The sequence below is a fragment of the Narcine bancroftii genome, chromosome 2 (assembly GCF_036971445.1).
Source record: "Narcine bancroftii isolate sNarBan1 chromosome 2, sNarBan1.hap1, whole genome shotgun sequence".
Classification (NCBI taxonomy): domain Eukaryota; kingdom Metazoa; phylum Chordata; class Chondrichthyes; order Torpediniformes; family Narcinidae; genus Narcine; species Narcine bancroftii.
In genome coordinates, this window is record NC_091470.1 from 101,936,087 (window position 1) to 102,042,351 (window position 106,265).

A 106,265-nucleotide genomic window follows, 5' to 3' on the forward strand; every position below is an offset into this window, starting at 1 on the left:
ACCGAGAGGGGGGCGTGGGGTCCCCCAAAGTGTAGGGACACCGTTTGGAACTGACACTGGAAGTCTAATCCCAGCAACACTGGGGCGCACAATTGGGGAAGGACGAATAATTTAAAGTGGGTGACCGTCACGCCCTGTACTTCCAGCGTGGCGATGCAATACCCCTTTATCCCAGTCGAGTGCGACCTCGTCGCTAATGAGATCCTCTGGGTAGTGGGGATAATGTCAAGTCCCCAATGGAGGGCCAGATCTGGCTGGATAAAACTGTCAGTTGACCCAGAGTCAAATAAGCAATTGGTGTAGTGTCCATGCACTTTAATCAGTTCCATTGCTCTGGTGAGGGGATGAGAGCATTGCTGGTTTAATGTTATTGAAGCAGTTGACAGGCGAGTTTTGCGCGATGACGTCACGCAACGGGATGACGTCACGCAACGGGATGACGTAGTCAACGCTCGAGGAGCAGGTTGGAGAACCTCCGGAAGTGCTGTTGTGGCGGGTGAATGGTAAGTAGTGGGGTTTGTAGTTGCTCGTGATCGGTGGTCGGGCCCTGGCGGTCGTCAGCGATGGACGCTAGGGTGAGCACCTGGTTGGCCGCGGGGGTGGCTGCGGCGGCGGTAGCGTCGGCCCCGGGGGTGTCTGTGGCGGCAGCAGCAGCGGCGGTAGCGTCGGCCCCGGGGGTGTCTGTGGCGGCGGCGGCAGCAGCGGTAGCGTCGGCCCCGGGGGTGGCTGTGGCGGCGGCGGCAGCAGCGGTAGCGTCGGCCCCGGGGGTGTCCGTGGCGGCGGCAGCAGCGGCGGTAGCGTCGGCCCCGGGGGTGTCCGTGGCGGCGGCAGCAGCGGCGGTAGCGTCGGCCCCGGGGGTGACTGTGGCGGCGGCAGCAGCGGCGGTAGCGTCGGCCCCGGGGGTGACTGTGGCGGCGGCAGCAGCGGCGGGCGAGAGGCAGGCCATCACCATGGTTGCGACGGTGGGTTGCCCCTTCCGGGTTCGGCGTCTCCGTGACGTCAGGCGTTGCCGTGCAGGGGAGCCCTCGCTCTCATTGGACGAGAGCTCTGGGGAAGAAGAGTTTGAATGGGATAGCGGCGATTGGGCTTCACACGAGGCACTGTGTTTGCTGGCGGCCATTTTAGACCTACAGACTGCAGCAAAGTGGCCGTTTTTAAGGCACTTCTGGCACCTGGCTTTTCTTGCTGGGCACTGGGATCTGCTGTGCTTGTTCCTCCCGCAGAAATAACATTTCGGGTTCGCACGGGGCAGGGTAGCAGCAGCCGACAGGCCGTCAGGGGTAGGGTAGAAGGGCACTCTACTCACATCAGAATGTGGGGTCCAGTCCCTAGAGAGCTCGGTGGATTTTAAGGCTGCATCCTCCATTGTGATTGCAATCCGGGCCACGTCCTCTAGTTTTTCTACCCCTTGTTCGAGCAAGCGCAGCCTCACTTCATTCGATCTGAGCCCAGCCACATAGGCATCCCGGACGAGGTCGCTAGTGATCTCGGCAGCAGTTTTGTCCACACAGTTACAGTCCTTGCCCAATGCCTTTAATACTTGTAAATATGCCCTGCTGGACTCACCGGGCTGTTGTTTCCTCGACGCAAGCATGAGCCGGGCATGAACTCTGTTCACCGGTTGATCATACAGTCCTTTCAGTACCTTTATGGCTGCGGTGTAAGTGGTCTCATCCTGGATGTTCTCGTAGACTCTCAAGGACACCATAGACAGCAATGCTGTTAGACGCTGGTTATCCTCCTCTACCTGAATGAATCTCAGGAAGTTTTCAAAGTTCAGCAGCCAGAACTTAAAGGCTTTGAAGGCTGTAGCTGACTGTGGGTCGATATCAAGTTTTTCTGGCCGAGTTAAACGCTCCATCCCTTTCAAAAAAAATTCCTTTTGCTAATAAAATTGTAGAGCTCGTCGAAAGAACCAAAGACTTGTTGATCCAAACCAAGGCTTTTATTAGCAAAAGACCGGAGCTCTTCACAGGTGGCCGACCAGTCCGGAATGATCCGACCTGGCTAGGGACACAACCCTTTAAGGCCCAAACAATAGGTGTGGCTTAGCTCTCAGCCAATCGCTGTAAGCACAGTCTAGATACAGTAACTATATACACTATGTACATTGGTGATAGATCTGTACTATCACATACAAATTACTTGGAATAATTTTGAGGAATATTATTTCAAGGTGTGGAGAGGCACTGACCCAGCAGTTGAATTCCTGGATCAACAGGGTGATTATCTGAGTTGCAAGACTGGGTAAACGTTATAAAAAGACATTGAATAAATTACATGTGGCCAACGTACAATTAAGTCTACAGGTGAATCTGTGTCTCTCGAACAAGGAACAATGAGAGACACTAGCTCAAACATTTTCAAGACCGAATAAATAGTACCCAGACCAAAATTAAAAAGAGCCAAACACTCTTAATCTAACTTGTAAAAGGCTGTGTGTTGAAGCAATGTCTGCTAATAATAAGATTAAGAAATGAGAGAATTGTTTATAGAATCTTTTACCAAACTGAAAATAAAGAAAAAAATGACAAAATTGATGAATTTTTATCTAACATTGAACTACCACATTTACAAATAGAAGAACAAAATAAATTGACAGAACCTTTTAAAACTCAAAAAAATGCAAGTTATATTAATAAAACTACCAAACAATAAAGCACCAGATGAAGATGGATTCCCGATAGAGTTTTATAAAGTTTTTAAGGATCTATTAATCCCTCCCTCCTAGAAGTCATAAATCAAGTAGAAGAGACCCAAAACTTACCAGAATCATGTAAAACAGCAATAATTACAGTAATCCCAAAAGAGGGAAAAGACCCGCTATTGCCATCTTCATACAGACCGATATCATTATTGAATACAGATCATAAATTAATAGCAAAATCACAAGCAAACAGACTGAATGATTATGTACTGAAACTAGTAAGGCAATACCAAACTGGATTTGTTAAAAAAAAGATGAGCAGCTGATAATGTTTAATAATAATAATTTAATACATGCAGCACAAATAAATAAAATGCCAATGGTAGCTGTTACGTTAGATGCAGAGAAAGCCTTCGATAGGGTAGAGTGGTACTATTTGTTTAAAGTGTTACAGGAATTTTAACTACCGGAAAAATTTCTTAACTACATTAGAGCATTATATAATGGACCATTAGTAATAAATGGATATGTATCAGATCACTTTAAATTAAGGAGGTCAACAAGACAGGGATGCCCATTAACTCCTTCACTGTTTGCTTTGGTTATTGAACCACTAGCCAAGTTGATAAGGAAGGAAACTATGATAAAAGGAATAAAAATAAAAGAGAAAGAATATAAAATCAGCCTATTTGCAGATGACATCATAGTATATTTAACAGAACTAGATAAGACAATTAAAAAAAACTACATATGAAACTGAAAGAATTGGAGAGATTTTAGGGTACAAGATTAACACCAATAAAAGTGAAGTGATACCAATGAACAAAATTGATTATTCAGTATCTTTAAAAAATACCTTTTTCAAATGGCAATCACAGACGACATGTTACCTTGGTATCAAAATAGATGACAACCTAAAATATTTATACGAATTAAATTATGAACCATTAATTAAAAAAATACAGGAAGATCTAGAGAATTGGAAAGAACTACCATTAACTTTAATAGGAAGAGTAAACTATATTAAGATTAATGTGTTCCCACGAGTGCAATATCTATTCCAAACATTACCAAACCTCCTGACAGTGAATTCTTTTGCAAAACTGAAGAAAATAGTAAGGAATTTTTTATGGAAAGGTAAGAAATCAAGAATAGAGCTAGAAAAATTAACATGGAGTTACAAACAAGGAGGGTTACAGCTACCAAACTTCAAAAATTACTACAGGGCGGCACAATTAAGGTACTTATCAGATTTTTATCAGAGAGGAAAAAAACCGGACTGGACTAAGATAGAATTAAATAAATTGGGAGAAAATATCCCGGAACACATACTTTATAAATGGGATGAAAAATTGGTGCAATATAACAATTCACCAGTACTATATCACATACTTAAATTATGGAAAAAAATACACCTGGAAGAAAAAAAAGATAACTTATGAAACACCAAAAATGATATTAACACAAAGCCCATTAATCCCCTTTACAATAAACAATTTATTTTTCAAGGAATGGGATAGAAAAGGAATAAAAAAAAAGATTGCTTTTTGGGAAATAATTTATTAACATTTGAGAAATTAAAAGATAAGTATGGAATAACAGAAAGTACAATATTTACATATTGCCAATTGAAAACTTATCTCAAAGATATATTGGGAAATAGCTTGAGATTACCAAAAAGTAGCAACTATGAATATTTAATTGCAAACACAATGATAATTTTAAAAATTATTACAAACATGTGCATCAAATTATAATATAAAGAAGAAGATGAAATAAAGTATAAACCGAAACAAAGTTGGGAAAAAGATTTAAACACACAGATAAAGGACGAAACATGGGAGTAGTTATGTATAGGAACAATGAGGAACACGTTAAATAGTAGATTATGTATGATTCAATATAACTGGCTACATAAATTATGTATTACTCCTCAGAAATTAAAAGAATGGTACCCAACAGCATCGGAGAGATGTTTTTGTTGCAAAAAAGAGATTGGATCAACACTAAATGCAATTTGAACATGCTCAAAAGTAAAAACTTTCTGGGAAGATCTAAACCTAAATATTAAACAAAATCACAAAAAATAATATACCAAAAGATCTAAAAAATTTCTGTTAAATAATATAAAATACAAAAAAATTAGGACAAAAATTAGACAAAGCCAAAATAAAATTTATTATGATAGTCGCCAAAAAATGTTTATGACTACCTGGTAATTGGAAACAAACCTTAAAATACAACAGTGATACAGAAAGAAACAAGTGTATTCCAGTAGAAAAAATGACATACAATCTGAAAGACAAGTATACATTATTTGAAGAAATTTGGGAACCATACATAAAATATGTCGACCACAAACCTCCATCTCGTAAAACAACATAATTATAATCACAAAAAGATTAAAATCTGTGAAAGTAGACAATAAAATTTCTTTCCTTTTTTTGGCTATTTCTTTGTTTTAAGTGTTTTATTATTTAGTGATTTTTGATGAGGGTGGGGAAGGGGAGAGAGGAAGTGGGGGGAAAGAAAAAATGTCACTATGTATATATTGTTGATGATCATTTGTGGATTTTGTTATTGATTTGACTCAGTGCAAAAATTTTAAAAAATTTTTAAAAAGAGAAAATTAAGGTGACACCTTGGTGGACTGAAGGAACTGGGGCAGAGAAAATTCATTAATGATTCTATTATCCATTAATAATTTTAAAAATGCTAGTCTGAGGAAAAGAATTTATAGAAATATTTTGTGAAACAAATCTGCTGTCTGCTAATGGTAGTTTTCTGATATGGGAATTTAAGGGGACAAATTATATCCTATCCAAACAATCTTAAGAGGGAACATATGGCAGAAGATATTAAAGAATTGGAAACACAGAACAGAACTGCAAGAAGAATACAGATTACTGGAGAATAAAAAGCTAAGAATTAATACAATACACACATATAGGACAGAAAAGACTGTATTAAAACCTAAACAGCAAAACTGAGTTGGGTGAATGGGCTCACAAAGTTTGAGCTTAGCAGATTTAAACAGAGGAGTCATCAAGAATAATAAATGCTATAAAATCAGAAACAGATTCCCTAGTATATAAGCAAAAATAAATTAATGATATTTTAGACAATATTAAACAAAATTGTACAAATCAGAATGACGAGAAGATGAGAATGAAATGGAAAAATTTTTGTTGAGAGTCGAACTTCCAAAAGTAGGAGAGAAAAAGGATAGAATTAGATATACAAAAATCTGTCCTTTATTTGACTGTATGAAGATTTTAATACAGTCCCAGTGTCATGGGAATAGAGAATCAAAAGAGAGTCCCTTCGGAGACATTGAGCGTCCCTGGATCGGACAGTCTCCTCCAATTCTACCACCTCTTACAGCTCATTCCGTCAGACCCCTGCCCTGTCCAGCAGTGAATCCACCCCTCCACCAGGTTCCAAAAACCCCCAAGCGCTTGGAAGTCATCGGTGGCTGAGGCCCTTCAGGACCCCTGCTTGCCATCAGCAATTTCTCACGTTCAACCTTCATGCCATATAGTTTAAGGCTGCCCAGGAGGAACACATGTTGCTCCCCAATCCCCATTCAGTCAATGGACAAGACTGGGGCAGACAAATTCGTACAGGAAGGCCAAGGAGTTTTGAAATATTTAACCCCTAGGACTTCTTGCGTCCACCACAGACAGAGCTCAGATGTTTGGCAAAACAGACACCCAATCTGCATTTGGCTTCATTGCAATGTCTACCTATTAATGTACACCAGGCATTGGGTCATTTCTGAGCAAAGTGATGACCAATGCATACAAGCATTTGATCACATTTGCTTCAAGTGAAATGGACATAGTTATACAAAATGACTCCTTCTGTCCCATAATAACAGACGCTCATCAATACTGATTTTGCTTTCTATCAGGATCCGGATGGAGCTGTGGTCCACACATGGATATTGCAGCAGAATTCCAAAGGTGAAAATGACTTCTTTTGATGTCAACTGCACCACCTGAACAAATGTGAAATCACGGAATCCTTGTAAATCAGGGCAATAGGTTTTTATTAATGGGAAATTTAAATAACCAAAGATAGCGTGATGGATAATGTTATATTTTATATTGTAAATAGATATGTTTTAAAAGGAGATAAATTTTGTTGGGTTTTAGTGTAGGTCACATACAAACACTTCAGAACAGATCTCATTTAAAATGCCAGAGCTCTCCTCAAGCCAGAGAGTCCAGGCTCCGAGTGCCTTTGCAAAAACTTTGAAGAATGCTGATAAGGACTTCACAAGTAGGTGTTAATTGGACATGCTGTGGAAAATTTGATTTTTTTTGGAAAGTAATAGATGAACGAACTTGCAATATTGGGTCCGGTGCTACAAACTAAGTGCAGTTTGCTGTACTAAGAAGGTCATGTGGTTTTCTCTGAGAGAGATAGAATTCAGTTCTACAGTTCAGCAGCAGCAGTGGGACTGGAACAGGACAAGCTGGCAAGCTTGTGGAAAACCCCATTTTGAAGACAGGTTGTGAGTTGTTAGTTCAGCCTGGTCAAATCTCTTATGGTCCATACAAGAGGAGAAGGCTGGCTGTATAATGTTTCACTTGAGATAAGGGAAACAGAAAAGGAACTCTGTGGTTATCATCTAGAAAACCCTGATGGGGCAAATTTCTTCTGCAAGACCCTGACGTGGCTGATCAGAAGGAATCAGTTTATGTCCAATGAGCAACGAATCTCCCTGCGGTAACCATTTAAGCACCAAAGCTTGGTGAAATTTATAAATGTTAAATTCTGTGCACAGTATAAGAATTGCCTGCAACCAGTGACTTAGAAGAGTGAGAAGTGAGATTAGACTGTGAATTAAAATACTTTTATGAACTAACACAGACATTACATACACTTAATATTAGAAGGGGTTAAGCTAGGTTAAGTTAATAGTAATAAGTTAAAGTTTGATCCTGTTTTCATGTTTAAAGATAATTAAAAGCAACTTTTGTAGAAGTAACTATTTGTCTTGGTGAATTTCTATTGCTGCTGGGTTTTGGGGTCCTCTGGGCCCATAACAATAGTATGAGGTTCATTTCCACATAGAACCAATTCCAGGGGCATGAATATCAGGACCTTACTGTGTGGAGATGTGGAGCTCACCCAGTTTATTTTACTTTACTGAGTTAATATAATGGAGCACCTTAGACCTGCAGAATGCAGATGCTAATAGGATGTGAAGAAAACGTTGTGTTCACATCAGGTGAAAGCAGAAAAAACAAGGTGAATTCAATATTTTGGGTGGAAAATTATAAATTTACTCATCATTACATAATATATTCATCTCATTGGTCAAGTGGCCTGAAAATGAAACTGACAATAGTTATGTGACAAACAAGGCAATTGGTTGATAAAATGTTTGTGAAATGATCAATGTTCATCTCACAACTAATGATGCTCAGTTGGTTTCCACAGGATTTACTGATATAAAGAAACTTTGTACATTTGTAATAATTGTACAAAGTTAGATTCTGAATTGTCTTCAAAAAGGTTAGTTCATTTCTTCTTTTCAACCAACAGCTGTGTGGAGATGATTGAGGGAAGAATTTGTAAATAGGAGTAAAATTCCCCTGATGTTTCATGAGGCAGCCTTGTGGGGATTTATTTGGAAATTCTGTATTTTGTGAAGAAAATATAAAACAATTTTAAAAATAGATTCTGGATGTGGTTGATTGTTATGTTGTTTAATTGAATATAACAAAGTGCACTCGAGCTGAGTGTCCCCGCGGACCATTCCTTTCTACTTAAAGGGCTGGCATAACTAAACAGGCACATTTCAGACAGTGGCGGTGGACAATTTTCGTTGAAACACAACATGGACTATCCAGTGATCTTGGTGTTTGAGCGCATCTACTATCCCATTCTTGCAGTCGTTGGCATTACAGGTAAGTTAATGGAACCAGTCAAAGTGCAAAGTTTAGTGAATGCCAAGTAAACATTTCTTTCTCCTCTTACACTGCAACATCCAAATAATCATTTTTATACATTAGAGGCAGAGACTGTGTGTGTCTGGGAAATAAAGCCATGCAAACAGAGATGTGTAACAAGGATATTAAGGTTTCACCACAGAAGGTTTTCACCCAAAGTCCTGAAAGAAGAAGTGGGAGAAATCGTGGAGACTCTCGAAATGATCTTTCCGGAATAAACTAATTCTGGCTTGGATGCAATAGAAAGGAAATTATAGGCTGGTTAGCCTGATGTCTGTGTTTGGAAAGTTGTTTGACAAACCTATTGGAATTCTTTGAGGAACTGACAAACAGGTTGGATAAGGAGGATGAAGTGGATGTTGTGCATATGAATTTTCAGAAGCATTTTACAAAGTGCCACACATGAGGCAAGTTAACAAGAGCCCATGATATAACAGGAACCAGATGGGCAAGAACAGAGCATCGACTGGTTGTCAGGAAGCAGAGTGTTTGAGTACAAGAATCAGATTCCGATTGGCTGCCAGTTTTTATGCAGGGGTCTGTGTTGGGGCCATTTCTTTTTATATTAATAAATTGGATTATGGAATGAACGGCTTTATGGGCAAGTTTGCAGATGATACAAAGGTAGTTAAAGGTGCGGGGACCTTACAAAGCCGTCCTGTCCAGAGAAGAAACAAGCCTTCCATCGTGCATGCAGCCATCTTCAGCGCAAACTCCGGGAGATCCAAAATGAGTGGTGGACTAGCCTTGCCAAGCGAACTCAGCTCAGCGCGGACATTGGCGACTTCAGGGGTTTCTACGAGGCTCTAAAGGCTGTGTATGGCCCCTCACCCCAAGTCCAAAGCTCACTGCGCAGCTCAGACGGCAAAGTCCTCCTCAGCGACAAGATCTCCATCCTCAACCGATGATCAGAACACTTCCAATCTCTTTTCAGTGCCATCCGCTCAGTCCAAGATTCCGCCCTGCTCCAGCTCGCTCAACAGCCCCTAAGGCTAGAGCTGGATGAGGTCCTCACCCAGGATGAGACATATAAAGCAATTGAACAACTGAAAAGTGGCAAAGCAGCAGGTATGGATGGAATCCCCCCAGAGGTCTGGAAGGCTGGCGGCAAAACTCTGCATGTCAAACTGCATGAGTTTTTCAAGCTTTGTTGGGACCAAGGAAAACTGCCTCAGGACCTTCGTGATGCCATCATCATCACCCTGTACAAAAACAAAGGCGAGAAATCAGACTGCTCAAACTACAGGGGAATCACGCTGCTCTCCATTGCAGGCAAAATCTTCACTAGGATTCTCCTAAATAGAATAATACCTAGTGTCACCGAGAATATTCTCCCAGAATCACAGTGCGGCTTTCGCGCAAACAGAGGAACTACTGACGTGGTCTTTGCCCTCAGACAGCTCCAAGAAAAGTGCAGAGAACAAAACAAAGGACTCTACATCACCTTTGTTGACCTCACCAAAGCCTTCGACACCGTGAGCAGCAAAGGGCTTTGGCAAATACTAGAGCGCATCGGATGCCCCCCAAAGTTCCTCAACATGGTAATCCAACTGCACAAAAACCAACAAGGTCGGGTCAGATATAGCAATGAGCTCTCTGAACCCTTCTCCATTAACAATGGCGTGAAGCAAGGCTGTGTTCTCGCACCAACCCTCATTTCAATCTTCTTCAGCATGATGCTGAACCAAGCCATGAAAAACCTCAACAATGATGACGCTGTTTACATCCGGTACCGCACGGATGGCAGTCTCTTCAATCTGGGGTGCCTGCAAGCTCACACCAAGACACAAGAGAAACTTGTCCGTGAACTACTCTTTGCAGACGATGCCACTTTAGTTGCCCATTCAGAGCCAGCTCTTCAGCGCTTGACGTCCTGTTTTGCGGAAACTGCCAAAATGTTTGGCCTGGAAGTCAGCCTGAAGAAAACTGAGGTCCTCCATCAGCCAGCACCCCACCATGACTACCAGCCCCCCCCCCCACATTTCCATCGGGCACACAAAACTCAAAACGGTCAACCAGTTTACCTATCTCGGCTGCACCATTCCATCAGATGCAAGGATTGACAACGAGATAAACAACAGACTCGCCAAGGCAAATAGCGCCTTTGGAAGACTACACAAAAGAGTCTGGAAAAACAACCAACTGAAAAACCTCACAAAGATAAGCGTATACAGAGCCGTTGTCATACCCACACTCCTGTTCGGCTCCAAATCATGGGTCCTCTACCGGCATCACCTACGGCTCCTAGAACGCTTCCACCAGCGTTGTCTCCGCTCCATCCTCAACATTCATTGGAGCGCCTTCATCCCTAACGTTGAAGTACTCGAGATGGCAGAGGCCGACAGCATCGAGTCCACGCTGCTGAAGATCCAGCTGCGCTGGGTGTGTCACGTCTCCAGAATGGAGGACCATCGCCTTCCCAAGATCGTATTATATGGCGAGCTCTCCACTGGCCACCGTGACAGAGGTGCACCAAAGAAGAGGTACAAGGACTGCCTAAAGAAATCTCTTGGTGCCTGCCACATTGACCACCGCCAGTGGGCTGATATCGCCTCCAACCGTGCATCTTGGCGCCTCACAGTTCGGCGGGCAGCAACCTCCTTTGAAGAAGACCGCAGAGCCCACCTCACTGACAAAAGACAAAGGAGGAAAAACCCAACACCCAACCCCAACCAACCAATTTTCCCCTGCAACTGCTTCAACCGTGTCTGCCTGTCCCGCATCGGACTTATCAGCCACAAACGAGCCTGCAGCTGACGTGGACATTTACCCCCTCCATAAATCTTCGTCCGCGAAGCCAAGCCAAAGAAGAAAGAATGCGGAGGAAACACAGAGGCTGCAGAAGGAATGATACAGATTCGGAGAATACGCAGAGAGGTTGCAAATTAAATTTAATGTAGGATAGTATACGGTCATGAACTTCAGAAGAAAATAAAAACATTTGTTTAAATGGGAAGAAATTTGACAATACCCAGATGCAAAAGGGCCTGGGGGTCCTCATGTAGGACAGCCTGAAGGTAAACCTGCAGGTTGAGTCAGTGGTGAAGAAGGCAAATGCAATGCCTGCGTTCATTTCAATAGAAATAGAATATAAGAGCACGCATATGATGTTGAGCCTGGTGAGACCTCACTTGGAGCATTTGTGAGCACTTTTGGGGTTCTCATTTCAGAAATGGTGAGCTGACATTGGAGAGGGTTTAAAGGAGATTCACTGGGAAAATTGTGGGAATGAAAGGGCGATCATCTGAGGAGTGTTTGACAGCTCTTAGTCTGTACTCGATGGAATTTAGGAGAATGGAGGGGGATCTCACTGAAAGAGTTCAAACGTTGAATGGCGTTGAAGGACAGAGTAGATGTAGAAAGATTTTCTCACATGTTGGATGAGTCCAGGACAAGCGGGCACAACTGAATATCCCTGGGTTTCATTGTTTTAGGTGTGATAGAGTCGGAGGGGCAAGAGGAGGTGGGGTTGCATTGCTTGTCAGGGAAAATATTACAGCGGTGCCTAGGAAGGATAGATTAGAGGGCACATCCACGGAGGCTATTTGGGTGGAACTGAGGAGTAGGAAAGGAGAGGTTACACTTGTAGGGGTGTATTATAGACCACCCGGAGGGGACCGAGACCTAGAGGAGCAAATCTGTAGGGAGATAGTAGATATTTGTGATAAGCACAGGGTTGTAATTATGGGAGATTTTAATTTTCCACATATAGATTGGGAAACACATTCTGTGAAAGGAATGGATGGGTTAGAGTTTGTGAAATGTGTGCAAGATAGTTTTTTACAACAATATGTAGAGGTGCCGACCAGAGAAGGAGCAGTGTTAGATCTACTGTTGGCAAATGGGATGGGTCAAGTGACGGAGGTTAGTGTTGGCGAGCACTTCGGGTCCAGTGATCATAATGCCATCAGCTTCAATGTCATTATGGAAAGAGAGAAATCAGGGCCAAGGATTGAGGTTTTTGATTGGGGAAAAGCTAGATTTGAGGAGATGCGAAAGGACTTGCAGGGTGTGCATTGGGACAATTTGTTTTATGGGCAGGATGTAGTAGAGAGATGGAAGTCTTTTAAAGATCAGATTTTGAGAGTGCAAAAGCTTTATGTTCCTATTAGGTTAAAAGGAGGGGCAAAAGGTTTGAGAGAGCCGTGGTTTTCAAGGAATATTGGAAACTTGGTTCGAAGAAAAAGGGAGGCGTACATTAGATATAAGAAGCATGGAGTTAAGGAGATGTTTGAAAGATACATTGAATGTAAGAGGAATCTTAAGAGAGGAATTAGGAAAGCTAAAAGAAGGTACGAGAAAACTATGGCAAGCAGGGTGAAAACTAATCCAAAAGAGTTCTACAAATATGTTAATGGTAAGAGGAAAGCTAGAGACAAAATTGGTCCCTTAGAAAATCAGAGTGGAAAACTGTGTGTGGAACCTAGAGAAATGGGGGAGATATTGAACAGTTTCTTTTCTTCGGTATTCACTAAGGAGAAGGATATTCGGAGATGTGGGATAAAAAAAGCAAATTGGGTAAATATGGGGAATATAGAGATTACAAAAGGTGTAGTTTTAAGACTTTTGAAGAATATAAAGGTGGATAAATCTCCGGGACCAGACGTGATCTTCCCCAGGACATTGAGAGAAGTGAAGGAGGAAATAGCAGAGGCTCTGGCGGTAATTTTTCAAATGTCATTAGATATGGGGATAGTGCCGGAGGATTGGCGCATTGCGCATGTGGTTCCGTTATTTAAAAAGGGTTCAAGGAGGAAGCCTGGCAACTATCGGCCTGTAAGTTTGACGTCTGTGGTAGGTAAATTAATGGAAAAAATTCTTAGAGATAGTACTTATAAACATCTGGATAGACAGGGTCTGATCAGGAGCACTCAACATGGATTTGTGGGAGGAAGGTCATGTTTGACCAATCTGATTGAATTTTTTGAAGAGGTGACTAGGAATGTGGATGAGGGTAGCGCAGTGGATGTTGTCTATATGGACTTCAGTAAGGCCTTCGATAAGGTACCACATGGAAGGTTAGTTAGGAAGGTGCAGTCTTTAGGTATAAATTTTGAGATAGTCAAATGGATTGAACATTGGCTGAAAGGGAGGGGCCAGAGAGTGGTAGTGGATAATTGTCTGTCAGGTTGGAGGCCGGTGACCAGTGGTGTGCCTCAAGGATCTGTATTGGGCCCATTGTTGTTCGTTATATACATTAATGATCTAGATGATGGGGTGGTGAATTGGATTAGTAAATATGCAGACGATACTAAGATAGGTGGAATAGTGGATAATGAAGAAGGTTTTCAAGGATTGCAGAGGGATTTGGGCTGCTTAGAAAAGTGGGCTGAAAAATGGCAGATGGAATTTAATGCTGATAAGTGTGAGGTGCTTCATTTTGGTAAGAAGAATCAGAATAGGACATATGTGGTAAATGGGAGAGCATTGAGGAATACAGAAGAGCAGAAAGATTTAGGAGTGACGGTACATCGTTCCCTGAAGGTAGAAACTCACGTGAATAGGGTGGTGAAGAAGGCTTTTAGTATGCTGGCCTTTATCAATCATTGCATGGAATATAGGAGTTGGGAGGTGATGTTGAGATTGTATAAGACGTTGGTGCGGCCTAATTTGGAGTTCTGTGTGCAGTTCTGGTCGCCTAATTATAGGAAGGATATAAACAGAGTGGAGAGAGTGCAGAGAAGGTTTACCAGAATGTTGCCTGGGTTTAAGCATCTGGAGTATGGGGAGAGATTGGACAGATTGGGTCTTTATTCTTTGGAGCGTAGAAGGTTGAGAGGGGATTTGATAGAAGTATTTAAGATTATGAAAGGGATAGACAGAATGGATGTGGATAGACTATTTCCGTTAAGAGGAGGAAAGTTTAAAACAAGAGGACATGAGTTAAGAATTAAGGGGCAGAGGTTTAGAGGTAACATGAGGGGGAACTTCTTTACTCAGAGAGTGGTAGCTGTGTGGAATGATCTTCCGGGAGAAATAGTGGCGGCGGAGTCAATTGTATTATTTAAGAAAAGGTTGGACAGGTATATGGATGAGAAGAAGATGGAGGGTTATGGGCATTGTGCAGGGAGGTGGGATTAGAAAGGGGTGTTTGGTTCGGTGCGGACTAGAAGGGCCTAATGGCCTGTTTCCGTGCTGTAATTGTTATGTTATGTTATGTTATGTTAACTTCAGGATCAAAGGACATCCACTAAGAACAGAGAGGGATAGGAACTTCAACAGCCAGTGGGTGGGAAACAGAGCTATTTGTGGCCACAGGCGGTTGTGGAGGGCAGGTCATTTGATTAGCCAGGGCATCAAATGTTTTGTGGAGAATCCCGGGTAATGGTGCTGAGTGGGAAAATGGATCAGATCAAGATAAAATAGCTGGGAAAACTCGATGGGCTGAATGGCCCATTTATGCTTCTATGTGTTCTGGACTTGTTTCTTTTCGTGCACTATTTTTAAGTCTCAATGATCTGAAATTCTTCACATTGGATAAAGCAAATTTAAACTGAATTGAATAATGGTGCAGTTAGTAGAGGTTCTTCCTCAGTGCTCCATCTACCTGCTTTCATTTAAATAATGGTGTAATAGGTCAACTCAAGCCTGATGGGCCAAAAGGCCTTTTAATATTCTATATGACCTCTACTTTGTACAGACACAAAAGATCAAATCACAAAAGTTTGTGATTTTAATTTGAAAGTTTTGGTCGCTACTTTTATCACGTCTTTGACTTTTTCATTGTAATATCAAGGTTTCATGGTGTGAAGAACGGCCAAATATTGTTATCTCCATCATGCAGCCCTGTATCATTGGTTTTCTCCTATCTTAACCATTCCTATTCTACCCTCTGTGCAACTTAAAACCAACTCGTTTCCATTTTCTCCCACTTTGAGGGAAATGTTATATCAATCTCTCGCTCCACAAATACATCCTTTCTCTCTTTTTAAAATGTTTCTAATGAGTTTAACATACAAGCATACACAATAAATGATGATTCTATAAGAAAATACCTACTGAAGTGAGAAAAAAAGGTAAATATAAAACATGCATAACTACATTAATAGTTACTTTTAATAACTCAATCCAGTGAGAAATGTAATGTGTACAACCACATCAGACCCATTTATTAAACTGTTACATTAAAATAATAAAAAGGAAAAAAAGAGAAAAATAATCTAACAACTAATGGACTAAATTAAACTAATCAGTCCACTCCCTTTCATCAAGGTTCCCTTTTTTATAATTAGGAGAAAAATAATCAATAATAATGTGGAATCACTAGAGAACAGGATCATCGGAATATACAGTAATTATTAATTCTTCCAATTATAAAAATATTTGGATGGGCCCCACAATTTCATAAATTTAAACTTTCTATCTTTAATATTATATCCAATATTCTCTCAGCTTTAATACCACATTGCATCATATAACCACTGTGCACGAGTAGGGGATGAATCTCCTTTCCATTTCAATAAAATAGCTCATCTGGCTATCAATGTGGTAAAAGATAAGACTTTTTCCTGAGACGCCGATTGAGGTTCATCTGAGTCGCGAGAAAAACCAAACAGAGCAATTAACAGACAGGGTTCCAAGATAATCTTGAAATTGGTTGATAGGTTGAAAAATCTCTTTCCAGATCCCTCTAAATTTGGGCATTCCCGGACATATTAATCAGAGAGTCTTCAAAAATTTTACATTTCTCACAAAAAGGTTCAATATCTGCTAACAAGTTGATTTAGTCTCTCAATTAGCTTTGACAAAAAATGTACACTACCTATTGGATCAAATCAGTAAATCCATTTAATAACATCTGGAATAAAATTAAATTGACCGAATGCAGCAAATAAATAATTCCATTCAACTCAATCAAATGCTTTTTCAGCATCTAATGAAAGAACTCATTCAATAGATGGAATAGAAGGCATATATAGAATATTCAGTAATCAATGTAATAAGAAGAACGATTTATATTAAAGCTAATTTGCTCTGAGTCTTTAATAGTTGTTTTTGTCTAATCTATCTGCTAAAACCTTTGATACAATCTTCATAACAATGTTAAGTAATGATATAGGTCCATAAGAAGTACATTCTGTTGGCTCATTCACTTTTTTTAAAATATGAGAAATGCAAGCCTTGTTAAAAGATAGTAATTTCTCTTCCTTAAATAAATCACCCATTACCAAAGAAAGTGAAGTACAAACTGTTAAGAGAAGGATTTATAAAATTCTGCAGGAAATCTATCTGGTCCAGGAGATTTACCTGACTGCAGTGAGGAAATATCCACAGCTACATCCTCCTGAAGAATAGGTTTATCTAAACTAGCCCGTTTCTCTTGAGAAAGTACAGGTGAAATGTAATCAATCCAAGAAATACAACATTGAAACATAAATTCAGAAGAAATACAACATTGAAACATAAATTCAGAAGTATTAAGGTTAGCATAAAAGTCTTGACCCATCCAGACACATTTGGAGTTTCTGGCATGTTTTGTTTCATTTCAGATTGCCACCATTTGCAGTTTATTCTTTAATGCTGGTCAATCATCTGTATTTACTCTGCATTGGATTAATTGCAGGGTCTGGTGATCATTTCCTTTTCTCCTGTCGCAGTGAACTTGGTGGCGATCTTCATCCTGCGCCGGGGGAAATGCGGACTCTCCAAATGCATCACTCGCTATTTGGTTGCCATGGCAGTAGCGGATCTCATGGTGGTGATCATTGAGGTCATATTGAAGAGAATTAACAACATTTATTTTCCAATAAATTTTTTGTTCATCACGCCAGTCTGCGCCATGATACTTGTAGCAAAACTAGCTGCCCTCGATTGCTCTGTGTGGTTTACAGTCGCTTTCACATTTGACCGCTTTGTAGCCATTTCATGTCAAAATCTGAGACACGAGTATTGCACCCCAAGGACAGCAAGTATAGTTACAGCAGTGGTAGGTGCACTAGCCTGTTTGCGGAATGTCCCTTATTACTTAACATGTGAACCCAAATATCTAATTGACCACATCCCTTATTTCTGCATTGTGACCGCTGCCTATTCTACCTTACCCTGGTTGGGAGCAATGGAATGGTTCAGCAGCATTTTAAATCCTTTGGCACCAATTATCCTTATCCTTCTGCTCAATGCACTTACCGTCAAACACATCGTAAAATCCAATAAAGTCCGTAGGGCGCTCATGAGTAACGTGGTTAATCGCAATGATCCCGAGAGAGAGAACCGCAAAAAGTCCATGATTTTGCTTTTTGCTCTGTCTGGCAATTTCATCGTCCTCTGGACACCATATTTTATCCATTCCTTTAAATGGCAAATGCAAAACTACAATTACACAGACAAGTATTACAGTAACCCCATATTCATTTACCAGGAAACGGCATTCATGTTACAACTACTTAGTTCCACCACCAACACCTGCATCTATGGACTGACACAGAGGAAATTCAGACAGGAACTGAAAAATGGGGTAAAATGTTCAGTTACCCTGAACGGAAAACTCTGTCAATAGGAAAATACTGACATAATGCTGTACCTGGTATTGCAGATTTTCTTCTTGTAGATTGGGGTCTTGTATTTATAACTGGAACCTGGGACATAAACAGATCTGAAAGTGGGTTAACCGTATTGATTGGTAGATGAATCCAATAGTATTGATCAACAGATGAGAGAATTACAATTGTTCTGTTACAGTCGACCTGTGCTGCAATATAATAATGCAGGAACACCAAAGAACGTATAATCACTTCTTTATCGTTTAACAGTAGCAAAAGCAAGGGGTACAATGAATGAGTAGACAATGTCACTCATGTCCTGTATTGAGCCTTACTCAAAGCATACAAGGGTTCTCCCCTTTTAATGCTTATCCAAGCATGTTTCCAGGAAATTTCATCAGTTTTGCATAACTTATGATTCTGGTTATTACAATCCGTGGACAAAGTCATTTGTTCTGAGTTTGCAACCACAGGATGCTTTTTCTCTGTAAATCACTTACGCTATGTATACATTATTGTTGGGGCCAATCTGTGGGTGTTTCCCTTAAAGTTATCGTGCTTAGTGGTTTTAGACAAAATGACACAGCACAAAGAAGTAAAAATACAAAACAATTATGTTTTCAGCTAATTAATGAATCCCTTGTTATACATGTTCTTTCACAGCTCCTTGGTGGACTGTGGAAACTGGGGGCAGAGAAAATTCATTAATGGTTCTATTATCCAATAACAATTTTTAAAAAAGCAAAACTGAGTAAGATGTCTCTAGAAATTTACACTGCATCTGAACATTCCTCAGAGAAGATCTGACTGAAAGTAAAGTCACAATTACAGAAGTCTAAACTGAGAAAAAGCTTGAAACACTCAGCAAGTCGGGCAGCGTCTGGGAAGGAGAATCAGACAGATCTGATTGCTCCTTTGTTCTGGAGTTTCCTTCCCCCGTGAAGGTTTAAACTGTGTCCAAAGTCACCATGTTCATTTTGGTAAAACAACTGTGGTTAAAATTCAAACAAGGATCCCAAAAACAGAACTTGCAGACATGCCTTTTACTTTTTTTCTCCGCTCTCCAGACCAGGACTGAAACCCCCTCACCTGTCAACAGTCCTGGAGATCATTCCACACAATCCTTCAAATTCCAATGAAATATTCCAACCAGTGATCATCACTGAAGACTCAGATACCCACACCAACGGCTTCGTTAAAATACAACCACCTTTTGAAGTTAAAACTGCAAAGTATTCTGGCCAGTTATGTCTCTGCCTGGTACAGAGGCGCCAACTCTTAGAGTTTAAACTCCGAGAGGGTTGTTCATTCAGCCTGCGACATCACAGGCACCAGTCTTCTCTCCATCGAGGACATCAACATGAGGGGGTATCTTAAAACAAAAAGCAGCTTCTATCCTCAAGGACACTCCCCACCATCCAGGCCATGGCCTCTTCACTCTGCTACCATCAGGGAAAAGGTACAGGAGCCTAAAGAGTATCACCCAGCGACACAAGCACAGCCTCTTCACCTTGCGATCTAATTCCTGAATAGTCAATGAACCAAAGACACTGTCTTACCTTTCGTGCACTATTTTTTACCGGTAACATTGTAGGATGGTTATACTATGTATGTTTGCATTATGATGCTGTCACAAATTTCATGACTTGTTCACGACAATAAATCCTGATTCTGAGCTTACACTTTATTGATACTGTGGAATCTACATTTGCATTCAGGTACCACCCTACATGCCTTTTAAAGTGATTTCCTTGCTACGCATTTCCACAGTGGTTTCAGCTTGTGCGACAGAGGGTTACTGGGCCTCAGTTAGGGCTTCTCAGAAGCTCATAATCATCTTTCTTCATGGATTTGGGGACGACGAGGCCCAATTATTGACTGTGGTGTTGCTGCTGGTACTGGAGAGGCTTGGAATTGAGGACAGTATGCCTGCTCGCGGAAGCACATGGCTCTCCCACTCTGCTATAATCACAGGACTGAGATTCAACATTCCCACTGACATGTGGGAAAGTCGACTGCAGGAGTTCGGTAACATGATTAAAACCCCTATCAATACATCCTCCCAACCTTTCCAAGCCAGGGGAAATGGTGCAGGCCAGAGCATGGATGACACCAGTCTGTGCCTCAATGATGCTAATGCAGGGCCCACTGAGTCCTGAACAGAGGGCTTCACCATGGCATCTAAAGTGTTCGCACATTCTCCATGGTCGACTGCAAACTAGCAAGGCCTTGAGGCAGAACACCACACAGTATGGAAGCAGACTCTTCTACACTCTCTGACAGGGATAGGCAGCTCCTAGACTGTCAAAAGCCTCAAGCAACTGATGATGAACGTGGAAGATTTTTCGTTTGAATGCTGGACCACTCAAATCCATGTCTCTGTGCTCCTCTGTGTCACTCAACTTCGACCTTGTCTTTCGGTCGTCTGTCTCCTGTATTGTCCTTGTCACTATGGCCAGGTCTTGCTCACTATTGCTAATAATTCACTCCAAGCTGATCCATCAGTCGCATCTCTTCCTCAGCTCAGTGGTGTACTGGAAGGATGGAGATGGTGACAACACATCTTCTGTAAGGTGGTCCCTCTCCACCTCCTGCCCAGACAGGTCCAAACAATGGCACTTCAGTAGCTGATTGAAGGAAATCATTTTGGATGTCCAATGAACAAAGAACATCTCTTTCCACCCAGTAAAGACCTTCCTGACTGCTAACAACTTAAGTTAAGGCACCAGAGCCTGTTGAATGTAATGACTGTTTATCTCTGTGCACAGTATTAAAGACTGCCTGATACTAGTGAACTTGGAGAAGTGAACAGTAAATGACTGGACAGTGGAAAGAAAACCCCACCTCTCTCTTTCACACACACTTAGAATTAGGAGGGAGTTAAGTTAACTTAAATATTGGTCTTATTATTCTGTGTTAAGAAGATATAACCAATTTTGTTTAAGTTGCTATCGTCTTGGTGAATTTCTGTGGCTGTTGGTTTTTGAGTTCTTAGGGCTCATAGCAAATGAGGGCTAGTCTGTTGTGATTTGAAATATTTGGAGTTTGGGAACTAAAACATTTGGAGTTTTGGGATTTTAAACCTCTGGAGTTTTTGTGATTTATTAGTAAATTGTTTTACCATGCTAATTTAAAGCTTGTGTGGGGAAAAACAGCAGCAATGAGGAGGAGATTAAGGAAATGCCCTTTGGATATTATTGGAAGGGTGAATTGTTAATGAGGAAATGGAGACCTTGTGATGTCCCTGCCAATGAAGAGTGGGCAGTGATTCATCAGGTGGTCATTCCTAAAGCCTACCAGAATGAAATGTTAAATTTGGCCCATAGTACACCTTTGGGAGGTCATGTAGGTGTAAAGAAGACCATGAATAAAATTTTGAAACAATTTTTATGGCCTGGTCTGAGGAAGGATATTGCACATTATTGCCAGAAATGTCACCTTTGTCAGGTTGTGGGGAAACCTAACCAGGGTCCTCCAGTAGTTCACTTGCAACCTTTTCCTGTTGGGGAACCTTTCACTAGGGTCATTATGGATTGTGAGGGTCCCCTGCCTAAAACAAAAGCTGGGAATCAGTACTTGCTAATAATTGTGTATGGTGCCCAGATTTTCAGAAGTTATACCACTGAGAAATATTAAAGCAAAGACAGTGGTAAATGCTTTGGAAAAAAAAATTCAGTTTTTGGGTTACCTAAAGGAATCCAGAGTGTTCAAGGAAGTTATTTCATGTCAGGACTGTTTCAGCAGTTGATTCATGAACTGTGAATTAAACAGATCACTTCATCTGAGTACCATCTTGAAACTCAAAGAGCTTTGGAAAAATTTCATTCTACCCTTAAAAATATGATGAGCATTTACTGTCTAGAGCACACATGTCAAACTCTGGCCCCCGGGCCAGATATAATTATATTTGGCCCGCAAGATCATATCAAAAATGTATTAGAGGTGGCCCGCTGGCCGCCGCGCCAGTATAGCGCATGAACAGTAACCGCTGTGTCCCAGGGTGAGAGAGAGAGAAAAAAATCCTGGTCCTTGAAAAGTAGTGGTGGGTGGTTTTATAAACACGTTGTCGTGTCCCCACGCCCACCCCCCCCACCGCAACGCGGCCTGGCTGGTGTCAGGGGAAGCCATTTCCCAGCGCCCGGAACCCCAGTGGCACAGCGTTTCTTGGAGCTGCAGATGGAGTCGGGACGCCGGAGGGAAGATTGTGGCTCCCCGCCGGCCGATGGGGGTGCCGGCCGCCAGCTGCCCTGCGCCTTCCCACCGGACCAGCAGCGGGTGCCCGGAGTACACGTGGAGAGCGAGGCTGGTCGGGCAGGTAGGGTGGAACTCCCCGCAAATCTCGGGAGTGGCGTGGGCTGGATCTGGATTAGCCGCGCTCACCTGCTCCTCCACCTCTGACTGGGATCCCAGCGCAGTCCTGAGCGTGGAGACTGCCCTGGAAAGGTCCTGGGTCACCGGCACGGAAAGAAGAGCAGGGTCCGTAGAACATTACAGATCAAAAACAGGCCCTTCGGCCCTTTGACTCTACCTCGTGAAAACTCAACACTGGAGAAACTCAGCGGGTTAAACCGTATCCTTTATCCAACAGAGAGGTACCTGACAATGTTTGGCCCTTGATCCCCCTCATCAATGTATGAGCAAAAGTCTGTGGTTCTCGTAAAAACACCAGAAGGGAGAAACTCAGCAGGTCAAAGGGGGTCCAGGAGAAACTCAGCAGGTCAAAGGGGGATCCGGGAGAAACTCAGCAGGTCAAAGGGGGGTCCGAGAGAAACTCAGCAGGTCAAGGGGGAGGGGTCCGGGAGAAACTCAGAAGGTCAAGGGGGGTCCGGGCGAAACTCAGCAGGTCAAGGGGGATCCGGCAGAAACTCAGCAGGTCAAGGGGGGTCCGGCAGAAACTCAGCAGGTCAAGGGGGGTCCGGGAGAATCAGCAGGTCAAGGGGGGTCTGGCAGAAGCTCAGGGGGGGCCTGACCTCGCCAGGACCATTGCCCTCTCCCTCTCCCTGCCACAGGCCGACCTGCGACTCACGGTGATGGGGCCGCTGATCCGCCGAGATGCCGCCCTGCAGCGAGAGCCGATGCCCCCACACTGTCGTTGTCCAACCCGATCACCTGCAAACCCCGCCCTCCCGCACACAGGCCTGAGTAAGTATTATGAACTTTAATCTCAGGATAAAACGATCTTCCAATAGTTTCATGTCACAGTGATAAATATATTCCTGGTTAAAAATGGTCCTGCACCTGGATACAAGCTCATTAGGCATAAACCTTGAAAAGTGTGTAAATCAAAGGATATCTGTACCAATGGAAAAAGGGCATGGCAAATAACCCTGCTAGAGTTCATGCCCACAATCAGTCACCCATTTGATTGTTTCAGGAATCATGTTATTCTCCCACATTCTCAATAGCCCTCAGATTTTACTATTCGACAGCACACTAGCAACATTTGACAAATCCTCTATAGAGAAATATTATTTATTGAATATTTTATTTCTCATTTGTTAATACTTCTGGAAAGAGTTTATCCAAAACTATTATTAAACATTTATTTTAATAAGAAAAAGTTTAACATTACATATGTTGAAAGAAGAGAAAACATGCAGATGTTGTTGAAAATTTTCAATAAATATTTAGTTCGGCCCTCGACTTAGTCCAAGTTGTTAATTTTGGCCCTCCATGAATTTGAGTTTGACACCCCTGGTCTAGAGAATGGAAAGGATTGGGATGAAGGTATTAATTTACTGATATTTGCTGTAAGAAAATCTGTGCAGGATTCATTAGGTTTCAGCCCTTTTGAAATGGTGTTTGGACATCAGGTTAGAGGATAGTTAAAGGTGATGAAAGAACAGTGGGTTAATGAGGATGTAAAGTTGGATTTGTTGGATTATGTTTCTAAATTTAAAGATAGGTTACAAAAAGTGTGGACTTGGGCTCAAGTGAATTTTAAAATGGCTCAGGGTAAAATGTGGCTATTGTTTGACAGGAAGATCAAGTGAGGAATTTTAAGCCAGGAAATAAAGTGCTAATTTTGTTCCCAACACATGACAATCCTCTTAGAAGAAACTTTTCTGGACCATACAAAGCAAAATCAAAACTGAATGATGTTAACTATGTGATAAACACTCCAGATCATAGGAAAAAAACTTAGGTTTATCATATCAACTCATTGAAACCTTACTTTGAGAAAAATGGTAGTGGAGAACAGTTTGAATCAGAGGTTTTCATTGTTGAGAGGATTGAGGAAGTTATGAATCATCTGATCATGGAAACAGAATCTTGTGAGGGTAACCTTAAAGAAACCATAGTTCCTGTGCATCTGTCTAACTCAACAATTTTGGAAATGTTAGGTCATCTTAAATCACAAGAACAAAATCAGTTGAAGCAGCTGCTTTTGAAATATACAAATTTGTGTCAAAAAAAGGATGTCAGTGATTTGTCATGATGAGGATGTGGGAGAAGTAAGTCTCATAAAACAACAGCCCTATCGAATAAATGTTGAGAACAGTAAAAGAGTGGATCAGGAGGTTGTTGGAAAAATAATATTATTAGACCTTCAAACTCAAATTGGAGGTCTCCTGGTGTTCTGGTATCTAAACCAGATAGAACTGTTAGGTTCTGTTTAGATTACAGGAAGGTTAATGCAGTAACCAGAATGGATGCTTATCCTATTCCTAGAATTGAGGATTGTAAAATCTCTTGAAGAGTTACTGATGTGTGCCACTATCAGAGAGAGGAAAAGGAATATTTCTGCATTTGTGACACCATCAGGCTTGTATGAATATAATGTCCTACCTATTAGCATGAAAGATGCCCTTGCGACATTCCAAAGAATGATAAATTCTGTAATCCAAGGGTTAAAACATACAGATGCTAATATTGACGACTTGGTCACAAAAGGTGACACATGGGAAAAACATATGGTGGAATTGGAAACATTATTTGCAAGATTATCTAAAGTAAACTGACCTGTCAATTTAGCTAAAAGTGAATTTGGACATGCTACTGTGACATAGTTATGACATGTAATTGATCAGAGCAAAGTTGTGCCTGTTGGAGTGAAAATGAAGGTGATTTCTGAATTCGCTATTCCCAATGGCAAGAAAGCAGTGAGAAGGTTTTTAGGAATGACAGATTATAGAAAATTTTGCAGAAATTTCTCTTCCTTTAACCAATCTTTTGAAGGAGAGAAATTTGTGTGGTCAAAATCTTGTCAAAGAGCCTTAAAGAATTTAAAGGAAATGCTGCGACATAATCCTGACTTTGACAGACCATTTTCATTAGTAGTGGATGCCAGTGAGGGGGCAGCAGGTGCAGTTTTGTTACAAAAACATGATGATGAAATTGACCATTCAATGTTCATCAAAGGAACTATTCTACTATTGAGAAGGAACTGTTGTCTCTAATACTTGCTCTGCAGAATTTTGATATGTACCTGGGTACAACCCATGAACCATTAATGGTATTTAATGACCACAATCCTCTGGTGCTTTTGAATAAGATGAAGAATAAAAATAATTATTAAACTGGAATTTGATCTTGGAAGAAAATAATCTGCAAATTAATCCTATCAAAGATACAAAAAATGTAGATTGCTTACCTAGATGTGAAGGAAATACTTTCATTATATTGGGATGCATTGCTGTAACGAGATATATATTGTGTATTGTTATTACAGAAGTGATGGTTGAGTTAGAAAATTGTGTCGATTATAAGAGAATTTTAGCTCAAGAGCTAAAATCCCTTCACAGGGGAGAATGTAATGGAATCAGTTAATATATGTTTAAAAAGGGGAATAAGATTATGTAGTTTAGGTCACTTTTCACTAGCAAACATCACATTACAGAAACAGAGACAAAAAGGAGAAATAGAGGGAGGGAGATAAAAGCTGCAGCAGTCAGTGAAAAGCCTGCTAAAGACCCCATTTCTAAACAGTATTTTGAGTTCTAAGTTCGACCTTTTTGAAATCTCTGTAGCGACTGGTTGTTGTGTTTTTTTCTGAAATAGGGGAAAAAGAAGAAACCTGGAAGAAGGCTCATTTCCTCGTAAAGACACTTTGGTTGCTGCTTGAAATAAATCAGTTTGTGTGTCCAATAAACAATGAACATCTCTCTGCACCATCCAAAGACCTTCCTGACTGGTAACAACTTAAGACACCAGAGCCTGTTGAATGTAATGACTGTTTAACTCTGTGCGCAGTACTAAAAACTGTCTGATATCAGTAAACCTGGAGAAGTGAACAGTAAATGACCGGACAGTGAAAACAGAACCATCTTGAACACACACACACACACAAACACATGCACTTAGAATTAGGAGGGGGTTAAATTAACTTAATAGTGATAAGTTAAATATTGATCTCATTATTCTGAGTTAAGAAAACAAAACCATTTTGTTTAAGTAGCCATTGTCTTGGTGAATTTATTTTTTTTTCACAACTTTATTTATTCATTCAACAAGGTTATTACATACAGTAAAAAAAAGTACATATTGTGAACAATAAAAAAAATTTATATAAGAAAGAAAAAAAAAAACCCCCTCCCCCTCTCAGCCAGCTCTCTTTAGGAGAGCCAAAGAGAGAAAAAAAAACTAAAAGATATTCACTAAAATCTAATCAAAGTAAATTTAAATGTAAATATTCTAAATATAAAGACCACTTATTAAGAAAAAAAGAATAATTATCAAAAGTAAATTTAAATGTAAATATTCTAAATATAAAGACCACTTATTAAGAAAAAAAGAATTATCATGTAAAACATATGTGATTTTTTTCCATTACCAAACAAGTTTTCATCTCATTATGCCATCTATTAATATCAATCACATTAGCATTTTTCCATGTACTTACTATGCATTTTTTTGCTACAGATAAAGCTAAATATACAAAAGCAATCTGAAATTTGTCTAATCCCAAATCTTTCAAAGGCTTCAACTTACCCAACAAAAATATTGTCAGGTCTAGAAGTATTTTGATCTTATACAAATGTTCCAAAAGCAATTGAATTGCTTTCCAAAAAGATTGTATATGTACAAACAGCATGAAAAAAAGTTCCAACCGATTTACCACATCTAAAACAAGAGTCTAATTCACTAAAACCATATTTTTTAAAACTTTTCAGGTGTTAAATACAATTGGTGTAAAAAATTATAATTAACCATTGCATAACAAACATTTATCGATCTAGTAACACGATCATGACAGATATCTAACCAGTCATCCTCAGAAAGAGTAAAGTTATATGATTGTAATTCAAAAGGTAAATTTTTATGTATCAAAATTGCGACTCCCTTAGCTTTAGAGTTAAATGAAGAAAAAGTCCAACCCAATCCCTCTTCAATTTCATACTTTCTTTTTCATTCTCCTGCAGAAAAGCAACATCAATTTTCATCTTTTTGATATAAGCCAAAACTTTTACGCTTAATCGTGTTATTTAATCCCTGAACACAGAACACTAGACTGAAAGAACAATCTCTGTCTCACCTGTAGTAATTTTAAACCTGACCTATGGGGAGAGGAGTCACGTGATGGAGTAGTGGCCGGACGGTGAACTCCAGCCCTCTCCAGAAAAGTCGGGAAAAACAAGAGAAAATACAAAGGCACAGAAATACAAGTTAAAGAAAAGTGAATATAAAGGTGGAAAGAAGAAGGAGACAAAAGGAGAAAAATCAAAATCAACGGAAAGAAGAGAGGAAGAGAAGACAACGGAGGAAAAAGGTGAAGGCCTTACCTGTCCGAAGAGGCCCGCTGTGGAGAGAAGACCCCACTACCTCAGGTCGGTAGAAAGAGAACTACAACAATGGCTCACAGAGCCGAGTAAAAGTGCGCAACCGCGCATGCGCGACTCCTCGCGCATGCGCGATGCGCATGAAAAAAAACACACCGACGGGAGGGGGGACCAGCTGGGGAGTCGATCTCCACAGCCGGCAACGACAGCTGCAGAACACCTGCAGCAAGAAGAGACCACAGAAGACAATAGAAACAAGAAAGAAGAGGAGGAAAGGGCAGCAAAGAAACAACAGATGGTCAACCTAGAGGAAGAAGAAGAGGAAGAGGAAGAGTACAGGGAAATAGAAGAAGAAAAGATAGGCAAGGTAAAGGAGGTACTTGCTCTTGTTAGAGGATACATGGAGTCATTTAAAGAATGGCAAACACAGGAATTCAATGATTTAAGAAGAAGAATAAACAACACAGAAAAGAAAATAAATAAAATGGATATGACCTTAACAGAAATGGGGAAAAAAATGGACAAGATGGAAGAACGGGCAATAGCAGCAGAAATGGAGGTAGAAGACTTAAAAAAGAAATTGGAGGAATCTAATAAAAAAACTAAAGAGACACAAGAATTACTAGCCCAAAAAATAGATATAATGGAAAATTGTAACAGAAGAAATAACATAAAGATAGTGGGCCTTAAGGAAGATGTAGAAGGCAAGAATATGAGGGAGTTTATAAAAGAATGGATCCCTAAGGCCCTAGGATGTCCAGAACTACAGCAAGAAATGGAAATAGAAAGGGCACATAGAGCATTGGCCCCTAAACCACAACCACAACAAAAACCAAGATCTATTGTAGTAAAATTCCTAAGATATACTACAAGAGAAAAGGTACTGGAGAAGACAATGGAAAAAGTAAGAGAGGGCAACAAACCACTGGAGTATAAAGGGCAAAAAATCTTCATTTATCCAGATATAAGCTTTGAACTCCTAAAGAAGAGAAAAGAGTTCAATGCAGCAAAAGCGATTTTATGGAAGAAAGGATATAAATTTACACTGAAGCATCCTGCGGTATTGAAAATATTTATTCCAGGACAACAAAACAGACTATTCTCGGATCCAGAAGAAGCACGAAAATTTGCAGAACAATTACAAAAATAGACTGAGGGATGAAGACGGGTAATGAGAGCAAAAATTATCACGATTGATATGTATGTGGGTAAAGACAAAAATAGACTGAGGGATGAAGACGGGTAAGGAGGGTAAAAATGACCACGATTGATATGTATGCGGGTAAAGAGGTATAAGAGTGAATAGAGACAATGGGCATATGTGAAAGTATCTGTAATTAGAGGAAAACATAGAGAGTATAGACAAGAATTAATAAGGGAAGGTAATGGAATAGAGAGAATAAGGAGGGAACTAAAAGAGTGACCTTTGTGACGTATAAAAAACGAAATCTTTTCTGGGGGGGGCTGGGTGGGGGGAAAAGAGCGGTCACTGCAAAATCAGTTGACGCTTGCGAGTGGATTCGCAAATCCAAATGGAGAGGGGAGATGTGGTTGTCCGACAAGGGATAAAGGGCAACTCAGGAGGGGAAGGGGAGATTGGGGATAAAGAAGATAGAAATAGGAGAATAAGGAAAATGTTGGATGTTGTAGGAATGTTGTCTGGTAAAGAGTTGAAAATAAGAAAACAGAAATGGAAAAGGAGGAAAGGTAATGATGGAAAAACGGAAAGAGAAGATAAACAAAATATAAAATGGCTACGCTGAACTATATGACTCTAAATATTAATGGAATACATAACCAAATTAAAAGGAAGAAACTACTAAATTTACTGAAAAAGGAAAAAATAGATATAGCATTTGTCCAAGAAACACATTTAACTGAATTGGAGCACAAGAAATTAAAGAGAGATTGGGTAGGACATGTAACAGCAGCATCGTATAATTCAAAAGCAAGAGGAGTGGCTATATTAATTAGCAAAAATGTGCCATTTAAAATAGAAGAGGAAATAATAGATCCAGCAGGGAGATATGTTATGATAAAATGTCAGATATATTCAGAGCTTTGGAATCTACTTAATATATATTCACCTAACGAAGAAGATCAAAAGTTTATGCAAGATATCTTTTTGAAGGTAGCTAATACGCAAGGGAACATACTAATAGGAGGGGATTTCAATCTGAATTTGGATCCAAATATGGATAAAACGGGGAAAAAAATTAACAGGAAGAACAAAGTAACCAAATTTATAATTAAATCAATGCAAGAAATGAAACTTGTGGACATATGGAGGAAACAAAACCCAAAAGAAAAGGAATACTCATACTACTCGACTAGACATAAAACATACTCAAGGATAGACCTATTCCTGTTATCAGCCCACATACAAGGGAGAGTTAGGAAAACGGAATATAAAGCTAGACTATTATCGGACCACTCACCCCTGTTATTGGCAATAGAGCTAGAAGACATCCCTCCAAGAATGTATAGATGGAGATTAAACCCCATGCTACTTAAAAGACAGGATTTTAGAGAATTTATTGAAAAACAATTAAAAATGTACTTTGAAGTAAATACGGAATCAGTGGAAGATAAGTTTATACTATGGGACGCAATGAAAGCATTCATTAGAGGGCAAATAATAAGTTATGCAACCAAGATGAAGAAGGACTATAATCAGGAAACAGAGCAGTTGGAAAGGGAAATAATAAACATAGAAAAAAAATTAGCAATAAAGGAAGATACAACCAAAAGAAGAGAATTGGCGGATAAAAAAATAAAATATGAAACATTACAAACATATAAGGTGGAGAAGAATATAATGAAGACAAAACAGAAATATTATGAACTAGGGGAAAAAACACACAAAATCCTAGCATGGCAGCTTAAGACAGAGCAAACTAAGAAAATGGTATTGGCAACAAGGAAAAAAGACAAACAAATTACATATAATCCAAAAGAAATTAAGGAAAACTTCAGAGAATTCTATGAACAATTATACCGAACCGAAAACGAAGGGAAAGAAGGGAAAATAGATGAATTTTTGACTAAAATTGAACTACCAAAACTACAAATAGAGGAACAAAATAAATTAACAGAACCATTTGGAACAGTAGAAATACAAGAGATAATAAAAAATTTACCAAATAATAAGACACCAGGAGAGGATGGACTCCCAATAGAATTCTACAAAACATTTAAAGACCTAATAATACCGCCCCTCCTGGATGTAATCAACCAGATTGATGAGACACAAAACTTACCAGATTCATGTAAAACAGCAATAATTACAGTGATACTAAAACAAGGGAAAGATCCACTCTCACCAGCGTCATATAGACCAATATCTCTGCTAAACACAGATTATAAGATAATAGCTAAACTATTAGCGAACAGATTAGCAGAACAGGTACCGAAAATGGTAAATTTAGACCAAACTGGATTTATCAAAAAAAGACGCACAACAGACAATATTTGTAAATTTATTAACTTAATTCATGCAGTAGAAGGAAATAAAGCACCGGCAGTAGCAGTTGCTTTAGACGCAGAGAAGGCCTTCGACAGAGTAGAATGGAATTACTTGTTCAAAGTATTGCAAAAATTCAGTTTACCGGAGAAGTATATTAATTGGATTAAAGCATTATATAAGGGACCGTTAGCGAAAGTGACAGTAAATGGACATGTATCAAAGCAATTTAACTTAAGCAGGTCAACGAGGCAGGGATGCCCACTATCACCATTATTGTTTGCGCTAGCTATAGAACCACTAGCAGAATCGATAAGAAGAGATAATAATATAAAAGGAATAAAAATAAAAGACAGGGAATATAAAATCAGTCTGTTTGCGGATGATGTGATAGTGTACTTAGCAGAACCAGAACTATCAATAAAAGAACTATATAAGAAATTGAAGGAATATGGAGAAGTGTCGGGATACAAGATAAACGTAAATAAAAGTGAAGCAATGCCTATGAATAACGCGGATTTCTCAAAATTTAAGGAGGAATCCCCATTCAGATGGCAAACGCAGGCAATAAGATACCTAGGTGTGCAAATAAACAAAAATCTAGGCCAATTATATAAACTCAATTACAATCCACTAATGAAAAAATTACAGGACGATTTAGAGCATTGGAAAGAGCTACCACTAACACTGATAGGAAGGATAAACTGTATTAAAATGAACATTTTTCCAAGGATACTATACTTATTTCAGGCATTGCCAATACAACTGACAGAAAAATTCTTCAAAGAGTTAAAGAAAATAATAAGGAGATTTTTATGGAGAGGGGGGAAACCGAGGATAGCACTAGACAAATTAACAGAATGGTATAAACAAGGAGGCTTACAATTGCCAAACTTCAAAAATAGAGCCGCACAATTAAGGTACCTATCAGATTTTTATCAAACAAGGGAAAAACCAGACCGGACGAGACTAGAATTAGATAAAATAGGGGAAAAGATACCTGAACACATATTATATAAATGGGACGAAAAATTGGTACAACATAGAACTTCTCCAGTATTACACCATCTCCTCAATATATGGAAGAAGATTCATGTAGAAAGAAATAAAATAAATTACCAAATACCAAAACTAATATTGACGCAAAATAAGCTACTCCCTTTTACAATAGACAACCTTGCCTTTAGAAAATGGGGAAAAAAAAGGGATTAAAAGAATAGAAAATTGTTTTTCAGGAAGTAGATTCTTATCCTTTGAACAAATGAGAGATAAGTACAATATAACGGGAGATACAGCGCTGGCATATTACCAACTGAGATCCTACTTGAAAGATAAATTAGGAAGCAACTTGAGTTTACCAGAGGGAAGTAACCTTGAATATGTGATTACAGATACAATGTTAATCAAAAGATTTATAAAAAATATGTATATTAAACTGCAAGAAAAGGAAAATGAGGAAACAAATGGTAAAACTAAACAAAAATGGGAACAAGATTTAAATATAAAGATAAAAAAGGAAACATGGGAGAAGTTATGCTCTGGAACGATGAGAAATACAATAAATACGAGGCTGCGTATGATACAATATAATTGGTTACACAGACTATACATTACACCGCAAAAGTTAAATAAATGGGACCCAACAGTATCTGATAGATGTTTTCGATGTAAAAAAGAAAGGGGAACAACAATTCATGCAATCTGGACATGTGAGAGAGTAGAAAAATTTTGGGATGATCTCAATCAGATATTAAATAAAATAACAGAAAACAATATACCAAAGAATCCAGAGATCTTTCTCCTAAGTAACATAAAAAATAAAGAATTTGGAATTGACTTGGAGGATGCACAAAAAAGATTTGTTAAGATAGCCCTAGCTGTAGCAAAAAAATGTATTATGTCAACCTGGAAATTGGAAGATAATTTGAAAATACAACAATGGTATATAGAAATGAATAAATGTATTCCATTAGAAAAAATAACATATAGTTTAAGAAATAATATTGAAATATTCGAACAAGTATGGGAGCCTTACATTAAATACAATAGCGAAAACCTACCGGGAACAAACATTACCTAAGTTGATGGAAGGAGAAGAAAAGAAAAGAATGGACTCAGTAGAATTTCTGGTGTATTTTTGTTGAATGACAACATTGTCTAACTGAATTAATGCAACCTAGATTGTATAACTAAAATGGATGAGAGGGGGGGGGGATGGGGGGGGTGGCTTGGGAGGAGGGAGGGGGGAGGGAGAAAAAGTCACTGTAAATGTGTGGAAAAGAAAAAGTGTATATCATGGCTATTGTGATTTATGGTGTGAAAAATAAAAAATTTGAAAAAAAAAAAAAAAAACCTGACCTATGGGTAAATGGGCAGGGATTTTACTCTCATACTTGTAAAATGTCATGGGAAGGTGGTGCTGCTGGAAGGATTACTTATGGGGTCCTGAAAATATGATCTCCATTCTCCCACTTAAGGACAGGTCAGATTAACTGCAATTTGGAATTATAGCAATCCCAATGCTACCTGTCAATTAATGCTCGCACATTAGGGTTAGGTTGTCAATATGAGGGCAGCAGGATAATAATCCCTCTTGTATTCACTGGTTTCCCTTCAGGGGTTCTGTGACACTATAAACTGCCACTTTTGATTGGCCCATGCTTTTGTTACACTGCGACCATTTCTAGTTCCTGCTGGGATCTGTGCCTTGTTTCTTCTCCTCTGTTGGGTTTTCCTCACTGCCTAGTTCTGGGTCTGTGGAGGTTTTGGGGGTGGGGTTGGATATGGGGTTCAGGGTAGAACATCTGGAGCTAAAAGCTGGGCAGGAAGATTCAACGTGAGAGGGAATTGGTGGGGGGTGGTGCTAACTAGCAATGCAACTGAATGTATGTGCTTGTGAAATCTGACCTAATCTCTGTGGATGTCATCTTCTAGGTTCTGCATGGAGAAAATAAGTCAAGGATGGGCCAATTGGAACCTTTGACATGAGTATTGGTGTGTATTAAAAGAAGATGGCCTCAAATCATGGAACTCGCTGCTCAATCTTCCCAAAATGGCAAAACCTGTTCCAAGTTGGTTCATCTTTGCCTTCTGAAGGACAGTACATGGCCAATGTGCTGGCCTGTCAGTCATTCCCATGTCCCATCAATTCTGATAACTGTTGTAACTGATTTGTGTTAATCTTTAAAGTTAAAATCTTTAGTTATAATATATATTTCTTAGTAAAGTAAGTTATAGAGTTAACATATGGTATATGTACTCTTAGTAAGTTAGTTGTGGGCTAGTACAGGGTCACATATTTACAGAGATGCACACAGTTGGACTCAAGAGAGAGAGCGAGAGGTCATTTTGGAGTCACAGATCCTGAAAGAACGATACGATTATGGAATTGAAGTGTTCTTAATTCAAACTCAAGAAATGCTTAAAAGCATTTGTTTCCAACCAACATTATGTTGGCAGCTGTTTCAAAACTGGTCTCATCTGAGTGCCATGTGCTAGACTTTCTGGCATCGTAAACCACTTAAGCCTCTTGGAACAGAGATGAGGTCACGTTGTTATGGATATGGAGTGGTTTTGAAAGGCAGGTTTTGCAGAAATGAAACTAAAACCGTGATGTCACGTCACAATGTCAATGGACCATAAAATGAAGGCACAGAGACATTTTGAAACTGGTTGGAAGAAACCATACTTCCTATGAAAACTCAGGATTGAAACAGTAGTCTCTGGAAAGAGAGGGAGATACACAACATAAGTGGCTTTTAAATAAGACCACTCTGACTGCTTTTTTAAGAAAAGAGAGACAGCCTCATTTGTACCCAGAAGATAGTCACTCCTGTTTGAAACAGTTCCGCAACCCTAACAAGATGGGGGGAACGTGAAAAACTTGTAAGAAGAAATGTCTCCGAAAGACAGCTCATCAAAAGTTTAGAGTTCTGAAGACATAATGTTTAACAGTGCTTGATAATTACTTCTGAAATGCAATTTACAAAGATCCTCAAGTTCAGTAAGATGTTTGAAGCTGGACTTTAAAATTGACTTTTACAGAATAAAGCTTAAACTGTAATAGTTTGGAATTTAATCAATCACACGCACACATATATACATTTGTGCATAGTGGAATTTAAGAGTTAAGTTTAGAGATAAGAAAGAAATGTTACGTTTTTGAGAGTTTAATAAAAACTATTATTTTGAATTCACCATTGTCTGGTGAATTTTCCATTGTTGTTCTTTTGTTAGTACTAATAAGGTTTGTTAATTTGCAACAACAGCATTCTTACGAAGAAAGGAAGAAACTTGGACCTTGGAGTCTGCTTTGCCATTCAGATTGATCATGGTCACTCATCCAAACTCAATCATTTTCCAGCTTTCTTCCCATAACCACTGAACCAACTCCTTCATGATTAGATCAATCGATTGGGTTCAGTGGTGCAGAATTCCATTAGTTTACCTTAAAATAATCAGAAATGTTGGAAGAACTCAGCCAGTCTCGTGGCGACCATAGGAGATAAAGATATATTACTGATGTTTCGGGCCTGAGCCCTTCGTCAAGGTTTAAGCCAAGACCAGGAAGGCATCAGAATAAAGAATAGCAGCACGTGGAGTCCAGACCAACAAAAAGATGTGGTAAGATAATTAATTTTGGCTCTGTGAAAGGAGATAGGGAAAGGGGGAGGGGGAGAGAGAGAGGAGAGAGAGAGAGAGAGAGAAAGAGAGAGAGAGAGAGCGAGAGAGAGAGAGAAAGAGAGCACACACTGAGGGAAAGGCCACAGGGAGACGAAGATTGGGTTTAACAGAAATTGGAGGTCAATGTAAATGACATCAGGCTGGAGGGAGCCCAAAAGGAAGATGAGTTGTTGCTCCTCAAATTTGCAAGTGGTCTCAGCCTGGTAGTGCATGAGACCACAGACAGACATGTCAGCAAGGGAATAGGATGGGGAATTGAAACCCATTTCCAAGAAAGGCTCCTAAAGGGTCTTAGGCGTTGAAAGCTTCTTGATCGTATTGGAGGTTTCAATCTGGTGCTTAGAGTGCCGATCTTACTTCCTCAAAAAACTCAAATTAGGCTTGTGAGGCATGGCCTGACCTTCACAAATAGCTATGCGTTTGTCCTGTATCTGTGTGGGTTTCCTCCCACCTTCCAAAAACATTGGAGATTTGTACCTTGATTTGTACATTTGGGTGGCACATGCATATGGGCTGGAAGAGCCTGTTGCCTTGCTACAAATTAAAAGTATGGGTTGAAGAGTACCAGGTGTTTGTTATCATCATAAAAAACATGCACTGACTCTTGGTTCTACTAATTATAACTCATCTTTCTTTATTCAAACACAACCAGTACCAGAGAGCAATCAACCTTGCTAACACAAAAATAAGAAATAATCAACTTCTTTCTTCCAATTACACAAAAAATATCAACTTGCAAACATTCTAAATGTCAAGTTTCCTCCAAAGGCTTTGCTCACAGCCCTGATGAGCATCTGTGATTCTGTTCATGAGAAGCCATCCATGTCTTTACAACATCATCCACCTACCATAAAGAGGTAAACAAGATTCTGAGTTTGTCCAGCACTTTTGTGTACTGCACTGTCCACTATAACATTGGACAACAAATTTTTTCAAAAGGTTCGCTTCCCCAAAAAAATTGGGTATTATGATAGACAACTTCAAGCTGAATAAAAAGATTATTTTGGATTTCCAGTATCACGCTGTAAGAGGTTGGAGAAATATATTAACTTTTATTGAATTTAGCATGTTTAATCACATCATGAAGCTAACATATTGTATTGGTTCAACTGACCTAAAATATTTTGACGTTGATTTTTGTTTGTACTCAGCATCTGATGCTGTTCGTGTCAGCATCCAACAATAGTTGGCCAGCATTGATGGATTCCAGTTGCCCTGATACCACTTTTCCATGGTTGCAATGTTTGGTGAAACCTTTCCCAACCAAGATCAGCAAGGAAGACAATAAATGCTATTGCTAAGTACACTTTGCTATTGCCTTTAAGAACATGTGTATAATCCAGTGGTTTTCAAATTTTTTCTTTCCACACAGATCCCTGTGCCATCGGTGCTCTGTGATTAGTCAGGGATGGCTTAAGGTGGGAAGGGAAGGTTGAGAATCATTGTTCTAAACCCAATTGTTAAAGAAATATTTTGCTTGAGAAAAATTGTCATTGGCCCATTTCCTCTGGAGTTCTGAAACTGTGCACATAACGTGTCAATTAGATAGGATTAAAACAGTAGTTTTCAAACTTTTTCTTCCCACCCAAATCCCACCTTAAGTAATCCCTTACTAATCACTGAGCACCGATGGCCTAGGGATTACTTAAAGTGGGATGAGTGGAAAGAAAAAGTTTGAAAACCACTGATATAATCTATAATCAATGTAATGCATATCTGTGTTTATAGCCTGTCTGCATCTATCCTGACTAAACATGCCCAGAGCTAAGACAACATTCGCATAGCATCTGCACTAAGTGCATGACCAGACATTCTTTCAGACTGACCACAACAGCTTGTTTTGTTGGAAAGGTAGTTAAAGTACGGCACAGGAAATCACAATAATAGGTTATATCTAAAAAAAAGTACAAGGTAGGAATATTTTAAGGTGATTTTCATGATCAGAAGCCAACATCCACAAAATACATCCAAAAATGTTCAGGAAGCAAAATCTTTGTTGTCCAGCGTAATACATTCATTGGACAAGTGAGGACTTTCAGTTCCATGCCAAATGAGAATGTGTGGATTCGTTATGAAACACAAACTGAAGGTCTCCCCTTCAAGGGCTAATCCAAGAACAAATTTAGAATAAAAACGAGACTACTGGCTGTGTTCTCAACAGAACTGGTAAATGTATTTCTGGAGCTTCAGGCCATTCTCAGAGGACTGAAAATTTTCACCAAGTTTCAAAATTGGCCCCCTCACTCCAGCCTCCACTTCAAAAACCTAGAAGAGAAAAGAGAACAGTCAGGTTATAAAAAAATAAGTTACACTGGGAACACCCCACAGGTCAGGTAGCATCTGAGGAGAGAATCAGTTAATGTTTCTGGCCTGACACTTCATCACTAAATATACATCAGAGAGACTGGCCACAGATTGGGAGATCACTTCGCTGAGCACTCTCGCTCTGTCCACATCAGTGACAGGGATCTCCCAGTGACCGACCACTCCAATTCTGCACCCGACCCCCACACCGACATGTCTGTCCATGGCCACATCTTCTGTAAAACAAGACTACCCATAAATTGGAGGAGTAACACCTAATTTTCCATCTAGTCACTCTCCAACTGGATGTCATTAATTCCAGTTTCTGCTAGCCTACTCCCCGTTCTCCCTCTCATCCCTTTCCCTCCAGCTCTCCATTCAGAGCCATTCCCCCCCACCACCTTTGTTTACTGGTGTGCCCTCCCTCCCTTATCCACATTACTTCCTACCCATGGGATTGTACTCCTCAATGCCCTGAATAATTTTATAAACCTCTAAAAGACACCCCATCCCTCAGCTTCCCATGTTCTAGGCCATGTTCCCACTCACATACCACCTTAAGTAATCGCTTACTGACGACAGAGCACCTCTGGCTTCCTATAAGAAAATAAACATACCGCAATTGTAAAATAACAACTAAATTTAGAAGGACAATGAATAGACAAAAAAAAGAAAAAAATATTCACAGTAATCTGAGGCGGGGAAAAGAGGCCATGACTAACAATAATGTAAAAAGTCCTTTTGTGCTATTGGAGCATTTGTTAACACAGGACTTTTTTTCCCCTGGAAAAACAATTGGGACCTTCAAGCTGAACACAAAGATAATTTCAGATTTGCTGCATCACGTAGGAAGTTGGAGAAACATTAAATAAACTACTTTTGAATTTAGCCTGTTTAATTACATCATGATGCTGACACATTGACCTAAAAATGTTTTGCCGCTGATTTTCGTTTGTACTCGGCATCTGATGCCTCTCGTGTCAGTGTCCAACAATAGTCAACCAGCATTGATGGATTCCAGTTGCCCTGATACTGCTTTTCCGTGGTCGCAATGCCCTGGTGAAATCTTTCACTGTGTTATTGTAGAGATCGTCGAAAGAACCAAAGACTTGATCCAAACCAAGGCTTTTATTAGCAAAAGACAGGAGCTCTTCACAGGTGGCCGACCCATCTGGAATGATCCGACCTGGCTAGGGACACAACCCTTTAAGGCACAGACAGTAGGCGTGGCGAAGCTCTCAGCCAATCACTGTAAGCACAGTCATTACACTCTAGATACTAGGTCTGTACTATCACACCCGGTCCCTCCCCCACCATTTTGAACAGCCTGCCTACATTTTTCCATATCTCAATGAAGGACTCAAGCCCAAACATGGGTGATGTATCTTTGCTCTCTAAAGTACACTGTTTCACCTGCTGAGCTTCTCCAGCACTGTTTTTACTTTCTTTAAAATTACATTATGCTTCATGGCCCTGAACCATTGAACACTCCAGCAGAGAAACAGGCCCTTTGGCCTATCTGGTCTGTGCGGCAACCAGTCCCTATCCCTCCCATCTACGTAGATAGAACACTACAGTAGATTACAGGTCCTTCGGCCCTCGATGTGGTGCCGACCCATATATTCCTTTAAAAAAGTACTGAATCCATCCTGCCTCGTAACCCTCTATTTTTCTTTTACCTATGTGCCTCTTAAATGCCCCTAATGTTCAAGCCTCCACTACCATTCCTAGCAATGCATTCCAGGCACCTACAACTCTGTGTTAAAAAAAACTTACCCCTGATGTCCTCTGGTGTTTGCTATTCCTGCCATGAGAAACAGGTGTTGGCTGTCTATCTATGCCTCTCATAATCTTGTAGACCTCTATCAAGTCTCCTCTCATCCTTCCACATACCTATAAACTGAGCCTGGATTCATCGCTACAGCTGGCAGCTCAAACCACACTCCCACTCCTCTCTGTGTGAAGGAGTTCCCCTCTTACATTCCTTTTAAACAGCTCACTTTTCACCTTTAACCCATGTCCTCGGGTTCTTGTCTCACATCAGTGGGAAAAGTCTGCCTGCATTCACCCTATCTAAATCCTCAGAGTTATGGACCTGTTCAAGATCCTCCAAATTTGGCCTCACTGATGTCTGATACAATTTCTCATTTTCTACAGCTGCTGCCTGCCCAACATTTTCCATTTTTATTTCAGATTTTCAGAAACTGTAGCTTTTATTTTTAATTTTCAGAAACCATTTGGCTTACCGGTTCATTCACATTTACAGTAAGCAACATGACTACATATCATGGTTCAATAACCTGTTGAAATATGTAAAGAAATTTCACCAAGAACTAAAGCAACCACAAATGTATGCTCAGATAGTGAATTTCAAACAATTTCTGCCCACGGGCTAGTCATCGTGTGTCCAAGAACAATGAACTGTCAATTCCAAGTCACTGTTACTGATCTCAGCTTTGCGGGACCATCTTGGGCAAGGGGCAGTTCATGCTCTTTGACTGTGCTCATGTGCAATTAATAGCCATGGGGCATGTTCGACAAGGGCAAGCCACAGATTTTCTGCACGCTTGCCATAGTGGCGGAGTAAGACTTGATTAAATCTCCATCCAACTGTTGGGAAATGCTGATGGTTTGAGATATTGAGTTGTCTGTGACTGTACTCGCTGGAATTTAGAAGATTGAGAGGGGATCTTATAGAAACATATACAATTATGAAAGGCATAGATAAGACAGAGGTAGGCAAGTTGTTTCCATTGGTGGGGGAGACTAGAACAAGGGGACATAGCCTCAGGATTCGAGGTAGTAGATTTAGGACAGAGATGAGGAGAACTTGCTTTTCCCAGAGGGTGGTGAATCTGTAGAATTCGCTGCCCATTGAAGCAGTGGAGGCGACCTCAGTAAATAGATTTAAGACAAGGTTGGATAGATTTTTACATAGTAGGGGAATTGAGGGATATGGGGAAAAGGCAGATATGTGGAGATGAGCCTATCATCAAATTAGCCATGATCTAATTAATGACAATAGCACACTTGATGGGCCGGATGGCCTCCATGTTTCTCCTGCTCCATTTAAACTCACCAGAGCTCTGGTTTTCTACATTCCCTTTACACTCACCCAAAACTAGATTCCTGCACTCCCATCAATTTCACCAGCACCCCTCTTCCTTTCCTTTACACTCGCTTTGGCCCAGTCTTTTGCATTCAATTGAAACCTACCTGGGCTCTTCACTCTTTTCAAACCCCCAGGACTATTTCTCAGCCCCTTTAAAGCCACCAGGGCCATTTCTGCACTCTCTTTACACCAGTGGTTCTCAACCATTTTCTTGCTACTCACATACCATTATGTATTCCCTCTGCCATCTGTGTTCTGTGATTAGTCAGGTGGTGTGTGAGTGGGAAGAAAAAGGTTGAAACCCACTGTTTTAATCGTACCTCATTGACTCATTATGTGCATGGTTTCAGAACTCCAAAGGAAATGGGTCAATGACAATTTTTCTCAAGCAAAATACTTTAATAACAATTGGGTCTAGAGCAGTGATTCTCAACCATCCCTTCCCACTCACATCCCACCTTAAACCATCCCTTACTAATCACAGAGCACCGATGGCAGAGGAATTACTTAAAGTGGGATGTGTGTGGAAAGAAAAAGGTTGAGAACCACTGATTTACACGGACAGGGAGCCCCATTTACCACTCACCCATATTATACCATTGTGTAACATCTAAATCAAGTGAAATACAATGTTGTGGGATCAATAGAAGTAATCTCATATATTTGTGAGAATCCATCAATTTGGCACCAAAATCCTGAGGATACTGCATTATGGAATTGGTGTCCCAAATTGCAACTACCAGAGGATATCTGTATAAAGTGAGGGGAGAAAAGTTTAGGGTAGACGTCGGGACCAAGATTATTACAGTGAGTAGTGAACACATTGTCAGGAGTAGTGGTGGAAGCTGGTACCATGGGGACATTTAAAAGACTCTTGGACAGGCACATTGTTTTACAAAATCAACTATTCTGAAATGTTTGTAAATATTTAACTTGTGCCTGCTGCATAACATATCCTCAGTAAAACGATTAGATTGAATAGTTTTACAGATTTTACAAACCCAGCATTTTGTGGATTTTAAGTGTTCTTTCATGATGTTTTAGACATCTGGATGAAACCTAAATGAAACATGGAACATCCTGATCCAAACTGTGTTTCTTTACTCAGTACAGCATTCTCAGTATCTGGGAACAGTATACTTTGTTCTACAATATTTATCCTTTACGATAAATCCTTTACAGCGTCTTAACAGTTGTGTAGATTCTTCAAAAGCAATTTTATGCTAGGGTTATGGGTGTGAAGTTGGGAAAGTTTAGATTGTTAATTGGGCTTATACAGGTCAACATAACATCGTGGGACGAAGAGCCTGTACTGTGCTATACTGTTCGATGTGGACATAAACTGTGAATGAGCTTGGGAGCATGGTGGGCAAGTATTGACTGCCCATTTGAATCCATGAAGAACTGCATATCCCCAATCACATTTGCAATGAATGAACAAAGTCCTCCACCTCCAGCAGGGGTCACAAGCAGGAATTCCCAGTGCAGCTTTCGCTGTCCAAAGTTTGATGAGTTAGTTTTAAAGCCCTGAGAATCTAACTCAGAGGATTTGTGGCTCCACATGATTTGCTGAATAATGTGATACCTGCAAACTCAGCACTCACCCCCAACTCCTTGAACATTCTTACAACGCTGTGAGCAAGGGACAGTCTGGCACTTCCTGTAAAACATTAAACATACAGCTCAAGCCAGATTCATCTCTGCATTCAATTTACTGAATTAAAAGAATTTAGAATTTACTGATAAAAAAAGTTTTATGATCTAATAGTTTATAAAATCTAAGAATAGTATACGAATGCCAAGAACAACAACAATCCCAAACACTCTCTCCAAATCCTGAAACCCTGGTCACGTTTGGAATTATAGCCTCTTGAGCAAGTCATCAAGGCTTCCCCTCTCATCTCTGGCATGGCCTTTGATAAACTCATTCAGTTTCATCAACTGACTCACCAGGATGCTCTTCTACCTGGGTCTGCAAAAATGTAAACATCTTCACCACACACTGGGACTCTAAAAGAAAATAAACATAGAAATTATTTTGAAAGACACAAAGACTGCAGAAGTTAGAACCTTGAGCAAGCAATGAGCTGCTGAGGGTCTCAACATGTCAGGGAGCATCCAGAGTTAGAAATGGTCAGGGCACGTTTCGGGTCAGGATGCTTTCTTGAGAATGCAAGGGTGAAATTTTCTCCACAGAGTTTCTCCAGCAGCTCAATGAAATTATATTTTAAATTTAGACATAAAGCATTTTTTGGCCCACAAGCCTGTGACACCCAACTACACCCAAATGACTTACAAACCATGTATGTTTTGAAGGGTGGGAGGAAATTGAAGTGCCTGGAGGAAACCCACACGGTCACAGGGAGAACATACAAACTCCTTACAGAGAGCGCTGGAGTTGAACCTTGATCACTGGCTCTGTATCAGTGTTGTGCTAACCACATAGCCATATCTTTGAATACGTGCACTACTATAAAATACCAAAAGGATGACTTCTCCTCTGTAAATTATAATTCTTAAATTTGTCTGGACCCAAATTAAGGGCGATATAGATGGATAATTCTGAAACAACAAAGTTAAAAGCCATACTTGAATGTGGGATCATTCACTCAGCAGTAGGAGCCTTAGATCTTCACCCTTACATGTCCAAAGAGCACAGTAATGAACTAATTATTAATAGAAAATTCTACCATAGTTTCTTATTCTGAGCCCAGAATACACAGGACTATAGGTGACAGTAAAACTTTTGGAGGATAAACCAGGAAAGAGCATATCAACCACACCTAGTTTTGAATTAATATTTTTATTAGCTGATAACTTTTGAATACTCTTCTTGACCAATCCCCCCGACCACTCCACCTGGCCACCCTCCCCCGACCACTCCGCTTGACCACCCCCCACCCCACCACTCCACCTGACCAATCTCCCTTAATCACTCAGCATCATTTAGGCAACGTTCTAGTGAATCTTTTCTGAACCACTAGCTTTTTAACATCATTCTTCTAGTGTGGTGCCAAAAAGTCCACACACTAAAATTCAAATGCAGTCAAGTACAACTTTAACATGTTTAGCTGTTGCACTCAGTGTCATGTCAATGGAAGCAAGAATGCCACCTGCTTTCATCATCACCCGTGTGGCTACTTCCAGGAAACTACATACATGTACCACAACACTTCCTTGAGCCCTGTCCATTCAACTTCCCAAAATGCATCACCTTCTACTTGTCCGAGTTACCTGTGTGAAATGGTCAAATTTTGTGGACCAATTATTAGGGTAAAATTTAGGGGATCAACTATTGCATGCATATTACTTCCGACAGTGGTAAGTGTCAGCACCATTCGAGGCGTCGGGATTTTGAATGGGCGGGTGGGCAGGACTGGGTGGTAAGACCGCGTTTGGTGCTTCAGAAGCTTGGATGGGTGGGAGGCTGGGGCCAAGGTGAGGGTCTGCATTTGAGGCGTCAAGGGCTCCAGTGGCCAGGCGGCAAAGCCCAAAAAATAGAAGGGGTCGACTTTTACATGTGATATCTAGAAAAATACCAGATTTGAGGGTAAAAAAATGGGGGGGTGATCATATTTTACATGACTGCATATTGACTAATGCATGTATATATGGTAAATTCCTTCTGTGGCCCTCTTTTCCAGTTTATCTAGATCCTGTTCCAACCTTAGACAACCTTCTTCATTGATATGTAGTTAACAGCTTAATAATTGCAAACATTTTTATTTTACTTATCAACACATTTCATTATTTCTTTTTTCTACTGCTTATCAGACCCACTCTTCATTCTAGATATTACAGACCAAATAGACCCACTTTGATCATTTTACTCATTCGCCACTAATTTTTAATATCTTCCATCTCCTAGGGCAACAGAGAATTCAATGGAAATCCTATTCATACCCCTTTAATAAAGACCTTTTCTTTTTATGTTGTACATCAATGATTTAAATTATGAAATGAATAGATTCCAGGCCAAGTTTGTGGATGATGTGAAGGTAAGAGGAGGAGCAGGTAGTTTTGAGAAAACCAGGAGGTTGCAGAGGGAGAAAGGGCAGAGATGAGACAAATGGAATGCAATGTCAGAAAGAGTCCAGTCATGCACTTTAGGGAGAAAAAATAAATGGGCAGACTATTTTCTAAATGGGGAGGAAATTGAAAATACCCAGATGCAAAGGGAGTCCTCGTCCAAGGAGATAAACTTGCATGTTGAGTTGGTGGTGAAGGTGGCAACATTGGCATTCATTTCAAGAGGAATTACAAGAGCAGGGATGTGACTTTGAGGCTTTATAAGGCACTGGTGAGACCTCACTTGGTGCATTGTGAGCAATTTTGGACTCCTCATTTAAGAAAGGATGTGCTCACGTTGGAGGTTCTTTAAGATGATGCCAGGAATGAAAGGGTTATTGCACAAGGAACAAAAGTAAAAACTCAATGCTGGAGAAACTCAGCAGGTAAAACTGTATACCTTATATACCAAAGATATTAAAATGTGTCAGACTTGATATGAGCAAAATATAGGTAGGTGCCCAAACAAAATTGTTGGGGGTGGTGGGGGAAGGAGACAGTCCCACTGGCAGATGGTAATAGCTGGATAGCAGAGGGAGGGACATTTCTTGGTCTACACTTAATGGAATTTGGGGGGAAGAAGGAGAATCTCATTGAAACATTTTGAATATTGAAAGGCTTTGGCAGAGTAGATTTTGAAATGTTGTTTCCCATGGTGGGAGAGTCTAGGGCAAGAGGGCACAACTTCAGGATTAAGTGGCGTCTGCTTAGAACAGAGGTGTGGTGAATCTGTGGAATTTGTTGCCACAGGTGGATGTGGAGCCCAAGTGTCATTGGATGCACTTAAGGCAGACATTGGTAAGGTTCTTGATTAGCTAGGTTATGGAAAGAAGGCCAGACAGTGGGGTTGAGTGGGAAAATGGATCAGCTCATGATTTAATGGCGGGGCTGAATAGCCTATTTTTGCTCCTATGCCATATGGTCGAATTCAATATTACATTTGGAAGACGCAACGTGGTGCACGACAAAGAAAATGTAAAGCTCTGACCATCATAATCTGATGCCACTTGATCACCAGAGTTCAGCATCACACTGACAAACCTTCTAGTGGGAAGTCAAGTTGGTGCAGCAGACCTGCTAACGTCCCGTAGGTCTTCAACACGGGCTGCAGCAAGCTGAGGAGGAAGAAGAAAAACGAGTGGCTCTTGCAAGTCTGCCCCAGCTAAAAAAGAGAAAAGCGAGCAGTTAAACTGCAGGAAGCATCAGTGTAGCCCTTAACTACTCATCCGATTTCTGTACAACTCAAGGGACTCAAGGTTCATGAGATCACAAGATAAAATTACACCAATGACCATGAAGCAGAGACGTCCCCATAGTTCTGTTAATTAAACTTTTTAGATTATTTAAGAGTTTTGACTTGGTGATGCTGCCCACATCTGATCTTACCTTTCTCTTCCATAGTTCCTACATCTGACTGTGCAGAATAATCCTGACGTAACCTATTCTGTGCTATATTTCAAGGCTGAGACTCTCCAGAAAAATGAAAACATACATCCTAATTTAAAAAAAAAGGCTCTTCTGCCCATGCGCCCACACCAATTAACCTACTAACCTCATATATCTTTGGTACGTGGGAGGAAAACGCAGCACCCGGAGGAAGCCCACACCGTCGCAGGGACAGCTGGGTCATTGGGGCTGTAATAGCATTGTGCTGACCATTACACCCACCATTACTTTTGTGGCCTTCTCTACATTGAAGAGACGGGAAGATTGGTTCATTGAACACCTATGCTCTGTCCACATCAGTGACAGGGATCCCTCAGTAGTCAACCATTTCAAATATGTACCCAACTCCCACGCTGACATGTCTGTCCATGGCCTCATGTACTGTCGCTCCAAAATCACCAGTAAATTGGAGAAGCAACACTTAACATTCAGTCTGGGCCCTCTCCAACTAGCCCACTTCCCCATCCCTCTGCCTCTCTTCCTCCATCTCTACAACCTTCCTTCTCCATTCACAGAGCATCCCCTCCCCTTTTTGGCCGATATACCCTCCCTCCCTTATCCACCCATTACCTACCTGTGGGACTGTGCTCCTCCTCTGCCCCTCTGCCTATCATTTTGTTGCTCATAACTTGAAGGGTTCAAGCCTGAAACGTTGGTTATGTGTCTTTATCTTTGTACACTGTTTGACCTGCAGGCCTTCCCCAGCGTTGTGTTTTTACACTAACCAAAATGAGACAATGTACCTTGAAATAAGTCTTCATGACATCTTCTTCATATTCACTGTCAGAATCACCAAACTCATCCATTTTCCATGTCAGTTCCTTGGAAAACCGTTTCTGCCAAGTATCACATGCTGGCTTGTTCTCATTCTACCAACAGAGGAGACAGCATAGAGAATCTCCAAGTTATATATCGTGAGAGGTTCTGACAATAAACCTGAAATTTAATTTAATTCGGCTTCTGTGCATGGCGATTACAGCTGACCACGCATCAGTATCCAAATGCTCATCACCTGCCTCTTTAAATGGTCAAGAGTCAGTTACCTTTGACCCCAGCTTGCTGAAGCCATTGTAGAATTTTCACCACCTCCAAGTTAGGTTCAGCTACTCAGCACACAAGCATTTTACACTGGGCTGCTCTGCACACATCATTCCACATTAGGAAGTGTGTTTGCTAACCCAGCCATACGTTCAGTCAGAAAAGAAACAGGAGTAAAAGTCTGCAGACACCGTGATTTAAGTAAAATCACAATGCCAATTCATCACACCCTTGACATCTTCCCCTGCGGCCGCAGTTAAGTGCCATACTTGCGCTCATACCTCTTCCCTCGCCACCATGCATGGCCCTAAACAGTCCTTCCAAGTGAAGCAGCACTTTACAGGAGTCATCTACTGCATCCAGTTCTCCTGTTGTGGCCTTCTCTACATCAGAGACTGGATGCAGACTGGGAGATCACTTCACTGAGCGGCTTTGCTCTGTTCACATCAGTGACAGGGATCTCCCAGTGGCTAACCATTTCAGATCTGCACCCCACTCCCACGCTGAGATGTCTGTCCATGGTTTTTTTGTACTTTAGAACCCAGATCACCCGCAAATTAGAAGAGCAACACCTATGTTGCCATCTGGGCCTTCTCCCAACCGGATAGCATTAACACCCACTTCTCCGGTTTCTGCTAGCCTCCTCCCTGTTCTCCCATCCTTCCCAATCCCTCTGTTTTCTTTCCTCCAGCTCTCTACCCCTTCCTTCTCTTTTCACAGAGCCCATCCCCCTCCTCCCCGAATGCTGGTATGACCTCCCTCCCTTATCCATCTATTACCTCCTGCCTGTGTGGCTCTGTCCTCTCCCTGCCTTTTACCTCCACAATTTTGTTCAAGTGTTCCTAAATTTTGCTCATACCATGATGAAAGGCCCCAATCCAGAAGGTATTTTTGTTAAATAAAGAACCCTGTTTGACCTGCTGAGTTTCTCCAGCGTCGTGTTTTTACAGAGAAAAATACATGGATTTTACAATCAAAACTGATGGTGAGCCCAGTTAGACCCTGCGGTATCAAACCCTATGAGTCAAATAAACCAGTAGCTAGAGTATTGAGAATGGTTTCATTTCGGAATCTTTTAAGTTAACTCGATCAACTCGTCAAGGTTGTCCTTTATCACCAGCTTTGTTTGCGTTAGTGATTGAACCTTTAGCACAATTGATAAGACAAAATATACAGATACAAGGTATGAAAGTTTTAGATGAGGAGTATAAAATTAATTGATTTGCCGATGATGTATTGGTGTATTTAATAAACCCAGCTCAGTCACTTTTGCATTTGAAGGAATGTTTAATACAATATGGATGTCTTTCTGGATATAAAGTTAACTGGGAAAAAAGTGAAATATTACCGGTAAGTGAAGGAGATTATTCAGTTTATAAGAATATTATTAATTTGAAGTGGACTGATCGAATTAAATATCTGGGTATAATTTTGAATGTTCATTATCAATCTTTATATAAATTAAATTATGCTCCATTAATGAAAAAAATCAAAACTGATTTGATTAAATGGAAAGATTTACCTATTAATTTAGTGGGAAGGATAAATACAATTAAGATGAATATCTTTCCGCATATACAATATCTGTTTCAATCTATTCCGTATTTACTTGATAAAAACTTTTTTTTGAGATTTAAATAAAATGGTTAGGGAGTTTTTATGGAGGGGTGAATTTTTGAGAGTAGCTTTGAATAAATTAACTTGGAAATATGAGTTAGGGGGATTACGTTTATCACATTTTCAAAATTATTATGAGGCAGCCCAACTTAAATTTATTAGCTCATTGATGGATTTGGTACGGCCTCCTAGTTGGGCTAAAATTGAGATGGCAAGTATTTCTGAATTTGAAATACATCAGTTTTTGTTTAGGTGGAATATGAATTTGTTACAACAATATAAAGTGCCTATACTAAAACATTTAATGAAGTTATGGATAAAGAAAAATAAAATGATAGGTTCTAGGGGTAAATTATTGGCTTTGACTCCGTTGTATAATAATCAACTTATTTCTTTTTCAATACATAATCAAAGTTTATTACATTGGAGATTTTAAAGGTGTGAAAAATTTGGGAGATTGTTTTAAAGAGGGTAATTTTTTATCTTTTAATCAGATGAGGGAAGATTTTGGTATTAATAAGAATTCTTTATTTCTTTATTATCAAATTTGATCTTTGGTAAAATGTATGTTTGGTAGAGATATGATTTTACCTAAAATGACTAAATTTGAGACTTCTCTTATGAAGGTACCAGAGAAGGGTTATATTTCATTTATGTATCAAATATTACAGGATGGTATGGATAAAAAGGGTTGGGATAGATCTAAAATTAAATGGGAAATGGATATTGGTTTTATTTTTTCTGAAGAGGATTGGTTAGATATCCGTTATGATAGTGTAACTAGATTGATAAATGCACATTATGTAATGATTAATTACAATTTTTTACATCAATTATATTTGACACCTGAAAAATTAATAAAATATGGTTTTAATGAATCAGATTTGTGTTTTAGATGTGGTGATACGGTTGGAACTTTTCTTCATGCTGTTTGGTCATGTATACATGTACAATCTTTTTGGAAGAAAATTCAATCGTTTTTAGAATATCTGTATAAGATTAAAATAGTTTTAGATCCAACAGTATTTTTATTGGGTAGTTTGCAACCTCTGAAAGGTTTGGGATTAGATAAGTTTCAGCTTGCTTTTGTATATTTAGCTTTATCTGTAGTGAAAAAATGTATTGCTAGTACATGGAAAGATACAAATATGATTGATATTAATAGATGGCATGAGATGAAATATTGTTTAATAATGGAAAAATTACATATGTTTCCCATGATAATTATAATTTTTTATTAATAAGTGGCTGTTATATTCAGAATATTTACATTTCAATTTATATTGATTAGATTTTAATATGTATATTTAACTTTTTTTTAATATTTTTTCTTTTTTTATGGCTCTCCTTAGGAGAGTTGGCTGAAGGGGCAGGGTCCTTTTCTTTTTAATATATATATATAGAAAAAAAATGTTAATGTTCATGTTTAATTGCTGTATACGTCATATATTATTTGTTTTTTGAACGAATAAATAAAGTTTTAAAAAACCCTATGAGTCAAGTGGGGGAAAAAAATGTTAAATTTAGATGTACAAGTTCAAAACATAAAATAGAAAGAGACATGCATACTAATACTGTATTACTTAAAAACAATACAAAAATTGTCGCTAATTAACTACAGTAAAACCCATGGAATCCAGAATTCAAGTATCCAGCAAAAAAATTTAAGAAAAATAAATTTTCAAAATTAAAATAAATAATAGGTAAGAAATATATTCATTCAAAATCGTACAAGTAAATGTTCTCTGAAGTAACAAACCTTTGGTGAAGATGGGAGCAAATATTTCAGCAGTATCACTTCCCGTGGGAAGAAGCTGTTACCTAATGGTAACCTAATGGTTCTGACTCTAGTATTCCTGTATCTCTTTCCTGATGGCAGTAGCTGGAAGATGCTACGTGCAGGGTGGTAGGGGTCATCACTGATTTTGCAAGGCTCTTTTTAAAGAACAATCCCGGTAGATCACATCAGTGGGGAATTGGGGAGGGGGTGGGGGCCCAGTGATTTTCTCTGCCACTCTTATGGTCCTGTAGATTGACCTCCTATCTGATGTTCTTGTCAACAGCAACTGTACCACACTGTGATGCAGCCACTCAGGATGTTCTGAATACAGCTCCTGTAGAAAATTGACAGGATGGTGGCCAGTCTTTATGCTATGTGTCCAGGATAGGTCCGTTCTTAAGTGGATTCCAAGGAACTTTTGCTCTCCACCATCAAGCGACTAATGTGTGGTGGAGGGCGGTCATCCATAAGTTCACAATCAAATCCTTTGCCTTGCCTAAGTTAAGACTTAGGTTATTATTCGCATCCTATCATGAGATTTCCCACCTCTTCTCTGTCATGCGACTCATCACTGTTGCCGACGAGGCCGACGACGGTCGTGTCGTCTGCAAACTTCATGACTCTGTTGGAGCTGGATCTGGCGTTGCATTCGAGGGTCAGTAGCGTGAACAGGAACGGGTTGAGCATTCTTCTGCCAACCCAGATAGACCGTGGTCTTTCTGTTAAGAAGTCCAGAATCCAGTTACAGATGGGGGCATCGAGTCCCAGCAAGGATGGCTTCTCCACCAGCCTCTGGGGTACGACCTTATCAAAATCAGCAATTAATGGTAATTGCTTCTCTCTGTGCCAAAAAGTCAAATCTGACCTTTTATACCTCTTTCGAATCTTCTCTCAACTTTCTCTCCTCTTGGTAAAATAAATCAGAGTTTCTCTAATATTATCTTCTATCTGAAACACTCTATTCCAAAACTCATTCCAATAGTCTCCTCCACATTTGGTTTCCCCCCTCCCCCCATTGATGTGATCTACCGGGATTACTGTGTCTGAAGAGGGCACATAAAATCACTGAAGACCCCTTCCAACCCGTACAGAGCATCTTTCCACTGCTCCCTTTGGGGAAGAGATACAGGAAGATCAGAGCCAAGTCCACCAGGGTGAGGAAACGCTGAACAACCAAAGGAACTGACGACACTAACCATCTGAGACTCTCATGTTCATGAAAATATATATTTATTTATATAGATGAAATACTTGTCCTGTATATGTATTGATTGTCTGTATGCAAGTTATGTCTGGTTGAATGTCTCTGTGTTTCGTACTGAGGACGAGAGAATGCTGCTCATTGGGTGGTACCCGTACATTCAGATGACAATAAACTTGGCTTGACCTTCACATCTTCAAACTTTTGTGATCAGTACTGGACACAACATTCCAGCTCTGTCCTAACCAGTCTTTTATAAACTACAGGAAATCTTTACCATTCAGGCAAATGTGAGGTCAATGTTCTGGGATAGGGGTTATCACTAAAAAACACCATCTTGATACAGGTGGATTCAAGTTTTCCCCACCTTCTCCAAACAAAATCATACACACCAGTATCTGTCCATGACACAAGAAGTTCTCACCTCCTCCGCAATGATAATCTCGCAGTAGGTGAGTTTGTCCACTGCTTCTTGTGAAAACTGGTACACTGACTGGCAAGGCTGAAAGGAAATTAAGCAAATTACAGACCATTATGAAGCAATAATTAAAAGTAACATTTTATAAAGAGAAATTATAAGAACTGACAAGGACCATTATTCCCAAAAAGCCTGCTTCCATTTTTTTTCCTGAAAACAGTTCTATGTATACAATTTGATTTAGAGATAACAGGCCCTTCTGGCCCACATGATCATTTAACCTAGAAACTCCACACGCCTTTAAAACATGGAAGGAAACCAGAGCACCCAGAGGAAATCCACACATTCATGAGGAGAGCATTCAAATTCTTTACAGACAGCACCAAATTTGAACCCGGGTCACTGCACTAATGTGCTGGCATGTACAACAAACACTTCTGATTTTACAGGTAAAAGGTAGACTCACTGAATATCAAGTGATAAAGCTGAAGATGGTCTAATCTATGTAGTGGTTTAATTTGGAAAATTTCCTAATTTTTTTTAAATCACAGAAATATAATGACTCGTGGCGCGGTTAGCGCAATGCTGCTACGGCACCAGCGACTGGGGTTAGAATCCAGCGCTGTCTGTGAGGAGTTTGTACATTCTCCCTTTGTCTGTGTGGATTTCCTCTGGGGGTGCTCCGGTTTCCTCCCACCCTCCAAAACCTACTGGGTGTTGTAGGTCCACTGGGTGGCACAAGCTTGTGGGCCGATAGGGCATGCTACCATGCTGTATGTCTAAATTTAAAAAAAAATAAAAAAATTAATACCGTTGCAACAAAAACAACAACTTCATTTGGCTCTGGAGCAAACAATCTGCTGGAGGAACAGGCCTAAAACGTTGACACTTCTTTTCTCTCACTGATGCTGCTGGGCCCACTGAGTTCCTCCAGCAGGTTGTTGCTCTAGTTTCCGAATGGGAATTTATTGTCATGAACAAGTCTTGAAATTCAGTGTTTTGCAGCAGCGTCAGTGAAAACATTCAAATGAACCACTTTTGCATCATAAAATTAAAAAAAAACTGTGTGCACAAAAAGTGAGGCCGTGTCTTTGGTTCATTGATCGTTCAGAAATCTGATGGCAGCGGAGAAGAAGCTGTCCTTGTGTCGCTGAGTGCTCGTCTTTAGGCTCCTCTACTTCCACCCCCCCCCACAAAGTAGTGGTGAAGAGGGCATGGCCTGAGTGGTGGGGGTATTTGAGGATAGAGGCTGCTTTATTAAGACACTGCCTGAAGTAAATGTCCTCGATGGAGGGAAGACTGTTGCCTGTGATGTCGCAGGCCGAGTTATAACCCTCTAGAGTATTTATTGTCCTGAAAGTTGGTGCCTCCTCACCAGGCAGTGATGCAACAAACCAGAATGCTCTCCACAGTACACCTGCAGAAGTTTTTTAGTGACGTACCAATTCTCCTCAAGCACCTCACAAGGTATAGTCAATGGCGAGCTTTCTTCATGATTGCATTGACATGGAGGCTCCAGGACAGATCCTTGGAGATGTTAACATCCAGGAATTTGAAGTTCTTGATCCTCTCCACTACTGACCCTTTGATGAGGACTGGGTCATGTTCCCCAGTCTGTGTGCCTCCATTTATCTCCCATTCCCTTATCCACATATTAATCCATTTCCTGCCAACAATCCACTTTAATATCCTTTAACTTTCTGTTTATTTCCTGTGTGATCTTTGATGAAAGCGAACACAAACTTTGTTTATTTTCCCCATCCATCAAGTAGCGTGCCTCTTCAAAAGAATTTGGTGAATGCTTGGCTCACACATATTGTCCCTTAAGTTATGTTTAACTTCATTGCTTTCAACTTTGTACTGATGTCAGAATCAATGTTGCCAATTCTCTTCACTTAAAGTCTATTTTCTAAAGCAATGTTCTACAGTAAAAACCCCTGGTATCTAGAATTCAAGTAACCGGTCATCTCAAGCAACCAGCAAAAAAAAAAAGAGAAAAATAATTTAAAGATTAAAATAAATAAAAATAAAATAATAGGTTAAAAAATACACAAGTTTAAAATTGTAAAGGTAAATGTTCTCTAAGTAACACATAAACCTTTGGTGAAGATGGGAGCAAATATTCTGCCAGCGGAGGGCCTTGGTCATGCTCTTAGCGGCTGTTTGAATAAAGATGAAACAGCAATGGCGTCGCCCAGGATGAAAAGCTGGTTGATACAGCTAGTCATTGGGGTGACTCTCTTAAAGTGTCTCCTTATCCCTGCTTATTAAGAGTGACCCCTGGTCAGAGGCTTTATCTGTAAGCTTGGCGGGGGGGGGGGGGGTTAATTAACTATAATGTTATTATTTGTCTTTCGGATGGTTCCGTGGAGGGGGAGAAACCTGCAGATGCAGCAACAGTTAAATGCTTTCAAAGAATGTAAATGAAAATAAAGCAAAATGCTTTAAGGTTTATATATTCATGCAAGTGAAGTTTGTTCAGTGTAAGTACAGTGTAGTATTTTTGTCTTTTAAACTGTTTATTCTTAATGAAGGGTATCGTAAGAATAAGTCTCAAGCAACCAGAAATACATTTATCCAGCATCTACCAATCCCCATAGGTATTGGATATAAAGGCTTTTACTGTATTTGAAAATCTGTAAGCTCTTACTGGTAAAAGTAGGATCTCACTTGGCAGCAAATGACACAACTGAACAGTTTTGCAGACAAGTTCTTCCTGGCAGATTACAACCTCGGCATTGGCGTCCAAGTCTGTAATGGGTTCGGCTATTTCCGTCAAAAAGGAATTTAGAGCACAGGCTGAAAAAAAATAGGAGAAGCAATTCACATAGAGAAGCAATCCTCCAAGGTATACGACACCATACAATCACACCATGTGGATAGGATGGTCTATTTAGCTTGATATCTTTTATTCTCCAATTCCTATTCCTGGATAGCCAACAATTTACTCCTTAATCATTCAACAAAATAGTCTGAGGCTTTATGCTTTAATCCTATCCATCAGACTTCTTACTTCCACCCAGCACCTTCAATGAACTGGAGTAACAAAACTTGCCTAAGGTGTGACCCAGCACAAAAAAAAATTGATGATTCTGCTAGAGCTACTGTTTTGGCAATGCTGCTGGTGTGGATCTGGAGAGAGTGGGGAGCAAAGTCTCAGTGTTCCCCGGCAGGGTCCAACCACCCACTCCTGTTGGTTCTGTACAGGCTTTAAACAGCTTGTTAAAGGAGCCAAAGGTGGTTTATTTTTAAATCATGTGACTGCAGGGACTGGCCCAAGATGGCAGTGCCTATGACTGGCAGTGGCCAGGAGAGGGGCTTGGTCGCAGAATCCGGGAAAGCAGAGGACTGGTGCAGGGCACCAGAAAGCAGGGAGATAAAACCACCCTGTCTCCCTATTTGAGAAGGAGAAGCAGAGGAGATGACCCACGGGATGGTAACCTTAGCAACAGACCAGTGAAGGGCTCTGAGGCTGATGAACACACAGGCAGCAAGCTACTGGTGACTCAAGGCGAGGTACCCACATAGGATGCGGGCTGCTGGTGACTGCAGTCAAAGGAATTGCACCAGGCTGTGGACTGCTGGAAAATGGCTTGTAACTGGCTGAAGGGGTTCCAGGTATTGGAACCGGGATGCGAGAAGATGATGGAGACTCCTGATCGTGTCAGAGGTGTGGATCTAGAGTTCGGGTTGATGATGGTTACCACCAGTTCCTTATATAATCCTTGGATGGGGATGATGGAAGGAAAGGGGAGGAGCTAATCCGAGGGATGCCTACCCTGAAGAGGGTTTGCTCCTTTCTTGTTTCCCTCCTCCTCAAAACATTCTCCTTTCTTGAGGAAGTATGTACTGGCTTTGGAAGTGGAGCAGATGAGGTTCACCAAGTTGATTCCAGGGACAAAGGGGTTGGCCTATGAGGAGGGATCAAGTTGTCTGGGACTGTACTCACTGGAATTTAGAAGAACAAGAGGGGATCTTAGAGAAACATATGAAAAGCATAGGTAAAATGGAGTTAGGCACCTTGCTTCAATTGGTAAGGGAGACCAATTGATCAGGGTAGGCGAAGGAAATGGTGGTAACTAATTTTGTATTTGTAGTTTATTTTCTGTTTGAATCTTGTGTCATTTTGAGTTGATCAGGGGAGTACTTGTGGATTCAGGATGGAGATGAGGAGGAACTGCTTTTCCCAGAGGGTGGTGAATCTGTGGAATTCACTTCCCTTTGAAGCAGTGGAGACAACCTCAGTAAATATATTTAAGTTAAGGTTGGAGAGATTTTCACAAATTTGGGGAATTAAGGGATATGGGGGAAAAGACAGGTCGGTGGATGAGCCTATCATCAGATCACATTGAATGGCGGAGCAGCCTCGATGGATTGGATGACCTATTCCTGCTCTTATATATTCCTCTCAAATGTCTCAGAACATGAGCAACCTGGTGTCATTTACATTTTGAATGAATGCACAAATCAGAGTTGCTTACCAGCCACAGCTTCACAGATAAAGACAGGGAAGATAGCATTGCTGTAAAAACTAAGCTCCTCAGCAGCCTTTTTGGTCATCTTTGGTATCACAATGAGATTGGTCAGTGAAAATCTCTTTAGCAGCACACAGTCTTTTAGCAAGAAAAGTGTGTGCAGAATAATATCCTGGAGCTTCCCCGAAAATCCCACGTCAAAATGTCTTGCAAGAACTTCGTTCATCAACCAGCAGAAATCCTTTGTGAGCGTGGTAAGGAAGACACCCTAGGAAGGGGCACTCAGTTAAATTAAAGTCAAGAATTTGCAAAAACACAGAAAATATCTCATAGCAAAATCCCAAGGTAACCATGCATTGGAGTTTATTAAATAATAGCAGATCATTTCAATTACAACTTTCAACAAGAAACTTAGGAAGAGGTGGGAATTGGGGCTATTGTTGGAGATTCAAGCATGGCCTCATTACACAGACTCTAGTTTGCTATTTGTTCCTTCTTGGATTTTTCCACTGAAACTGGGTGAGACATGAACTAGAGGACATGGGTAAAGGAGAGATATTTAAGGGGGGGGATCTTATTCACGCAGAAAGTGGTGAGAGTGTGCAATGAGCTGCCAACTGAAGTGTTAAATGGAGGCTCAATTTTTACATTTAAGAAAAATTCAGACAAGCTCCTGGATGGGAGGGATATGGTCCCTGTGCAGGTCAACAGGACAAGGCAGAATAACAGTTTGGTACAGATTAGATGGGCTGAAGGACCTGTTTCTGCATTGGAGTGCTCTGTGGTTCTATGTAATGCTCAGCTCCCAGGACTTATCTTCAGTGTTAATGGGCAGCAGTGGAAGAGGCAGCCTACCTGCTGGTGCTTGTGGAGCAGAAGGCAGGCCATGATGGTGGTCGACATCACAGCTGAGCAGCAAGTTGCAGCTGTTGGACAGAAATGATTCCATGTTAGTTGCAGCAAAGGTAAGATCTCAGTGTTGTGATGAGTCTAACAATTACTCAGAGTGAGCATGTGTCCAGTTTCGGCTTTTGCCCAAAGGTGGTGCCTTAAGAAAGCAGCCTCTATCCTCAAGGATCCCCGCCATTCATGCCATGCCCTCTTCACTTTGCTACCATCGGAAAAACTTGATGCTCCCCACTACAAAGATATTGATATGTAGAGGAGGGTGGTCGTTCCTGGCCCTCCTGAAGTCCACAATCATCTCCTTCATCCTGTCCACATTGAGACTCAGGTCATTACTCTTGCACCATTTCACGAGATTTTCCTCTTCTTCTCTGTAGCGGGACTCATCATTGTTGCTGATGAGGCTGACGACTCTTGTGTCATCTGCAAACTTGATGATACTGTATTCCTTAAGAATACAAGATTTTCATAACTGCTCATTTTCTATGGACAAAGATTTTGGGCTGAACAGGATTAGGAGGAACTTCCTTCAATGTCAATTCAGCAGTGGAGTGGGTTAAAGCTTCAAATTCACAAGTGTCTACGTTTCAGAGGTCCTTTAATAGATGCAACCATCAAAAAGGCTCACCCATGCCTCTACTTTCTGAGGAGTTTGACATTTAGCATACTGTCAAATACAGTTAAAAAAATCCTGGTATCTGGCACCTATGGAGATTAGTAGATACCGGATATGTGAAGTTTTTGGTTGCTTGAGACTGCATGTTGCATAAATAGAAAATTAACAGCAAGGAATACTAATTTTCAACTTTCGTATTTTTTATCCATTTATTTTCCAGTTTTTTTTTGCTGGGTCCTTGAATTCCAGACAACAGGGATTTTACTGTACTATCAATCTTCTAAAGGGGTGCATCACGGTCTGGTTTGGAGAGGCAAATTTCCAGAAATGCAAAAGGCTGCAGAAAGTGTCAAACCTAGCCACGTCCATCATGGGTACATCACCCCATCGACTGAAGACATTCTTCTGAGGAGCTGTCTCAAGGCAGCAACCAACATCGTAAGAGACCCCCCCATCATCCTGGCCAGGCTCTCTTCTTGTCGCTATCTTCAAGCAAAACCTGAACTCAAGCACCTCTCGATTCACACCCATACTCAGCTGGAGAAACTCAGCAGGTCCTGCAGCATCAAGCTTCAGTTTCAGGTCGAAATGTCAATCATTCTTTGCCTCCCACTGATGCTGCCCGACCCACTGAGTTCCTCTGGCAGACTGCGTCTAGCTTCAGATTCCAGCGTTCTTGCCTTCTACTGTGATCAAGAACAGATTCCCTCATCCCCAAACCTGGCATCAGACTCTGGAAGTTCCCTTTTTACGCTCACCATAAAATGACTTCAAAACATGTCTGCACTTACTGACATTGTACATTTTTGCACTATTGGCCAACTATGAATATTGTCTACCTTTTTTTACTCTTCTCTGTGCTAATTATGCTCAAGTTGTTGGAGTGTTCTATGAATTTGGGAACCTGCAGCAAATAAAGACTTTCATTACATCTATACATTACATTAATGTACATGACAATAAAGTGGTCTTTTATTCAAATGGTAGATGCATGGAGGTTAAGAGACCAAATTTTTTTTATTAAACATGGTGGGAGCCCAAACTGTCAATGTCAGGAAAATCGAGGAAAAAATTAACATAATTACTGCCTGTGTGGTCATTCACACTGGGTGCCTTTTTAAGACTGCAAGTACCTGAGTGGACATGCAGTGGAGTGGATGACCATCAATGAATTTTTTCCCAGTACAATTTACACTGCAGGCTTCCTCCAAAAATGTTGTAGGGGTCCTGCAAGACAAATCGTTGTACAGCAATTGACTCAAAATTCCTGCACTTTTCCTTTTTAGACTGCCCATGTAGTGACACGATTCCTTGACTGCTGTTACATGTATGCAGTCTAAAAATAAATGTGACAAAAAAAAGGATGAGCTGATGCATCAGAGGCTAAGAGAAGACCTGATGGAAGTTAATACAATTCTAAAAGGCGTAGCCAGCATAGACATTCAGAACCTCCCCAGTTTAAAGATGTTGCATACTAAAAACATGCATTTAATGTGAGGGGAGGGGTGAAGAAGATGTGTGAGAGCGGTAGGCATCTGGAATGGCTGCCAGAGGTATTGGTGGAAGCAGACATGAAAGCAGTGTTTAAGGGGACAGGAATATGCGAGAAATGCAAGGAGGTGCAAGCAGAAAAGACTTTGTTTAGTTTAGGCTCAGACATCACAGGCCAAAGGGCCTGTTACTGTGCTGTACCACTGTATGTTCTTAAATTTTAAAAAATTTGAACATGAAAAGATCACTGTTGCATCCAGAGGGGTCAGCACATGCAGAAGTTTCTCTAATTCAGTTCAATGATGCTCAGCAGGACCAGGAGTATTAACAGATTCAATCAGACTGGACCAAAGAGCCCACAAACAGCAGCTCATGTAGGATCAAGCCCAATTTGGTGATTAACTTCTCAATCATACATGATTCTAACTTCAAGGTCTGCTCTGGGTAGGGTGGTACACAGAAGTACTGGAGAAACTCAGCATGTCATGCAGCATCTAGAGCAGCCATTTTCAACCTTTTTCTGCTGATTTCCCCACCCACCTTGGACTTTCTTCAAAGTTTATGGGCCTCCTTCCCTGTGAAGCATTCAGATTTAGGTTTCTTCCATACTTCTCTTCTGAAAAGAAAGGCTTTTATTTCAATGTTCTGTGGCCACCCCCTCCCCACCCCTTTCCAGGGGAGCTATAGGGCCCCTGCTGAATTTAAATTTATTTTTAAATTATTCTTTTTATTTTAAAAAATTAGACAAGCCCGTGCAACTCAATTACACCCAATTGACTGACAACTTCAATAAGTTTTGAATGGTGGGAGGAAACAGGAGTGCCCAAAGGCAAGGGGGACACCACAGGCAGGTAAGAGGTCATGGGTGGATAAAGGCATGGCGAGTAAAAGAGAAAACAGCTAAGTAGCGATAGGTGGGAGAGGGTGGCTCTGAATAAAGAGAGAAGGCAGTGGGGAGTTGATCAGCTGAAAGAATGGAGAGAGGGATAGGGAAAAAGAGAGACTCAGGGGTGGGGCTTAAAAAAACTGGAGGTTAATGTTAATGGGATCAGGTTGGAGCGTGCCCTGACAGAATATTAGTTGTTCCTCCAATTTATGGATGGTCACATTTTGACAGTGCACGAGGGGATGATAGGCACGTCCTTGTGGGAGTGGTGCACGAAATTAAAATGGATGGGTACTTGAGTTGAGTATCTTCACTGCAATAATGGGGACCTCCAAGCAGGCAGCCATTTTAATCCCACACATCATTCCCATCCCAACATGTCTATCCATGGCTTCATGCACTGCTACTTGCAAATTGGAGAAAAACACTTACTATCCCATCTGGTCACTCTCCAATCGAACAGCATTAATATCAATGTCTCCAGGTTCTATTAAGCCCCTCCTCTGAGTCTCTCACTTTCCTTATCCCTCTGTCTCCTTTCCATCAGCTCCCCAACCCCTTCCTTCTCCATTCAGACCTGTTGAGTTTCTCCAGCACTTTTGTGTGTGCAGACATTTCTGTTTAACTGCTCTGGGTAGTAGAGTAAAGCCCATGTTATCCAAAATTCAAGCATCAGGCAGCCTCAAGCAACCTGCAAAAAAAAGAAAAAAGATCACGGAAAATATATAAGTAAAAAATGCAGGTTTAAAATTGCTGCACTTCACTGTTAGTTTACCAATCACACAACAGTCTCAAGCAACTGGAAAATTCATTTATCTGGCATCAATCAATCCCCAGAGCTGACAGATACAAGGGCATTGACATAATTCACATTAGTTTTTCCCATATGAATGTTGTTCATACTAATGTAACAAACAGAATGGCAACCTGCTGGGAGGACCTTTGGGATGCCACAGTAATGTAATCAAGACAGACCAGAACCTGATTGTACTCTCAAGTTACTTCAATATAGTTCTCACGGAAAGTGTAACAGTGAAGTGCATGAAGTTTGACAATCATTGAAGTCAGGAACAAAGTTAGTGAAACAGCAATACTAATGAAGAAATATGTTATAAAGTTAGAATATTCAGTTAGTTATATCAGTGGTTCTTAATCTTTTTCTCTCCACTGACATACCACTTTAAGTATGTCACCTTTAGGACGCCAAAGGTGCTCTGTGATTAGTGAGGGATTTCTGAAGGTGGTATGTGAGTGGGGAAAAAAAAGTTGAGAACCACTGAGCTATACTAAGTGTTTACCAATGAAAGTCAATCTTACTGTAAAGCAAGTGCCTTCCCAGATTAGCCACCAGTCCTTGGTGATGTTGGCTGAGTTCAGTCCAACTTTCACGATTCAAAAGCCAGTCCTGAGACTTCTCGTAGTACACAGAGTCAAAGCTGAAACAGAATACCTTTTCTCAAGATACTAAGAAATTGATTCAACTCAGCTATGGTTTTTCCAAGTTTAGTTTACAACCAGCAAACAGGGAATCTATGCTTATTCATCAAATTCAGGGCAGTTTAATCACAACCTCATGAGAGTGATAATTTGGATTGTGCAATTCTTAACGTTCAGGCTCTTGTCCACATTATCCCAAATCCCTTCAGTAGCTTTCAAATGAGAACAGAAGAAGCAAAAACACAATGCTGGAGAAGTTCAGCAGGTCAAACAGTGTCCTTTATGTAGCAAAGGTAAAAATACATCTCTGACATTTTGGGCTTGAGCCCTTCATCAAAGTGTGGGAAAATGTTGGCAGATGTCCGAACAAAGTGAGGAGATGTGGTCGCAAAAACACAAGGTGATAGGTAAAGGGGAGGAATCAGCAGCGATCAAGGAAATGAGAGATGGCTGTGAATAAAGGGGGAGGAGAACAGGAAACGGGAAGGAAAGGGAGGAGGGGGAAAGAGGAGAGCAGGTTAGCAGAAATCAAAAAAGATTCTGATGAATCAGCGAAATGATCTTCCAATCTGTACCCAGTCTCTCTGATGTAGAGAAGGCCGCATCAGATGTAGTAAATCAGTCCTGCAAGTACTCAAATGAAGTGTTGGTTCACTTAAAAGGCCTGTTCGGGACCCCAGACTATGGTAAGGGAGGTGATGTGGGTACAAGTATGGCACCTCCTGTGGCTACAGGGAAAGGTGCCAGGGGAATGATTAATGGGGAGGAATGAGTGCACAAGGGAGTCACAGAGGGAGCAGTCCCTATGGAAGGCAGAGAGGAGAGGAGAGGGGAAGATGTGTCCTGTTGTAAGTGCCAGAATTTCTGGTGTTAGATGAGGAGGCTGGTGTGGAGGTAGGTGAGGATAAGAGGATTCAGTGTTTGTTGTGTCTGGGGGCAAAGGGAGCCAGAGCAAGTGAGTAGGAAATGGAGGAGATGCGGGTGAAGCCTTAGTTGATGCTGATGGAGGGAAGCCATGTTTTTGGAAGAAGGCAAATATTTCGGAACATTCGGACAAGAAGACTCATCTTGGGAACAGATGTGGTGGAGGTGGAGAAATTGAACAAAGGGAATAGAATCCTTGCAGGGACAGGGTGTGAGGAAGTGTAGTCAAGGTGGTTGTGGGAGTTAGTGACTGAAAGGAGATCCCAATGCCACGGCCACCAACCCAAACCTGGTCCTGGCCACCAACTCACGCCATGGTCACAGACCTGAACACTGGCCCCGCCTGCCTACCCAACGGAGCCTTTCCTTCTGAGCTCTCCACCTCTGACCTCTCTAACCCTCTCCTTCATCCCTACAATCCACCCAATCTTCTACCTAATACCCCCCCACCACCCTCATCTCCACCCTCTGACCTCCATAACCCCCCCCAACACCCTCCACCACACTGATTCTCACTTTGGTCCCTACTTGGTCTTTACTATCCCCTCTGACATTCCCCTCTCTGAGAAAGGCCACTCAGTCTTCACTCTCTCTTCAACAATCCCAACCTCACCGTCATATCCGCAGACAAGGATGGTGTTGTTGTGGTCTGGCACACTGACCTCTACCTTGCTGAGGTCAAACAACAGCTCTTGGATACCTCCTCCTACCTACTCCTCCCACAGGACCCCACTATGGTACACAGTTATCTTCAATCCCATCTCCAACCTCATCACCTCTGGTCACCTCTCTCCCACCGCCACCAACCTCATCGACTCCCAGTCCCGCACTGCTCATTTCTACCTTCTGCCCAAGATGCACAACCCCATCCATCTAGGTTGACCCATTGTTTCTACTTGCTCTTGCCCCATCAAACTAGTTTCATCTTACCTTGAGTCTATCTTTTCTCCTCTGGTCAAAGCCCTCCCCTCATCTGTGATACCTCACATGTCCTCCATCTCTTCAGTGATTTCAAATTCCCCAAACTGGACTGCCTCATGTTCATGATGGATGTCCAATCCCTTTATACCTCCATCCCTCACACAGGTCTTAAAGAACTTTGCTACTTTTTGGACCAAAGACCCAACCAGTCACCCTCTACCACCACCCTCCTCTGCCTTGCAGGACTTGTCTTTACTTTAAACAACTTTTCCTTTAACTCATCTCACTTCCTCTATATCAAAGAAGTAGCCATGGGTCCCTGCATGGGTCCCAGCTATGTCTGCCTGTTTGTGGTATTGTGGACCAATCCATGCTGCAAGTCTACTCAGGCAAGGCCCCTAAACTCTCCTCTGGTACATACGACCTCATCAGGCTGCCTCATGGACCCGCGATGAACTTGTCAACTTCATTCACTTTGCGGCCAACTTCCACCCCAATCTCAAACACACCTGGACCATCTCTCCCCTTCCTGATTTCTCTGTCTCCATCTTGGGGAAACAAGCTTTCCACCGACATATATTACAAACCCACCAACTCCCAAAACCTCCTTGACTACACTTCCTCACATACGAAACAAGATAGAAGATCTTAAAGTGCAGTTACAAATTGACAGGTTTGACGTTTTGCAGGGGAAGGAACCCAGGCCAACAGATAAGAGGTGGATCTAAGTGGGAGTGTAGAAGAGAAAAAAGCTGAGGCATAATAGGGGTAGCTCCATGAATGGAGAGGGAAGGGAAGGTGGTGAGGAGCTGGAGGAATGAAGAGATTGGGAAAAAGAGACTCAGGAAGGGGTTTAACTGGAGAAGTCAATAGATTTGTGATGCATTCCCTATTTATTTTGCTCGATGTTAATGCCATTGTTGGAGTTCGCAGACAGAATATGCATTAGGTGTTGTTCCATCAATCTGGAGGTAGTCCTTGGTTGGGCAGTGCACAAAGCCATAGATAGACATGTCAGTATGGGAATGGTGTGTGAAATTAAGATGGTTGGTCACTGGGAGGACCCTGTTATTATAGAGGATAGAGCAAAAGTGCTCAACGAAGTGATTTCCCAGTCGGGATTGAGGAGGACACAACAGGATCACCCCCACAAATTCACAAGTGAAGTGTTGTAGGTGAAAAATATGTTGGATGTGGAGACTGGTGGACATAGAGGAGATTCAGGTAAGGGCTGTGTTGATGAGTGTAGAGGGGGAAGCCATATTTTTTTAAGGATGACGACAATGTTCTAGAATGGAAGACCTCATCCTTGGAGCAAATGCGAATGAGACAAATAAATCATCAACTCAGCCATTACCCACATCTCCTCTATTTTCCACTCATCTGTCCAGGCCCCTTCTGCCCCAAGATGCAACAAGGTCAGGATTCCCCTTGGTACCCACCCGTAACCACAAAAAAAATACAACATGTGCCCACACCACCATTCAGGCGACCTGTCAAATAAAACTTCACTTGTGAATCTGCAGGGGTCATCTACTACATCCGGCGCTCTGGTTGGGGTCTCTTCTACATCAGAGACTCTGGATGCAGATTGGGAGATCATTTCGTAAAGCACCTTCGATCAGTTCACTGCTATAAGGAGAAAGTCACAACCAAGAGTCATGAGACAGGTAACTGGGAGAGGGAAGGGTAATAGGCCGTCAGCACAGGGCACCTTTGTGGCCATTCCAATCAATAACGTATACTGTTTTGGATACTCTTAGCAGGGAACGATCTACCAGTGACAATTCATAGTGGTCAGTTCTTTGGCACAGAGTCTGACCCTTTAGCTCAGCAGAGAAGGGAGAGCAGTAGCGATTGGGGATGTGATAATTAGAGGAATAGATAACAGGTTCTGTGACCAAGATCGAGACTCCCAGATGGTATATTACCTTTCAGGTGCCAGGGTGAGGGTCATCACAGATAGATTCCACAGCATTTTCAGGCGGGAGGGTGAGCAGTCCATATAGGGCGATATGGTTAGCAAAGGGGTTACCACAACATTGTTACAGTGACAGCAACTGAGGTTCAAATCTGGCACTGTCTGTAAGGAGTTTGTACATTTTCCTTGTGTCTCGGTGGGTTTTCCCCGGGTGCTCTGGTTTCCTCTCACTGTTCAAAATGTACCAGGGGCTGTAGGTCAATTGGGTGGAAATTGGGCAGCACCAGCTTGTAGGCCGTATGTTGAAATTTAAATGATAGATAGGAAAAGGGATGAGGTCTTGAAAAGGGAATATGGGAAGTAAGGAAGGAAGGTAAAAAGCAGGACTTCAAGGGGATGATCTCTGGAGTGCTGCCAATGCCACATACCAATGAGGGCAGGAATAGTTATTGCAGATGAATGAGGGCTGAAGAGTTGGTGCAGTGGTTAAGATTCATGGATCATTAGAATCTCTCTAGGGAAGGTATGACCTGTACAAAAAGGATGGGGTGCACCTGAACAAGAGTGGAACTAATATCCTGGCAGGCAGGTTTAGTTGTTGGGGAGAGTTTAAACTATTTTGGCTGGGGAAAATGCAATCAGAATAAGAGAGCAGTGAATAGGACAGAAAATATACAAGTAGATACACTATGTAGCAAGATTGTGAGAAAGGCTAGGCAATTAACGTATAATATGTGTAATAGACGGGTTATGGGGACCAATTTTTCGGGTCAAATTTGGGGGGGTGGGTCAACTTTTACATGGATACTACTTTTGACCACAGTAAGTACCTGTGATGTTCAAGGTCTCAGGAGCTCAGATGAGCAGGCAGGTGGTCGGGGCCCAAGAGAGTCCGTGGCTGGAGGGTCAGGATCTTGTTTAGGCAGGCGGCCGAGGGTCTGAGGTCGGGGCATCGGAAGCTCCGGTTGGGCGGGCAACAGGGAGTAAGGAGCTCAGATGGCCAGTGTGTTGGGAACTCAGATGCCCAGGTGGCCAGGGCGAGGGTTGTGCTCAGGGTATCGGGAGCTCGGATGGGCGGGCAGCAGAGCCGAGAGCTCGCGATCAGGGTGTCAGGAGCTCAGATGGGAGGGCATCAAGGCCAAAAATATGGGTAGGTGGGTGGCATTTGCATGGGACATACAGAAAACACACTATTTTTGAACCAAAAAAAAAGGAGGGAGGGTGGGAGGTCAACTATCACTCAATGTCAACTATTACATCAGTATGTACGGTAATAGAGCAAAAGTACAAGTGTAAGAGTAAGGATTTAATTTGGGGTACTTTGGAAACAAAATTGAAAAGGATGATGAATACGGCACTGAAGGTCTTGTATTTAAATGCCTGCAGCACAAGAAATAAGATTGATGGTCTTATAGCGCAGCTGGAAGTTACCATGCATGGCATTAAGTAAAGGAACCATTAGGGGGCAGTGATCACAATATAATTGAGTTCAATTATAGCTTTAACAGAGAAACCAAAATCAGATGTGTCAGTATTTCAATAGAGTAAAGGGAATTATTAATGGCACAAGAGAGGAACTGGCCAAAGTAGATTGGAAGGGGGTACTAGTCAGGAAGACAACAGAGCAGCAATGAATGCAGTTTCTGCAAGAAATGGGGAAGGTGCAAGATAAAAATATACCAAATGAGGAAAAAGTCAAATGGAAAAAATGTCGCACTCTGGCTGACAAAGGAAGTCAAAGGCAACATGAAAGCAAAAGAGAAGGCATACAAAGAAACAAAAAAAGTGGGAAGATAGAGGATTGGGAAGTTCTTAAAAACTTGCAGAAGGCAACTAAAAAAACTCATGAGGGAAAGGATGACGTCTGAAGGATACAAAAAGCTTCAAGTACATGAGGAGTAAAAGAGAGGTGAGAGGGCCATTAGAAAATGATGCTGGCTGGAGAAATAATAATGGGAGACAAGGAGATGGCAGAGTATTAAATGAGTATTTTGCATCATTCTTCACTGTGGAAGACATTAGCACTGACTGGATGTTGAAGGGTTATTAGGGAAGGGAAGTGAGTGCAGTTACAATTTCAAGGGACAGATGCTCAGAACACTTGGTCTAAGGGCAGTTAAGTCTCCTGGACCAGATGGATTGCACCGTCGGGATCTGCAAGAAGTAATGGTATAAAATTTGGAGGCATTGGCAATTATCGTTCAAGAATCATTTGATTCTGGCATGGTCTCGGAGGACTGGAAAAATCACAAATGTCACCCAGCTAATCAACAAGGGAGGGAGGAAGCAGAAAAGAAATTATAGACCAGTTAGCTTGATGTCAGTGGTTGGAGTTGATCGTCAAGGATGAAGTTACGGAATACTTGGAGGCACATGACAAATAGGCCAAATCCAACATGGTTTCCATAAGGGAAAATCTTGCTTGACAAATCTATTGGAATTCTTTGAAGAAGCAGACAGCATGGTTAGCATAATGTTATTACAGTGCCAGTGACCAGATCAAATCCAGCCCCGTTTGTCTGAATCCAGCTAGTGTTTCCTCCGGGTACTCCAGTTTCCTTCCTCCAATCCAAACGTACGGGAGGTTGTAGATTAATTGAAGTATGTGGGCAGTACAGGCTTGTGGGCCAGAAGGGTATGTCTAAATTAAATTAAGTGACAAGAGGGATAGATAAAGAAGCTACAGTGGATATTGTTCATTTGAATTTTCAGAAGACCTTTTACAAGCTGCCGCACGAGGCTACTCAGCAAAATAAGAGCCATGGTATAACTGGAGACATACTAGCAGAGGTAGAACGGGAAGGTTGATTGGCAGGAAGCAGAGAATCGGAATACAGGAATCAGTTGCTAGTGGTGTTCCACAGGGGTCGGTGTTGGGGGTCACTTCTTTTTTATTTTGTATATTAATGATTTGGATTATGGAATAAATGGCTTTGTGGCTAAGTTTGCAGATGAATCAAAGGTAGGTGGAGGAAGAGGTAGCATTGAGGTAACAGGGACTTGGACAGATTAGTAGAATGGGCAGAGAAGTGGCAAATGAAACACAATGTTAGAAAGCGGACTGTTGTGCACTTTGAAAGAAAGAATAAGAGGGCAGAGAATGATTGAATGGGGAGAAAATTCAAAATTCAGAGGTGCAAAGGGACTCGGGAGTTATCGTTACCCTAAAGGTTAACCTCCAGGTTGTGTCAGGGAAAAAGCAAATACAATATTGGCAGTTATATCCAGAGGAATTGGATGCAAGAGCAGGGACGTGATATTGAGGCTTTATAAGACACTGGTGAGGCCTTAATTGAAGGTACAGTTTTGAGCACCTTATTTAAGAAAGGACATGCTGGCAGTGGAGGGGGGGTGATCAGAGAAGATTCACAAGAATGATTTCTAGAATTAAGGGATTAGCATATGAGGAATGTTTGACTTGGACTGAGTTCAGAAGAAAGAGGGGCATCATAGAAGCATTTCAAATGTTGACAGGCCTGGAGAGAGTAGATGTGGCAACGCTGTTTCCCATGGTAGGGGAGTCCAGGATACGAGGGCACCATTTCAGGATTGGGGTGCCCATTTAAAACAGAGATGCAGAGAAATTCTTTAGTCAGAGAGTGGTGAACCTTTGGAATTTGCTACCACAGATGGCTGTGGAGGTCAGGTTGTTGGGTGTATTAAAGATTGCTTTGTATCTAAATAGTCAGGTTATGGGGTGAAGGAAGGGGAGTGGGACCGTGTGGTAGAATTGATCAACTCATGATTAAATGGCGGAATGGGCTCGACAGACTATTTGTCCTCCTTCTGCTTATTCTGGTCTAATAATGAGGACCTCCCAGAGGCCAACCATTTTAATTCCACACTCCTACACTGATATGTTTGTGAATGGTCTCATAAGCTTCAAAACTGGGGCTACCTACAAACTGAAAGAATAACACTTAATATTCCATCTGGACTCCAACCAGAAGCCATGAACAGTTTCCCTTAAACCCCTCCCCAAGCTCTGTCTCTTTCCCTGTCCCTCTGTCTCTTTCTTCCAGCTCTCCATCCCCTTCCTTCTCCATTGAGAGCTACCTCCTCCCCATCACCTTTTACTTTTCTACCTTTCCACACACATCTACCTCTTCACTGTACTCATTCCCATGCCACTTCTTCTCACTCTCCTCTCCTTAGTCAGGCACCTGCCTGCTTTTTTACTCACACCTTGACGAAGGACTCAGGCTCCAAACATTGTTTACCTTTGACTTCCTACCGATGTTGCATGGCCTACTGAGTTCCTCCAGGACTTTGGTGTATTGCACAACAAGCATAGTGCTGCAGACTTTCCTGTTTAACTTTACAGGGGATTGGTCAGTTGAATCAAAACCATGGGCCAGGGAGTCCCAAAGTGGGCAGCCCATTTGAAAGGGAGGGAGAGTGGGAGGAGCGTTTGGTGGTAGAAATTGATTGAAGGTGAACATAGGGTACTAACCCTATCTTTGCTCTGTCTAGGAGAGGGTGTGTGGAAATAAAAGTGCATAACACAGATAAGGTGCAGTCAAGACTCTGCAAGTACTGGTCAGTAAAATGGTAGGTATCTCTGTTGACACCTAGTCAACAGGGTATATACCTGGAGGTAATCAAACTGGGAGAATACGAAAGTTGTAAAAGGAGGCAGAGTGAGAGGAAGTATAATTCAGACAGCTATGGGCAAGTAATGAATGTTTGTGCCCTGCCTATTCCCCCCACACCCCCCCCCCACACCGCCCCCCACCCTGAGATGATGATAGAGATATTCAGAAAGGAAGTCATGGATTGAGTGCTGTGTAGAAGTTGGTTATATTTTCAAATGCTATAAAGTCCAGGCAATTGTACCAAGCAGCCATTTGTTTACTGTGGGGGGGGGGGGTTGGTGGGGAGGGAGATAGAGTGTTTACAGGGATGGTCCAAATGCCCAAAAAGGACTATAATAAACAGTGTTCCACAACAGGTCAGTTGGAGTTGATGCAAGTTCCCATAGCTACACTGTTGTCTTGAAGAAAAGTGAGTGTAACCAAAGTTGTCAAATTTAAATTTAAAATACAATTTTCCTGAATTTTGGGGACATTCAGTAATCTTCATTTCTTTCTTAAATTACATATTATCTGCCTCAAAAGCCACTAGTGATTAAGCATTCCAGGTTATATGTGGTAGTACACCACCTGCCTCCTGCAGGGGGCAACCTCTGTACCTGCAGGAGCGTAAGGGGACAGGACAACACCTGGCCGGCTGTCAATCAGTCGGCCCGAAGGGATCAAGCCCCACCCGGTTGGGTGTCAATCACCCTCCGGGACAGAAGCCTGCGCCGGCCTCCCGAGGCCTCACTCAGAGTTGCTGCAGCCACAGCCAGCCTACTCTGTGGAAGTCTTTGTGGATTAAAGCCTGTTGTGCAGTCTTTATCTTTGTGTGTTTCTGATTCTGGCTAACAGCGCACCACATTATAATAAACAGATGATGCAGTTCTTAAGTTTCCCTCTTTATTCTTCCAATGCTAACCCACAAGACAGTGTCCCCATCTTAATGATTTGCTGACCAACAATTTTCTGTAGCTTTCTCCGTTAGTTTAATAATTCTGAAAAACTTCACTCCTAACCTCTGCTTTTCCAGTGATAAGAATTCAATTTTGGCCTTTGTAAACAATGTGCTATTTTCCTCAAAGTGTAATGCTTCACATTCTCCCAATGGACGGTGATCTAAAAATCAACATGAGCTGCTGAGGGCAGACTAGATTTGAACAAGGTAACTTAAAGCTGCTGTTCCTCGTGATCACATCTGGGATGCTGGTTACGCACTGGCACCAAACATTCATTTCAAATAAAGAAATGACAAAATATGAGCCTGTGGTTTCATTTCCACTGGGGTAATCAGGGTAGAAATGTCAGATTCTAGAAGGTGCGGCTGCAAGGTGAGAGGGCAAGTTTAAAGGAGATGTAGGAGGCAGAACAGATGCTTGGAACTCACTGTCACAGATACAGGGAATGGAGAGATATGGGCCAAGAAGTGCAGGCAGGTGTGCAATTTAAATGATGATTGGCTCAGACATCATGGGTCAAAGGTCCTGTCCCATGGGAGATGGCCGGATAGTGGGGCTGAGTGGGGAAATGGATCAGCTCATGATTCAATGGCGGAGCAGATGCGATGGGCTGAATTGTCTATTTCTACTCCTATGCCTTATGCTTTGTTCTTCTTTCTTAATGAAGAGGCACAACTACAAAATAAGTGTCTTTTATTTAAAAGCTGAACATAATTAATGGCTTAGTCATAGCACTCTCTTACCTGTATCCAAGTATGCATGGTAACAGTATTCTCTGTAGAGGGATTGTAGAAGAGCGGTAATGGACACCTTCATTTTCTATATAATCCTAGACCACAGAAAATCCAAATAAATCAGGTGCCACGCACACCAGAACCCCCCCACCACATAAACTAATCATTCATTTAGGGTGGCAAAGTTAGCATAGGGGATAATGTAACGCTGTTTTTTAGGGCCAGCAATCCCCGCTCGACCCAAGCTGTCTCCTTTACTACCATCCTTTTCCGTCTGGCAGAAGCCTCAATAACCTCTGGCTCATCCCACTTTCTCCAAGTCAAAGGAGAGGTCATGGGTCCTCACGTGGATCCCAGCTATGCCTGCCTTCTTACAGAATACAAGCCCACACAGGTAAGGCTCCTCAACTCTTCCTCCACTACGATGACAACTACAATGGTGCTACCTCCTGCATTCATGATGCGCTTTATCCACTTTGCTGCCAACTTTTATCCTGACCTCAAGTTAATTTGGTCCATCTCAGGTAATTTTTTTTAAATTTAGACAGGACAGTAACAGGCCATTTCGGCCCACGAGTCCATGCTGCCCAATTTACCCAAAATACTCCCAATTAACCTACACCCCAATATGTTTTTGAATAATGAAAAGGAAACTAGAGCCCCCCGGAGAAACCTCACATAGACATGAGAAGAGCATACAAACTCCTTACAGACAGTGCGGGATTCGAACCTCGGTCCGGTCCCAATCACTGCTGCTGTAAAGGCATTGCACTAACCACTAATCCAACCATGCTGTCCTCTTTTCTCGATCTCTGTCTCCATTTCAGGAGATAAACTATCTCCAGGTATCTAACTGCCAGATGCTGTAGGCACAAGAGGGATTGAGAGAAAGGAACGAAAGATTTCTATTCCTTTCTCTCAAGTCCTTAGTCTCTGCTGCATCTGCTCCCTGGATGAGGCTTTCCGTTTCAGGACAATGGAGATGTCTCTCTTCTGAAGAAAGGGGATGTCCACTCTATTGCCACCAACTCAGCCTTCACCCACATCTCCATTTCCCGCACATCTGCCTAGGCTCCTTCCCCCACCCCCCCAGACAATACAAAGACATGGCTCCTCTTTACTCCACCTACCACCCCACCAGCTTCCACATCCAAAACATCATTCTCCACAATTTCCACAACCTACAACAGGATCCCACCATCTGGCACATCTTCCACTCCAGTTTACTTCAACCACAGTGTGTGCAGACTTTCGTGTTTTACCTCTTCCCCTCCCTTCTGTTTTCCACAGGAATCACTCTATTCACAACTCTCTCATTCACTCATTCCTTCCCACCAATCATCCCTTTGGTACCTACCCCGTGACCACAAGAAGATCCACACTTGCATTTTTCCCCTCACAACAATACCGGGCCCAAGCAGCCCTTTCACGTGAAGCAACACTTCACCTGTGAATCTTCACGGAATCCAGTGCTCCCAGCCTCCACCACGCACCCCCACCCCCACCCCACAACTCTGGGGAGACTGGACGCAAACTGGGGATTGGTTTTTTGAGCATCTCCCCTCCGTCTGCTCCAAAGGTAAAGACCGTCCAGTGGCCAATCACTAATTCCACCCCCCAATGCATACACCGTCATGTACTGCCAAGATAAGGCCACTCACAAATGAAAGGAACAACCTTATATCCTGACCCAGTCGTCTCCAAGCAGACAGCATCGATATTGACCTGATTTCTGTTACCCCCTTCCCCCAAATCTCTCCCTTTCTCTATCCCTCTGTCTTCCTTCCTCCATCTACCAGCTTCCCTTCCTTCTCATATCAGACAGGTATATCTTAGTCCTCTCCCCCAGCACTTCTCAGCTTTGTTTTTTCCTTCTTCTCTCCCACCTGCATCCACCCCACCTTTTTATTCAGGTGCCTGCTTGATTTTCAGCCTGAAAAATCAACTGCTTTCTATTGTTGCTGCGTGACCTGCTGAGTTTCTTCAGCACTTTTGTGTTCTGAACTAGACCACAACATCTGCAGTTTCTTGTTTACCTTCATCAAGCTGGGGTTTTAATTTAAAATTTTTTTAATTTTTAAAATTTAAATTTAGACATACAACGCCATAAAAGGCCCTTCCAGCCCATGAGCTCGTGCCCCCCAAATACACCCAATTAACTTACAACCCCCATACATTTTGAAAGGTGGGAGGAAACCCACACAAACACGGGAAGAATATACAAACTCCTTCAGAATCAGAATTTATAGCCATCAACAAGTCACGAAATTCATTGATTTGCAGTACAAACATTTATATAAACCAACTTACAACAATAAATAAAAATAGTGCATGAAATGTCACAGTAAGGCAGTGCCTTTGGTTCATCGATCATCAAGAATCTAATGGCAGTGGGGAAGGAGCTGTCCTTGTGCCACTAAGTGCTCGCCTTTAGACTTCTGTACCTTTCTCCCCAGTGGTAGCAGAGTGAAGAGGGCATGTCCAGGGTGATGGGGATCCTTGAGGATAGAGGTTGCTTTCTTAAGACACCATCTCTTACAGATGTCCTCGATGTAGTTTGGTACCTGTGATGTCGCAGGTCAGGTTAACAACACTCTAGTTTTTTCTTGTCCTAAACGTTGGCATCTCTGTACCAGAAAATGATGCAACCAGCTGAATGCTCTCCATGGAACACCTGTAGAGGTTTGAGTCTTCAGTGACATACCATATCTCCTCAAAAAAAACCTCACAAAGTATAGCTGCTGGCAAGACTTCATGATTGCATTGACGTGGAAGTTCCAAGACAGATCCTTGGAGATGTTGACACCTTGGAATTTGACCCTCTCCACTACTGAGCCCTTGATGAGGACTGGATTGTGTTCTCCTGACTTCCTTCTGAAGTTCACAATCATCTCTTTGGTTTTGCTAACATAGAGTGCATGAATGTATAGTGAGTGCATGACACCTCTCAATGAACTGATCTACTTCCCTCCTGTACGAGTCCTCATTGCCGTTTTGTGATTCTGCAGACAAACATGGTGTCATCAGCGAATTTGTAGATATCATTGGAATTGTGCCTGGCCACACAGTCATGGATGTATAGTGAGTAGAGCAGTGGGCTAAGCACACATCCTTGAGTTGAGCCTGTGTTGATAGTCAGTAAGGAGGAGACGTTTTTACCAATTCGTACTGATTGTGGTCTTCCACAAGGATCCAGTTGCAGAGTTGGGTGCAGAGGTCCAGAGTTTGGAGTTTCTTGATCAGCACTGAGGGAATAAAAGCACTGAAGGCTGAGCTAGTCTATGAAGAGCAGTCCTATTATATGGCTGTTTTCAAGTGAGTGAAGAGCCAGCGATATTGCATCTGCTATGGAACGATTGTGACGATAGGTGAATTGAGTGGGTCCAGTCCTTTTCTTAAGTATGGTTAATTCTGGGTGTACAGATTGCCTTCTGCAGGTCATACCTGGACATCTCGTGGAGATCTGGATCCCTGGCCTTGATTCTGCCCTCTGATTCATCCAAGGCTTTTGGTTGGAGGACACCCAGTATGTGCATGTGGCCACACACTTGTCTTGATGAAGTCAGTGACACCTGTTGCATATTCATTCAAGTCTAAGGAAGAGTTCTTGAATATGGTCCAGTCCACCAATTCAAAGCAGTCTTCCAGACTGATGCTCCTCTGCCTCTCTCGACCATACTTTTGCTCTATTCACTACTGGTACTGTGGTCCTCAGTCTCTGCTTGTGCACTGGGAGTAGAGCCAGGTGATCAGACTTGCCAAATGTGGTCATGGTATGTCTTACAGACAGCGCTGGATTCAAACCCAGGACGCTGGTGCCGTAATAGTGTTGCACTAACTGCCATGTTAACTGTGCCACCCACAAGGGACTGAAAAGCAGTAACCCGTACTAAAAGATTTCCAAAAGTACTGTGATACATTTTGCAGAAACATATGTGGTATCTGAGATTCATTTTGATTGTTACACCAGACATTGATGAAATATTGCAGATGAAATTTTTCATCTTCAATGAGACCTTTTCAATCCTGAAATCAGCCTATTTCCTTGAATAATTAAGCCAAAGCAAACAACAGTACAAGAGTTAAAACTGGAGTCTGCTTTTAATGGATGAAGAAACCTAGATTCTACCTTCAATGAAAATGGTTGTCCAAAATCCACCCGAATGCAGCCATATCTCTTTTGTAGAAATCGGAGCATCCAACAAACTGCTGCAAAAACAGTAGTCCTTTTTGTTTCCTGCACAGGGCAACACATTCATTGTAACCATTGCCATGGATGTATGCAGAACAAGGATTAGCATGTCAGAACTTAACCAACTAGGCTGGCATGAGTAAACTCACAAGTCTTCATCGACAGTTATAAAAAAAAATATTTCCTTAGAACTTTATCCCATCTTTCCACAACAATGCAAGCTCAAATTCCACTGACAGTCACAGAATATTATTTGCAATCAAAGAATGAGTACAACCAAAAATACAAACTTATTACTTTACTGATGAGACAATGAGAACCATAGAACAGTATGGCACAGAAACATGCCTCTTTGGCCCTTCTAGTCCATGCCAAACCATTTTATTTTGCCTAGTCCAACTGACCTGCACCCAGTCCATTGCTTCTATACCTCTCCCATCCTTGTACCTGTCCATATTCTTCTTAAATGTTAAAATTGAGCACGCATTTGCCACTTCAGTTGAAGGCTCAATCCCCCCCCCCCAAACTTTTCCCCTTTCACCTTTAACCCATGTTCTCTGGTTTGCATCTCACCAACACTCAGTGGAAAAAGTCTATCTGCGTTTACTCTGTCTATCCCCCTCATAATTTTAAATACCTCTATCAAATCTCCCCTCATTCTTCTAAATTCCAGGGAATAAAGTCCTCCAGTGGTTCTCAACCTTTTCCTTTCCACTCACATACCATTTTAAGTAATCCCTATTCACATACCACTTTAAGTAATCCCATCTGTGCTCTGTGATTAATAAGGGATTGCTTAAGGAGATATGTGATTGGAAAGGAAAAGGTTGAGAGTCATTGCCTTAACCTGTTTAACCTTTCCCTGAAGTATGGGCAACATCCCAGTACATCTTCTCTGCCCTCTTCCTATCTTATTGATATCTTTCCTGTAGTTAGGTGAGCAAAACTGCACATAATACTCCAAATGTGGCCTCACCATTGTTTTATCCAACTTTAACAATAACATCACAACTCCTGTACTCAATACTTTGATTTATGAAAAAGCTCATTTCTCCTAAAAGTTGAAGTTTGAACAGAGAAAATATTTTTATAAATGCACATTTGAATGAAACCAGTTATCTTTTGCTGATTAGAACAAAAGAAAGTTAATAGTACAAAACTAAAAACTATTACATTAAAATCATGTATCCGGCAGCTATGGGGATTGTTAGATGGTAGATAAGTGAATTTGCTAGTTGTTTGAGATTGCATGTTGTATGATTAGCAAACTGACCACTTGGGGATGCCAATTTTAAAGTTTTGCCTTTTTTCAACTGTTTATTTTCTGCAATTTTTTTTGCCAGTTGCTTGCAGCTGCTGGTTGCTTGAATTCCAGATAACTGAGATATTACTGTATATTAGAAAGCAGAGACACTCACCCCATGTTCAAAACAGTTTCCTTCAACAATACGATCATAAGAGACACCCACAGGTATCAGAACAGCATTTGGTATGGAATGGCTGTGGAAAGCCTCGAACACTTGAGCCAGCCACTCCAATCCCACATGACAGGGGCGTCCACAAGGTGGAATGAGGTCTTCCAGATACACCACCAGACTCTGCTGCTCGCTCAGCAATTTCTCCACATACTGCAATATCAGACACAGTCAGTAAGACACAACAATTTCTTCTCAACTGCAATCAAATTCACAGTAAAAAAACCCCTGGTATCTGGCACCTATGGGGACTGGTAGGTGCCGGATAAGTGTATTTTCCGATCGCTTGAGATTTACTTATACAATGCCTAACTAATACACCTGCATTAAGAATAAAGAGTTTAAAAGACAATAATGCTATACTTTCAAAGAACAAGCTTCACTTGCATGAATATATAACCCTTAAAAAATTTTACTTTATTTTCAGTCACATTCTTTGAAAATATTTAACCGCCGCTGCATCTGCAGGTTCCTCCCCTCCATGGAGCCGCCCGAAAGACAAACAATAACATCATAGATAATTAACCCCCCCCCCCTTCCCCCAAGTTTATAGATAAAGCCTCTGACTGGAGCAACCCTTACTAAACAGGGATAAGCAGACACTTTAAGAGAGTCACCCCAACAGCAAGTGGCATCAACCAGTTCTTCATCCTGGGCGACGCCATTTTATTCAAACACAACTTTATTCAAACAGCTACTACAAGTAAAGCATAACCAAGGCCCTCCGCTGGCTGAGTATTTTCTCCCATCTTCAATGAAGGTTTATATGTTACTTCAGAGAACATTTATTTTTACAATTTTCAACTTATGTATTTTTATATATTATTTATTTTAATTTTTTTAAATCTATTTTCCTCAAGTTTTTTTCCAGTTGCTTGAAGTTGCCAGTTTCTTGGATTCAGACCCAGTGACAGTGAAGGTATCGAGACAGTTCCACATCAGGATATAGGGAAACCTGTATCAAGGCAAATTGACAGAATTCCATTATTTTGCTCCTCTGCCTTGCAAGGCAGTGGGAAGCTTGTGGTTCCAGGACCTTTAACACTAGACACAGGAAACCCACCATGTAACATCCAAATTTGAAATATTTCCCTACATTGCTGATTTACAGGAAATTTACCTCTCATATTGGGGGGGGGGGGGGGGGGGAAGGAACAAAATGGCAATGGACTCATCAGAGAAAACAACTACAGTAAACCCCTGGTTTCTGGCACCTATGGAGATTAGTAGATGCCAGATAAATGAATTTTCTGATTGTTTGATATTTGCCCAATTGGCAAACTAACAGTGAGACGCACCAATTTTAAACTTACGTATTTTTTTTAATCTATTTATTTTTCACCATTACTGGTGGCTGCCAGATGCTTGGATTCTGGCTAACAAGGGTTTTTATTGTACTAGCTTGTTAGTTGGGAGGAGCAGACAGTGGCTGATCTAATTGTGTTTCTAGGTCAAGGATGAGCCATAGCCCCAAGAGTGGGTGATTAGCTTCTCTTTATATTTAAGATGGTTACTGCCTGCTACCTTTGCAGCATTAATTGACACTTATCAGCCTTTGCCTGAATGTTGACTCGACCTACTGCATGTAAGTACTGACTGCTTTGTCTGGTAAATGCGAGGTGTATAGATGATTTCTCAATTTCAATACAAACTTGATGGGCTGAACAATGTGACTCAGTAGCCCCTTTCAAATTGCAAGACCTGGGTGGGATTACTGGGGAAAAGGTCCTCTAAGCACCTTTCAAATCGCAGGGGGATCTACCCATTAAATTGCCAACCCAGGCTGGCTGTCTGATGACGAACGCACGCAAGCGCTGACGTCCCCAGAATAAGCAGCTCGTCCATTTTTGTTTTAAAATTGGTCGTGGCCGAGACTTAGACAATTTTAACTGGGTTCCTGGACTACCTCTGAGGGGGCTAACCCGGTTGGACTCTTTCAAACTGCTGTGTAACTGGGGTGCTAACCGGACAAATTGCCTGGTTGACCCCATTTTAGATGGAAGTTTGAAAGGACCTAGTGTTTCAGTTGCCGAGAAACTGTGAACCTAACTTTTTTTTAATGCCTGAATTGCTGGCTCTTCTTTCCGATCCACACAACTCCATGACACCAAAAAAAACCCAATGAATCACAAGGAATTAATGCATGGTGCATTATTACCCTGGCTCCTAATGTTGACAAATCTTCTGAGGATGCCCAGACAACTGTATTTAAGTGGCTGACCTGGTTGTGCTTCTGGACAAGGGTTGTATGTGCTATTTCACATGATATTGGGCAGCGTGATTAGCATAGCTGTTAGCATATCGCTATTACAGCACCAGCAATCCAGGTTTGAATTCAGCACTGTCTGTAAGGAGTTTGTATGTTTTCCCCGTGTGTTTCATCGGGCGCTCCAGTTTCCTCCCACTATTCAAAACATACTGGGGGGGGGGGGTGTGAGTCAATTAGGTGGTGCAGACAGTTACCGTGCTTTATGTCTAAATTAAATTACCTTAAAACATTTTTAAATGCCAGACTGAGAAACCTGGCAATGTCTGCTTTTTAAAAATTTCAGCAGTGGGTTCACCGTGCCATTTGTGTTCCACTTCAGTGGAAGGAAACTTGTGGTTGTCTCACTTCTGGATTTCAATAGCACAGTGTTCAGAGTAACAGGGTGTGCTTGCATAATTCACTATACTAGGGTGAGAGAACAAATTAAGTGTATTTGCATGTTCAGCTAAGAGGCCTTTAAGGAATTTATCTTAACCACATTCCTGAGGTTTCATCTGTTAAAGTTCAAATTCCTTTTTTATTCCCTTAAACAAACAGCAACCCCCTCCCAAACATTCAAGCCCTGATTCTTATTGAAATCTATCGGTGAAGTCAAGTTTATTTACTCTAAAAATTCTTGGCAAACATCGATTTTTTTTTATACTTAGAAACTGCTGTAAAACCACAGTCGGTGCTAAACACTTTCTCCAGACCAAAGCAGTTCTAATCACTGGAAAGAACCCTAATAAGAAATCATTGGAAGTGGAATCTGCTCATCTGGCTGCAGTTATGTTACACAAGGAGTTGGAGCTTAGAGAGAGAGGGGCGGGGGGCACAAAGGCTATTCAATTCTCTCAACAGGACTTCTTTTTTAAATAAATATTTTAAATTAAAATTTTGATATGCAGCATGGAATCAGGCCCTTTCGGCTCACAAGACTGTGCTGCCCAATAGCAACTCGTGAACTACAAGGATCTGGCGTGCAACTCGATGTGCGCTCGCGCCAGAGACTCTGCGGCACGGGGGACCCCACCCAATACATCTGGGCCTCTTGTGGTACTGGAGCCACCGTGCAACTCGTGAACCAAAGATGCTGCAGGCCACGTGAGCAACACATGCACAAAGTGGCACGGAACCCCCGGAAATGAGCCAAGTCCAGTCTTCCTATTTCTAAACCTGCCTCGGGCCGGAGTTGGCGCACAGGTTGCACGATCTTCGGCCGCCCCTTGATCTGCAATGCCCGGTACGTTGTGAAAGATGGGAGGAAACCGGAGCACCCAGAAGAAACCTCTGGAGACATATAGAAATACAGATTACTTTCATGAGGATGAAAGGAGAAACGGCTTTTCAACTAACCAAACAGAAGATGGTCTTGTACAAATTCTTCCCAGGACTGCTCCTAGTCCCATACAGCTCTGGTGGAGTGAAGATTCCTCCCAATCTCTGAAGCAGAGCCCTGACCAGTCAAAAGAAACCAAAACAAAGAACGTCACACATCCCCACTGTCAATTTTGCAGTACCAAAGGCATTTTGAAAAATTTCCAGCAAAGCTGCTGCTATGTTCACAGGAACAAGCTTCTGGCAGGACCATTTAACCTTCATTACAAAGGGCCTGTTATGGTGCTGTATGTCTACATTTAATTTAAAGACCGTGGTTGCTGGCAGTAAAGTACATCAGTCACATTTGAAGCTCCAGCACTGCTGACACATTAAGTCGCAGTGTATGAGTGTCAGTCTTTGATGAAAAAGAGAGATTTAGATATATACCCAACGTGTGCAGTGGCGAGGGCAATGGAAGAAAAGCTTGTCTGTGGAAACAGTGATGTCCAAAATGATTTAAAAGGATTGGAAGTTTGTGACAGTGCACAGAAGCTGGAAATGGATGTGTCACTATCCAGAGAAAAATTAATAGAAAAACAAAGTGAAGATAGTGATTTGCTGAAGTTAAAGAGAAAGCCCTCTCTGATGAGGAAATTAAGAAAGTTCCAGTTGGATATTATTTTAATGAGGGTTTCTTGATGAGAAAATGGAGGTCATGGGAGAAGCCTGCTAATGAAGAATGGGCAGTGGTTCACCAGGTTGTAGTTCCTAGAGTCTAAAGAGGTGAAAATAAAATTCATAGTACGCCTTTAGGTGGGCACCTTAGGGTAAAGAAAATTACCCACAAAATAATGAAACAGTTTTATTGGCCAAATTTAAGAAAAGATGCTAAGAGATTTTGTAAGACCTGTCACACTTGTCAAGTTGTAGGGAAACCTAATCAAGGTCCCTCAGTGGTTTTAAAACCTATTCCTGTTTTTTGGAAACTTTTTTTCTAAAATAATTGTGGACTGTGTTGGTCCAATGCCAAAAACAAAAGCTAAAATTTAATCTTTGTTGACTATTATGTGCGCAGCTTATAAGTGTGCATAAGCCGTGCCACTCAGGAATATTAAAGCAAAAACTGTGTCTGGGGTCCTGGTCAAAAAAAAAATCACTTTGGTTTGCCTAAAGAAATACAAGATCAGGGAAGGAATTTTATGTCAGGTGTATCTCAGCAGTTAGTTTATAAATTAGAAGCTAAACAAATTCCACTATCCAGAATCTCAGAGAACTTTGGAGTGTTTCCATTCAACTTTAAGAAGTATGATGAGAACTTATTGTTGTGAAAATGAAAAGAATGGGGATGAAGGTGTTCATTTACTTTTGTTTGCAGTAAGGGCATTAGTATTTGGACATGAAGTTAGAGGACCTTGAATATTGTTGAAAGAACAGTGGGTAAATGAGGATGTGCAGTTGAATTTGTTGGATTATGTTTCAAAAAATGTGCACGATAGCTGAGGAGAATTTAAAAGTGGCTCAAGATAAAATGGAAGCTTGGAATGACAGAAAAACAAGACAGAAGTTGTAAACCAGGGGATAAAGGGTTAATTTTGTTCCCAACACTGTCTAATCCTCAGAGCAAAATTTTCAGGACCTTATGAAATAGAATCCAAGGTAAATGAAGTTAATTACATGGCTAAGACACCTGATAGGAGATGTAAGATACAGAGTTGTCACGTTAACATGCTAAAACCTTATTTTGAGAGTTTCGATGTTAGCCAGAAGCAACCTACACAAGAGGTAGTAGTTACTGACAAACCTAAGGTTGTTATGGATCATGACACCACACAATTTGACTCTTGTGAGAGTCATTTTAAAGAGAAATTGTTTGATAAACTTTTGAAAGCCAATCTTGTTGTTAATTTAGCTAAAAGTGAATTGTGTAAGGCTCAGGTGAATTATCTTGGTTTTGTTGTTGGCCATGGAAAAATTGGAGTATGTTCAAGTTAAAGTTCAGGCAATTTCTAAATTTCTTATGCCCATGGGTAAGAAAGCTGTTAGGAAATTTTTAGGAATGGTTGGATATTATAGGAAGATCTATAAAAACTTGCCTGGCATTACTCTTCACTTGACTAATACTTTGAAGAAGAATTTGACAAACCTGTACTTAAATTGCCTATTTGTAAAAAAAAAATACATGACTATGATGGTATTGAAAATCTAGTGATTAATGTATCTAAGAAATTCAATCAACATTAATTATTCTACTATTCAAAAAGAATTATTGCCTCTTGTATTAGCTCTTCAATATTTTTAACTATGTTTGCACTGCTATGGGATTACACTGATCATAATCTGTTGGTATTTTGAGTAAAATTAAAAATAAGAATAGGAGATTATTGAACTGGAGTTTAATAATATGACAGTTATAAGACATTGTAAGACAACATCATGCTGATGCCTTTCAATTTTAGGTTTGCAGTATTATTTATAAGTATATTTGCATTTATTGCATTGTATTATTTTCCAATGTAATATTTACAAGAAAAATTGTGGATTGAAGTTTTAAAAAATGTTTTTTGACCTTTTAAAATTTCAAAATTTTTCTCTGTGGGAAGGAGGCGTAATGGATCTCTGTTATTATTAAACCTTAGTTTAATGTTAAAACTATATTTTATCTAGATATGGTTTAGTAAGTTAGCTTTGGGTACAGGGCTCCACAGACACACATGGTTCTTTGCAGATGATAGCTGGCTTCAGCACAAAGACAACACATTAGCATTTTAAACACCATTGACCACAGAAGCCAGTTTGAACTAAGGAACAGCTGCTGATTGCAGTTGAAGGAAGAGATTAAAGGATTTATGGTGGTTCTTGAGATACTGAAAACAATAGCCATTATTTCAGAAGCACCTGTATAAACGCACAGGCATTTTGGTTCTCATGTGAGGTATAAGTGGACTAAGATAATTTTAGCACAGTGTAAAAATACATTATGAACTTCAAAGACAGGAATAATGTCATATACCATGATATATGAGAGATCTGCCAAAAAATACATCATCAAATGGGAGACAAAGAGTTCAGTTGAAGAAAACCTGCCATTCTGTTAAGATGCAGAACTGACCATCAACAATATTTCCTGCAGAGGGGGGAAAAGCTGCCTTCGTGTTACTCTTAATAAAAGGGGAACTCAGAAAAGTGGATATCAAAAGAGATACCACTTTCCGAGTGCTCTTTTGAAAATAACGAGTGCAGCCTCATCATGGAAAAAAACTGAAGACAAAATATTGACATCCTGGAAAGACAGGACTTATATTATCCTATTCACAGGAGATGCAACAGAAGTGGCTTTTAAATAAGTAAGACCATTTCTTATTTGGGCCCAGACGATGGTCACTCCTGTTTGATGAATATTTCCGAAAGACAACTCATCAAGACTTGTGAGTTTAAAGAGATCTGAAGATATGTTGTTTAAAAGTTGTTTTGTAACTATTTCTGAACTGAAAATTTAAGACCTTCATGCAAGACCAAAATGATGCTGAAGTTTTAAAACTGACTTTTCAGAATTTGGGACTTTGACACACAAACACATTTAGATAGTGGGGGTTTAAATTTAAGAGGAATTTAAATTAGAGGTAAGTAAGAAATGCCATGTTATTATAGTTTAATTTAAAAAAACTTTTTTAATCGACCATTGTCTGGTGAATTTTTGCCATTGCAATTCCTTTGTTAGTGCTAACAATAGTCTCTAACAAAATCAAGAGGGTTGTTAGTTCATAACAACATTTACTCGGGAATAGTACGTGGGGTTGCAGAGTAATACTAGCTTCTCTATACCAGTCATAATAATACACAAGGTTCTTTATTCTGAGAATATTTGTTGCATACACATCTCATTCCCTCATAATGGCTTGAGGACACAAGTGATATCACCTGAGAAATGGAAGTCGGGCATCTTCCCCACAAGAGATGTACGGAACTCTCATACTGTGGCAGAAAAGGACAAAGGTAACCAGCAGGTAATCCAGACGAGATTTACGAACAGGGAAAAAGATGAATGGACCATCATACTGCCAAAAATACAAATACGCAATATTTATTACAGATGTAATTCTATGCATTATCACTTGTCAATCTGAAATACTATAGTAAAGTCAGTCCAATTACACTCTATAAATAGAATCATAGTGAACATCAGCATTGCTTTATTACACGTCCCAATATTTTCAATCTAAATACATTTGCATTTCAATCAGTTCTGCTGGAAATAATCAATCTTATGAATCCAAAATAATATTTTTTTTAAGAATGCTTCCTGTTGAAAAAGATTTAACAAGGGTCCCATGATTAGCATTGCTGTGAGCACAATGCAGTTATAGCGCCAGCAACTGGGGTTCAAATCTAGTGCCGTCTGTAAGGAGTTTGTTCGTTCTCTCCATTTTTGCGTGGGTTTCCGCCGGCTGCTTCAGTTTCCTCCCACCGTTCAAAAGGCATGGGTCAGTAAGTTTGCATATGGCACGCAAGTTGGAAGTGCTGCAGATAGTGTAGAAGGTTATATCCAAAATGATGCTGAAGTTTTAAAACTTTAAAAGGATATAGACAGGATGCAGAGTTGGGTGAAGAAGTGGCAGATGGAATTCAATCTGGATGTGTGAAAGAATGCATTTTGGAAGATCAAACAAAGACAGGGTACATGGTTAATGGCAGGATTTTTAACAGTGTGGAGGAACAGAGGGATCTTTGGGTCCAAATAAATAATCTCTCAAGGTTGCCATGCAAGTTAATAAGGTAGTTAAGAAGGCTATGGTACGCTGGCTTTCATTAGTCAGAGGATCGAGTTCAAGAGCCATGAGGTCATGTTTCAGCTCTATAAATCTCTGGTTAGACCACACTTGGATTATTGTGTTCAATTCTGGTCACCTCTTAGGGTGCAGAGGAGATTTACCAAGATGTTGCCTGGAATGGAGACACCAGGGATAAGCTATTCACACAGACAACAGTGGGTGCCTGGAATGTCCTGGCAGGGATATTTAAAAAGAGAGGCACATGAACATAAGAAACACCTCTATTATGGGTCGACATAACTCATGGGTTCAAGGCACAGTGTGATGTAATGTTCTATGACTGGGGAAGTCAGCTTGAAATGTTTAGATGGGACTGAATTTCTTAGTTGCATTCAGGAAAGTTTACTCTGGCAATATACAGATGGTCCCAAACAGAAGAGGGTAATGCAATGATGTGTGGGGACCAACACGGGGCTGTGGAGAAAGAGCGGGGCAATGGGATCAGTGTGGGGACTGACATGGGGCTCTGGGGAGAGTGCGGGACAGTTGGATAGCTTTTTCCAAATTGCTGCAGACTAGCTTGCGGTAACTAAATAATTATGGGGCCACATACATATATGCGGTTGGACATTAAGCAGTGCATACCCTATAATTTAATGAAAATGACAATTTATTCTTCAACAGCTTTCCCTGAAGGTAAACAATTAACCACTTACCTCATTCCTTGCCTTTCGTAGCATCTCAATTTGGCCACGATGTACTTGCACATTTACAAAGACCCAATTAAAGACTTTCAGCAGAAACCAACTGGTCATTCTGGGAAGAACAAATTAAATGTCTCTTACAGTTTCTAGATAGAACATCACAAATATTGTGCCGACCTGTATAAACCTACTCAACAATCTAAACCCTCCTTTTCTCTTTTCTTTCTTTGGCTTGGCTTCGTGGATGAAGATTTATGGAGGGGTAATGTCCACGTCAGCTGCAGGGTCGTTTGTGGCTGACAAGTCCGATGCGGGACAGGCAGACAGGGTTGCAGTGGTTGCAAGGGAAATTTGGTTGGTTGGGGTTGGGTGTTGGGTTTTTCCTCCTTTGTCTTTTGTCAGTGAGGTGGGCTCTGCGGTCTTCTTCACCCATAACCCTCTATTTTTCTTGCCTCCATGTGTCTAAGTCTTTTAAGTGTTCCTGTTGTACCAGCTTCCACCACAACCCCTGCAATGGATTCCAGGCACCCAATACTTTGTTTTAAAAAAAAAATCCCTGACATCTCCCCTGAACTTTCCTCCCCTCACTTTAAACAGATATCCTCTGGTGTGGGTTACTGTTGCCCCACAAAAAAGGATGACCACTATATCGATGCCTCTCATAATTTATTAAGTCAACTCTCATCCTTCTTTGCTCCAAAGAGAAAAGCTCTAGATCTGCTAACCTTGCCTCATAAGACATGTTCTCTAATCCAAGCCACATCTTGATAAATCTCCACCACACCCTCTCCATAGCTTCCCAATCCTTCCCTTGATGAGGTGACCAGAATTGAACACAATAGTCCAAGTGTAGTCTAACCAGAGTTTTAAGAGCTGCAACATTACCTCAAAGTTCAAATTTATTGCCAGAGTATACAGTGCCCTCTATAATGTTTGGGACAGACACTTTTTTTTCCCCTTTATTTGCCCCTGTGCTCCACAATTTTAAATTTGTAATCAAGCAATTCACATGTGTTTCAAGTACACATTACAGACTTTATTTTAGGTTATTTATATACATTTTGGTTTGACCACATAGAAATTACAGCATTTTTTTAATACATAGTTCCCCCATTTAAGGGCATCATAATGTTTATGACATTTGACTTCACAGGTGGTTGTGATTACTCAGGTACAAACCAACCTTTTGTGATTCCTATAAAGAGCAATCTCAAGTCCCTCTGTACAACAGCATGCTGCAATCTTTCACTTTGTAAATAACTAATCTGATCAACTATTTTTTCTTCCAGAGGATGACCTCGCATCTACCAATATTGTACTCCATCCTCCAGATCTTTGCTCACTCACTTAACCCATCTGCACCCTCTCCACTATTTGCTTTTCCACTCAATTTGATGTCATTAACAAACTTGGTCCTCCCTTCCAAACCATTAATGTGCATAGTGAACAGTTGTGGGTCTAGCACCCTGACAATCTGCTCACCACTGATTGCCAACCAGAAAAACATCCATTTATCTCAACTCTCTGCCTTTTACTGGTTCATCAATCCTCTATGCAGGCTAATACGTAGCCCCCATCTCCATGAATCCTTATCTTATGGATATATTTTAGGCAGTACCTTATTGAACACCTTCTGGAAACCCAAGTTCAATATCCATGTTTTCTCTTTTCACTGCACTTGTTACATCCTCAAAGAAGTCCAGAAAATTTATCAAACACTAGCAGGATACCTGGCATTGCCCGTGAAATAAAACACTTCGTTTCAGTCACGTAGTCAACACAAAATACCAAAAAAAATTAATGATTTTGTCTAACTCTACTGGCTTGTGGAGAGCTTCTACCAATATTGCTTCCCTTTTTGGGCCCATATTGAACTGGGTTTGGCCACTTGTTTTTATTCTGAATGGACATGGATGCACAGCAATGTAACTAATTGAGGTGTCCCTGGGGCAAGTTCAATTTCATTTTGAACTTTTGAAGTTCATGTGACCTTAAAAATTAAATTCAAAGTGGTCATGACATTCATCATCAAATGTTCCCCCTATTGAACCACCTTGGACATTTCTAGAGTGCTCCACATTGATTTACATGGAAAACATACACACATGCACAAATATATATTAGATAACCTGCCCTTCCTGAATCCATGCTGTGTCTGCCTGATGGAACATTTTCCATCCCGAGCTCCTGCTATTTCCTCCTTAATGATTTTCCCAACTGCAAACATTATGCTATCTAGCCTATTGCTACATGTCTTTCACCTTCATCCTTTTTTAAACAGTGGCAGGACATTTTCTGCGTTCCAATCCACCGGAACCCCCTGACCCGAATCCAGAGAGTTTTAGTAAATCACCATCAGGACCAGGGATCTTATCAACCTTTAGTCCCATTAGTTTGCCTCTTTAGTAATTGCTGTTCAAATTTTATATTTTTATTCATTTAAATTTAACACTACAACACACTAGAAGCTGGGTCTGGCCCATGAAACCTGTGCCACCCAATTAACCTACCCATCGCATATATTTTTGTAGGGTAGGAGAATAGAACCCGGGGAAAACTTGTACAAGTTGCTGGATTTGAATCCAGGTCGTAGGCCACTGTGACAGTGTTTGCACAAACAGCTGGCACTTTTGTCAAGAAAGGATTCCCATACCTGAGTACAAAGGGTGAGATCATAGCCTGGATTTCGTGCAAGATTTTAACCACATTCTTCACATTAGAAGATAACTTCCGATGAACTGTAGTTGCGTCCGATATGTTTTCCTTCATGGCATCCTGCACTCTGTATGACAAATATCAATTGTTATCCCATTCAAAACTAATATTCTTGAAGGAATAGCATTTATACCATTAGCACTTACCTGGGACTGTTGATCATTTTGCGTTCGAGAAAAGATACATCTGGATAAACCCTGCGTCCAGCCACAAACAGGACATTACAGAGACGTCGTGCCAGCCAACCTCGGTACCTGCAGGAACACAGCAGTATTAAATAGAGTAATTTCACTTTTCCTGAATTAGCAGCACAGTTGGACAGATACCTCACAGCATCAACGCCTTGGGTGCAATCCAAGTGGAGTTTGCCTGCTCTCCCTGTGATCCCAAGGGCTTCATCAGGGTGCTTCCAGTTTCCTCCCACATCGTAAAGGAGTAGGTCAGTGGCTTAATTGTCCACTATAAAGTGGGGGTTTTGAATGAAATGTGGGAAGAATAAAGTGGGATTAATGTTGGGATTAGTGGTTGATTATCAGTGTGAACCCATGGGCCAAAGGGCCTGTTTCTATTTTGAACCTCTACAATTTAATTCATCTTCATCTTAGAGCAATATATGTGGAACAGGAGAGTGAATATATTTTGTGGTTCAGGTTAGATACACACAAAAATATCATGTAATTGGCATATATGACATTAGACTACAAATGTCTTGAGCTAGACTTTATTCCAATTCATTTTGTTTGATTAGTCAATGCTATGTACCAAAATTCTAACCTACATTATTTGGTGTCGTTACAGACAACATTATTTAGTGTCGTTGCAGACAACATTATTTAGTGTCATTACAGACAACATTATTCGGTGTATCTGCTTATTTTTGATGTTCCCCAGATTAAGCAGTCACAAAGTGCATGCGCTCCGCAAACATGCCACAACCAAGCATGAGCTTCACTTCCTAGCTACTGACCAATGGTTCATGCAGTATCTTAGTGCAATGCAGTTGAAATAATTATTAACCAACAATCAAGAGAATGCTTGACACACACTGGACTTGGATAACACTTCTGGACAACAGGATTCATCATTATCCTAAAATCTAGAACTGTACTTTGGGAATTTTATGGAATTACAGTTAATGAAGGTGTCCAGAAGTCATATTACAGAATATCTTACAATATAAAGGTAGGAACTGCACTATGAAACAGCAATTTTTCAATCTAATCCTAGAACTTAGACATCAGGAAACATTTATGAGATGTAGAGTATAATAAGCAAGTTGCATATACAATAGTCAGAGGTGATAGGAGTAAGAACGCAATGCACAAGAATGCTAGGGAAACTCAGCAGGTCACGCAGCATCCATAGGAAGTAATGTTTCAGGTCTGAGCCCTTTATCAGGTATCAGCAAAAACAGGTAGGTGCCTGACTAAACAGGTGCAGGGAAAATGTTTCACTTTTTTTTTAAATAAAGACATACAATGCAGTTACAGGCCCTTCCTGCCCATGAGCCCATGCCACCCATTTACACCCAATTAACCTACAACCCCAGTAGGTTTCGAAGGGTGGAAGGAACCGGAGCCCCTGAAGAAAACCCATGTGGCCACAGGGAGAACATGCAAGCTCCTTACAGACAGCGTTGCGCTAACCGTGCTGCCCATATTCATCTACCTATCATTTTGACTTGATTGCTGCCAGTCATGGCAAAACAAATGGTCTGTAACATCATTCATCAACATACCTTGTTTGTTTCTCAGTAACAAGGATAGCATTTCGAAATCCCAGAAAGCTTAAGTGATGATGGAAAAGTAACCCCTGAAAATAATAAGGAAACTTTATTGTAGGAAAGTGTATTCAGGATATCAACGCAAAGGTATATGAGCACAAGAAGATACTGTATGAAGACAGCGAGAGTGTCACTGCCGCAGACAACCAGCAAGAGCAGTACAAATTAAAATAAAAAGCCCTTATGGGCAAAATCCTATATGCAGCTGTGATTCAATATATAGAGAAAATATAGTCAAACATTCCATTCATTTAAAAAAAACAGTATTGCAATTCTTCTCAAGATCACATTATGGCCTTGCCACATGGTGCAATGCTTTCACAGTGGTAGCGGCCCAGGTTCAAATCTGGCGCTGTCTGTAAGGAGTTTGTATGTTCTCCTGTGTCTGTGTGGGTTTCCTTTGCTTTCCTCCCACCCTTCAAAACTTACTGGAGTTGTAGGTTAATTGGGTGTGATTAGGCAGCATGGACTCGTGGGCCAAAAGGGCCGTTACCATGCAGTGTCTAAATTTAATTTTTTTTTTTAATTAAAATTATCTTTGATATCAGTTAGAATTAGTTGCTCTGACAAATACTATCAAAGCCATCCTACCAATCACCAACTTTAACCCACCAACTGTGGCCAAACACCAAATCTTAACCCCCAACAACCTCCATCCCAACTATCTTTGGGCCGCAGTCCCCAGGAGATCAGTGAGCTCAAAGAGCTGTGCCTTGACCTAGTTCCATTCCCCGTCAGCATGTGCAGTTCCATTACCCAGCTTTCAGGTGCACAGACGTAGCAGCAACGGCCCATGAATGGTCGAGCATTTCCCAACAGGAGACTGACCCCTCCATGTCGTAGGTTTAAAGTCAGTGATGAAAATACGCCACTGTGATTCACCTAAGAGTAAATGAAGAGAGTTTTATTCTTTAAAAAGTTTATGAATTTGCAGTACTGAAATTAGAAAATGCGCTTTCTTGAGGATGTGCTCCCTATTTGTGTTCTAGTACCTTTGAGGGATCTCTCTCTTAAAGGAAGCCAAAAAGAACTTTTTTTTAAAATTACAACATACTTAAGAACACAGTCATCCCAATTTTAGGGTGGTATGGTTAATGTAACGGCTAGTGCAACGCTTTTACGGTGCCAGCAAATGGGACCAGGGTTTGATTCCCACACTGACTATAGGAAGTTCCCCCATGACCGTGTGGGTTTCCTCCAGGTGCTCTGGCTTCCTCCCACTGTTCAAAACATACCGGGGGGGTGGGGGGTGGTTGTAAGTCACATGGACAGCACAACTTGTGAGCTAAAAGGGCCTGTTACCGTGATGTATTTCTAAATTTAATTTAAAAATTATTTTGGCTCAAAAATACTCTACTGAACTAGTAAAATATGCTTTATTATAGAGAAGAAAATGATGAAACACCTGTCCAAACTTCATGTGATCAAGATTTATTTGGAAACAGCATCTCAATTCAAAGGCAGTTATCTTTTGATCCAAATTCAAATTGAAATGGTATTTTATCTCATTACTGATGAATATGAAGTATGTTGCAAGGAAAGTGTCTTGAAATCCCAGTGAGGTTAGTATTTAAAATGAAGAAAACACAAGTCAGCATAACCCTGTATCAAGATTTAACTCTTTAAACCTTTATATGGCACTGAATTTACCTCTTCCAAAGTTAATATCTTGTCTTTAAAACTGAAGCACCACTTTGTCACTTTTATATTCCAATTTCCCTTGTGATAAAAAATGATACACCATTTGTCTTTTTAGTTTTTCATTTTCTACGTACCATTGTTATATTTTAGCGGGCTGCATACAGTTCAAGCAACTGGCAAAAAAAAATCGTTGAAAGTAAATGCGTTAAAAAAAAGTTTAAAATTGGCACTCCTCGCCATTAATTCTCCATTTACTCAACAGCAGTCTCAAGCAACCAAAAAACTCAACCAATCTCCCATAGATGCCCCAGATACCAGATGATTTACTTTAAAAAATTTCAATTTCCACTGCATCTAATCTTTTACCTCAAGGAAAATATTCAAAGCTCTCAGATCTGAAGTGAAAAAATTGAAAAAACTATACATTTGTTTTCCCAAGCTCCAACTGTCACAGATTTTCCCACTCCAGTGCTTTTGTGACTCTTGCTCCCATGGAATAGCTGTTGGCGTAATATATAACGTTGGAAAAAAGCAACTTTCTCTTCCAACTTTAAACAACTTAGAACAAAATGGAAGAACTTACTTTCTTGCTGAATTCAGTGGATTCATCACACTTATCTTGCTTCAGAGACATGGCATCACCCTAAACTTGAGAAAATTTTACTTAAGTTCATTTTTATTACAGATCAGAATTAAATGAATAAAAGAGCAACTTTAAACCTACTATTTCTCATGTTCTTGGACCACAAGTTGGGAGGAAGATGCAAAGTCTGCAAGAGGACGTTCAGAAGTTGAGTGACTGAGCAAGAAGCTACATTTTGGAAAATTGTGAAGTTATTTACTTACTGGAAGAATCGGAAAAGAGAAAGATAGCAACAAACATAAATGTTGATAACAGCAGAAAAGAGCGGCATGGTTAGCATAGCAGCTAGTGTATCACTGTTACAGCACCGATAATCAGGACCCGGGTTCAAACCCAGTGCTGCCTGTATGGAATTTATATGTTCTCCCCATGTTTGTGTGGGTTTCACCACCCTTCAAATTGTACCAGGATTGGAGGGTGTAATTGGGCAGCATGGGGCGAAAGGACCTATTACCGAAAAAGACTGAAAATACTGAGCAAGTCACATGGCACCTGGACAAGGGTTAGCATTGAAGGACGACTCAAAGCTGAGAAAAGTTCCCTCCTCACAAATCCTGATGGTGCCTTCTTATCCAAATGCAAGAGACCCCTTCTCCATTGACAAGAGGCACAAACACACCTGTCAGCAATTCACTTGGTTCTCTTCTCATTCAAGGCACTACATTGGGTACTCACAACGTCGCCTTCTCTACATTGCCAAAACAGATTGGATGAATTTTTGATAGAACACTTGTTCATTTTACAAGGCTCCCCTGAATTTCTAGTTATCCGTCAATTTCAGTCTCACCATTTCCCCTTTCTCTTTGCTCCTTTGCATTTTTCCCAGTTAATATTCCAATTAGTTTGAGGAAAACCATCTCATCTTCCAATCGGGTACATTTACAGCCCTTAGAACGTAACACTGAATTCAATAATTTTAAATAGCCAGCCTTTCCAGTTTGTATTAAAGGTACTTCTCTCCCCACAGATGCATTCTGGCCTACTAATTCCAGCAAAGTTCAGTTATTTCCAGCAACTGCAATATTTGCTTTTTAGTTTCTAATAAAGTTTAGTCTTTCAGGATGATTTTGGAATGCTGCTTTGAGAAATGAAAACATTCTGCAGTAAAACACCTAGTATCCGGCATCTATGGGGATTGGTAAATGCCAGACAAGTTAAATTTCTGGTTGCTTGAGGTGCCAGTTGCTTGAATTCTGGATAATAGGGGTTTTACTGGAATATTTTCTACTCGTACAGCAAGAAGTACAGAAAATGTTTGTTATAAATGGGCTGGAGTACAAGAAGTTGCATTACAATTTGCAGGACTTTATTACGATCGGTAATCAGTGAAGGCCTCTGAGGCCGAAGAACACACGGGTGGAGTGGTGGGCAGATGGTGAATCATGGCGGAAAACCCACGTTAGCCGCGGGCTGCTGGCCACTGTGGTCAAAAGACTCACACCAGCCTGACAGCTGCCAGAGACAGGCTGAAGGGATACCAGGTATTGAAACCAAGATGCGAGAGAGTGCTGGAGGCTTCCTGATCGTGGGGCATGGGTTCTCAATGGTTTGGACTGGAGGATTTGTGGCAGTGGAGGTGAAGCCATTGGCACTCTGTGATCCTGGTGGACTCTCTTTTGCTTCTTTCTCTGCCTGTTTATTTTTAAATTTACACGTACAGCACAGAAACAGGTCATTTTGGCCCCCAAGCCTGTCCTGGAAAATTGGGACGAAACCAGAGCCCACAGAGAAAATCTCGGGGAGACCCGTACACGTACAAACTCTGCAATGTGCCCCCCCACCCCATCGTATAATGAGGAGCACCTGCAAAGAGTTGAACAAGATCAGCAAGTGCTGGAGTTGTGCAGGATTTGAAACCCTGTCCCAACCACTGGTGCTGTAAAGGTATTTCGCTAACTGCTACAACAACCGTACCACCCTGGCTATAGTCCATATCAATTTTTGGTCTTCTGAGAATAGAGGGATTAAGCTGCAAAGGAAAAGTCAAAGGTTGGTTCCAATGTTAAACTCTACCACATGAAATAGACCCTTCAGCCCAACTTCCCTATGCCATCCAAGTTGGCGTTCTGGGTTAGTCCCATTTGCCTACATTTAATCCATGTCATTCAAAGCCTTTCCTCTCCTCTACTGAATGGTAAGCAAACTTGAGGAGACACATGGCTAATGCTTGCTTTCTTTTAACTAAATTCTTATGAAGCAACTCAGTTAAACAAGAATTGAATCTTTAGAATTTCTATTGTCATGGTGTTGAGAGGGTCCCAAGTAAAGCAGCCCATGATGTGGAGCTACATCCTGTCTTCACAAGAAGAAAAAAGGTATCAGACGCTGGAATGCCAATGCAAACAGAATGCTGGAAACACACAGTGGGTCAAGCAGCATCTGTGGAGGTAAAAGGTGCACCTTAATAGTTCAGGTCAAGAGCCTGCATTAGAAGTGGGAGGGAACTTCTCAATCCAACAGAATCTGGGAGATTCTGTCAGGACCCTATGGAAGAAAATCTCATATTCCACTCGTTTGCATGACAATTCAGGTGCTCCCCCACTTACGATGGTCCAACTTACGGTTTTTCAAAGTTACAATGGTTCAAATCCATACTTCCAATTTTGAATTCTGATCTGTTCTGGCACTTGCAGTAGGCTACTGTCTTGCCTCCCCACCATCCAGCAATGAATTTTAATTAAATGCTTCAAACATTCTTCATGTCCAGTGTACTTTCAGCTGTGTACATTAATGGTTTTTCCAGTGTGGAATAAAGGTATTTAAAATTATGAAAAATGTTAAGTGTGATATTCCTTTTTGACTTAAGATGGGTTTTCTGGAATGTGACCCCCCCCCCCCCCAACAATTGTATGTGGAGGAGCACCTGCATAGAGTTGAACAAGATCAGCAAGTGGTGGAGTTGTGCAATACACAAGAGTGCTGGAGAATATTGCATTTTGTAATTCAGGTAACCCACACCCTTATGTTTTTCTTCTCACCTGTCCACCTGTTTTTCTCTTTGTTCGTCTTTCCAACCCCCTCCATCTGCCCATCATCTCTCTCCTTCCTTTATCTGGTTCCAGTAATCATCTCCCAGATTCTGTTGTACCAATCCTTCATGCTTCTGTATGCTGACAACCTTTCCACTTCCCTCTCAGACCAGATGCAGGATCTCAAACCCAAACCTTTGCCTCCAGCATTCTGCCTTTGTTCCTGATTTCATAAGTCTGAGAAGTTAATAATCCCCTTCCACATATACATTCACTTGATAATATACAAGGGGACAAAGAGAAATTTCAAGTCTATACAAGGTTTCCTTATTTCCAAATGCCTCAGAAAAATTGCTGGATTGCTTTGTTCTGGTTCAAATTAAATGCCTGAAATATAAATCCCAAACTAAATCCATTTTCTTTTTAAAAAATGCACTGAATGTGCAATTTTTCCCCATTTAAAAGGCGCTAGATATGGAAATGTTAACACATCAACTAGCAATTCAAACATTCAATTCCAGTATCTTAGAAACAAATTAACAAAAGGATGTAAAGACAAATATTAATAATATTGATTTTCCAGCAGTACAATCCAGAATGCAAATATTTAATTCCTAGCGATTCCAGGAGTATCCCAAAGGTGCTGGCATGATTAGTGTAACAGTTAGCGCAATGCTGCAATGGCACCAGTGACTCAGGTTCAAATTCGGCACTGTCTGAATGGAGTATGTATTTTCTCCCTATGTCTGCGTGTGTTTCCTCCGGATGTTCTGGTTTCCTTCCACCCTTCAAAAACGTAGGATGGTCATAGGTTAATTGGGTGGCATAGGCTTGTGGGCCAGAAGGGCCTGTTGCTGTGCTGTATGTCTTAAAAATAAACAAAATCTCCAACTAAACTTGAATCCTTCAGACCTAAAACATTGACTATTCTTCCAAATGATTCTGCTCAACCCACGCAAGTCCCTCCAGCAGACTATTATTTTTGCTCCAGATTTCGGTATCTGCAGTCTCACGCATGTCATTCATTCAGGTGCTTTGCCGTTGGGCTTGGTCGATCATGTCTCTCCATCTGTCGTGATCTCTGACCCTCCGAATCCTAGTTGTTGCCTCCCCTGTTCTCCTTCGGCGAAGGCTTCATCTTTGAGCTGAGACCGTCGTTGGTGTTGAGTTCATGATTATACAAGGGGAAAATACTGAAGTGGTTTCCCATTGACAGCTTCAGTTGCAGTACCCGTACTAGACAGGTAACCCTGCCATTGATTCATCTGTACAGCACTTCTAGTTTTACAACCATAAATTCCAATTTGTGGAATATGCTTGTAAAAACCATCAACTATTTGCAATTTGAGGCTTCACATGACCCTGATTGGGAGGCTAAACAGATACTATTCCTTGTCTAAGGGTGACCTGTAGGCTATTGGACAGAAGGAGCACTTTGCACCTCCTTTTGCTGAGCAATTGCACAGCACCCTCACTACATTAATTGCATTTAAATGCCTTGGGTCCACATAACATCTCCCACTTAGTTATTTCATCACCAGCTGTTATTAATAACAGAAACACCACATACAATCCTATCCTCTTGTAGCTGGTACCTGCTACAGAACGAGTCTGCCTAATAATACCTTAATGAAGGGATCAAGCCCAAAATATTGGTACCTTTATCCTTGCTATACACTGTTAACCTGCTGAGTTTCTCCAGCATTGTGTTTTTGTCTGATACACTTTAGTTTTGTCCTGATCCAGATTCGGTTATTGCTATCCTTTACCTCAAACTTAACCCTCACACCTTACCCTCAACACACTCCTGCAGTTGGCAGTCATCCCAAGCCAATCCCACCATCTCACTTCATCTACCAAAGAGATACCCTCAAACTTTTCCCCTATTACTTCTCAGATATTTATTTCCTCTTCTACCCTGCAACCTGTAACCTCTTACCTGATAGCCTACCCTTTACTTCCCGCCCCCACCTTTTTAATTCAGGCACCTGACAGAGACCCAAGCCCAAAATGTTGGTTCCCCTTTCCATCCCACTAATGCTACGAGACCTGCCGAGTTTCTCCAGCTCTTTTGTGCACTGCATATCACCTCACTCCTCTGCGGTGTATCACATCCTACCCAGGTGGTTCTCATCCAACCCCCCTCCCCCAACATATACACACACACTACCTTAAATAATCCCTTACTAACCACAGAACATCTATGGCATAAGATGTATGGCGCTCTTCAGGTGGCATGTGAATGGAAAAAAGGTTGAGAACCATTGTCCTACCCCAATGCCAAGCCCCGTCTGCAGGACATTGCCAGGACAAGACATTGCCAGGGCACCCACATCTATTTCAGGGACAAATTCCCCCCCCCCAACGTCCATTTCAGGGGCAATTCTCCCCCCCCCCCACATCCATTTCAGGGGCAATCCCCCCCCCACGTCCATTTCAGGGGCAATTCCCCCCCCACGTCCATTTCAGGGGCAATTCCCCCCCCACGTCCATTTCAGGGGCAATTCCCCCCCCACGTCCATTTCAGGGGCAATTCCCCCCCACGTCCATTTCAGGGGCAATCCCCCCCACGTCCATTTCAGGGGCAATTCCCCCCCCCACGTCCATTTCAGGGGCAATTCCCCCCCCACGTCCATTTCAGGGGCAATTCCCCCCCCACGTCCATTTCAGAGGCAATTCCACCCCCCCACATCCATTTCAGAGGCAATTCCACCCCCCCACATCCATTTCAGGGGCAATTCCCCCCCACGTCCATTTCAGGGGCAATCCCCCCCCCCACGTCCATTTCAGGGGCAATCCCCCCCCCCACGTCCATTTCAGGGGCAATTCCCCCCCCCACGTCCATTTCAGGGGCAATCCCCCCCCCCCACGTCCATTTCAGGGGCAATCCCCCCCCCCACGTCCATTTCAGGGGCAATCCCCCCCCCCACGTCCATTTCAGGGGCAATCCCCCCCCCCACGTCCATTTCAGGGGCAATCCCCCCCCCCACGTCCATTTCAGGGGCAATCCCCCCCCCACGTCCATTTCAGGGGCAATTCCCCCCCACGTCCATTTTAGAGGCAATTCCCCCCCCACGTCCATTTCAGGGGCAATCCCCCCCACGTCCATTTCAGGGGCAATTCCCCCCCCCCCACGTCCATTTCAGGGGCAATTCCCCCCCCCCACGTCCATTTCAGGGGCAATTCCCCCCCCCACGTCCATTTCACGGGCCCCCCACACACTCCCACCCAAGACTGCTGCTCGCTGTCCCCCAGGCCCCGGCCACGCCTGGTCACCATGGTGAACACCTATCCTATCCGCTCCCACCTCCTCCACCGCGAAGGCCTAATTGGAGCCGACACCCACCGCTCGACGCTCCGCGCCAGAACTACTCCCAGCACGGTACCGCCCTTCTATTGACTGACCAGCCAGCCGGTACCGCACTCTTATTGGTCAGACCACCAACCCCGCCCTCCTAATGGCCAACCCACCCTCCCATTGGCCAGTCCACCGGCTCAGATGCCCCGTCCTATTGGCAGCCCAGTTGCCCCGTCCTATTGGCCAGCCCGGATGCCCGTCCTATTGGCCAGCCCAGTTGCCCTGTGCTATTGGCCAGTCCAGTTGCCCCGTCCTCTTGGCCAGGCCAGTTGCCCTGTGCTATTGTGGGTAGTGAGAGCGGTGATTCACGTTCATGCTGTCCGGCTGCCCTAATACCAGCGTCTCCTCACCATATCCTCTTGGTTGGTGGTGATAAACCGGACCTCTGTGTCCTCGAAAACACTGGCTTGACCCGATGTAAACTCCAAGTCGTGGACTGACCTCCTGTCATTGGGAGTAAAACAGGGAAGTCTGCAGCCACCGTGATTGGAGTCAAAGCACCACGCTGGAGAAATTCAGCGGGTCAGACAGTGTCCTTTATATTAGCAAAGGTAGACATATAGAGCAACGGTAATATATAGCAAAGCAAAGATACATAATTAACGTATCATTTCTCGTATCGTACCGTCAACATTTGCCTTGATGCCCCGATTAAGGACTTTAAATTTTTCTAACCTTTTCTATAACTACGTTTTTTGAAAAACGAATGAGGTTAAGACCGTGCCACATTTCCCAAGAAGAGGTCCAGTATTACCCCCTTCTCTAGTTGGGCCATCTTAATCACACATTTGACGGTCCTATTCTTTGCCTCGGAGATTAAAACAAAGAAGATCCCGACTTATAACTTACTACCAAAGCCCTAGATCAGTTGAGTCAGGATTGGAAAATAACAAATGGTCACTCCAGTTTGCTTAACTTGAGTGTTGGCAAGATTCTAGAGTCCAATATTAAGGGTTTCTTGAAAGCACAAGATAAAATAGGCTGAAGTCAGCATGGTTTCCTTCAGGGGAAATCTTACCTGGCAAATTTGTTGGATTTCTTTGAGAATAACAAGTAGGACAAAGGAGTCACTGGATGGTGTTCATTTAGATCTTAAGAAGATCTTTGACAAGGTACCACACTGGAGATAAGAGACCATAAGCAATTACGGGGAAAGGTACCCACAGGGAGAGAATATTAGCCAATATTGGCAAAGGGGGGCCTTTTCTGGCTAGCTGCCGGCGACTGGTGGTGTCCGCAGGGATCACCATGCTACTTTATAAGTTGTGGGGAAATGATCTGGATAATGGAATTGATGACTTGGGACCAAGTTTGCAGATGATATGCAGATAAGCAGAAGGGTAGGTAGTATTGAGGAAGTAGGAAGTCTGCAAAGGAACTTGGACAGGTTGGGAAATTGGACAAAGAAGTGGCTAATGGATTATAGTGTAGGGATGTGTGTGGTAGAAGGAATAAAGACATTCACTATTTTCTAAATGGGGAGAGAATTCAATCCCTTACTAATCACAGAGCACCTATGACATAAGGATTACTTATGGTGAAATATGAGTGGAAAATAAAGTTTGAAAATGTCTGGAGAGAATTCTGTCTAGTTGCATCACTGTCTGGTACAGAGGTACCAATACTCAGGACAAGAAAAAAACTCCAGAGGGTCGTCAACTTGGCCAGCAACATCAAGGGCATCATTCTTCACTCCAACAAAGACATCTACAAGAGGCAGTATCTTAGCAAAGCAGCCTCTATCCTCAAGGACCCACCCCACAACCCAGGCCGTGCCCTCTTCACTCTGCTACAATTGAGAAAGAAGGTGCAGGAACCTGAAGACAAGAACCCAGTGACACATGGACAGCTTCTTCCCCTCTGCCATCAGATTCCTGAATGGACAATGAACCACAGACTCTACCTCCCCTTATCCTATTTTCTTGCACTATTTATTTCTGAAATGTAATTTAGAGCAATGTTTTCACTGTGATGCTGCCGCCAAACAAATTTGGTGGCATATTTATGGCAATAAGTTCTGATCTGGTCATAGGTTTAAGGTGAGAGGGGAAAACTTCCCCCACGCACCCCCCTCCCCTAGCCATGCACACGCAGTGGTAGTGCCTGGAACACACCGCAGGTGGAAGCAGATATGACAGTGATGTTTAAGAGACATTTAAACAGGCACATGAACATGCTGGGAGCAAAGTGATGTGGAACGTGTGCAGGCAGATGGGATTGCTTTAATTTGACATCAATGATCAGCACAGACATGATGGGTGGAAGTATTTTGCTGTACATTTTTCATGTTCTATTCTTTTTAAAAATATTTGTCTTGGTGGTGCAAACTTCATTTTGAATAGGTCACAATGAAGGTTCCAAGAAACAAAGATAAAATCCTGCAGATAGGAAATCGGGAAAGAAAATGGAAGATTCCAAAAACCATGAAAATCTGTGAAGGAAATGCAAAATTAATGTTTCAGGTTAACCATTTATAGAAACTGGAAAATGCTAGATATGGAGCGCAATTAATGATGTTCGGCATAGGATGAAGGGAAACATAGGGGGATCCGAAAGGGGAGGGTCTTGATGGGGGATCATGAATGTTTAAATGACAAAATGGATAGCTGTAAACATGGAACCCAGGTGCAGACAAGCTGTAAATGGTTGTAATATGTCCTCATGAAGTTCTCAAGTTAAAAAAAAATGATGGGTTAAGTTGGAAAAAATGTCAAAGATGCATGAATCCTCATATCCTATACACAAGTCAAGGTCAAACCAGGCATTCCAAGATAACCATTGAAGTACATTCCCAAAATTAATCTTTATTGTGATGCAGTAAATGCTTCTGTTGTGAACCAGTTAATAGGACCAGATATGTTTTTATTTTAAAAACAAAATTTAATGGATACAAAAATAAAGATGTATAGTGCTTATGTTACCAAGTACAACCACAGTGCTAATATTATATCCTGAATAGTCATTCACTGTGCTCATTAGTGACGTTCTGTTTAAAGATAAAACATCAATTAACCTGCATTGAGCAAAGGGGAAAAAAATTACAGAAAACATGAGTCTTGTCGATAAAATTTCAAACTTTTGAAACAAGATCACATAACCTGCAGTGACCTCAGCAGCCCAAAGATCATTGAAAAGGTTTCCAGACAGAATTTCACAGGTTGTCAGCATTACATCTCATTTCTGTGCAATGTCAGGATATTTAATGCAATAAAAGAGCATTGGAATCCTCTGCAAATCCAAAACCTACTTCTAACACTAAAGTGGGCAAGGGCTCAATTCTCAAATTCTGAATTGGCCCAACCTTACCACAAAGTGAGGCCAGTCCACAGAGGTGCACAGCATTAGGCAGATTGGATCTACAGCCAGGCAGCGCACTTCCAGGAAGCCAGAGCCATTGAGAGATGTTAGAACACCAATCTCTTGTTTCCGGTGTCATCACCAAATTTGATTCATACATGTTGGTAACAATGGCCTTCACAGAATTCCAGGTCTTATCAGAAATGCTCCAAAATCCAAAACATTTTGAGTGCCGACATAACACCACAAGTGGAAAATTCCACACCTGACCTCACTTGCCCATGTGGGGCTCTGACAGTCTGTTGGCGACAGTTCATCACTGCCAGACCTACATGCATTACTCATTGTGTTATCTGCTTATTCTCTGCTCTGTGGAACAAAGATATTGCTGAAAATGATCGATGGTGAAACAGCCTAAATGGTTCTGGATCAAGGGAAGTACAAAACATTATTTTCATGTGAAACTTAAAAAGCCGTGTTTGAGTGTAACATGACCAGCAATGTTATCGTGTTGAAAAAAATCCAGTGTTCTGTAAGCTTTCAATCAAAACACAGAATCATAGGTGGAGACTGAAAGCCTGCCGTTGTTTGCTGTTGTGGTTTCAAAGCTGATACAGGGATTCTGCTGGTGCTACTGCACTGCTGAGTTACAGCAGTGTTCCAAAATCTGAAACACTTCTGATCCCATGCATTTCGGATAAGGGGGTACTCATCCTGAACTAAAATTGCATCTATTCAGCATCGTGGTATTGCTGTTTGTTCATTATTCCCCTACCAACACCACCAGTGAGAGTTTTGTATTTTGCAGTGAGTTTTGTTTTTGTCTGATCTTCAAACGCATCAGATAGAACTTAAAATATCCTTGCTAAGATGGTAAAAATTAAAAGCTGAATGCCTCTGGATATACCATGAAGATCCCATGATTATTGTTTTCCTGTTCCAATTAGTGCCTTACACTGCAGTGCTAAAGTGGCTGCCATTCATTTTAAAATTCGCGCACACAAAACTTTTGTTTGTCTGGCTTGGAGCATACATTTCATCTTCCAGGGAAACTTTCACTTAAACAAGTTTTTTTTTTAATACACCCGATTTCATGAACTGCTTGAAATATGGCTCGATTAATCCACAAAGAAACCTAACTGCAGTTTTGAACATTTTTATTAAAGTTTCACTGGACCTTCAAGAAAACCGATACAAGTGCCACTTCCCGGTTACTGTACCAAAACCTATTTTCTGCTTCCACTCCAGAGTTTTAAAAACAAACCAGTGGAATTAAAAGCCAGAATTTATTGTCATGAACAAGTCATAAAATTCGATGTTTTGCTGCAGCGTCACAGTGCAAACATTTATATTATAACCATCTTACGACATTACTATAAAAATAAAATAAAATAATAATAAAAATAATAGTGCAAGGGAAGGCAGTGTCTTTGGTTCATTGATTATTCAAGAATCTGATGGCAGAGGGGAAAAAGCTGTCCTTGTGCCACTGAGTGCTCGTCCTTAGGCTCCTTTACCCTTTCCTCAATGGTAGCAGAGTGAAGAGGGTATGGCCTGGGTGGTAGGGGTCCTTGAGGATAGAGCCTGCTTTATTAAGACACTGCCATTTATAGATGTCCTTTATGGAGTGAAGTCTGGTGCCTGTGATGTGGGAGACTGAGTTAACAACCCTCTGGAGTTTATTGGCGACTCAATACCAGGCAGTGATGCAACCAGTCAGAATGCTCTCCACGGTACACCTGTAGATGTTTACAGGAGTCTTCAGTGTGTTATGAGCCCAGAGGTCTCCAAAACCCAGCAGCAATAGAAATTCACCAAGACAAATGGTTACTTAAACAAAATTTGCTTTTAATTATCTTTAAACATGAAAACGGGATCAAACTTTAACTTACTACTATTAACTTAACTTCCTTCTAATTCTAAGCACACGTGTATGTAATGCGTATATAAGTTCAGAAAAGTTTTTTGATTCACAGTCCAATCTCATTTCTCACTCCTCCAAGTTCACCGGTATCAGGCAATTCTTATAATGCGCACAGAATTTAACATTTATAAAGTTCACCAGGCTTTGGTGCTTGAAAGGTAAATGGTTCCCGCTCAGGAAGGTTGTCAGTTTTCAGAGAGAGATTTGTTGCTAGTTGGACACAAACTGATTCCTTCAGATCAACCACCTGTGTCTTGCCAAATAAATTTGCCCCATCAGTGTTTTCAAGATGATAGCCTCTTTCTTTCAGGTCATCACAGAGTTCCTTTTTGTTTCCCTTATTTCAAGTGAAACATTATACAGCTAGCCATCTCCTATTGTATTAACCACAAGGGCTGAACTAAGAATTCACAACTCATCTTCAAAATGGGGTTTTCCACAAGCT

At 41.3% G+C, this 106,265-nt stretch overlaps 1 protein-coding gene across 5 annotated transcripts; it reads right to left on the bottom strand.

Annotated features, from left to right (window-relative positions):
• Positions 1-36,986: 36,986 nt before the first annotated feature.
• LOC138754017 (glycerol-3-phosphate acyltransferase 1, mitochondrial-like) lies at positions 36,987-100,642 on the bottom strand. 5 transcript variants are annotated; one of them, XM_069917730.1, is made up of 23 exons: positions 100,588-100,632; positions 99,433-99,466; positions 94,213-94,272; positions 92,745-92,870; positions 91,944-92,017; positions 90,352-90,459; positions 90,144-90,272; positions 87,503-87,602; positions 85,936-86,072; positions 82,054-82,153; positions 78,393-78,602; positions 76,912-77,019; positions 72,792-72,877; positions 62,630-62,748; positions 58,269-58,339; positions 57,420-57,681; positions 55,589-55,737; positions 52,945-53,022; positions 47,628-47,753; positions 46,480-46,600; positions 43,321-43,380; positions 42,975-43,030; positions 36,987-38,219 (listed from the first exon to the last, which is right to left on the bottom strand). In XM_069917730.1, the coding sequence occupies exons 3-23, from the start codon at positions 94,261-94,263 to the stop codon at positions 38,109-38,111; spliced, it is 2,382 nt and encodes a 793-aa protein (XP_069773831.1). In that variant the 5' UTR covers positions 94,264-94,272; positions 99,433-99,466; positions 100,588-100,632; the 3' UTR covers positions 36,987-38,108. The 5 variants fall into 5 exon arrangements, with proteins under 5 accessions (XP_069773831.1, XP_069773830.1, XP_069773832.1 ...); XM_069917729.1 differs by lacking the exon at positions 99,433-99,466 and having other exon boundaries at positions 100,588-100,642; XM_069917731.1 differs by lacking the exon at positions 99,433-99,466 and having other exon boundaries at positions 100,549-100,623.
• Positions 100,643-106,265: the final 5,623 nt, after the last annotated feature.

Coding starts and splice junctions, on each gene's coding strand:
- LOC138754017 (XM_069917729.1), bottom strand. CDS start 94,263: ATGTCTCTGAAGCAAGATAAGTGTGATGAATCCACTGAATTCAGCAAG. Junction 92,871..94,212: donor CCACTGAATTCAGCAAGAAA/GTAAGTTCTTCC, acceptor ATTTACTCTTAG/GTGAATCACAGTGGCGTATT. Junction 87,603..90,143: donor ATCTCACCCTTTGTACTCAG/GTATGGGAATCC, acceptor TGTTCTTCCCAG/AATGACCAGTTGGTTTCTGC.